The sequence below is a fragment of the Cupressus sempervirens genome, chromosome 1 (genome assembly GCF_028749045.1).
Source record: "Cupressus sempervirens isolate cs-2001-9-10 chromosome 1, ASM2874904v1, whole genome shotgun sequence".
Lineage (NCBI taxonomy): Eukaryota > Viridiplantae > Streptophyta > Pinopsida > Cupressales > Cupressaceae > Cupressus > Cupressus sempervirens.
Window position 1 is genome coordinate 860,812,578 of NC_143118.1, and position 144,179 is coordinate 860,956,756.

Sequence of the window (144,179 nt, forward strand, 5' to 3'; positions counted from 1 at the left end):
ACATCCTCTACCTCTTCCTCTCTGATTTCCAAAGTCTTGATTATGGGAGCAGTTGAAACCCTTGTTCCTCTGGTTCCTACTAGTACCCACATCTTCATTTTTCTTTTGGGTTTCATTTTGACCTCTAGATGACCTACCACAACCCCTTCCTCCTTGACCATGACCTCTTTGTCTCCCTTCAAACCTTTTATTTAGCTTCTCTTCAACTCGCAGGGCAAACTGGTATGCCTCTTCAACACTAATCATTCTTACCAGTCTTAATTCCTCTTAGATGCTTGGTCGCAACCCACTGATATAATGAGAAACCTTCTCCTTATTTTCTTTTGCATACCTCACTCTAATCAAAAGTTGATAAAACTCCTCTGTATATTCTTGGACTAATTTTTGTGCTTGCTTTAACCCATGAATCTTCTTAAACAAATCAAGCTCCTAGTCAACAGGAATGAATTGCTTCTTTAGTTTGTCCACCGTGCGATCCCACCTTGTGATCTTCTCCTTTCATCTTCTATTTCTTTCCAATTGAACCTCTTGCCACTAAATTTTGGCATGTCCTTTCAATTTGGCCTTTGCAAAATTAACCCTATCTAGATCCCTAATATCCTCATACTCAAAGTACTCTTCTAGTTCATTGATCCAGTCGATCAACTCATCTGGTTTCAAATTTCCTGAAAATACACCCACATCAATTGTAAGTCTTTTTCCAAACTTAGTAATGGCCCTAAAAAGCCTCTCCTCTACCTGATTCAAAACTTCCCCATCAACTTCCCCTTTTGGTCCAACTTCTTCTTCTTCATTGTTGTCCTCACTTTTGTCACCTACAATAAAATTTGTTCCTCTACAGAGCTCCTCCTGCAATGCTTGTATCTACCTTTGGAGGGCTCTAACCTCCTTAGGATTAATAGCTCTGGCCCTTCCATGATGCTCTCTTTATGGAGGCATATTTTTAACTCAAACTCACAACCACATAGTCCTGGTGCAAACTGCCTCATAGTCGGCACTCTGTCTACACACTAAGGAAAACCAACTCTGATACCACTTGATGGGGACACAACCCAAGCACAGAATGGACACAAAAGGAAAGGGAAAATTTTATTAACTATGAAAATATTCTAGTACACTTAGTGTAGAGAAACAGACTCCAAAACATTCCCTATGGGCTTACAATAGCATAAATCTGGTGATAAATTCTTCTCCCAGTACCTTCTCTCAAACTCCACTCCGAACTGCCTTTTACAATGCCAGAAATGTTCTTAAATAGACCCCAAAGGGTTAAGGATTAGGAATACATTCTAGAAAGTTCTATTTGGCATCCATTGACCAAATATGAGGCTCTTGAAGTCACATTAGAAGTCGGCACAAAATTAGAAGAATCCAGAGACAGTAATCGAACTTTCAAGAGGCATAACTTTTGAACCGTAGCTCCGATTGATGAACCGTTTACATTTTTGAAAATCTCTCGAAGTGCTCTATAGCCCTATGGATAGCTTCACTCCTCTCCCATTTTTTGGCCCTATTCAAGTTCATTGAATGCACCTAACTTGACTTTGAAGCATTCTTAGGAGGTCTCCAAAAATTGAAAAATTGTAATAACTTACAAATCGTGGGGCCTTTTGACCTTATTCTTTTTTTGGAATACTCTAAATTATAATTACATTTATTCGACCAATTTACACCCTCTAATTTATCAAAATTATGGCTCAATTACATACTTGTATTTTTCTAGCATTTACATGTATCCCAAGGTTTTCAAATACTCTAACCTAGAACACTGATAGTGGAACTGTGAGAGTTGGAACCTTTATTTGACCCAAATGGGTATCCAGAAATGAAAACACATGAAACAAAAACTAATTCTAAGTACATTTTTTTGGTTGACATAGGATTGCCCTTATACCTCTGGATGCTCCTGCATCACAAGATCTATGTTAAAACATCCTAACGGGTAATTTTAGTTAAATCTCCTAGGTGGAGTAGTCCTAACAGCCTATTGTAAATCCTTTAACAGGGTGACATTTCAAGTGGATGTTCTAAAGTCCTTTAGCTCAGCACACTTCTAACAGGATGTTGAAATCCTCTAACAAGGTGGGACTTAATAGTCCTTGTAAGCCTTTAACAAGGTAGGCCTTTTACAGGGAAGATCATGTTTCATGGTCAACCCATTGTAACCTTAATTGGCTACACTTTTTTGTTGTTGTAGTGAAGATTTGTGGGTGTCATCCCCACCCCAGTTTTACCTTCTCTTTAGAGGGTTTCTAGGTAATCATGTTTGGTGTTAAGTGTGTATGTTCAATTTCTTACATGTTTTAGATGCATTTACTTTTCATGCTATCTTTAGTTCATATATTACATGCATCTATTGAATGGTGAAAGTTTTAATAGCTGAAGTTTGAACTTTTGATTCACACACCCCCCCCCGCTCTCAGAAGTATATGTTTCCTATTTTTAATTCCAACACATGCCAACTAGACATTTACACTCATACTTAATTACATTATTTTCAAAAAATACATTTACAAAACAAATAATAAGAATAGGAATTATCCAAGGTTGAGATACCTTATTCCTACCAATCTCAACCTTCTATTTGTCCACCTCTTGTTCCACCAAAAGGAAAGGAACATATGGTTGTTTATCCTCCTTCATCTTCTCAAAAAATTTCTAATAAGACTAAGCATAACTGACATGCTCAAGAACATCGCAAGAACCATCAAGTTCATGTTAAAGCCCATATGAATGCTTCTCATTAGCCCATTTCTTTTAAAGAGGTTAATGATATGCATTTTCTTATTTTAGATTATATTTCTATTAATTTAGATGAAGAAGATACTTTTGATTATGATCATGAGATTATTGATATTGTTGTTGATTTACCTAAATTCTCTCTACATAGCTTACACTTACATCTACACCTGACCATAGTGACTCTCCTAAGAGTCCTTTGATATAGCTCCTCTTGCAATTTATCCACCTTATCTTATTACTACTGACCAAGATAAGGGAGGAGGATAACATGATTTAAGTGAATGCTCTAGAATAGTAACCTTTTGTGTGTTTACTTATTTTTATGTGCTTCCCCTATATCTTGCTTGCTAAATATATGTTTAAATTCCTTTAAATGATCCTTGTTTCTCCATTGGCTCAAGGTGATAAAGAAATCATTATGTTGTGGAATTCTTCTATTTGTATCTTATTTCTTCTATATGTTGTTCTATTTTATGTACATGTGCTATTTTTGTACTTGTATCCTTGTGTTGTCTACTTCGATTTGTGTCACGGTGTATACCAAAAAATTAGGCACACTTCTATAAACCATTACACTTGAAAAAACCCATGGAAGAGGGAGTCTAAAGAAGTGGCATATAGCTTCCTATCTATGATGTACAAAGGCTATGAGTAGTGAAATGGTGTCTCTCAAATGAACCTAGCTTATGCAACCCTTGCAAGATGCACCATAGAATGTAAGATTCAAAGATGGGAGTAAGAATGCTAGCATCCAAGAATCACTATAGGATGAAATACAAAATGAGATGCAAGGTGCAATATAACAAGTATAAAAGATTAAAATCACCTAATTAGACTACTTGATGTAAGCTAAAGAATAAAAAGGAAATATAAACTAAAATGCTATAATACAAGTGTGAAGAAGCTAGAAAGAATGTACAAGTTTGAGAATGAAAATTCTCCAAGTCTTCAAAAGCTCTAGAGCACCTATAAATATTGCAACATAACATTAGCATGAACATAAAAGATGGATAATGAGGAGAGAGCACTCTCTTTTAAAGAAAAATAGATGGTTGAGATTTTTTGGAATTATTATATAGGAAACAAGATATTGAGAGGGGGGTGTGAATCAAGATCATAAAATTTTATCATAAAACCAATTCCTTTATTTCATATCCAAATCATTTGATAGGTCTTATCAATAAAACTATAATATTGAAACATAAATGCAATATATCACGTCCATAACAATTCAACACATAACACAATGATTTGGTTACCTAGAAACTCTTCAAGATGATGGTAAAACTAGGGTGGGGATGAAACCCACAAATCTTCATTGTTTCAAAAATAAAGTTAACTTGTTAAGGTTATAATTTTTTATCATAAGATATGATCTACCTAGTGAAATTTTTGTCATATTAAAGACTTAAAAGACTACTAGGTATCACCTTGTTAGAGGGTTTTACACTTACAATTAAGTAAGAACTCTATTAGGTGATTTACATAGGCATGTTAGCACTACTTTGTTAAGAGATTTGTCCTATCTCAATTATAAAATAATAGATTCAGTACCTGACCCTTAGTTTTCTTTAAAATTTGATCTTGGATCTCCTCTTTCCTTTATCTCTAATATGATTCTCCTAATCTGATAAATATGTTCAGTCCTTCACTGCTCTAATTTCTTTCTACTAGATCTATCTCTTTAACTTCTTCATATGCATGTATCCTATTTGTATTCTATCTTACCTCTCACATACACTAATTCTAGGGTTAGAATCCTCCTTAAATAGGCTTCTTGTGAAGTTGATAGATCTTGATCAACAGTTTAAACTCCATCACCTTTTGTCATTTACATCCCTTTTTCTAATTGGTTGAATTGTATGCCTGTGGATCATTACATTATGTTGATGACACATAACCAAAATCTGATTTGGCTCTACAAATATTAAGTATCTTAGGAATTTTGACCAAAATCATTTACATATGAATTTGTTCCATTACAAACTCATAAATCAAAACTGAATTACTTGGCACTTGAGTGTTCTGATGCTCACTCATGTATTTTGTTACTCAACTTCTATAAGTTTTTTTTTCTTAACTCTTGATAACTTGTCAATATGTTTGGTCTTCATTATATTTCTCATCTTATACTATATTCCTCAACTCGCATATCTACTCAGTCTCTCTTGAATGCTCGACAATCATTGTTCTGCGTGATATAAGTATTATATGCTTAGCCTTTACTAGATAACTTAGTCATACAAATGGCCTTGTAATCTTGTCTAGTAAATGACTTGCACATGATTAAGTGTCAGGACACTAATCAACAACATAGGCTTAGAGATCATAAATCTCCCCCTTTAACATTTGTGGAAAAAACACTTTTTCATGAAATCATTTCATTCAAAATGTATTCTCCTCTTTGAGACAAAAAAATTGATTCTTATCTCCCCCTTTATTCTTTTTTTCTTTCTCAACATTCCCCCTTTTTTTTGTCATTGTTGGAACTTGGGGCTATTGGGGTGAGCTGATATTTCTCAAAAAACTATTTATGACTTGCCACAATATTGGTATAGCTAGTATTTTGTTTTTCTTGTACCATTTCTAAAAGTTGAATGGAATCTCTTGCTTGGAATCTTGGTTAATATATCCTACAATGTCTAAAAAATTTGTCTCTATCTTCAAAATATCTCTAGCTACAAAGATAAACTTCTAAATTATCTCTATATGGGAAAAAAATTGAAGTTAAATCAATGCCAACTTATGTCTTGTTGTTGCATCTTTAATTGTGAGCTTGGTTAACCTTGTTTGATTGAATGTAAGTTTATTCTAAGAAAATGATCTTAAACTTGTATTCTTTCTCAATGAGTGAACATTAGCTTTCATGCTTCCATGTAATAGCTCTAATGAACATGCAGTATCTACTATAAAGAAATATATATCACACAATTTTAGATATAAAGAATTAATTTTCTTCAAAACTATTTTGAATTGTGTAATAGATGTAGAAAGCTCGGCTTGTCATTGTACAAGTTCATGCGAGACTGTCTACAATACTTTATGCTCTATTCTTCTTTCAGACCATTGTAATAACTTCTCATTTTTCTCTATATCATCTATCTAAATTTTTTCAACCACATATACTAGTTGTTCCAAAATTGGATTTTGTTTGTTTACATCTTAAATACAAAATTCATCTATAAAAATGTCTTTGATAGTGTGTAATACTTGTCTTCTCTTCTACTCTATTTTCAATTGTTCTTGTTTTGCCTTTTGACTCAACAAGATTTGTAGTTCTTACATTTTCTCTAAGGTAAGATTACTCAAATCATATGTAGGTAATGTAATTTCCCCATTAAGGTCTATTGACTTGTCATCATCATCTTCTACATGAGTCATGACCAAAGATCTTGAGGGTGTATCACTTGATAGTGATAGTTGCAATCACTTTCCTTTCTCACTTGATCTCTCCTTTGGTTTTTGCACTAGTGTAGATATCACCTATTGTATAGGTGTCACTTGTATAGGCTCTACAACCTTTGCACTTGGCATTCGAATGATATCTTGAGTAGCTTCTTACTCTTTCTATGTAATTTCATCTTCTACCAACTTTGTGCTTGAAAATTTCTCAAAGTTTGCTTCCTTTTTCAAAAAATTTATACAAGTCATTGGTGGTGCATATATAAGTAATGCCTTGCCAAGTTGCTCAACACTTGTAGCCTCTATAACTATTGTGACTATAGCATCATCAATCTTCTTGACATCAAGCATTGGATATTCAATTACTTGTAATAGAATTAGATTTATGTAGAGTTTTCTTGGGTCATTCATCAATCCTTGGATTTCCTCTTCAGTTAGTACATTTAAATTGGGAGGAGGGGTGCTAGTGTCATCTTCAATTATGATAGTGTCCTTTTGTTCATATCCACTGATAAGTTCTTCAGTTTTGGTTGTCATCTTGGCCACTTTCTACTTGTATTCACCTTTGAATTCTATAGCATATCTGCCTTCCCTCGCCTCTATAGTTGGAGTAAGTACTCCAAATACTTCTTTCTAGACTATAATAGTGGGCTTTCTCAACTTTGGGGGCTTTATTCTTTAAAATGTTTTATCTTGTTTCCCTTGGCATAAACTTTTTAACCAAATCTTTAAGGGCTATAGACATATGTTTCTTTCCCAAATCAAACATAACTTGTGCCAATGTTGTTTCTCTTATTTTATTTTTAATGGTCAATGTTCATTTCCATTTGGCATCCACTCTGTTATATAATCCCATAGGAATTCCAGTTCCTAATTCCATTGGTGTATGCCTAAACTTTATTAACATATCAATTATAGCTCCTTCAAGTTTAACTTGATCTTCATCACTCAAAGAATCATACTACACAGTTTTTAGCACCAAAATACTTGCTAATTCTATCATTTTTTCACATACCTGATCCACAATCATTGGAGGGAGTTTCTTTACAACTAGTAGTTTGTTCATCTCATCAAACTTTAGTGTTTCTTCTTCTTCATCATCCTGTTTGGTTTTTCTCTCTCATATACATGCTTTCTCTTCTTTGATGGGCTTCCTGGTAGTAGCTCAATAGTAGGTTGTGTTGTCCTCCTTCTGGTGATGATAACATTGCCCTTTGTCCTTGGTGGTGTCACCATTTCTAGCATATCTTTCTAGAGATCTTCCTTTGCATTAGGTGCAATTATTACAACCTTTCTTTGTTTTGTGTCCTACTTCACAACTGAAAGCTCCTTTCCTTTATCTTCCTTGGCTTCTAAGGGTTGATCTTGTTAGCATGAATGTTGATGCTATGGGGGAGCGTTGCAGAACATTGATATGATGTATTTATAACTGTGTTTGTCATTGATGACAACATAGTAATAAGTTTGTAAAAGACTGACAGAGTAGTAGACTATGATTTCTATATTGAGGACATTATATTACTTATTTGATGATGCACAATTACCAACACATACTATAGTGTGTATTTGTTACATGGGAAAGTGCATAGAACCTGAATTGATAGTGTACAAAAGATATGATTGATTTATAGAGAATCATATAGAAATAGAGTACTAGGAAAGAAGTTCCTATTGTATGATTGATACAGTTCATTACAATTGTAGTAAAGGGTTTCATAGTCAAATGGAGCTAGTTTACTAATCTTTGATGATGTTAGAGAGTGTACATGTATGAAAGTCACATGTGTGAAAGTTTGTGTATAACTATGACCCAATAGCATTAATTAAATGTATATTTCATTTAATTAATGTATGATAATGAAGTGTGAAGCCAACTCAAGGATTTAGTATTGAGTGTGGTATAAAGGAAAGCTATATTCCATGTTTTACAAGTGGAAAAAGTGAAGACTTGCGAATTACTAAGCAGCAGAGTAGAGTGACTCACTTTAATGCATGTAAGTGACCTTAAGAGTTACTGTTACTGATTACAAAGTTCCAGATTTGATTACATGATCTAAAGGTGAAGGAATCTAACATACTAGATAGAGGAATAAGTGAAAGCTTGTTACACATCTATCATTTTGAAAGGAATAGTATCAAGGTCAATTGGACAGTGGGTTTGTTGATTTGGTCCTAAAGCTGTTTGGAAAATGGGTTCAGTTACCTTCCACAACTCCTAACGGGTTGGAATCTCCTAATAGGGATTCAAAGTCTCCTAATAGGGACTCTTTGTACTAAATGTTGTAATAGACTCCTAACAGGGTTTATGCTCTAACAAGGAATATTCATATTAGTACATCATTTTGTGGGCATCATTCCCACTAGGGTTTTCCCTCTAATCAAGGGTTTCCCTAGTCAACATATCTAGTGTAATTGTGTATGAGCATCTGTTTATGGTTTTTTTTTACATTAGTTGATTGGTCAAGATTGTTTAGGAGGATAAATGTTTTAAGTTTCATATAACTAATTCACCACTCCCCCTCTCAGTTATATTGGTAACTATTGTTTCTAACAATTGGTATCAGAGCCTCAGGTCCTTGAAGAAAAAGTTTAACAACTTTGGGAAATCCAGGAGAACATGTTCAAAAAGGAAAGTCTAAGATTTTCTAATTTCACCAAAGAAAAATTTCTTGGTAGATTGGAAGCTAGAGAATTTGATCTGAAACAATCTAGAGAATTAGCAAAAGTTGAGATAGCATTTAGTGCATTTAATATTAAACCTGGTCTAGCAAGGAACACAAAAGTGCAAGGAGACATTGCTAGCAGCAGTAAGTCTATTGAAGAAAAGATCCAAGAAGGAGTGGCTCTTCTTATGGAAAAATAAAAAGATGGTAAGAATATCTTTAAATGTTGTACATGTAATGAATATGGTCATTATGCATCTAAGTGTCCTAAAAGAGAAAGAAAGTATAAGGAAAGATTCAAATCTAGAAGACCTAGAAATTGTTTATATGTTAATGAAGAAGAAGAGGAAGAAGAATCTGTAAGGAAACTTGGCAATAAAGAATATAACCATTTCCACATAACCCATAATAAATCTAAAATAAACACAAAATTAAAATCCACATGCAAGAGAATAGACAACATACCCACAAAATTGTGACACAAGATATACCCTGGGAAACCCTCATTGAGGGAAAAACCCAACGTCCAAAAGCATCCATCACTATGTATTATTTAGCAAAAATACCATTGCCATACAACCATGGAAGCCTTCATGGCCATAGCCACAACCGAGAAAACTATGTGAACAAGCATGAATCCACACATCCCATGCCATGCTTTCAACCTTCACAAATGCTCCCTTGGCTAACCTGTCAAGCCTTGTCCCACTCGACTCTTGCCTTTTGTCTTCTCCTTGTCACTCTCTCTCTCTCTCTCTCTCTCACACAACAACTACCCTTGTGGCTGCTTATATAGTAGCAAGTCCCACAAAACCACCAAGTGGTATTACATAAACCATGTGCTACCTAACCCACTGACCCCCCATTTAATATTGGGCATTTAATTCTTTTCCCCAATATTAAATAATTACATGAAATATTATCACAATGTTACAATACAACTCATCAAGAATATTCCATGAGAATCTTTACATGTTGCACGTCCATCTAGGCACAACATTACATAATAAAATAAAATAATAAAATAACAATATTATGCAATGTGTGCAACACCCATTATCTCAACAATCTCCCACTTGTTGTATACATTGCATAGGGTCAATCCGTAGCCACATAAATGAACAAGGGAACAATCCCTCCTAGCACATCCACCATTATGGATCAAAATACACTGAGTGCTCCATCCTGGTATCCGCAACAAAATCAAAGTATCCAGCATCTCGAACATGAATGATCTCACCTCCTATTATGCCACTCCCACTGGACATACATAGAAGCCATCCAAAGAGAAAGCCACCCAACCTGTCGCATTAGAAGATCATAAAATCCTGTACCAACTAAAAATTTCGAGCACCAATAACCTGATCCAAAGGTAATCACATGTATTCGTAGTTGTCAAAATATCCATAGCTGAAATAGCACCCACAGCAAAGTGCCAAACCCATCCAACTATCCATACCTCTAAGGTATAACAAGTGAATCCTATATCACCGACATATCCAATCTATAACCTGCAATCACAAGCCTCAAGAGCAATACCTGCCACATATATACCAAGAAGATCCCACTGCAAAAGATAATGTCAAATCTATAACCAATCCACTCACAACATCTCAAAGAAGTGAATCCATGTAGTATCAAGGACATCCACAATACATAAACTGATATCTTGCAAGAAAAAATTCTCATAACAAGTCTCCAATAGTCTCTCAAATTCTCCACAACCAAAAAAAGAAAGAGATAAAGAAATAACCATGTCATCTCTCACATGACATACATGAGCACAAACCAGTGATCACAATCTTCAGCCAATCTCAAATTCAATGTAGTCAAAACTAAACATCTAGGAAGATAACCAAGACCAGAGAAACCATGCAAATCATAACCTGTATCATGTCCTTCTACACACACCTCTAGATGTAAACTGTGCAAGTATGATCTCCTCCATAAAACCCCAACAAGAAGCCTTAACAATACCCAAACCATACCATATAACTCATCATGGATGTAAGCCTCTCACAAGAAGATCAAACTCAATAAACCCATTCCTAAACCAAGGAATATGCCCAATATAAAACCATCTCCCAAACTCAACCAGCATAACAACATATACACATGGAGATAACCAATGTTAAACCATCTCTCAAATGAACCCTCCAGAACTAACTCATGTACCATAGCTCAAGATCCATATCCATGAAAGACAAGCATAAATATAATGCAACTGAGAGAAAGCAATGGGCTATACCTCTCAAGTAGAAAATCGCCGAGCAGACCAAGAGTGGGGAATGAGAATGCTCATCAAGATACCCAAGTCTCCAACCAAGACTCATCTAAGAACAATCTCCTCTCAAGTCCATATCAGGTGACTGCCCCTCGGACTTCCTGCTGAAACCATCAACCATCCCAATAAATACTTCTCTAATCCAAGAGAAATCAGCGTCACCACCGTCTCTAAGTATCCATGAGCACCTGTAACCAATCAATCCATGCCAACTCCAAATGCAACATAGCAATATCATGAAGTATCCAGCTTATGATCAGTGTACTCAATACCAAGAAACTAAACCAAGATCAATGTCAAAGTTCCAGCCATGGCCTCAGGAACATAAACATGACAACATGATCTTACCATCTCAACTAAAGAGATAACATGCTCCATATGAACACACCATAACATGTCACAACTCTAAATGCGTATCAAGAGTATACCATGATATAATAATGAAACCATCCTCACACTAGGGATAACATGCCAAATAAAAGCATAAACCACACCTTTGCCAAGAACCCTGTGAGTCCTCAAGATACAACCATCTCCATATACCATGAAGAAAACCATCTCCATATACCAGGAAGAACCATCTCCACATACCATGAAGATAACCAAGAACTCCATGAGTCCTCAAGATCTAACCATCTTCAAACACCATGAAGATAACAAGTGCACCATGCAAATGTCAAAGATGCTTCTGCAGCAACAGGATCTAAGACAAACCTCCAACATCTGCAAACACTCAATTAATATATCAATGCCAACAACTCCCACTCAACTATGGTACAATTCACCTATGGCATCATAAAATCCATCTCCTACTTGAAAATCCAAACCAAACCAGGAACTAATCCTGCACTATCACCCCATCACTGTCATAAGCTCCCACTAAACCGTGTATCCAAGCTATCTATGACATAATGATGAAAAACCATCTTCTAACCATGAGAATCAACCAAGGCATCAAACCATCAAAGAACTCAAAGTGCACATCATGAGCTCTTCAAAAGAAACCAAATAGCCATGATCCTCAACCAAGAAGATATACCACCATAACTGAATCAAAAAATCCAAGCTAATGAACATCAAGGATGTACCTATATAACCAACCATGTCATGCCAAAATTCATGACACCATGATCACATCCATGAACCAAGCATCTGGCTCTCAAAGTGTCCAACCTATCAGCATAAAATAGTCAACCACAATCCTCCACCATGACTATCCCTGGTAACAACATCTCATCCCTTCTACATGAAGAAAATAGTAAATCATGTGACTTACGGCATAGACAACCCAAATCCAAGCCACCAATCTGAATATGCATCAATAATGAAAGATCAATGGGCAAAGACAACCCGTAACCAAGCTATAAATGCAACCTATAAGTATAGACCGCTTACAACACTGCACAACTTGTAGATCCAACAAGTCATCATACATATCCAAATCAAACACTGATAACCATATAATCATGAGACCAATCTGAAATATGAACTGAGTATACAATAACATCAAAACTTAAATCTCCAATGTCATAAACTCACAATGTTACCATAGTCAAAATATACCTATAAATTGTTTAGATCAATATTTCAATAAATAAATCATTCCAAACCTACACCAAATTTGAACCAATGTGTAGAGCTCTCCAAGAGCTTTCCGTTGACTACTCGAAGTCCAAAATCCGACTCCGTATGCCCAAGTTATGCCCTAATCCGTGCTCAAAATAAACAACATCTAACTTTAGGGCTCTTAAAACCTAACAAAATCTCAAAATCACAGAACCAAACCTACACCATCTTGTAGTGCTCTGAATTAGCTTTCCAACGCCTATAAGAACTCTAAAATCTGATATTCTGAGAGAAAGTTATGGCCATTTTACTAAGACAGTCTTTTTACCATTTTCAGTACGATTTTTCATTTTTTATTTTTTCAGTGACGAAAATTCTGACAAGATTAAATTTGACGGCCATCATGGGCTGAAACCAAAAAACTCTTTCATTTCCTTTGAACATGGTCAAACTAGGGCAAAATATATATCAAAATTTTATGGAAATGTCAACCCGGATCCAATGGTGAGGTCTGTTTTTACCCAAGAGGTCATTTTTGCATGCTACCCCCCAAAACCCTCATTTAAAATGAGACATCCAAAAAAAAATTCATTTTGTCCAACAATTTCACATGCCCAAATCTTTTAACATCTCATCATAACAGCAAATCCAAAGTCCTCAGACCTGCAATAAATCATTCATATATCTTGCCCTTTTCTTTTATCCTCTCATGCATTCCCATGGATTCAATCTAGGGTTACAAACAATAAAATCATAGCTCTGATACCACTTGTAAGGAAACTTGGCAATAAAGAATATAATCATTTCCACATAACCCATAATAAATCTAAAATAAACACGGAATTAAAATCCACATGCAAGAGAATAGACAACATACTCACAAAATTGTGACACAAGATATACCCTGGGAAACCCTCATTGAGGGAAAAACCCAGCCTCCAAAAGCATCCATCACTATGTATTATTTAGTAAAAATACCATTGCCATACAACCATGGAAGCCTTCATGGCCATAGCCACAACCGAGCAAACTATGTGAACAAGCATGAATCCACACATCCCATGCCATGCTTTCAACCTTCACAAATGCTCCCTTGGCTAACCTGTCAAGCCTTGTCCCGCTCGACTCTTGCCTTTTGTCTTCTCCTTGTCACTCTCTCTCTCTCTCTCTCTCTCTCTCTCTCTCTCTCTCTCTCTCTCTCTCTCTCTCTCTCTCTCACTCACTCACTCACAACAACTACCCTTGTGGCTGCTTATATAGTAGCAAGTCCCCCAAAACCACCAAGTGGTATTACATAAACCATGTGCTAAAACCATGTGCTACCTAACCCACTGACCCCCTATTTAATATTGGGCATTTAATTCTTTTCCCCAATATTAAATAATTACATGAAATATTATCACAATGTTACAATACAACTCATCAAGAATATTCCATGAGAATCTTTAATGTTGCACGTCCATCTAGGCACAACATTACATAATAAAATAAAATAATAAAATAACAATATTATGCAATGTGTGCAACACCCATTATCTCAACAGAATCTAATGAAAAAAAAAGTGAAGATGAATTAGGATTCATAGCTATAAAGGAGGAGGATCTTGATAGAGAAATTAGAGAAGGCGCATTGATCTCACAAGTTGAAAGGAAAGATTGGATCATTGATAAAGGTTGTTCACTAGTGATATGAGAAAATTTATCAAATTCAAAAGCCATGATGGAGGAATTGTCAGAGTAGGGAACAATGCATCTTGTCACATTATAGGAATTGGATCTATCACACTAGATGGTAAAACAAATATTGATGATGTTTATTTTGTTGATGGACTAAAACATAACTTGTTAAGTGTTGGATATCTTATGGACAAAACTTACCAATTGCAATTTGACACATGCATCATCAAGAACAAGGAAGTAAAACTACTTGGTACTAGCACAAGAATTAGAGGTAATGTATTTTAGTTAAACTTCACTAAAATAACATGTTTAATAGCTAAAGTTGACAACAGTTGGTTATGGCATGGAAGATTTTGTCACATTAACTTTGATAACACTATGAAAGCTAATAATACACTTGTTGTGAGAGATTTACCCAAGATCATTAAACCCACTGACATTATTTGTAAGGAATGTATCCTGGCTAAGTAGAAGAAAGTCTAATTTCCTAGCAAGCAGTTTGGTACTACACAGAATTTGGAATTGGTTCATACATATTTGAGTGGTCCTACAAGAACAAGAGGATTCTATGGAGAGACATATTTTATGATTTTTGTTGATGATTTTACTAGAATGATGTGGATAACTTTTCTCAAGGAAAATTAGAGGCATTTGAGAAATTTAGGATATTCAAGAATAAAGTAGAGAATGAATCTAAAGTTAAAATCAAAATCTTAAGATCTAATAGAGGAGGAGAATTAACTTCTAAAGAATTCAATATCTACTACGAAGAACATGGAATCAAGAGATAGTTATCTTCACCTCATTCACCTCAAAAAAATGGGATTACTAAAAGAAGAAACAGATCAATTGTTGAAGTAGCAAGAGCTATGTTATTTGAGAATGATGCATGAAACACCTTTTGGAGAGAAGTGGTCAACATAGTAGTATACACACTAAACAGAGTACATATTAGAAAAGGTATGGAGAAAACGCCTTATGAGTTATGGTTTGGTCACTCATCATCAATCAAATATTTTAGAATATTCGGAAGCAAATGCTACATCAAAAGAGATGATGATATTGGTAAGTTTGATCCAAGGAGTGATGAAGGTATGTTTCTGGGCTATTCATTAAAAAGTAATTCAGAACAATATCTGATCACAAATAGTTGGAAAGCTCTTTATGGATATTTTAGCTTTCCTCTAAATTGGTAGTTACAACTCCCTAAAATAGATTTACAATGAATTCTATTTTATTCCTAAACTACTTTAGTGTATGTTCTTAAGCTGAGAACAGTAGAGGGATAACCAAGCTAGACCTAAATAAAATCCAACTCAGGTAGGTAAAACTTCCCAATTCTAAAATAGATTTATGCATCCACACATCTTATGAATCCATAAATTCCATCCACATAATTAATTGATGCTTTACTAAGCTAATTCAAATCTAAAATATGGCTAATAAATTGGAAATACTAGCAGAATCCCTTTGTCAAATGAATTATAACAATACTTATCACATTCATCGATTGCTTTGAAATAGGGGAGGTAAAACTCTATTCTTTCATTATTCCAATTCAAGATGAAAGAGAAAATGTAAACTAAATATAATAGTAACTAGAATAGAAAATGATTGACATAAAATACCATTCAATTGTCTCTGCAACAAACAGTACTTCACACCAAAAAAATTTCTGACCTTTCATTATGTTTTTCAATTCATACATATAGAGTTTTTAGATGACTATTACAAAGGAAGTTTAATCAGTTCATCTTCTGAGGGTGAAAAATGGCACGGTGCCAATTTGTCATATTACAAAATTACAAAAGAAAACAAAGAGAGAGTATAATATGAATCATTTAGATTTCTTCCCCTTTTCTGTTTTCGCTTTATGTGACTTGGCAGCAACCATTATTGGGATCAGCTCTTCATGATTGGGCACATGTATATTGGTTAATCTCAAAAGCTATTTTGCATGTTCCCTTGCCAACTCTTTTACGACATTCAATTCATCTGGCAACTCTTCTGTAGCCACATTTATCCATCCACTGAGCGCTTGGAGTTTTGCAGTTCTATTCTGGCTACTGGAAGCTACTGTAGACCAATTATCTTAAAAAGTAGAGAAATTACTTTTCATCACTTCTATTCTGATGAATTCCTTTCCTTGGCCACTAGTTTGAGATTCAGTGTGTAACCCTCTCATCAGCTCAAATCCTCTATCTTGAGTCTTCTTTATTTTTCCCTTTGTCTCCTTGAGCCCTTTCTCAGCTTCTTGGATCATTTCTAGTTTGAACTACATACTTTTGAACCATTTAAACAAAGGTTCATTCCCTTTATTTAGAATCTTGACTTCAACTGCTTCCTTGGCTTTCATTTGGATGATCATCTTCAAAAGGGAGATGCATTCATCACATCTAACTCTTTCTCTAGCCAAAGTATTACTGTTAGATAATATGTTATCATTTTTTGTTTCCAATCTGAGTATAACATTTCCAATTTGATCTATGAGAGAAATTCCTTATGATTTGAGTCTCTCAATCCACTCTCTATCGATCTGGCCATAGTGCCTATCTTCTTGGAACTAGGAAATGAGAGCTTGCACTCCAGCTACACTAGGGGTTTGAGTCATGGACATACCAGAAATAGTTACTAGTGGAGTGACTAGCTGCCTAATAAACTTATTCAATTCTTCTATTTATGTCGTCATCTTGATCTTTGACAAATTGAGACTCTCTAATTGTCCTTCGATCACTTCATTACTTGATCTCCACAAGCCAACTTTTGTGTCATGTCTAGCTTTCCCAAGGTCAATTGAATGCAAAGTAAAATCATTAGGAATCATATCCTCAATTCTCCCTCCTTTTTTTGGCTTTGCTATCTCCATTGTCAAGTGCACTGTTTCTAGATCTTGTCCAAGTATGGACAAAGTCTTCTATTTCTTGGCCTTTCTCAATGCAAACCCTGAACGAGCTGTGAGGGATATAGTGTCTTTTGCAAAAACACCCTCATCCTTTCTCTTTTTTTTCCTTTCCAAAGTATCTTCTAGCCAAGAATTATTTCCTATCACCTTGGAAGTTGTTCTGAGTGATTCAATGTTGAACATCTTCTTCTTCATTGGAGTCATGGCCATAGCAGTTGAAGAGAAAGGATTCTTTGAATCCTTAGAGATGAGTCTGGAAGAAGCCTAACCATTTTCTATTTCTAAAGTCTTCTTTGTCTCTTCATCCAATTTAGTTGACTCACTAGTGCTAATTTTTCCATCCCCTAAGTCTACTATCTGTATGGGAGAGCCACCTGGTCTCAACAGGGAAGCACTTGTTGATTGCACGAGGCTATGATGAGGGGATGGGATTGGAGTGGTATGTGGAGAAGGAACAAGGGTAGTGTGAGGAGATGGAATGAGAGTAGTATGTGGGGAAGGTATTACGGAAGGAGCACTGTCCTTTGACTCTTTTGCTTTCTTCTCTTCAGTGCTAGTCTAGGTTCCTATAACTGGCAACGATCCATTATGACATGTTGGGGCTATAGGAACATTCTTGTTTGGGGGTTGATCACCTCCACCCATAGGTTGAGCTATTCCTTGGGTGGAAGCTATGGTCACACCCACTATAACACTCTGAGATAAAGTAGGTGTTGCAGTTTCTGGAGAGGCTTGAGTGGCTGTACCCTTACTCCAGCTCTTTCTAGTTGTCCACTCAACCCACTTCCCAATTCTTTTGATTATCCTTGCCATCATAATATCGAGACTCTCCTCCACATCCACATATGGCTTAGAACTGATAGTAATTCCTCTTAATTTAGTAAGATATGTATTGCTATACATATTTTGACCATCATCCTCTAATCCCTCTACGTTGAGATCAATGCCATAAGTCTTTATTTGTTCCACTATGAGTCTGGAAAATGCACGATCATGACTCTCCAACTCATCTTTGCAATCTACCCAATAATCCTCCATAGAATGGTGACATGTTTGATCACACTCCCAATCTGAAGCACCTCCCTTGCATATCCATTTGGGTTGAACATGGGCCTCATAACTTCATATTCCTCCAATTTGTACTTACTCTCGAATGCCTTGACCATGTTTTTAGCATCAGACTAAGAATCACAACTATAAGCCCCAACCTTCATGGGGAACTCATATCCCTTCTTCCTTGGATTGGTGCTTAGCACATTCACTTGGATAGTTTGTCTTATGATCTCTATGAGCATGATCATGTCACTTGGGTATCTAGCTAGCTTTAGAGGAAATTTGTTGAAAGCTGCAAGACACAAATATGAGAAGGATGAGAATTGAATGAAGTAGCTACCAAACTAACTAATGGCCACCATTGCTTCTAGACTAAACCTCCTCTTTGGGCATCCTTGTAGCTCCCTATAAATCCTCATTGTAAAAGATTCATTAACCTTGACATACTCTTCATAACTATTCTATAACTACAAGCATCGATAAAATTCATAACTTTTTACATCATCAGGAAAATCCTCTATTCTAAGAAGGCCCAGCCACAATTGTAAAGAAGCCAACATGTAAATCAAGAAAGAGGACATGTAGAAGGCATTGTAGAACTTTGCAGCACTAAGAGCTTTGGACAGATGTTCACTCACCTCATACACCCAATCAACATAATGTGTGTCTGAACAGATGATTTGCACTAAAAATAAATATTGTTCTACAAAATTGAGTGCTTCTACCTCACCTTTCAATCGGTGCAAAAGAACCAGGATGTCCATGATTTTGGGCTTGAGATCAGTGCAAAAAAGGGTCTTAGGAACCTTACTTTTAGGTCCTTGTGGCTTTTGGAACCAAGACCTCAGAATTGCATCTTGCCACACCATCTTCTTCAAGGAGAACTTGGACATGGCTCCTCCCATGGTCAAATCAAAAAATTCTTCCCGCTCTAGAATTGGAAGGCAATTGACTACAGTTTTCCAGTCAATTGAGATCAAAACTATATGATTTGGCAACATAATTTGTTTACTATCTAGATTGTAATGGCTAATGCATTCAACAATCAGCTCAGGGGCTTGAATTGCTATTGGAAATCTAGCTGCTTCCACTAGTCTACTTCCTCAAAGTTTCTCTATTATAGGGTGGATTGGCTCCATCTTTAACCTTCTTTGAAAATCCTACATGTTGACAAAGTGGAGTGAAGTATCTATGACATTCTGTAATGTCGACCTAATTTCATTCAATCCATCAAAACCAACAAATCTTGTTGCCATCTTGACTAAGATAGAGATGAGTTGTAAATATTAAAATTGAAAATAGTATAGAGAGTAGAGCTTTGTAGCTATGAGGATTCTGAAATCACTATTCAATTCAACAGCATAAAAATTCAAATAAGAAAGTGGTAGTTTGAAAATCCATTATGTTCATCTCTATATAGAAATCCCAATCCACCCGTTAATCTTCAAGATCGGCACCACATGAGTGAATTAAAGGATAAATTTGTTAGATTAGTAAATGCAAGGGTTTCTAACAGATTTTTGCATGTCATTTCACTATTCTTGTTGGCCCAATGGTTACTTTCCTTTATTACAGACTTACTTTCCCATTTTTCACCAAGTTGCAAAGAATTAAGAATGGAGTACTCCGTGGGGATAAATTCGCCTAGCCAAATTTTGCTCAAGATACCTTCCCAAATGTGATCAACTAGCTTCCATTATCATTTTTAAGCATCCTATGATTGATCTATGAGCCCAACACATTTGCAGAAGTAATTTTTCAATGGATGCATAAATTCGCTTCAAAGGGTTGAAAACCCGTCGAGGAGAAGGCAACTTTTTTTTTCTACCTTTGTCTCATTTTCACTTAGCCCCTTTGAGTCAATGTGTCTCTAAGATTCAAAAAAAATTAAAAGGGTTGTAAAAATGAAAAATGAACCCACTTACTTGTTTTTCTCCCTTACAAATGTGTTTGTCAGAAAACTGACTTCCTTGGTCGAAAGCCCGCCGTGGAGAAGCTACTTCAAAATTTTCTGCTAGATGCTGCTCTGATTATTATAATGATTTTTGTGTAACTCCCAAGGTAGAATACTACAACACATGAACAATATATCCATAAAAAAATGTGTTTCTTCTTTGTTTTAGCCTATAAACCTCATTAGTTGGCCTTTGCAAAAAATCACCTACATAGTGCAAAAATCCGCCAAGGAGAAGCTGATGCTAGGTTTTTTGCAGGCTTCATTTTCTTTATGTGTAAAATATAATGAGTCATGAGAAAGTTCTTTCTTGGAAATGACTTTGTGAATATCATCATACAAACTAAGAATCTCCATCGAAAAGGATCTTAGATTACCCACAAAACTCATGACAACAAGGGGAAACCCACCCAGTTATGTAATGCAGGAGAAGGAGGAAGATGAAAATCTGATGGAGAGAATTTTCACTTGGGGAAAAGAAATAGACTCAGACATACCTAAACCTAATTGAGACACAAGACCATTTTCCACTTTGCATAATGGGTACAGGATGAAAAGTGGGGCAACACAGATGTTTCAACTATAGAACAAAAACTATAATAGAGTGCACAAATGTGAGAATAGATGAAAAGTTTGGCACTAAAGAAAATATGATGGACTATAGCTCTAATGGAGATGATTATTCTAGGATGACCAACAAATGTAATGAATTATTTCCCAAGACTAACAATCACTTGCAGAATAATGTGCAAATTGAAAAAGTAAGAGAAGAGTAGAGTGCAGTACCTAAAATAAGAGTTGAAGCAGCAACTCCTACCCCAAATAAGAATGTGATAATAAATCATCCTACTGATTAGACAATAGGAAGTAAAGAAAAAGGAGTAATGAAAAGAAGCAGAATCAATGAAGAACTATGCCTAATATCTCAAGTAGAACAAAAAGGCACAAATGAAGCATTCAAGAATGATCATTGGATGAAAGAAATGGAAGAACTTCAACAAATAGTAAAGAATGACACATGGGAACTAGTCTCTAGACCTAAGGACAAAAATGTGATTGGTACAAAATGGGTATTTAGAAATAAAATGAATGAACAAGGAGAATTAATAAGAAACAAACCAAGACTAGTATGCAAAGGCTACTCTCAGTAAGAAGGAAATGACTATGAGGAAACATATGCACTTGTAGCAAGAATGGAAGTAGTTAGAATGATCTTAGCATATGTATAAAATAAAAATTTCAAGGTATATTAGATGGAAGGTAAGTTAGTATTCTTGAATGGAGAACTTGAAGAAGTTTACATTGAGTAGCCAGAAGGTTTTCCTTTGATGGAAGAGAAGGATATGGTGTGTAGATTAACAAAATCCTTGTATTGATTGAAGCAAGCACCTAGAACTTGGTATGCAAGGTTAGATAAATACCTAGCAAAGCTTGGATTTGCTAAAGGGATAGTAGACAGTAACCTGTACTTGAAAAAAATAGAAAATGATTTGTTGATAATCATTACATTTGTTGATGATATCATTTTTGAAGGAAATGATCATGCCAGTGAGAAATTGTCAGAAGATATGAAGAATGAATTTGAGATGAGCATGATAGGAGAAATGAAGTTTTTCTTAGGATTGAAAATTGTTCAAAAAAAAGAAGAAATCTTTATTTCTCAAAAAAAATATTTGAAATATTTTTTGAACAGATTTGGTCTAGAAAATTGTAAACCTATTGGAACTCCTATGGTAACTAGTCACAAGCTATCAAGCAAGGATGAGACACCTACTCTTGAACAAAAGAAGTATAGATTTATGATTGGAGGATTGTAGTATCTGACTCATAGTAGACCTGATATAGCAAATGTAGTTGGAATTATGGCAAGATTTCAGGCTGATCCTAAAAAATATCACTATACAGCGTAAAAAGGATATTCAAATATCTAAAAGGGACATCTTGTTATGGCATTTGGTATGAAAAAAGTAATGATTTTACTCTTTGTACTTATACTAATGTTGATTCAGATAGAGATATGGATGATAGAAAAAGCACCAGTAGAGGAGCATTATTTCTTGGTGGAAGATTGGTTTCTAGGTTAAGCAAGAAACAAGATTGCACTTCACAAAGTACTGCAGTGGTAAAATATGTTGTAGTAGTAAACAATTGTAATCAAGTTATATGGATGGATTAGATGATGAAGGACATTGGAATTACATTCAAAGAACCTATTATTATTTACTATGATAACACAAGCATAGTTAAAATGTCTAAGAATCTTGTTTTGCATTCTAAGAATAAGCACATCTCTATAAAGTATCATGTGTTGAAAGAGAAAGTTACAAAAAAAGAAATCAGACTGGAGTACATTAACACTAAGGAACAGATTACAAAAATTTTTACAAAGGCCTTACCAAAGGATACATTTGAATACCTAAAGGGCATGCTTGGGGTTATGCCCCTACCTATTTTAGAATAGAAGATGCAAAAGTGCATCAGTCCAGGGTACATAGCACCATTGTTAGACTGGATTGAATTTTGATGCTTCCTTAATGGGGGAGTATCTGTGATGAACAGAATCAAAAAAGGACTCTTGATAATGGTAATTGGTATACAACAATGTCTTTAGATACTTGATTTGTTTATGGATTTATATACAAAAGTTATAAAGCAATAGAATGGCTTGTGGTCGTGCTAATAAATTATTGTATGTTCCAGAAACTAAACCATTTGTGTATTATCTTTGACATTAATGTCAATGGGGGAGAATTAGGGGATAAAAAATATTGTACTATGGGGGAGAAGTATTACAATAAAGGATTTTCATGAAGCAAGATTTGATTGATGAAAATGATTTGAGAAGACTTGTTGGTATTCTTGGACCTAGATGTTTTTCATGTATGTTTCCATCAATCCCAAAGGGGGATATTGTTAGCATGAATTTTGATGCTATGGGGGAGCATTGTAGAAAATTGATATGATGTATCTATAACTTTATTTTCCATTGATTACAACATAGTAATAAGTTTGTAAAAGACTAATAGAGTAGAAGACTATGATTTTTGTATTGAGAACATTATATTACTTATCTGATGATGCACAGTTACCAGTGCATAATACAATGTGTATTTGTTACATGGCCAAGTGTGCAGAACCTGAATCGATAGTGTATGAAAGATATGGTTGATTTACATAGAATTGTATAGAAACAAAGTATTAGGAAAGTAGTTCCTATTGTATGATTGCTATAGTTCATTACAATTGTAGTAAAGGGTTGTGCAATCAAATGGAGATAGTTTACTGACCGTTGATGATGTTAGAGAGTGCACATGTACGGAAGTCACACATGTGAAAGTTTGTGTATAGCTATGAGCTGACAGCATTAATTAAATGTGTATTTCATTTAATTAAAGTATGATGATGAAATGTGAAGTCAACTCAAGGATTTATTATTGAGTGTGGTATAAAGGAAAGATGTTTTCCATGTTTTACAAGTAGAAAAAGTGAAGACTTTAAAATTACTAAGTAGCATAGCAGAGTGACTTACTAATTGCGTAAGTGACCTTAAGGGTTACTGTTACTGGTTACAAAGTTCCAGATCTAATTGCATGATCTGAAGGTGAAGGAGTCCAACATACTAGACAGAGGAAGAAGTGAAATCTTTTTACACATCTATCATTTTGAAAAGAATAGTATCGAGGTCAATTGGACAGTGGGTTTGTTGATCTAATCCTGAAGCTATTTGGATTGTGGGTGCAGTTGCCTTCCACAACTCCTAACAGGGTTGGAATCTCCTAATAGGGATTCAAATTCCTCTAATAGTGACTCTTTATACTAAATGTTGTAATAGACTCCTAACAGGTTCCATCCTCTAATAAGGAATATTCATATTAGTACATTATTTTGTGGGCATCATTCCCACCAAGGTTTTCCCTCTGATCAAGAGTTTCCCTAGTTAACATATCTAGTGTAATTGTGTATGAGAATATTTTTATGGTTTTTGTTTACATTGGTTGATTGGTCAAGATTTTTTAGGAGGATAAATGTTTTAATTTCCATATAACTGATTCACCCACACCCCCATCCCCCCCCCCCCCAGTTATATTGGTAACTATTGTTTCTAATAGACCTGACCCTTCTCCTTTTTCTATCTTACTAGTCTTGGCAACTTTTTTGTTTCTTTTCTTTCCTACCTTAAGTGTTCTATCTTCAATAGTCATCTTGGCAATAACTATTTCATATGTACTAGACTGCTCAGCACTTACATCTATGTGTTCTTCCAATAGTGTAGTGATTGCTTATGATATATCATCAACATTTACCTCATAAGGCATAAGCCTCAACCATGCTACCCTACGTATTACTTCATGTGCATATACAAATTTTGTGTATATAATGAAACATATTTCATCATAATATCTATCTACAACTAATTTTAGAATCCTCATCATGTTCCTCATTTTAGTTTTGAATTCTTCAAAATAGTTATCCACGACTACTTCAAAATTTTCTCCCAACCTCTTTATTAGGTCATTCAATTGATCTATAGTAGTCATATTTTTGTCCCATGCAATCTTTCGAATAGTAGGGAAATAGTTTTGTACATAGAAAAATATACAAACTAATAGGGAGCCAAACTTATAGGATGTGCTCTTAGATTTTCTTACTGCTTCCAGGTTCTCTATAAGTTGCTACAATTACAGCTTGGCAAGATTGTATGCATGATCTTTCTTCACAATTTTGTATCCCAAATCAACTACAATGCATGACACATTGTTCAATCTTCTTGCTTGATAAATCTTATGTGTGATCACATGAACAGGGAATTCAATTAGTGGATCCTCAATGTTTTCTATTGGCATTCCATAGCAATTCCACTTCACCTTGGTTAGGTTTTCAATTTCATTCCATGTACCGCTCCTTATACTATTGTTTCAATCCAATGTAGGATACCTATTTACCCTTTGAATGATTGCCTTTTTTATCTTTATTAGTTTGCCTTCCAACCATACTTTCATATTGTGAACTTGGATTAGGACAATTTTCATCCATTTTTTCTTGAAAACTATAGGAAAATCTAGGACATGGGTTATCCCTTTGTCTGCAATAATTTTGAATTCATCTTTTAGAACTCCATCAACGAATAGCTTGTCATATGCTGCTCTCATTTCAAAATCTCTAATTTCTTCAATCTTACATTGATAACATGATCTGGTGTCTTGCACAATCAAGACTCTAAGTGGAATAGATGACAATACTCCATCATTATCAATAAGGGTTTTAATATTAACTATGTTTTTGAAATTTGGTGGAGGTCTCTAATCATTCTTAATGATTTGTGCACTGCTATCCTTTATCATTTCATTTCCAAACACCATTTTGAACTAGGGTTTTCAAAATTACCTTCACTAAATACCTTACTTGGCAATAAGAGTAATATTTACTTCTCTTACCAAATTTAATGATAACTTATTATGATTTGTTTCTCTGGTTCTTGGGATCACTTTTAAATCTTCACGTGACCTCTTTGATCACTAGGTGAGAAATAAAATTTGTTCAAATTTGATATATACCTTTGATATTTCAATTTAGGTCTACAATTAATGTCTTTGTATTCTGATAGTGTATGATAGCTAGGCTTTGCCTTAACTTTATTTCAATTAAAGTTATATGTTTGGTCATAACCAATTCACTCAGTTAGTATGTAATCTTTCTTGATTACTTGGTGTATACTCTAAGACTCAATCAATATAGATTGTACCAATGATGCTTGGTACTTTCTAAATTTTCATTTCTAACATTTCTTAGTGCATCTCTAATAATGTAGATATATCTTTTCATCACTTTAATTCTAGGAACTAATATAAAATATAGCTTTTAGGTATACAATTCCTACATACCTATTTCTTTTAGTGGGATGTGGTGTGATCACCAGATCCATCAGATTAGGTGATCACGGTGTCTTCTACTCTACTACTTACATCTCTTACTACCTCTATACATGTTTTTGTCTTTTTGGTTTGTCATTTTCATTGCTTGGTGTTGGTTTAGGAGTCTTGGTTTTCCAGTTCTTACTAATGTGTCCCACTTTAAGACAAATAAAACATACTATCTCTCCATTAGCCATTTCTTGTAATTTCCTCTGAAATGTGTCTTGATGCAATTCTTTGGAATGCATTCATATTCTCCACAGTAGTGACAATTCTACCATGTGTTGTAATCACAGTCAAAGGAAAGGAATCCTTTCTTTACTGCATGATTTTATTTTCTAGATGACTAGTGTGATTTCTTCTTAAGTCTGCACTCATAAGCCTTATGTCCATACTTTTGACAATTGTAGCATTGACCTTGGAATCTAGATACCTTTCTAGTTGAATATTTTTTCTCATTTTTGTTTCTACAAATGTTTGTTGTCTGTCCAATCTTTCCACAGTAATGACATGTGGGTTTGTCTTTTGATTTTGTATTCCTTTGTTCTCCACTTTTGAATGATTCTCCTTCTACGGTATTTGAAGATTACTTGTATCCAAGTCCAAAGGTGTCTTTTTCTCTTGGTGACGACTTCATGTCTTCAAAATATTTGATTTCTTTATTTGGTTTGTTCATCCTTTCCATGAGTTCCTTTTCATACCTTAACTCATTCTTCAATTGCTTATTTTGTAACCTTAGATTTGTGATCTCCAAATCTTCCATGTTTGCTTCTTAATTTGCAATTACTAATTGGTTTATCATATCAAGCTAAGTTTTTCTGAGGTTCTAAACTTCAAATGATATTTCTTCAATTCTACTAGTTATCTACCACTTTTCTTCTTCATCCACCAACTTATCTTCTATTTATTTCTTCTTTTTTAATAACTTCATGTAGTGTGATAGATTGAATTTCTTGTTATTGTTTGAGATCTTTTTCTTCCTTCACTAGGACACTATTCTTCTGTAAAATTATGTCATTGCTTCATCTTTGTTACTAGTCTTTCCATTGTTCAGTAGTCCTTTTGTATCAACTTCTATGTATTGAGTGTCATTAAGTTTTATAGCCAACTCTCTTCTCCTTTTGAGGGATTTTCTCAACTCTTCTTTTGTTGTCTCTAATTTTTGTAACCCAATCTAGATTTCAATGATCTTTCCCATCTTGTACACTTCCATCTCCATGATATTATCTTTTCAATTTCTTAGGCTTCCTAACAAGAGATCTGGGCCCTGATACCAATTGTTGGAATAAGTATATGGGAAACAAGATACTAAGAGGGAGATGAATCAGGATCTTAAACTTTTATCACAAAAACAATTCCTTTATTTCATATCCAAATCCCTTCACAAGTCTTATCAATAAAATTATAATACTAGAACATAAATGCAACATATCAAATCCATAATAGTTCAACACATAACACAATGATTTGGTTACCCAGAAACTCTTCAAGATGAAGGTAAATTTGGGGTGGGGATGAAACCCACAAATCTTCATTATTGCAACAATAAAGTTAATATGTTAAGGCTAAAATATTTTATCATAAGATATGATCTACTTGATGAAAGGTTTGTCCTGTTAAAGACTTAAAATACTATTAGGTCTCACCTCATTAGAGGTTTTTACACTTATAATTAAGTAAGGACTCTATTAGCAGATTTACATAGGTTTGTTAGGACCACTCTATTAAGAGATTTTCCCTGTCTCAATTACAAAATAACTAATTTAGTACCTAATCCTCAGTTTTTTCTAAAATCTAACCTTGGATCTCCTCTTTCCTTTATCTTTGATCTGATTCTCCTAATTAGATAAATATGTTTATTCCTTCACTTCTCTAATTTCTCTTTGTTGGATCTGTCTCGTTAACTTCTTCACGTGCATGTATCCTATTTGTATTCCATCTTATCTCTCACACACATTGACTCCATGGTTAGAATTGTCCTTAATAAACTTATCGTGAAGTTTCTAGATCTCGATCCATGGTTTAAACTTCATCATCTTTTGGCATTTACATCCCTTTCTAATTGGTTGAATTGTATATCTATGGATCATTACCTTTTGTTGATGATGCATAATCAAAATCTGATCTATCTCTATAGATATTAAATATCTTAGGAATGTCAGCCAAAATGATTTACATGTGAATTTGTGCCATTACAAACTCATATATCAAAACTAAATTACTTGGCACTTGAGTATTCTAATGCTTTGCCATGTATGTTGCTACTCAACTTCTATAAGTTTGTTTTCTCAGATCTTTATAACTTCTCAATATGCTTAGTCTTCATTATATTTCTTAGCTTATACTATAATTGATGCAAGAGCATCCTACATGTAAGAACAATCTTGCATCACCCAAAAATATTTTCTTTTCAGTCTTTTCTACTTTAATAAGGACTAGTAGACAGGGTGGTTACTATTTATGGGAACTTACTATTTTTAGTAATTTTTTCATATGAGCTTGGAATGTTCTCATTTTCTACAAGAAGGTTTGTTTTAGAGTTATAATCCTACCATAAAAATCTCATTTCTTAGGCTTAAGTATCAGAGAAGTTATTGTGGATTTTTCGATGGAAAAAATTGTAGAAAAATCTTTAGTCTCATTATTGAAGGCCTTAGAGTGCCTGGATGAGGTCCAAAAACATGATAAAAAGGTGCTTGCACCATTTCAAGCATGTAGATCAGGAGTTGACATTTATAAAATGTGGTTATAATAGCCAATCAAAGCAACGGTTTAAGAGTTATGGCCTTCCGAAGTTGGGCTACCCAAAATATCTAAAATAATTATCAAAGATGTAATTGGTTGACTCTTTATGTATTGTTAGGGTCTGTTGGCCCTAGGTATTAAATTTCAATGCCTAGAACCTTCTCGAGAAGCATAAAATTGCCTATTTAAGAAAGGCTCGAACATTTTTTAGAATAGCTCTAGGTTGTAGTTCACAGCTTGGTCTTGCTAATTACTATAATGAACGTGCCCATGTGGGTTAGCATTTTGTACTTGTGAATTTTGTAATTTTGCATTTATGGTGCAAATAAGAAGTCCATTTTTTTTTCTCGCATTTGTTGTTGTTTCTTTGTTTCTGTTATGAGTTTATGGTTTTAAGGGGAGCACCCTTCATCAATATTCCTCAGCTCACATATCTTCTCAATCTCTACTAAATGCTCATCACTCATTGTTATGCATGATATAAGCATTATCTAATCAGCCTTTCCTAGATAACTCGATCATAGTATGACCTTGTAATCTTTCCTTGTAAATGACTTGCAAATGACTAAGTGTTGGGACACTAATTGGCAACATAGGCTTAGGGATCAACAGAGATTAAAAGCCAAGAGAGGCTTAATCAAGGGTAGAAAATGCATCTTGAGTGATAAATGTGCACAAGCATATCACCTAATCAAGATCAATAGTGGAATTCAAAAAGGTGAGAGATGTGTGGAGGAGAATGAAGATTCTACCCACCTTCGAAAATGTGCACCTTATGTGAGATTAAAAAGTCTTTTCTTTTATTTTAAAAATGGGAATAATGCTTTATGTGTGCACACCTTAGGATAAGTGGGAAGAGGGGATTTTGAATCTAATTAAAAGGGAGCATGTTCTTTCAATTAAATAAAAGCCTTAGGATAAACTGGTCAAACCATATGTTATAATCCAATATATAGATTTTTGATTAATTGATCAAAGATAAGGAATGAACAAATTAAGAAAAAATGCTAGAAAGGGGGCTTATAGTCTAGATGAATATTTTTGTGTGATTACATTTTCCGCCCTCTTTGACTAATGTGTAATCTATCTTGGAATACATTACGTCAAAGAATGAAGAAGCCAAGGAAGAAGTAGAAACTAACTCTGAAGAATGAAGTGCAAAGGGGTAGAAATCCTAAATGCTCAATATATTAGTGGAAGGACTAAACATTAGAGAGATCAATAGAAAATAGTAATACTCCATATGGGCACTAATATGTCAAGCCAAGTAGCAAAAGAAAGTAGAAAGAGCTAATAAGTATCCATAGTGGACAAGTAATTTACAGCAATTATAGAATATTCCTGCCCCCTCGAGATCAAAATCAAAATGAGATAGAGGAGGTTCACAAATGAGCTAGATGTGATCAAATAGAGATAAGATATAGGTCATTATAATAGATGAGCAATTAAGACCAAAGAGTGACCACCAAGTAATGAAAAGATTCCCTAGTTTGACTAAGAAAAATAAAGTGTCAGAACTAGATCAAAGCATGAAGAAAGGTGAAATGAAATGAAATTAAATGAAGCAAACTAAAGAAGAAGAGGTGAAAAGAGTAGAAATAATGAAGAGATGAAGAAATGAAGAATTCCCTAGAAAAATTTAGCCTCAAAAAGTTAGCTAACTATATAGAAGAAGGAATATTTTTTCTAAATGATTTTGACCAGCAAGATGAACTTGAATTTCAATTTTGATTATGATAATGGATCTAGGATGTAAAAATTATCTATGGGTGCAATTTTTTCACAAATCCATGAAGTTCAAAAATTGGGTCAAAAATTAGGTTAGATAGAATATAAGGGAATCAAAGAGATATATTAGATATGATTATGAGATTAACCCCTTCTAATGACAATATTTAAAGAAGCATTAAGTTGGTAGGTTTAACAAAGAGAAAAATGCATGATAAAAAAGAAGCGAAAGAAGATTAACGTAGTTAGTTGACACGTCCATAAAAAGATAAAGATGGCTCTCTCAAAATTCAAATGAAAAACTAAACTATAGTGAACCCTAAAATGCAACATACTATACAAAGGTCCAATTGTAAGGGTTATATAGGTAGGTCCTAGTTTTTATCATCAAGCCTTATTAGAGACATCAGAAGATCATATAGTCATCACTAGCATTAACTCTGAGGATATGAATATGATCTATATCAGATAGGAATGTGAGAACCCAACCTATACATCAAAGACATGAAGGTAACGATGATGGTGTAGTTAGATTATCTAGTTTTAGTATAGCAATATTATGCTCACATAAAGGCACAAAATTTTGAGATGGCCATTGGCACACACTTGTGAAAACAAAAAATGATGATACATTGTGGATCCTAAGTGTCAAGCATGATAAGAAATATGATCAAGACACCTAAGATTAACAAGGTATACCCACAAGAAGAAATGAAATAGACACATGCCTCGTTCCCTCATTCTTCTAGTCCATGAAATCCTTGAGAGACTATTAGGGAGGGAACACTCCGCAAAGAAACCATCATAGATAGCACACAAAGAAAATAAATCCAAGCCAATGTTTAATGTTTAAGTACTTGTGTGAAAGTCACATGAGTATCTCTTTAGGACTCAAGTATGTCAATGAGAAGTATCACAACATCCTAGATTGTATCTAAAGTATCCAATATGTGTTAAAAACACTCGATGTCAGGGGAAGTGTTGAATAATATTATTTGAGAGTTTGCAAATACACACCAACACAATTAGGAGACATTGATAAGCTATATAGTTTGTACCCCCTAGACCTAGATGACAGTTAGTTCCAAGCTAGGCAAGGAAAAAGCAATATGGAATGAATGATTTGTAAATGAAAAGAGAGACATTGATAGACTTAGGTGTAAGGGTCTCAAGTAGTGTCTATTTCTAGGTTTTCACCACTTGGCAAGCTTCTTTGTTTTTGTTAAGAAATTTTTGTATTTTTTTAGGAACATAAGTTATGTACAAGTGTTGAGAAGAAAAAGCACTAAGCAAAGAACTTCTTAATGTGCAATATGTTGATGGGCTTGGGGAGTTGTTCTCCTTCAAGTGTAGAGAGTTGATATGCACTGGATCCAAATGCAGTAATGACAGTATAAGGACCCATCCAATTAGGTTTAAACTTTCCTTTTTTTTCTCCCTATGTAGTTGATTTTTCATACTCTCTCTAAGGAAAATATCTCCAGCTTGAAACTTTCTAGGATGAACTTTCTTATAATAGCTGGTAGACATGCATTTTTGGAAGTGCTTGTGTGATCAAAAGAATCCTTATGACATTCATCCAAGACCTCAAGCTCATGTATTATCATAGCCCTATAATCTTCATCAATGATCATCCCTTTCAAGGAGACTCATAAGGATGGAATCTCAACCTCAAGTGATAAAATAGCTTCAGAACCATAGACTAGAGCAAAGGGAGTAGCCCCAATGGGACTGTGTATGCTAGTTTGATATGCCCAGAGTGTGGGATTAATCTACATATTCTAATCTCTCCTAGACTTATGTACATTTCTATGCAAAAAAGTTAGAAGTGTCTTATTTGAAGCCTCAGCTTGACCATTCCCTTGGGGATAATAGATACAGGACCATTACTTCTTGATCAAGTGAAATTTTTACATAGTTGTCTAAGGTTTTTATTCTTGAACTGCCCTCCATTATTAGTGACTATTATAGAGGGAATGCCATAGAGATAGATGATGTGATTCAAAATGAATAGGGAAACATGTTTTCCTATAGCAACAAAGAGTGGAATATCCTCAACCCACTTAGTGAAGTACTTTGTCATAGTGATGATAAATTTATGTCCACTTGATGAGCTAGGGTTTGTTTTTCTAACTAGGTCAAAGACTCATTGCTCGAAAGGTCAATGCATGATAAATGGAATCAATTCTCATCCAAAGGCATGAATTAGGTTTCCATGTAGCTAACACTTTTTGCAAGATTTAGCATAGTGTATGACATCTTGCATGGTAGGCCAATAGTAACCAGCCCTAATAAGTTTTTGAGAAAGTCTAAGGCCATTAGAGTATAACTTGAAAATTTCATCATGGACTTTGACCAATGCCAATTCATACTCATTTGTCTCTAAACACCTAAGGAGAGTTCCATCTAGACCCTTCATATACAAGTCACCAGAGACAAGGGTATAATAAGAGGCATTGTAGATAAGTTGGAATTTTTCATTTTAGGTAAGATTATCAAGGATAACTTGGTCATAGAGGTAAGAATAGATGGTAGAATTATGTGAAGAGTCTTGATCAATGAAAATATAGATAACTCAGTTGTTAGGGGAATTGTAGGCAAGGAAACATAGCTCTTCCACTAGGAATTTGAACTGAGATTCATGCTCTTGTAACTGTAAGATAGATGCCAAAGTAGTCATAGTATCTGTAGCCTTATTCTCAGTCCTAGGATTTTTTGAAATGTGAGAAAGGTAAAGTAGTTCTTTAGAGCATCAACCAATTTCTTATACGGCACCAACTTATCATCTTTGGTTTTGTATTCATTATCAATCTGGTTATGAAAAGTTTTGAGTCTCCATAGATGTGTAGCTCAGTTATTCTCCATTCAATAGTCAGTTTGATACCGTTGGTAAGAATCTCATATTTAGCTATATTATTTGTGCATGGAAACAATAAATTGTATGACTTAAGAATTGTGTAGCCATGGGGTGTAATGAAGAGGATACCAGCATTAGCACTATTTTGAGTGTGATATCCATCAAAGAAAATTTTCCAAGTTCTATCAATCACATACATTATTGATGAATCTGGAAACTCTATTTGCATAGGGATATTATCTTGAAGTGGAAAATTAGTGAAGTTTGTAATAGCTTGTTCCTTGATAGCTTTACATTCAACATACTGAATTTCAACTTTGGATAGAATCATCATCCACTTAGCAATTCTACTTGTAAGCATAGCTTTACTTAAAAGGGACTTCAGAGGATCAACTTTTTCTACTAAATGGGGTAGTATGAGCAAGCATGTAGTGTTGCAGCTTTTGAGAAGCAAATAGGACAACAAGGAAAGATTTCTCAATGTTATTATAGTTGATCTCATAAGCAACCAATGTTTTGCTAATATAGTATATGGATCGTTCCTTCCCATTTTTTTTGTGTTATGATATTAATGCCCCTAGGGAATTGTTTTTAGTTGAGATGTAGAGTATCAAGGGATTCCCATAAATAGGAGGCATGAGAATAGGTTCTTTATGTTAGAAAGTAAAGTCCACCAAGAAAACTTAGAGGGGGAGTGAATCAGTTATCAGATCAATATTAATTTTATCAAACTTATTAAACCCTAAACATGTGATCAATATAATTATAAACCATAAGAAGAAACACATACACAATAACACTAGATATGTTAACTAGGGAAACCCTTGATCAGAGGGAAAACCCTAGCAGGGATGGTACCCACAAAATGTAATAATATAAAAGTTCCTTGTAATAGGATGGACCCTGTTAGGATCCAATGAAACACATTCAATACATATGAGTCCTTGTTAGGAGACTTTAAGTCCTTATTAGGAGTTGTTCCAACCCTGTTAGGAGTTATAGAAGGCAAATGTACCCACTATTCAAACAACTTCAAGGGAAAGACCACCGCACTCACTATACAACTAGCCTATGTAGTATTCCTTTTAGAATAATAGAAATACAACAAATCTCAACAACTTGAACTCTTTATTTCTCCTCTTATTGTGCCAATACTGCACCAAATACTTCTCAAATCTCAATACTAGATCTCTAAATTTGCATCACAATAATCCCTTTGATCTCTTATTCGCATTTACCGACTTCACATATTATATTCACATTTCACACTTACACTCATGCATACACACTTTATCACAAGGAAAATAAAATTCCTTTATATTATATCCTTGATTTAATTCATTGAGTCAGCCTTGAGGATTTCCCAATTAATTAAAATAGGACCTCATTAAGATAATGTAATTTATTACATCTTTTCACAATTACAAAATATTATCGATTCATAGTAATTATAACTTTTTACACATTTGACCTTGAACCTTGTGCACTTGTCGATGTTGTCATCAATTTGTCTAGTGTTATTGTCCACATAGAGAAGATCAAGTTATTATAACCAAACCTGCATCTTCAAGATCAGGAGTGTCTAAAATCAAGCCACATGGATAGGTAAGTAGAAAGAGAGTACCCATCATATCAAGAAAAATAGGTGGTGAGCATTCTAGGAAGAAGAAAAGGCTAGTTATACATATGATGAGATCATCATCTTCAAGCTCTAAAGATGAAGGATAATTATATGAGAAGGATGTTCTATCAAGTAAAGGAAGGGAGAAACTCAAAGCACTCATAATTGCAAAGAAAGAAATGATTAAATTCATGGACCTGGAGGATATCAATGAGTATAGGAAGTACTTAAATAGGCAAGGAGAACTCAAGAAGTAGCAACGAGAAAGAATATTTGATGCAGGAGCATCCAATGGTGTAATGGCAATCCTATATCACCCAAACATAGTCTTAATTTTAGCTTTTGTTTAATGTTTCTTTATTTTTGGATACCCATTTGGGTCAAATAAATATTCCAACTCTCATAGTTCCACTATTGGTTTTTTCGCTTAGATTTTTTGAGCACCTTGGGATACGTGTCAATGTAGAAAATAGGTTATTTTGTAATTGAACCAAAATTATGATGAGTTAGAGGGTGTAAATTGTGTGGATGATTATATTTGTAATTTAAAGCACTCTAGAAAAAGAATTAGGTCAAAAGGTTGTACAATTTGAAAGTTATTACAGTTTTAAGTTGCCTGGAGACCCCCTAAGAGTGCTTCAAAGTTAGATTTTTGAGGCACTAAAAAGCCTTGTACAGACCTAAAAAATGAGGGATGAGAAAATCTATTCCATGGTATATAGAGCACTTAGAGAGTTTTCCAAAAATATAAACAATTCGCCAATCAGAGTCCCAGATTAAAAGTTATGCCTCCTGGAAGTTGGACTACAATTTATGGATTCTTCTAATTTTACACCAACTTCTGACATTTTTTCTAGAACCTTATATTTTAGTGGTGGATGCCAAATGGAATATTATAAAAATTATTCCTAACCCTAAACCTAATTTGGGTTACTTAAGGTCATTTCTAGCATTTTAAATGCAGTTTATGGTGGAGTTTGGGAGAAGCTACTGTGAGGAGGGTTTTCCTCCAGAATCAGACAACATTGTAAGCCCCTAGGGCATGTCATTGAGTCTATTTTCATTATTCTAAATGTAATAGAATATCACCTCTGATAATAATATTTTCTCTTTTCCTATTTTGTTCATTTTGTCTTGAGTTGTGCCATCATCAAGTGGTATCAAAGCAAGTTTTCCTGAGTGTGTAGACAAAGTGCCGACTGTGAGGCAGTTTGTACCAGGACTATGTGGTTGTGGGTTCTGATATAGTGATAAGATGCCTCCATGAAGAGGGTGTGGTGGAAGGGTTGGAGTTGTTCCTCCTGAGGTTAGAGCCCTCTAGACACAAGTCCAGGCATTGCAAGAGGAGATCCGCAAAGAGATAAACATTGTTGTAGGTGATGAAAGTGAGGAAGAAAATGGAGAAGAAGGAAATAATGTGTAGGAAGGGGAAGGAGATGGAGAATTCCTAAACCAAGTGGATGAGAATATTTTTAGGGCCATTGTCAAGCTAGGAAAAAGACCTAAAATTAATGTCAGCATGTTTTTGGGAAATCTAAACACAGATGATTTGATCAACTGGATCAATGAGCTAGATGAATATTTTGAGTATGAGGATATTGGGGACCCTGGTAGGGTTAAGTTTGCAAATTCCAAAATGAAAGGCCATTCCAAAATTTGGTGGCAAGAGATTTAGTTGGAGAGAAATAGAAGAGGAAAGAAGAAAATCACAAGATGGGATCGCATGGTGGAAAAACTAAAGAAGCAATTCATTCTTGTTGATTACGAGCTTGCTTTGTTCAAAAAGATGCAAGGGCTAAAGCAAGCAGGAAAATCTATCCAAGAATACACAAAAGAATTTTATTGAGTCCTTATTAGGGCAGGGCATGTAGAAGAAAACAAGGATAAGGTTGCTTGTTACCTTAATGGATTAAGACCTAGCATTCAGGAGGAATTAAATCTGGTTAGAATGACTAGCATTGAAGAGGCATACTAGTTTTCCTTGTGAGTTGAGGAGAAGTTAAAAAATAAGTTTGATGGAAGGCAAAGAGGGTGTAGTCAAGGAGAAAGGGGTGGTGGTAGGTCATTTGGAGGCCGAAATGAGAACCAAAAGAAAAATGAAGATTCGGGTACCATCTAAAACTAGAGGAACAAGGGTTTCAACCACTCCCGTGATCAAAAATTTGGAGATCGGAAAGGAAAAAGTAAAGGATGTGGACAAGTTTTAGGAAGAGGAGGATTCTGTGGTGCTTTTTTTCATTGTAATGAAGAAGTTCATTGTGCCTATGAATACCCTCAACACCAAGGAAGGATAGATGCTCATGTGGATGATGATGCACAATCATCACATTTAGATGATGCAAAAAGAGGAGAGGTCATGGTTAATGAAAGGGTTTTTCTAAGCGGTGAGACTAAACTTGGACAAAGGAGGGGCTTGTTTCATACTAGGTGCAAGTGTGAGGTTAAATGTTGTGATGTGATTATTGATGGTGGGAGCACTGACAACTTGATGTTAGGGGAGATGCTCTCAAAGCTAAATCTCAAGAGGGAGAAACACCCCAATCCCTATCAGATTGCTTGGGTGCAGGATGATCATAAGGTCTTGGTTAGTGAGAAATATTTGAGAAAGTTCAAGATTGGGAGTTACCATGATGAGGATCTATGTGACATCATCCTAATGGATATTTTCCATTTATTTTTGGGAAGGTTTTGGTAGTTTGATAGGCACGCTATACATGATGGTCATGTGAACACATACTCTCTAAAAAAGGATGGAGTTCACCACAAATTAAAACCCTTGATAAAGGAAGGTGAAAAGGTATGAAGTAGTGCTAGGTTATGTCTTGTTGTTGGAATAAAAATTTTGGATGGCATGAAACATCAGCATATGTGTTATGCTTTAATTCCTAGAAAGGATAAGGAAGGTAGTAGTGAAGCTCCACTTGAAGTTTCAAGTATATTAAGTAAGTATGGAGATGTCATCTATGATAATATTCTAGAAGGGTTGCTGCCAATAAGAAAAATTAGTCATCAAATAGATTTAGTCCTTGGAGCTAGTTTTCCTAACAAGGCTAATCATAGGATGACTCCTACTAAGACTGATGAGCTAAACAGACAAGTTGAGGAGCTATTGAGGAAAGGTTTAATTTAAGAGAGCATGAGTCCATGTGCAGTACGTGTAGTATTAGCACCAAAGAAGGATGGAGAGTGGAGAATGTGTACAAAATCTTTGGCTATAAATAAAATAACCATCAAGTACCAGTTTCCTTCGCCAAGGATGGATGATCTTATAGACTGCTTGAGTGGAGCTCAATACTTTATAAAGATAGATCTCAAGAGTGACTATCACTAGATACAAATACGAGAGGGAGATGATTGGAAGATTACATTCAATACCAAGGAGGTTCTATATGAGTGGTTAGTCATGCCCTTTGAAGTGACCAATGCACCAAGCACCTTCATGTAGCTTGTGAATGAGGTACTAAAGAATTTTTTGGGAAAATTTGTTAGTCTATCTGAATGATATTTTGATTTTTAGTAAGTCTTTGGATGACCATTTATTGCACATTCATAGTGTCCTTGAAAGGTTGAGGGAAGAGAAATTGTTGATTAATTTAAAGAAGTGTAGCTTTGTCAAAAAGAAGTTTGTCTATTTGGGGTTTTTTGTATTAGTTGAAGGCCTCAAAATGGACCCAAAGAAGGTAAAGGTCATCTTGGAATGGCCTACTCCAAGATCTGCCACTGAGGTGAGGTCATTCCATGGTCTGGATAGTTTTTATAGGAAGTTCACTAGGAATTTTAGTAGCATATGTGCACCCCTAACTAAAACAATGAGGGGGGATAGAAAAGAGTTCAAGTGGACTATAGGAGCTACGAGGAGTTTTGAATTGTTAAAGAAGAAGGTGATTGAGTAGTCTGTGTTGGCACTTCCTAATTTCAACAAAGTCTAGGTGGATTGCAATGTTAGTGGCAATGTTATTGAGGCTGTGTTGAGCCAAGAAGGTAAACATGTTGCCTATTTTAGTGAAAAATTGAATGACACAAAGAAGAAGTATTTTGTATATGATTAGGAGTTCTATGCAATAGTTCAGGCCTTAAAGAAATGGAGGAATTATTTGCTGCCAAAAGAATTTGTCTTGTATACTAATCATCAAGCATTGCAGTACCTAAATAGCCAAGGTAAATTGAATCAGAGACATTTGAAATGGGTAGATTTTATGCAAAGCTCTACATTTGTGTTGAAACATAGAAGTGGAAGGTCTAATAGGGTTGCAAATGCATTAAGTAGGAGATAGTTGTTGCTGATAGAAATGCAAGTTGAAGTGGTTAGGTTTGATGAACTCAAGAATCTGTACCCTGAGGATCCTGACTTTGCAAAGCCTTGGAAGGCCTATAAAGAACCTGTTACTCTAGATAGGACCAAGTGTCTAGATTACTTGATTCAAGATGGTATGTTGTTCAAGGGCAATCAATTATGTATTCCAAGGAGTTCTATGAGGGAGAACTTAACCAAGCAGAAACATAGTGGAGGTATGGTAGGACACTTTGGTTGAGATAAGACCATTTCCATTATTAGTTAACATTATTTTTGGCATCAATTGTCACAAGATGTGAAAAAGTTTGTGCAGTGTTTTTGAGTATGTCAAATAGCTAAAGGATTTTGTCAAAATATTGGACTCTATCAACCATTGCCTATTCCATCAAAGCCTTAGGAGGACATAAGTATAGATTTTGTTCTCAGATTTCCACATACAAAAAGGGGTAATGACTTTGTATTTGTGGTGGTTGATAGGTTCTCCAAGATGGCACACTTCATTCCATGCCACAAGACTCATGATGCAGTGCATACTGAAAAAAAAAATTTCAGAGAAGTGGTGAGGCTACATGGTCTCCCAAAAAGTATTGTTTTTAACAAAGATACTAAATTCATTGGGTATTTTAGGAGGAATTTATGGAGGAAGTTAAAGACAGAATTGAAGTTCAGTTTCACACATCATCTGTAGACTGATGGACAAACAAAAGTAGTGAATAGAAGTCTAGGCAATTTGCTAAGGTGTTTAGTAGGAGATAAGCCCAAAGGATGGGATTTGATTCTACCACAAGTAGAATTTGCTTACAAAAATTTTATGAATAGGAGTACTAGTAGATATCCATTCCAAATTGTGTATGGAAGTAGTCCAAGGACTGCACCATAGCTGAGGAAAATGAAGCAGGGAGAGAGGACAAGTGTTGAGGCTGAAGACTTTTCTGAAAATGTCAAGAACCTACATGAGGAGATGCGAGCACATATTATCAAGATGAATCTACAGTATAAGGCTAGAGAAGATCAAAAGAGGAGACATAAGGAGTTCCAAGTTGGGGATCTGGTAATGGTATATTTGATGAAAGAATAATTTCCAGTGGCTACCTACAACAACGTAAAGATGAAGAAATTTGATCCCTACAAAATTTTGAAGAAACATGATTCAAGAAATGTATATGAGGTGGAGTTGCCAGATGGAATTCGCATTCCTCCTATTTTCAATATTGCAGACTTAACAACATATCATGATGATAGTGTAGAGGAGGATTTGATGCTGGAGCCATGCCCAATTCCTACTTCTAAGAAGGAAGAGATTGAAGAAATTCTAGATAGTCATGTGGGTTAGAGTACCAGAAACAAGCAGTATGAAGAATACTTGGTGAAGTGGAAAGGATGACTAGTGGAGGATTCAATTTGGATATCCATAGTGGAGGTTTCCCATTTGGGTTTTCCTCTACCATCTATAAAGTTACAGGGTCATTTTTCAATCTACCCTAGGTGTTTGATGCAAGAGCATCTACTGGTGTAAGGGCAATCTTGTATCACCCAAAAATATGCTTAATGTTAGTTTTTTTTTAATGTTTAATTATTTTTGGATACCAATTTGGGTCAAATAGGGATTCCAACTCTCATAGTTCCACTATTGGTTTTCTAGGTTAGAGTTTTTGAGCACCTTGGGATACATGTCATTGCAAAAAATAGGTTATTTTGTAATTGAGCATAAATATGATGTGTTAAAGGGTGTAAGTTGGAGGGATGATTATACTTGTAATTTAAAGAACTCCAAAAAATAATAAAGTCAAAAGGCTTTATGGTTTGAAAGTTATTACAGTTTTAAGTTGCCTGAAGACCCCCTGAGAGCACTTCAAAGTCAGATTTGAGACACTAAATGGCCTTGTACAGGCTTGAAAAATGGGGGATGAGAAAATCTAGTATTTAGGACTATAAAGTGTTTGGAGTTCTTTCCAAAAATGTAAATGGTTCATCAATCAAAATCTCAGATCAAAACTTATGCCTCCCAAAAGTTGGACTACCATTTCTAGATTCTTCTAATTTTACACCAACTTCTAATGTGTTTTCTAGAACCTTCTATTTTGGTGGTGGATGCCAAATGGAATATTCTAAAATGCATTCCTAACCCTAAACCTAATTCAAGTTACTTAAGGTCATTTCTAGCATTGTAAATACAATTTTTGGTGGAGTTTGGGAGAAGGTACTATGAGGAGGGTTTTCTCCAAAATCAGACAACATTGTAAGCCCCTAGGGCACATCATTGAGTGTATTTTCATTATTTTGAATGTAATAGCATATCACCTCTAATAATAATATTTTCCCTTTTCCTATTGTGTTCATTTTGTCGTGGGTTGTGCCCTCATCAATATTGCTAATCACCTTAAACATTATTGCATAATTAGCCCTAGATGTCTAATATGATCCTAATATAGATCTCATCAACCAACTATGTACATTGGTTGGAAAGGTAAAAGATGATCAAGGAAGTATAGAATCACTCCTAGAAAAGGATCTAGAAGAAAAAAGAATGGATACTTTAAAAAATATGGTAGAAAAAAAATGAACACCCTATAGGAAGAAAAGGAAAAACTAAAATAAAAATTGAAGGCTTCAGCATAGTTCATGAAGAGTTCATCTGATCCACAAGCTCTCTCACTAGATCTAGAATAGAAGTTATGAAAAGCTCAACAAGAGCTACAAACTATGAATTGTAATGTAGTCATTGACTCTGCAACTAATTATCTATCCATGACTCAAGAGACATTAAATCTCTTTCATTGACTTAAGGATGAGCAAGAGGAGAAAGCTATCAGACTGTTGGAAGTATAGTGTAAGTTATCCCCAGTGAAAGGCATCATCCAAATACACATTACAAATGTAGATGCACTAGTCAACCAAGTTCCAAGAAACACTATAAGTGAGATCAAAGTACTCTTAGATGAAATAAGGAGTAATATTATTTCCCTCACAAATATAATGGCATCATGGGATACTCATCTTGCCACCATACAGGGTCAATACCAATACATATTCAACAACCTGTAGCCACCCCACATAACCCTTTGTCATTAATGACAAAGAATATACAAAGAAAAGGTTCAGCACTAGGGATGAATGCACCATTAGGAGAAAGAATAGAAGAAGGAAATAATAAGGGGAGAATACACAAAAAATGAAAAGGAAGAATAGCCACAATGGTGAAAGAGGATAATTCAGCCACAAAAGAAGAACAAAAATAGAAGTGGAAGGATACAAAGAGAATACAAAAAAATGAAGTGAGAAAGGCAAATTTTTAGGGGGTTTCTAATAAATTTGGCCAAGTCCCTCTACCAGAAACATCAACTAGTACTGGAAAAAGGGATGGTAACAAATGTTTTCATCAAAGGGACTTCACAAAGTAGAAAGGAAGGATGTTGGTGAATGACATTTTTCCATTAATGCCAAGGGGGAGATTGTTGATCCTCTAAGTATCTTTGGAAAAAAGATTGAAAGAAGTATAAAGTATTGTCATTGATGGTGAAAATTATTTTATTGGAAAAATGTGTGACAACTAGTCAAAGGAAGAATAATAAGAAGGAAGTCGATAGTTACTAGTCATGTGATACATCGGCATACGCTCCAACATGCCCACATTGGTACAAGAAGTTAGAAATGGATAGTAGTTGATCTAAGTCATCAACACAATGAGTCACTAATGATGTGAGAGAAGGTAAGAGAAAAATGGTAGAAAAAGGCAAGGATGAAAGGCCACCATTGGTTCATGGAAGGAATGGTAGAGACACCAGTATAGACCCTAGGCATAGGGATCATGGATCTCTTGTGAATGAAGAAACTATGGAATTCAAATCTTAAATTAAAAAATGAGTGGGATAATCTAGTTGTTGCTAATTGTTCCCTAATAATGAACAAAGGATATATATACAACTAAATCAAACATAGTTGTGGGTGGTTGAAGGTTAAAGGCATTGCAAGAAGAGAAGGAGGGAACAAAGAACAAAGAACATAGAAAGAAGAAAACCGCAAGAAGTAGCAATTGCATAGGAAGAAGGAAAAATGACATGTTGTTGTAGAAAACCAAAGGAGAAGTGAGAACAAACCACTCACCAAGAAAGTAGGAAGATCAGTGCATCTTCAAGGATACAAAGCAAAAATATACCTTGTAATTCAATGCCACATTTGAGGTCAAAACACTTAGTATCACCATTGCATTTATTTCTAATCTCCTAATAGGTCAAGCTTCATTAGTAAGCTTATTGTAAAATCCTCTAACAAGGTGTCTCTCAAATATTTTAAATCCTCTAACAAGGTAGCTTTCACAAGATTTTGTAACCCTGATAGGTTCTAGGCACTCCTAACAGGATGTTCTTTTAGGAGAAGCACTAATAGCTCTTAATAGGGAACCCCTTTGCATGCATTATAAGGGCTAGTGGGTATATTATCCATGCCATTATTTTGACCCTCTAACCAAGGGTTTTTGTGTACAAAAATTATTTGTACCATCTTGATGAATACTTTTGTGTGTGAGCTTACTTTCTTTTATCTTATTGCATTTATATTGGTTTTAGCTTAGATCAATATTCATGTGATGTGAACATCCACTATCACTAATCAATGTACCACTCTTACTAACATGAGAAATAAGGGCTTTTTTTTCCTCACACATTTCCTCATTAGAATCTTATTTAACAACATATACCACTACTACTCCTTCCTTATCATCTTTTGTGTTTGACTTGGTGTGCTCTTCTTCAACAATGTAGCATGATGCTAAATCTTTTATAAGGCATACGTGTTATTGGATAGGTCTTCTATTGTAAGCATGCTTGTATATTCAATTCTCATGTTTTTCAAAGGATGAAATTACTTAATTTCACATTTAGAGAAGTGATAAAATTATCCTAGAAAATAACATTGCAATTCCTATTCTTGGGTGATAACATGATTTAAAAGGTTAGGGTACTGTGAGTGAACCAAGAGCATACCAAGAGGCCAAGTATGTTCAAGTAATTTTTATGTGTTAGGATTAAACCACAGATAGAAAATTACATGCAAATATAACCAATAACAGAAAATAATAGATCACACAGAAAAGAACACAAGGCACAAAGATTTAACGTGGTTCACCCAATCCCTAGGCTACATCCACCAAACAGCAAATCTGATATTATTAGAATCTAGTGATTACAACCTGATTACAATCTGTAATCCCTTACAGCTCAATACCACCACAAGAACCAATTTTGCATCACAACATAATGAAAATACATAACCCTCAGCCCTTTTATACAAGTAATTTTATGCCACTTTAGGGTTACAACATGTCGACCATATGTCGGCCATACGTCAGCCACAACGTTGGCCACAGCCCAAAAAAAATTTAGAATTTATGAAGTATGTACAGTACTTTCCTGATCAGTCACCACAATCTAACAATCTCCCACTTGGGGACTAATCAGGCTCCACACTAAACAACATTATGCAAACAGCATCTAGCTTAATAATTGGCTTAGGATGGTTCTTTTATGCATGTGTAAGTCACCCTTAATAAATGTATGCTATTGCCCCTTCTAATGAAAATTATACCAATCTTATATATTTTTTATATTTCAAAATGACTTCAATGACTCAAAAGCCAGATGCCAAATTCCAGTAGATATTGTTTCTATGTCCATGGTTTATTCTACACTCATCAAAATATATATATTTTTAGATGTCTTCCATATGCTAAATGGGTAAAGGCATTAGAATGGGTGAACTTCATAAGCTAATTGTAAATAAATGTCTCTCTCATGATTGATCATATTTGATTTCTTAGTTATCAAAGGCCAGACTTATTACACATGTTTCCCAAAGTTTCTTCATTTACTTGATATAAATTATATGCTAGATGCTATTATATGTTTGATATGGGAAAAATTTTAAGATAGCCATAATAGCTAAGTGGTAAACAATGGAGTGATTTATGTTTAACTATTATTGCGGTTGAAATAGACATTTTGCTTAAATATTTACACTTTCGTGTACTAAACTTTACAATCACTTAAGTTCCATTCATCCTTAATTCAGTTTAATGTAATGTTACTATTTGTTTCCTTCCTAGAAGTTTCTCATATTTTATTTCAATCTTTGGGTCTAGCAAGAATATTTTATTTGAGCTGAGGATTCTTCAATCTATTTTCAATGGTGATTTTGGGTGCATTTGATATTGAATCAAAAATGTATTACTTGTTTTGGTTGCAAGGATTAATACCCCTCTACATGAATTGATTGACTTCACAGATGCTCATATATGTGGGAATGAAATTGAGAAATATCCCTTTGTCCTTGTAGTCCTTTTTCTTTTTGTATTTGTGCTCCTTATCATTTTTGTCACTCATGTTCTTGTTAGGACATCTAGTATATAAATGGCCAACTTCATTACATTTGAAACATATTAGGGATAGTTTACCTTTAAATTTTCATGTATCTCTTAGTAGTCTCATTGCAAGAAGTGCTTCAATCTCATCTATATCATCCTCTGAATCTAAATCACTTTCATCCTTACTTCTCTTTTCTTTCTTTGAACTTCCAATGGTTAGTGATGACTTGAAAGTATTTGCAATCTTTGGCACACTATTATCATAATTACTTAATTCAAATGCAATCAAATGACCAACTAAACCATCAAGAGTAATATCATTATAAGGGATAGCTTTGAGTTTTTGAATAGAAGATACTCTTATAGCATAAATAGATAATAATGTTTTAAGAATTTTACTTATAACTTCTTCATTACTGATGACACTTCTAGCATCTCTGATAGAACTCACAACTTCCTTGATTTTGTTGACAAATTGAACAATATTTTCTCCATCTTTCATCTGAATCTCATCATATTTTCCTCTAAGACTTTTTGCTTTACCTCTCAATATATTCTAATCTCCACCATGCACAAGTATCAACTTGTCCCACATTTCTTTAGCAGTTCCACAATCTTTGACATCATCAAACTTTGCATCATTTAATGCAGAATAAATCTCAATCACAAGAGTATTTTGGTATTTCTTTTGTTTCATCTCATCAACTATCATAGGACCAATGGGAGTGGTGTATTGGTTATCCATATAGTATAGTGCATTGTCTCCAATCACAGATAGATAAGTCCTCATCCTTCTTTTCCATGAGAAGTTATCATTTCTTGGCTTTGGTACCTCTCTCTTATATATCTTTGGATGTCTAGCTTAAGTCCCTTCAAACCTCTTTCTTTGAGAACTTGTCTCTAATACTAATTGTTAGATAACTAAGAGGGGGGTGAATCAGTTATAACCAATTATCCTATAGGCCTTTAAAAATATTTTCACCAACTTTAAATTTATAAACCTTTAGATCATTAACTTGGTAGATAGATCTAACATCACAATTCAAACTAATAAAAAACTTTTGCATCAATTGTCCACTTTTTATTCCTTACTTTTACCAAGTATCAAAGTAAACATCCAGCTTATACCAAGTTGTAGAATTAAATAGATAACTTGAAATAAACATGTAACACAATAATTATTCACACATTTTCACGCAAGTATTTAATGTATAATTCTTGTAAAGGAAAAACCACCTGGAAACTGGCAACTCAATATTTTCACTCTTCTAGAGTGAGCTCTACTAGGAGTCAACCTTTTTAAATGTTACATACATATTTTTAATCTGACCTTGTTAGAGGATTTACAGCAAAGATCATCTAGACCGTATCACTCCTTGACATTTCTAAAGAGTGGCCTACTCTAAAGGACTTACAAACATTACTATTGGATGTTACCATATAGGGTTTTAAAAGACTGTTAGTCCACTCAGTTAAGATATTTTTCTACTACAATGATAAGAAAGTAACATTGAAATGATCAATTAGGTTTTATCACTATCTTTCTTTTTCATATCTCTACTTCACTCGATCTCTTCCTTCTGATCCCTTTCTAGTTGATTTATACACTTCACACTTCTACTTAGCACTTCCTCTACTTGCTTTTCTCAATATTGTTCTGCTTGGTTCACCTTATCTTTCTTCTTCCACTTCAATCACCAACATCTCCATCAGCAATAATCAGCAACAAAAACCATCTTTTTCATCCTTTTAATAGAAAACTTTCTTGTTCCAGAATCTTTCAGGTTATTTCGCTTAATCACAATCATCGATCTCCATCAAATTCAAATTCATTTAATCTAGACTCTCAAAAAATAGACTTTGACTTAAACTTTGTACTCCATACCAAATTGATAAATATTCTCCATTATATCTTCTTTTAATTTCTCTAGTTGTTGATCTCATAACAAACTTCCTCCTTATCCTTGAAACTTCTCAAGTTTTCTTGATTTTCACCAAATGTCATCCTTAGATTTAATCTTTTTCTAAAATTATTCTTCATATTCATGCTTGATGAACATTACAACTTGCTTGGTCAATACTAGACTCAAATAACACTATGTTCTTACACTTCTTTCTTATGTGCTCAATGACAACTATCATAGTCTGGTTAATATTGTATTTCTTCATTCATTGAACTAAATTGTCTTTCTTATAAATCTTGCTTAAGATCATGTAAAGAAATCAAATAAATATTATACTATTAGAGTCTACTTCATTCAAGTGCCTATTGAATACCATATACTTGTCAACACTTAGATCAACATACTTACTTCAAATCCTCTTCACTAATGATATGGCACTCTATTCAATTAGCATAATGTCTAACCAATTAAGGCTTTACATCAATGACAAACTAAGAACTAATATAACTCTTACACATATATTAACAACATTTTTAGTTGGGGATAACAACAATATCATAGGAAATGTAAGCAATCATTCAAAGATATCAACGACTATGTAGGAGTACAAGAGAACACAAACCTATTGTTCACTCAAATAAATCCCGTAGGAATTTGATGTGATTCTTTGGAAATTAAATTTGTATTAAATATGCTATTTTTACTAAGTGTTGAATATATTAATCATATTCCACCAAAATAAGATGACTATAGTGGTGGAAATCCCATACGGGAACAACTGAGAAAGTTTTTAATTATACTCTATGGGAAGACAAAGATGTCTCCTCAAAAGAAGAAATAGGAAGAAAAGTGAAGAATCCCCCCTCAATGTATAATGTACACCAATGTTTGATGATCCAAGTTCAATGTAGAAGCTACACCATAGTTCCACCCCTTAGGAGGAAATAATATCATAGGCGTATCAATGAATCCTCCCCTATCTCTAGGAAGAATCCTCAAGATGTATGACATCTCAAAAAATTGAACAGTAGTATCCAACACATGAGTATGATCAACCTAGTTTTGGAAAGGTGTGTACTAAGAGGGGGGTAAATAAGTACTCACAAACTATTTACCAATTCAAACTTTTAACTATAAACATACAACTGTAATTCAATTTAACCTCTAATATGCATTGACTTAATATCTACTACAATATGAACTAGTTTACTGCTATGTTGTAATAATAAAATAGTAAAACAAAATAAAAGTAAACCATAAGACCATGTATCCACATATTACACCACTATGTTTTTTCTCACAAAAAACCTTGGTTAGAGGTACAAACTATTGTAGGTACGGTACCCACAACTCTATATTGTAGTAAATATGTATGTTTGATTAAGAGCTACATGTGTCACCTTTTAAGTGATCCATTTAGTTAAAAGTGACTCATACATTGTTAGATGTATCTAATAGTCATGTTGAGAGCTATTTTTTTAAGAGATTTAACTCACTTATGTAGTGCTCACCCTATAAAAAGGATTAACTATAAGTTCAATCTACAACTTCTAAGTCTAGTTTAAAAATATCTATTTAAGGGATTTTACAAAAATTATAGAAATGGTTAGGTACTCTACCAAGAAAGTAGTTGACCTATTAATGCTTCCGCTCAAAGCTTTTCAGATCCATTATGCATTGATTATGCTTCCTCTATGTAGGTGTTTTGTACTATAATCTTGATTGCAATTTAATTTTGTATTACTTCTTTGGTTCCTTGACTCTCAACTCTAAGCATTCATAACTCTTTTACTTGATCGTTTGTATGCTTTCAAAGTCTTCAAGACCTAATTAGGGTTCTCATTATTTTGTCCTCAAATCTATATAGATTCTTTCATAATACATTTTTCTTATCATTTCAATTGTAACATAACCCTTTGTCATTTCTGAGGTAAAATATTTATTCATTGGACTTTCCTCATAATCTTCATCATGAATCTCCATTTTATATTTACTCTACACATCTTACAACATATTTCCCTATGTCAAGGTTTAGTGAATCTGACTATAATACAATAAGTTTGATCATTCTTTATTTTGTTCTATAGTCGATTGATAGTCTTTAATTGTTCATTACTTCTCCTTTTACCAATAATTGTATTTCACAAATAATAAACTAACTCCCTTTGTACTAATTAGATTCTTACATATCCTTTGTACTAATAACAATATAATCTTCCAATAATTATCTTCCTATTTCTTGATAACTCCCTTCTTGTTGACAGTGTATTACCTATTTACCTGTTGTCTTTACCTCTTCACCTATTTTACTAACCCATTTTTCTTGTATTTTTTTTTAACATAAATAGAAAATATAACCTCAAAATCATCATCATGTCATCATGATTTTTGATCCACAATCTCTCCCTTTGGCATTAATGGAAAAAACATTTTCTTCAAAAATTTTAAAATTGTAGAGTAGGTATTCTATATGCCAATAAGTGATAGGGCTCTAAAATTTTATAACTCCAAAAAGATATTTTCTCCTCCTTTGATAGTATTTCCTACTTTTCAAAAAAAAAAGATTGTACTTTTTTGTATTTTGTTTGAAAATATCTTATTCTTCCTCTTTTTTGGAAACAATGCGAAAGATTTTTAAAAAGTGCATATAGGGGCACATACTTCTCATATTTTATCAAAGATAAACATGTATCAATCTTCTAAATTTTTTAATAAGGTCTTCCACAAGTTTTCTAGTGCTCCAAGTCCAAGCATATGACCTTGTAGGTCTGATGCCAACCCTCCATAGTGTCAATTGTATTCAATTGATGCCAACTCCTCTAAAGTGTCTTTTTCTTTCTGTGCATGGTCTTGCATTATATCCATATGATTTTTAATTATACCTTGTAATTCTAATATCCCCATCCTTATTCTTTCATCCTCATCCTTAAATTCTTACTCTTTCTAAATGTTTTGCCTCATTTTTGTTGAATGGTCCATGAAATGAAATCTTGAGGGTTGTATGTTGTTGATATGATTTGATAACCCATTATGCACTATGGAAATCTTCCCTTGTTCTTTTGCAGTAAATGTGGTCAAAACACATAATTTTTCAAACATTTTAGTAGATTTCTTCAATGAATCTTTCATTCGTTAAATGTTCTCTAACATCTCAACTTTCAATAAAGAAATTTGTGTTAACAATTTTTGAACCATTTATCTCTCAACTCTCTTGTCAGCTTTCTTTCTCAATTATGTCTCAAGTTCCAATCCAAAATTGTTAATAAAATTAATATATATACTTTCAATTGGTCAATCAGGGGCTCATCTTTATCTATAGTTACATTTGTCACTTAATCTTCGAATATGTCCAAATTTTTGTTAAGTATTCTTCTCTTCATCTTCTTCCTCTTTTATTTTTTTATGCTAGCCTTCTTCATAATGGCTTCCCCATATTTTGTTTTCTCTTTGTAGCTCTTTATTATCCTTGGATCCCTTTTTTATTATAGAAAATTGTAGTTCATCATCATGAGTAGGTGGATCCTCTTCTTCATCCCCTTCTTAACTCATTTTCTCTTACCTTTAATGTCCTTTATTTCTTTCTTCTCTCCTTCATTGGTATCTTTTTCCTTCTATTTATTAAGCTTCTCTTCTTTCTTATCCTCATTCATTTTTTCACTTTCCTTCTTATCCTTATTATATTTTCTTTCATCTTCTCCTCTTTTCTCATCTTGTTTACTTGCATCACTTGGGACCTGTGTAGATTGATCACTATTTTGGTTCATCTTGGCTTGTCTCACATGTGTCGTGTTATTTATTTTTATCATGTTCTTGATTAGTATCCATTTGTTTCTCTTGTTGGGAGAGTGTTTTTGGTTATCACATCTAACATTATGCTCAGTAGTATCCTTAACTTCTTCTGAATTCCCTTCATCTTGTTTGTTCATTTCCCTCAAAATTTCCTTGCTCGATTACAATTTCAATTTTGGTTTTTCTACAGGTTGCACATTATGCACATCAACATGTTCTTTTCTTTCTTCCTCTTCCTTGGTGGCCTTGTTGACCTTATTGACAACTTCCTTTATATCTTGTTTGAGGATTGACTTGCAATGGTGTTTCTATCTTATCATCCTCCTCGTTAGTCTTCTCAAGTTTTGTAGTAGATTTTTCTATAACCTCTTCAATTTTATTCATAGGTATGTCCATTTCATCTATCACATTACCAACTAATTCATTGACAGTAAATGTGTCATCCACATTTTTTGGTCATGTTTCTTCATTATCTTGTGCTTTCTCATCACTAAGTATATTCTTCCATACTTTTGTTACTACTTCCAATGCAGCTTCAAGATCTTCCAATAACATAGCAGTCGTATTCTTTGTTTTGAACTCACTTTTGTATTTTTTCATTGAAATTTCTACATCATTAATTGACATTTAAGACATACAATTCTTCAATGTTTTCACTCTTATCTGTTCAAATTCTTGAAAAGCATAAGTCTATTTTATCTTCAATGTATCTAATAGTTCATCTGGTAGTCTTCCTTGGAGGTATCAAAGATATCTCTTGAATGTATAGAAATGTAATGCTAGTGCATCCTTAATCATTTTTTTCTCATCATCTATCAATTTCTTCTCTGTAACTCTTCACCTATTTGACTAACTTATTCTTCCTATATATTTGTTTGACATCAATGACAAGTTCATAACTTCAAAATCATCATCATACTATTGTATGGTTTTAAATCAACACTAAACCATACAATATGACATCTTCAGCAAAGTTTGAGACTCTTATCGTCTTCACTGTTGTTATATTAAATTTCATCAATGGTGCCAAGCATAATCAAATGCTTCCAAGTGCCTTTCTGTCTATAAGATCCTAGTCATCATTTTTCATAGATCCTTGATTCTTGGTTTTTCCTTCCAACAGCTTCCATAAATCCTTCTCATAAAGATAGTCCTCCATTTCTATCTTCTGTAACTGAAAGTTTTGCCCACTAAACTTGACAACCCTCAGCTTACCCTTATCTTCCATCGCTCCCACTCAACTGTGAGACTTTCCTACAGAGGATAATTGAAAAACAACTAGGCTATGATACCACTCATTAGGATTTAACCACAAATAGAAATAATAGTTACATGCAAATATAACCAATATTAGAACATAAGAGAACATAAGACACCAAGATTTAACGTGGTTCACCCAATCCCTGGCCTACATCCACCAACAGCAAGTCCAATATTATTATGATCTAGTGATTACAACCTAATTACAATTCATAATACCTTATAGCTCAATACCACTACAAGAACCAATTTTCACATCACAACTTATGAAAATCCCTAACCCTAAGCCTTTTTATACAAGATTTTTGCCACTTACAAAATTAGGGCTAGAATAATAGAAAAATATTAGCCAACACCTTTTACAATATAAGGTCATTTTTGGCTTCAGGGGTGTTGCCCCCGAAAACCCCCGCGGGGGCGTTGCCCCTCAACCCCACCCTATACTACAACAGGGAGCGCACCTAGGGCGATGCCCCAGGACCCCACAGGGGCACTGCCTCCAAACCCTTGTAGAAATAATATGGGGAGAAAACCACGCCAAATAAACCTCCAAGTCTAATTAGGATCCACATCACAACATTTTTTTTCCAATGAAATAATTAATTATGAATTTTATGCTACAACATTTTCAAAAAAAAAAAAGTTCTTGTGTCTAACCACCTTAACTAGTTCAAATTTTATCAAATTTAATATTTCTTTTTTATTGTAGTGGACAAAGCATAGAATGTGATGCATTATTTGAATATAAAAAATGTTTTACAGTTTAAAAGTTATAGTTATTTTTCAATCGGTATGTCAGTCAACACTTTATAGCTAACTCCATTAGAAAACAAGTAAAAATTACCTACTAAACTCATAATTTTACAGAAATTATATCGATGGATAGATGAGAATGGTATTAAGAAATTATTTTTATTTCATCGAATACAGGTGAAAAAAAGTCGTCAGCTACATGCTCGAAGTAAAAAACACAGTGAAACTGGGTACAAACATGTTTCTGGGACATTTTGGCATTGACCATGTAGGCTTGGTATAAAAAGCACTACCAAGCCTAAATTGGGTATCTGATATATTAGATACCCAATAACCCAATATATCGAATACCTATTTTTCCTTATAAAAAATAATTAATTTAAACACTATATATATATATATATATATATATATATATTTAAAAAAGGAAAAATATATATAATAATACTTATGACCTATTTTGAGGACCCTTAATATGTATTTCATATAGAGTCTTAGGACACTTAATCACATATATAATGGTTCAAAAAGATTAAAAAGGGTCATAGGGTACTCTATGATCTCTTTTGACCCATTCAAACACATTATCTATGTCCTTAGGAGTCCTAGGATCAAAAGGGTCAAGAGGGCTCATAGATTACCTTATGAGCCCTTTTGACCCATTCAAACACATTATCTACATCATTAGGAGTCTTATAATTCTTAAGCATGCATAATATGATCGAATGGGTCAAAAGGGATCATAGGTTACCCTATGACATATTCAAACACATTATCTATATCGTTAGGGCTCCTAAGACCCTAAAGAACACATAATATTCAAATAGGTCAAAATTGGTAATAGGGTACCTTGTAACCCCTTTTGACTCAGTCGAGAAAATTATTTATTTTGTTAGGGGTCCTACAACCCCTAAGTACACATAGTGTGATTCAATGGGTCAAAAGGGGTCATTTGGTACACTATGACCCTTTTTTACCCATTAGAAGACATTATCTATGTACTTAAAGTTCAAAAAGGGTTATAGGGTACCCTATGACCCCTGTTGACCTATTGAAACATATAAGATATATCTATAGGGGTCCTAGGACCCCTAGAGACATATGTTGTCATCAAATGATTTAAAAGGGGTTATAGGTTATCTTATGACCCCTTTCAACCCATTCGAACAAATGAGATATGTCAACAGGGGTAATAGAACCCCTAGGGACATACATTGTTGTCGAATAAGTTAAAAGGGGTCATAGGTTACCCTATGACCCCTTATGACCCATTCAAAGATATGAGATATGTATGTAGGAGTCCTAGAACCCCTAGGGACATATGTTTTCATTGAATGGGTCAAAAGGGGTCATAGGTTTCTCTATGACCCCTTTCAACATATTAAAACATAATAGATATGTCCCTAGGAATCCTAGGACACCTAGGAACCTATGTTTTCATTGCATGGGTTGAAAGGGATCATAGGTTGTCATGAAATTTGTCAAAAGGGGTCAAAGCTTATCCTATGACCCCTTTTGACCCAAATGAAAAAAATGAATTATGTCCCTAGGGACCTAGGACCCCTAGGGACATATGTTTTAATTGAATATGTCAGAAGGGGTCATAGGTTATCCTATAACCCCTTTCGATTCATATTAAAAAATGAAATATGTTTCATGAAATATGTTTCATGAAATATGTCAAAAGGGATCATAGGCTATCCTATGACCCCTTTTGACCCATATGAACAAATGAAATATATCCCTAGGGGTATGTTCTAATGAAATGTGTCGAAAGGGGTCATAGATTATTCTATGACCCCTTTTGACCCATATGAACAAATGAAATATGTTCCTAGGGAACCTAGGACCCCTAGGGACATACGTTGTCATGAAATGTGTTGAAAGGGTTCATAAGTTATCTTATGACCCCTTTCAACCCATATGAACAAATGAATTATGTCCCTAAGGGTCCTAGGACCCCTAGGGACATATGTTGTTACAAAATGTGTTGAAAACCTATAACCTCTTTCAACCCATATGAACAAATAAAATATGTCTATAGGGGTCCTAGGACGTCTCTAGGGGTCCTAGGATACTTAGGGACATATGTTGTCAAAAAATGTGTCGAAGGGGGTCATAGTTTATCCTATGAGCTTTCAACCCATATGAACAAATAGAGTATATCCCTAGGGATCCTATGACCCTTAGGGGCATATATTGTCATGAAATATGTTGAAAGGGGGAATAAGACCCCTTTGGACCCATATGAACAAATAAAATATGTCCCTATGGGACCTAGGACCCCTAGGGACATATGTTATCATGAAATATGTTGAAAGAGGTCATAGGTTATCCTATGACCCCTTTCGACCCATATGAACAAATGAAATATGTTCCTAGGGGTCTTGGAAGCCCTAGGCACATATGTTATCATGAAATGTGTCGAAAGGGGTCATTAAGGTACCCTATGATCCCTTTCAATCGATTCAAACATATGAGATATGTCCCTAGGGGACATATGTTGTCATCAAGTGTGTGAAAAAGGGTCATAGGTTTCCCTATAACCCCTTTTGACCATTTTAAACATGTGAGATATGTCTCAATGGGTCTTAGGACCCCTAGGGACATATGTTGTCATCGAATGGGTCAAAAGGGACCTATGACCCCTTTCAACCATTTTTAACATGTGAGATATGGTCCTAGGGTCCTACGACCACTAGAGACATATATTATCATCAAATGGGTCAAAAGGTGTCATAGGTTCCCCTATGACCCCTTTTGACCCATTCAGTTAGATTATATATGTCCTTGGGGTCCTAGGACCCCTAATAACATATGTTCTAATAGTATAGGTCGAAAGGGGTCATAGGATACCCTATGAAACTTTTTGGCCAATTTGAACAAATGAAATATGTCCCTATATAATTATTTTAATATATACTATATAATTACTAAACCTATGACCCCTTTCAACCATTTTTAACATATGAGATATGTTCCCAAGCGTCCTATGGCCACTAGAGACATATGATGTCATCAAATGAGCCAAAAGGTGTCACAGGTTGCCCTATGACCCCTTTTGACCCATTCAATCACATTATATATGTCCTTGGGGTCCTAGGACCCCTAAGAGTGTATGTTCCCATGGAATAGGGCAAAAGGAATCATAGGATACCCTATGACCCTTTTTTACCCATTTGAACAAATGAGATATGTCCCTATATAATTATTTTTATATATACTATATAATTACTAAGTTATTATTACTATAATATATACTATATAATTTAATATATACTATAATATATACATTATAATTTTATATATATATATATATATATATATATATATATATATATATAGAATAATTAAATATAAATACTATATAATAATTATATATAGTATATTAAGTATAGATAGTATATTAAATTTATATTATATAATTACTATGTATGCTTAAATATATACTATATACAACAAGGGGTGCAAGCGCCAAAGTTCCTGCCTTCATGATTTTATGGTTGATTGAAGTAAGTTTTGGTTAAAATATAATGTATTTAGTTTAATAAAATAACAAATAAATAGTAATGACAAATAGAATATTATAGTGGTAAGCTAAATTAAATTACAGAGTATAGTCAGTATATTATTAAATTATATAACTGCAATGATATATATTAATTAAAATAGTAAAAGAATATATAAATAAATATTATAGTATCATGGTAAATTAAGATTAGATGACATCGTAAAGAACATTTATGAGACCAAAGATATTTATGAACTAATTATATATAAGATATAGATAAAATTATATAATTTTTTTTAAAAAGAGTTAAAATGATTAATCTTAATGATGAAATTGTTTGATATATCTTGATTAAGCGATAAATTCATCTAATTGAAGAAGATGGACAATATTCTTAAGCTTAAATCTAATGCGTAAAAATAAATAAACATAAATTAATTTAAAAATAACATTTATGCTTTAAAATAACCAAACACACTTATCATAAATAAAGTTGATAATATACAAAGCTAAACAATTTGAACTTTATTAAAATTGATACAAAATTAGTATTATGTATTTTAAAGTATAAATTAAAAATATCAATATAATAAAAATTATATATATAAATAAAAAATAAACAATAAATTTATTAAAAGCATTGGTTTAGATATGTCAAAATAAAAGAAACTAAATTCTAATTTTAACTTATATATAAATTAAAATTAAAATTAATATGAAATTAAGCTATATAAAAAATAATTTTTGGAAATTGACAATTTAAAAGAGTTAAAATGTCTATATTTGATTAAAATACCCATACTTGATTAAAATATCTATATTTCATAGCATTTTACAAATTACAAAAATAAACATCAATTAAAAGTGATTGTCTTTTTTAAAAAAAGTTTGTCCACTAGTCACAAATGTGGAAAAGGTAAAATTGAAATTAATGCATTCATGAGGTGTTAGGGAAATGATTATTTTTTAATAAAATTTATCCACTTGTCACAAGAAAAGAAAAGATAAAGTTGCAATTAATGCTTGCATTAATAGAGGTGTTGGAAAAAATAGTTGTATTTTTGTTAAAGAAAATTAAAAAATTTCATTGCCTTTTTCCTCATGAGCCAATAAGGTTTTCAAAAAATTGTATTTTTCAATTCCAAAAAATCATGCAAATTACAAAACCTTTTGCAAACATTACTATATGAATGAAATCTAAAATCTGATTGGTGCAGCTATTAATACAATGGACTAAGCGAAAGCATAAGTTACCTGTCGTAGGCAGGAACTAATAATATATAATGTCCTATATAATATATAATGTATAATATAATATAATACTATCCTATATAGTATATGTTGTAAACTCATAATATTATATACAACAATCTGTAATTAAAAAGAGAATTAAACAACAAATTTGTTTATTTGTCTCAATCTATAACAACCAAAAGGCATAAAGTTGACCAATAGAATTTTAATCACATGGATCAAGGAGGAGAGAATCTCAACCTCTCACTAACTTTGAATCCAAATGCTCTGATTTCTATGAGATTCCTCTAGGATGGACGAAAAAGGATCAAGTATCCAATTTTCTTAGGTAATGGTTTTTTTGCTTTGGTATTAGGATTGGGGGGGAAAGTCAACATGATTTCTAAAGCACTTTTGGACTTTTTTAGACTTATTTTGTCACATCCCCACTTTTTGGCCCACCATGATCCTGCACATGCCCATCTTCAACCAAATCTTATCCACCCTTACTCCTTAAATGGACAATCATGACGCCCAGCCCCTCGTTCTCTTTAGGGATACAAATATATCAATTCCCTTCTTTTCTTTCGAGACAAATCTGCCAAGCCTTGACTTTCCAGAGACACAAATAGGTTGCTTCTCATGTAGTGTGTGTCTTTGTGCCTCTATTGCCTTCAACCTCCTGTAAAATTGTTCTTAAACCTTACCTATAATAGGTAGTAAATATATCTTTCAAATTTTTTAAAATATAGCATGAATGGGCTCGATAGCATAACAACATGGTTACTTGTACATAACAATAAGGATGTCGAGTTCAATTGATAATACATCCATTAAAATGAAAAGATCAATTATAGTTTCGATAATTATTCTCTCTCAACCTTATACCTCCAAAATGCCTTCACCACAAGTATAATTGGCTAAAGTGTCATTGAAAGAAAAATAGTCTTGTCTCCCATAATATTAAAAGTACAATCAAATACCCTTGCAATTATATACTATAAGTAAACTTTAATATTATGAAAACTAAAATCTTTCTAGCATTATAAATTTTGGACGTATTCTCTTTCTTATCATGTACATCCTTTAAAAAATCAAAAATTTGAAATAGATATATATATATATATATATATATATATATATATATATATATATATGTTGTGCTCTTCAATGGACCTGTGACCCATAATAATAGTTAGTTACCCATATTTAGATCGTTCTTATTTTCATGTATCGACAATCAAACTCTTTTTTGATGCATCAAATAAGAAAAAGACCCAAAAAAATAGACACGTCACTTCCATTACCCTACTGTGTAGACTTCAATACTCCAGAAACTTTATTAGAGAAGAGGACCTAGTACTTGAGAACGTTCCAATGGTTGTGATAAGACTTGTTAACACCCACACTTGTTGATTTAATATCCAACATCTTTGACAAGATTGTACTAATAGTTATAACTTCAAAGTTGTTCTTGCTAATGATGACTAGTCATAATTGAATGAAAAGTGTCCCTTTTCCAAAAAACAACCAATAGTGTGATGCCACATCAACTACACAATTATGGGGATCTCCAATGCACTATGATTGGTCTCACTTTTTTTTTGGGTTGTTTTGGACACTTTGGAAAAAAGCATGCTAATGTGGCATCATCTTTGATGTGTGGCTCTGAAACCTTAGTTATATGCAGAGGCATCATATTTGATGATGTGGCTCTGAAACCTTAGTTATATGCAAGGGACTTTCCAAGTAAGCAACTATAAACAAATGGGAGTGATTTGAAATTTCCACATAGGATTTTGAGAAGCATGAAGTTAAGGTGCTCAACTACTGAGTCCTCTCCCCTATATCACAACTTTGCATTGTCATAGCTTTGGAGTTCTATAGTAGATCCCACATAAATGCCTATGCAATGAAGAAGGCTCCACAACTTTGTATTTTCTCTCTGCCCAATTAGATGGAGGTAAAATGGTGTGCCCTTTCCACTAACAAAAATATAGAGACTAGCTAGTATTGGTGCAACTATTAATCTTTTCACATGCTCATGGGCTAGATAAACTATTGTAAACTCACAACATAAATAAAATATTATGAAGAGCATTGTATCTATTTTTCACTCACAAGAGGTTAACACTAAAAGAAATTGACATTATCATCACTTAATTATGCAATCTTGTGTATTCATTATGAGCAAAGGATTGGAGAGAGTAATGTTAATATGCACCACTTCAATAACTATGTTGCCTCTCACACCTTTTGCGATACTCGTATAATACAAACAATTTTTTAAGAAATTTCCATTAGCGTAGATATTATACCAATAAATTTATGGAGCATTGTGTCCATAGGGATTGCCTATCATCCATCAAATGCAAGGCCAAGAAACTAGAATTGGAACTTCTTAAACCTATAGGTCTACTTTCGTAAAGAAATTTCAGTAGGTTTCTTATTCATTACCAAACACATTTACAGGCATAGAGAAATGAACCACGCTATGATACTATATGAAAATGTAGAGAGGAAATAGCTTATTGATTGATATATTATTGAATCAACAAAATGCCTTAAGAGAGGCAGTACAAAAATAAAAGCGAATGAATTAGTGCATAACCGCAGAAACAATCACCAGTAGTTTATTGGTGAAAACTAAAACTAAAACCAACTTCATTATGAAATATGCCAACACTTCAAATGTTGTATCAAAGGAACCACAATCATATCAAACTTGAAAGAATGATCAAAATGAGGGTCAAAGTATTCCCTTGCAACAACTAAAGAAGGATCATCCTCTGTAAAGAGAAGATGAATGTCATCAACGTAGTCTTCCAAATCCTCAATATAGGATTCCACATAAAAACATTCAATGTCTATCAACAAGTAATCCCAAGGAATTGTAACTAGAACACAAGGAATATCCTCTTGCACTGAATCACCAACAATGCTTTGTTGCACTAATTACGAGCAACTATGGCTGAAATAGTACAAAAATAATAGGTGAAATAGGATTGATCTCAATAGGAGAAGTCGAAGTGGCTTTGGCAACCTTAGCATCTTTGCATTGAGCCTTCAACTCTTCACAACAATCAAGCATTTTTAAAGTAGGCTCATCATGAGGATATTATCTACATCATCAAATGGAATGAGGAAATTTGCAGCTATATATTTTAGGAATGGAGGAACATGAGAAACTCCAAAATGTTCCCAAGCAATCGTCTAACATATTTTTAGGCACCTAATATCCTAAAGCTTGGATTTGACTATAGGACAGGAAGAGATGTTGTAGTATATCAATCCTATGATATCTCTATTTTTTTCATGACAAGCTATTGTTTTTATACTAAGTAGTTGGCATCTAACCATCTACAATATGTAATGATACCTTGTGCCCGTGACTCATAATCATCCCTAATTAAATGCACAATTGTGGGATGGATACATTCCATTGTTTTAGCCATGTTTAACTTCTCGCATGATACAATGAGATAAACATATAAATGCACCCCTCAAATGCAATGAATCAAAGAGTAGGCCTGCCGACAGCTTACTTGGGAGTGATAACGGTCTTGAGCTACTGAATTAAGGAGCTAGCCCTACCCCTACTATTATTCTAAAGGGATTATTCCCTACAATTCTAATAGGCTGGGAGCACCCCCACCACAAGTGATATATATATATCACTTCACATGTAATGTGTGTACAATTTCCACTTGCTAAAATTGGCCAAAGTGGACTTTGGATTTTGATTAATACAAAGACAAATATAAAGCAATAACAAACTCACACAATCAAAACTTGAGATTACTAAAGGATCTAATTCATTACAAGTACCAAAATAGGTTAAATAAGACCAAATGTTGAAAGTGCCATGTATACTCATAATTTATCCAAATTGATACTAGATCTAAAATGTAGACGAAAATTCATGCACTTTCAAAAAAAATAGCACCAAGAATTGTGCATGCATGAGCTTGAATGAAACGTCTAAAGTTGCAAAATCAAGGATTACATAGTTACAATCACCAAAATCTACACTTTCTAGAAAAAATTGTCCATCAAAGGTAGAAACTAAGACCACCAATGAGAAGTTTAGGAAATTCTAACCAATCATAAAAACATTGCTCGAAAATCAAAGTTTGAATGACCAAGTTATGGCCTCTTAAAGTTGGATTGTAAATTCAAAACTACAAATGGTGGGGATAGAAATTTCAACCTTTGATAATGTCAACAAACCACTAGCACAAATTCAATGTTCAAATGGTCATCACAACAAAAGTAAAATTACCCAATTTGATGGTTAAATAACAGTCAATTTTACCACAATAAGTCATCATATGTACCAAAAAAGGACCAGTCAAATGATACATAGACTGTTAATTGGGTGTTGACTGGTAGGTTATTGATGTGGTGCAATTTGTGTGAAAGGGTTGATGTGGCCCAACATTATTTCCAAGAAAATGTAGTGTGTTTAATGTCAAATGAGTTCTCTAGTTCAATGTCTTTGTTCAATGTGCAATCCTTGAGTTGGCGGAGATTTGGCTCCCTCAATGTTTGCTCAAATCGGAAGTTTATCTATCAATGAGGGTCGAGCTTGACTCTTCATTCCATTCAATGTAGCTAGAAATCTCCATCTTTGTAAATTTATTCAAATAGTTGCAAAATGTAGCATAAGGTATACACCTCTTTCTTCTTAGGCTTCCAAAAAACAACTCTTTTCCAAAGTTCAAAAGATAAACTAAGTAATTAGCCGAGGCCAAACTCTCATAAAAGGCAACAAATTGCATTACATTGGTGGATGGAGGTCAAAATCTCAACGAACGCATGTGTGTGTGCTTGTGTGTGTGTGTGCGTGCGCGCGCACGCATGCACACATGCATGTGAGTGTGTGTGTGTGTGGGGTCACTGATAGTACAACAAATTGTGGGAGATGAGAAACTATTTGTGAAGAAAGTATCCACAAATATTAGAGTTCATGTGCAATACATTATTTAGAATCTTTGCTTCATGACTTGGCTAAATTTCCATGGATATATGAAGCAATTTATAGAGGGAGATCAATTGCAATTTTTATAAGAATCATCTCACATTGAGTCTTTATAGGAAACATGTATATAGAAGTTGTTGAAGTCTTGTGACACAAGGCTTGCTTCATTTTATCACTTTGAAAAGAGTAGTTGAAGAGAAAGTGGCTTTAAAATTTACTCTTTATTCTAATAAATGGGAAATTTCAGCACTTTCTAAGAGTGCAAGGCGGAAGAACATAGAGAAAAAAAATTTAAATAGTAGCTTTTGGCAAAATGGAGCAAAGGTTTTGAGCGCACACGAGCCAATTGTTGATGTGTTTTGTATGGTTGATGGCAACACTTCTTACATTGGCATGTTTTCTAAAAATTGACCATTGTAAAGAAGCTACTCAGAGAACACTAAACAATGTGGAAGCTGAGTACATGAAAATACGAGAGACAATTGATTTGAGCCTAAATTATGTCACATTGATAGGCAAGTGATAGTGAAGTTATATCAAGGTATTATGAAACCATTAGCATATTTGAACTAGATCCAACCATTACAGCCACAATTAATGGTCAAGGTTGGAAATACAAGAAAGTCAAAGGGGTGTTTTGAAATAGAGGATGAGATAAAATACCTATCTATGGGCAGACAGGCAGGTGGACAAGCGTGTATTCGTAACTGATGGTACAACAATTTTGTAGAGATGAGAAACTATTTGTGAAAAAGTACCCACATATATTTGAGTTCATGTGCAACACATTGTTTAGAATCTTTGCTTCATGACTTGGCTAAATTTCCATGGATACACGAAGCAATTCATAGAAGGAGATTAATTGCAAATTTTATAAGAATCATTTCATTGAGTCTTTATAGGCAACATGTATATAGAAGTTGTTTAAGTCTTGTGACACAAGACTTGCTTCATTTTATCACTTCAAAAAGAGTAGTTGAAGAGAAAGTGGCTTTAAGATTCGCTATTTGTTCTAATGAATGGAAATTTCAGCACTTTCTAAGAGTACAAAGGGGAAGAACATAGGGCAAATAATATTAAATGGTAGCTTTTGGAAAAATGGAGCAAAGGCTTTGAGCATACATGAGCCAACTGTTGGTGTGTTTCATATGGTTGATGGCAACACTCCTTAGATTTGCATGTTTTATGAAAACAAGGACCATTGTGAAGAAGCTACTCACAGAGTACTAAACAATGTGGAAGTTGAGTACATGAAAATGTTGGAGAAAATTGATTCCATATGGAAAATGACATACAACTTTAGATGAAGCAGCATGCTATTTTGAACCTACTTATTTCACTTTGATAGGCAATGTGGTAGTGAATTTATGACAAAGTTTTATGAAGCCATTAGCATATTTGAAGTAGATTCAACAATTACAGCTCTAATCAATGGTCAAGGTTGAAAATACAAGAAAGTCAAAGAGATGTTTGAAATAGAAGCAACCAAATATGATATTGGATGAGATAAGATACCTATCTATAGGTGTTAGATGAGCTATGGAGCACAAACTCTTGAACTACAGCACTTCAACTATTCAAATTTTGAGTCAAGGAGCAAGTCCATTAACTTGTGAGACGAATTGGAGTAGTTTTGACCACATCATGTCCAAAAGGAGGAACAAGTTGTTGCCTATTAAGTGGGAGATCTTGTCTATGTTCACAGCCATTTAAAATTGTTCATGAACAAATCAGCATACAACTCCACATCTTCACAACAGCAAATTTCAAAAGACAGCAGTCCCAGATGTAGATGAACCTAACTTTCTTGATGAAGTATTATGTGGTAATATTGATGATGATACACCCTCTGAGAAAGTGCTCCTGATGACTTGGAGCTCTTTTGATGATACTGATGATGTTCCTTCATTTTATATTTTATTAATGTGGCATTCTTTTATTATTGATTTCATATCTATTTAGAAATCTTAACTATTTTGATAATTTATTAAATATATTACTTATATTTTAAAATGAATTTATGCAAAACAATATGCAAAATTTCCTTTGTTGAACTTCATTCAAATTTTATGGTGGCTGAACTCGAATTTGAACTCGAACCTTGTGATTTACCAAGCTAGGACTGTGGTACACAAAAGGGAGTGCACCAAAACCTGAAGAGTAAAAGGCACCACTGTGAATCTATATATATCAGCCAAAATCATATATGACAAACTTTCTTTAACATTTTCAGAATAAATTGACAAATTCTCTATTATTCATATTTTACCGAAGTTTTTCAACAAATCAAACATCAACTTTGTTTCTGCAATACAGCTGGCCCGATAATTTCCTAATTTTGGTTATATTCACCAGCTCTATTTTACGGCCTTTTTGGGATGCATACCAAATAAGACATTATGCTTCTGACGTTTGCACACAATGATAAGGAACAAATATTTTATTTGAAATGTCACTAATACATTATTCATGTGATTAATAAAATAAAAGAAGAATAGAATGTGGGTTGTTGCAAGTCTCTACTAAAGCAGTTAGCACGGGCTCTACAGACATTCTAATGTTAAGACGTTCTGCTCTGTTAGTCATCATCTACAAACAAAGGGTAGAAAATAAAAACTTCGCACGCATGGCTGAAATAGATTTCTGTCTCTTAGGTACTTTTCAATGGTAGGTCAATGGTATATAACATTTTATAATTGCTAAATTGCTAATGCATGCTAATGTCAATACTCATAAACTCACTATTACATAAGAAACAATTATATTAAACATCCAATAGCCAAAATTCACTATTACATAAGAAACAATTATATTAAACATCCAACAGCCAAAATTCACTGCCATGATTGTATTTGTGATCTTTCACCACATAATAAAAAATATATGAAGGCAATTCACAGAGGCTTGGAAGAGTAAATTAATATTTTCCTGCCTATAAGTGAATATATAAAACACTATTGCCATTAGCAATCTTCTTTTTCATTTAAAAACTTGGATTATGCTCTTCTATGGAGAAGGCATCGTATGAAACTAGATGCTAGGGTGTAGCATTTCTGTAAAACAGTTAATTGTTCATCCTATCCAATTTCTGTAGGGCATTCAGGTCGCGCCTATTAATTGTTTTATAGCATTTTATTTACAAGAAAATATTACCCAATAGGAAAAGGTGCAATGTGCAGATGAAAATTCAAACAGTTTGGTGCTGGACATAAACCACGACATAACCTTGTAGCTCACGATCAACTCGAAAATGTGAATGAAAATATTTCTGAGCCTGCAGTTGTACAATTGCCCATGTGAGTTCAGAATCTACTTGTAAGCAAAACCAAAGCAAATGAGAATCGTGAAATCCGAAAGTGGCATTTTATACACCACCTTTGTGTAACCATGTAAAGCCAAAATATTTCTCAATTGCACCTCCTGAGAATCAAATAGCACTAGATGACTTGGTAGAGGCAGATTGTCAAGCATATTTGATGCAAAACCGGACGGATCTCTTATAAAGCGATCTGATTCATCCATAATCTGCTCTGTACTGCTGCCAACATCACTATCACTCATTAGTTAGCTATTCCATTACATAACCCGGGCCTACCATTTGAATAGAAACATGCATTTATTCAACAATCACCGCAAAACTCGAATCTATGATCAAAGACATAAGCTTGAAATAGAAACTGTAGGCAAAAAAATCACCTTGGAGTACAATCCAGGAAGTGCATTGTCAAATTTTTATGCACTGATGCATAGTAAGGAGTTGCATGGCAAGGCATCAAAAATGTAACACTCTGGACATGGCCCTTGGCTGCCTCCTTGGCTAGAAAAGTCATTATAGCTTCACTCCCTCTCTGTCTGATCACAAGTATGACAAGATCATGTATTCCTGTTTTGCTGAAATGTAATTATTTCAGTCATCAGAAGGAAACAAAGTACCTGGTGCACTAAACTCATATATAAAGCTGTTGGAATATTTGTTATGAGCAGTACGAAGATGAAATTAATTTTCCACGACCATTTTTTAGTTTCATTTAACTTTCGCATTTTTGGTTGTAGAGGATAACAATGCTTGTCCAGCTCGGCCAGTGAGTATCCACTGAACATCAAGGTAATTGGGAGTACCGGCAAAACAAACCTGCCAAAACAAACAAGTAAACTATGATGAACAAAGAAAATAATAAGTTTCTGAAATATTAATCCAAATCAAAAGCCCAGTAGCCTGAACATTTTACAGGTCCAACATTACCAAATAAAAAGAGACTGACAGACAGTTCCATTGTAAATATGAATCACAATAAATCTCGTATTACCCCATACCTTGAGAATTCAGGTAGCTTTCCTGTCTGAAAGAATAACATTGCAGAAATTTGTGAAGCTCAAAAGATGTAAACAAATGAACTGGATGCATAAACAACTAAGTACTAGAGGATGTGGTCCAATGCTTTTAGTTTTAACACAAAACAATCAGCAGCAACAGTATCTTGATAATATGTTTCTGGATTTGACTGCGTGAACATTTTTCCCATCAAATTTTGAGATAACACTCCATGATCCATCATCAGGATGAAGAAAGTAGACAGCATGAGAAGAGAAATGGAGTCTGATCTGACACATTGGTGGAAAAAAGTTTGCACAGCTAAATCCAGAAATATATTTTTTCAACATAGTATCGGCGACTTCTGAAATTTCATGTATAGCATTGGTAAATGCTAACTATAGTTGCCAGAGATTGACCATTCTGTTTCTAAAATTAAAATTGTCACTAAACCCTTTTATCTGCACCATTGTAGTCTGAAGAGGGCACCAATAAGAAAAGGTTAACAACTTCTGCCGGCTAATTTACAATCATTGTGGATCTTGCAAGCATGTTGCCTGCTTTCTGGTGGAATGAAAGGAATATATAGAAACAAGTACAAGGATGTCATCTTTATTTGCTTTCAATATATCTCCGCAACTGTGATTGTCAATATGAAATGCAGAATGTTCTGTTGACATTTTTTTAAACTATAAACTCCAGACAAAGAAAAAGGGCCAAAATCATACTTTAATTGATTGTCTAGATTCTAATTATAAAAACTAACCTAAATTCTTTGTGGCCAAGGACACTATAAAGGCCCAAAACCCATCCAATCAGTCCAGCTAACTGCCATTGTTTTGATAGCCAAACACCAGCTAGTGAAAAAGGTAAGAATGTAAAGGCCATTGCTGGAAAACCCTGTGTAAAGTACCAGTGCCAAGGGTGTGTTCCATAATAATCTCCACCAGCTGAAAGAAAATTGAATTTCAAAAAATTCAGAGGCACCAATATCCAAGTTCCATACATCCAGCGGTCCAATAAACATGTTGTGACAAGTACAATGGCCCTGGCAAAACAAATGGAACTAATCAGAATCATCTCATGATTATCTCAAAAAGTGTAAGCATGAAAGACAGAAAATATGAAAGAGAACACTCCCTTACAAGATGAACCAAAAAGATTCTATCCATACCCGATTGGAATAAGTTCAAAGAAAAGAAACTTTGTTTTGTCACGTGTAATGTACAAATGTATGATACCAAGATAAACCCACAAAACTGCACTTGTAGGTCGAATAGCACAACATACTGCTGCTAATAGAAGAGATATCTTTCTTGACATGGGAGAGTAATGTGCTTCACCAGGAAGAGATGTGAGTAAGGGCCAGTAAAACAGAGATACAGTTGTCAGCACTGTCTCCAAGCTATTTGACAAGGTTCGGGTAATACAGAAGAACATAAACCAATTTGTCATCTGACAAAAGAGCTGATTTCAGAATAATTGTTAAGAATCGCAGTATTTCAAAAACAGAAAAGGACACACTGAATAAATTATAAAACTCAACTTGAATAAGAATATACAGTTGTGCCCAAACAATGCCACATCACAGTCATACAATGAGGATACTGCCCATTGTGAAACACGCTTGCCAAAGCAACGACCAGCTAGCTTGTACAAGTAGATATCTCCAATTGCAGCAAATAGAGACTGCAGAAGCCGAGGAGCCTTAATCTAAAAACAGGAAAACCAGAAATCTCATAAAAATTAAATTCTTGCCACACCAAAGAAACATTACATATTTCTTTTGGAATTGCCATACCTGGTCTTGATTTTCTCATTCAAATGTTTTTAAATTGATGTTGAATAATTTATATTGGTCACCATGCTAATGCATATTCTTCAGTGAAAAATAGAGATAAGGAACAAGGAAAGTATTATCATGAGTTGTGAACTAATCAAGAGTGCATTATTGTTTAGTCCTACATATTATCTATGTTACCCCAAGTTTCCGGGACAAGGGGATGGGAGGACGGGGAAACGGGTTCCTGGGACGGTTTTTTTTGCCGGAACAAGCGACGGCTATATATATATATATATATATATATGAATTTTCAAATATATTCATCAATTCTGCATTCATCACAGCAACATAGATTAAAATTATCAATTCCATTCATCAAATAATGATTCATCAATGATCATAGAGCATAGCAATCAGCATCTAATCGAATCATCATAGAAAATTCTAAATGGCATCATTTTCAATCATCACCTGAGTACTTAAAATACCATTAGTATATAATGAAATGAATCAAATAAGAGAATGAAAAACATCAACTCTCAATAAAATGGAAACCTTGAAAAGATAAAGACTCAAACTTTAAAGTTTTAAACTTTTAAAGTAACAACTATAGTCTATCAATGATCATATTGATATATAATCATTACATCAATGTATCAACTATCAATGATCATATAAAGTCAAGACAAAACACTCCGAAGTCTGAAACATCAAAGTCAAAATGAAAACAAAGATACTATGGCAGCTGCCCCAAATCATCCATATCAAAATCACTATCACTATCATCCCGAGCCTCAAAAAGAAAACAAAGATACTATGACAGCTGCCCCTAATCCTTAAAAAGAGCTTGGTTTATATTCATTCCAATTTGCATCTCTTGTTATGTAAGGATCCCCAATACAAGCAGGGGGCAATGAAGCTTTGGGATGTAGCAGCTGAGCATACCAACTTGAATGCAACCATTAAGTAACTTGCTAGAGTCACTGTGGATGATGTGACAATGAGAACGACGATGATGACATGCCTGCACATGGTGCATCTAGTGCTAGCGGAGTCACTTTGGGTTCAAATGATCTTGAACATGCAGCAGCTGAAAATAAGATTTTGTTCCAAAGGAGTCTATGTTTCATAAATACAAAGAATAAGGTTTTGGTCGATCATGAGTATGCTCATTTGGACCATATGGCTGCAGATGCAAGGCATTAATTCAAATTCACTTATCTAGTCATGACTTCTTAGATAGCATTTTAAATTTGTATTCTCCAACTCTGTTTTGTATCCGACTCATGAGCTAACGAGCCTATGACAATATGTACTCTAAGACTGAAAAATGAAGGATCAAGAGAAATTGGAAAAATCAAATCTTTATTTATGTCTTATAACTAGAATTTATATTTTGTTTCTCTTTCTACACAATATTTGGCATTAAATTACCTTTGCGTTTTTTTCCCTCCTTATTAAAAGTACTTTAGGATCCAAAATTGCAGTATTTTTCTTGTGTTAAAACTATGCAATTGAATTATATTTACACATTTAGATTGCCATGTCGCTACGACTTACATATAATTGCTATGCCATCTACCATCTTCTGCTCAGTAGCATCCCCTATATATCCTCAATGGACAGGATTATTGACATTACCTTGGAGAATACCCGAGTGATGATCTCCAGCCACAAGTTCTTGTGATCTTAAGAAATTTCCATAGACAAATGCTCTCTGGTTTGAATTTCCGCCTGCTAGAAAACCTAAAATGGAAACCACTAACAGAGAACTTGCAAGGTGATCTTATGGATACCCAAATCTGCTCCAAGGTAGTGAAAATGGATTCATGACTTTGGATTTGTACAGCAGTTTATCGGAGTACAATTTTCTTGGTTTAATTATATTTCCATCAATAAAGTTACATAGCAATGTCGGCTAATGACTTTGCATTTAACAACATGTGATTTATTTCAATCCTAATTGAATTCCTTTGCAAAAGTGCCCATTGAGTCTTCTGATCTTAAACACCATATCATAACTATGCATATCAATAGTCAACAATCTTTCACAATGTTTGGATTACCATGACCAAGCACTATGCGTGGTATGTTTCTTTTATCATTTCTTTAGTAAAGTACATAAATCTTCCTGTAAAAGAAAGATGCAAATACAAATTACATTGAAAATTTAGCTATTACAGTTATCTTTCTTGGACTTAAACTGAAAGATTGCTGTTTCATGCTTAAAATAAATTTGTCCTCTAATAAATTACTTCTAAACATGAATAAGTTGATCAATGACTTTGAACTGGGATTGGATATGCCTCAAACTGCTGTAGATTCTATGTGGAACCATATACATAGCCATGCCAGGAATAATTCTTTGCTTATCAGAATAACCACATATGTGCAGGAGGTTTAAGCACTTCTTGGATTTCCTCTTAAATTTCCAGTAGTAATTGCTAATGGGTAGGTTATATCCGGTAAAGGCCTTGCAATTATTTTCCTGTGAGTGCATGTGTCCGTAACATGGAAACTTGCACAGCAATTTTTTGTTTTGGGTAGTACATAGAATAATTTCAAAAAAATGTAAGTTAGAATGATTGTGTGTGTGTATTGGATATTTGTAGAGTTACTTATTTGGCATCTTAGTCCTGCACCTGTATGTTTGCAGTTAAGGCTGAGGAGAACAGATTAGAAGTTTATAAATTGATGGACACTGGCAAACTTACTGAAATTTCACCACTATGCCCAGAAGCAGTAAGCAGCAATCTGTTTCTTTCAGTGCTCTAGTTGGCTAATGCTTATTGTATAAATTTCATAGTAGTCAACAGAGCTTCTGTTTTCTTTATAGCACAGTAGGTAGAAACGTTTTGTTTAGAGGAATTTGGTCCTTGAGCTGTTTATTTAATATTTATCTTTTACCATTTTCAGTAAATTTCAGTACATTTTATTAAAGCAATAAGAAATGATAGCATATCTCCCTGATAAATCATTTATGAACTGTGTGACAATATTTGTTCTCCTTTTTTGAAGGAAATGGTGGACTAATATTGGAGCATATTCAATTTTTCATTATGTTTTAGTAGGTGTTCGGCTATCTGTCACAACTAGACTGGATTTTCTCATTATATTGTGAGGAAGTTAAGGTTATTTTATACATCAATTATTTATTTTCATCAAACAGAGGTACGATAAGGACAGAGACCCATGTAGAATCCATGTATAGGAAATTGTTTATATTCTTTCTACTTTTTATGATCAGTGTTAAATTTTATCAGATTTAACTTTTAAGTGATAGACATATTGATTTTATTAAAATTCTTTAAAGTCTCTGATATGCCTTCAGTGCAAATTCGCAGAACTAGAATATCAGATCAAAGTTAATATTAGTAAGTATGATAATCTTTTAGACTTGAGAAGGTAAATATTATATCTGCTCCTTTTCTTGTACTTGCACTTTTTGTTTTCTGTGTTTTCCAAGAGTTCATTTGAAACCATATATATATATATATATATATATATATGATCATGAATAGACATGTCCCTATGTAGTTCACGTAGGGACATGCCTCTACATGAGGCATGTCCGCCCAATCTAGTAGTGCCGCTTCATAACATAAAGATTAATGACCACAATTAGTGGTAAAAGTATCGATGCCCAATATTCACGATACTGGTTTAACAAAGATAATACTGCAGTTACGATGGCATCTTAATATGAGACTCTGGAGATATCCATGTAAGCACCATCACTGTGATTGTATTCACAGTGGCATTTAATATATTTTGCTTTGGCAAATGCAGTAAAGATTATCAATCATATGTACAGTTGATATCAAGAATATGCACAATACATGTATGATCGATTTCACATGTGCAGCCATATTAAATATATATGTATATGTATGTGAGTATAATTACATGATATATCTAAATGATTATTAATCATTTAATGCTTATAGTATGTAATGTCCCCATTTTAGCAGTTGACCAAGTGTGTGTGCGTTAGCCTTGTTCTACATGGTCCCGAGGGCTAACGAAGGGTTTAATGGGATCTTGGAGTGTTTTGGCCTAGTCATTTCCAGTTTGGGCCAAAACGAAGTTGATTTACTCAGTTTCAGGCATACTTACTATTTTTAGTAAGTCGGCAGGACACAGTGCAGGTCAATTTTAGTGATTGGATTCAATACTCCTCGGTGAGAGCTTTCCGATGAGCTATCACTCGCATTATTCGGAGTCCGATTGCTAATACATTTTAATGCCTGAAGTTTTATTAAAGTAACGTCTAATTTAATTGTAAAATATTAAAGTGTTACTTTAATATTTATTTTATGGTGATGTGTACCCAAGGGAGACATAAGGGGTATTTTAATATATGTTTTATATTACACATCTTTATCCCACATTGCCCATATGAGTTGAACGGACCCGTGGGAATAGAATAAAAGGAAGCATTTGTAGCTTCATTAGACAGGTTGAATATGAGAAGAAATTGGTGTGTGAGTTGCAGCTTTGTTCTTGGCATTTGAGGACGTCTATCCTCTCTTGTAACATTCTAGACGTCATTCCCTTGGGGTTTGGCCTTTGGAATTCTTTCTTATTGGCTTCATTATCAGGCAGTTTAGTTGCATTTCTGGCTACAGGCAGATTTGATATTTTGCTCATATCTTCTTCACTACTTGTCCGACACTTATGCCGCTTGGAGGGAATGGTATTATGAAGGTAGTGGACTGATTGGAGGACAAAGTATTGTAGCAGCAAGTTCGTAAGCATGGGCTAGAGTATTATGACAATATTGCTGAAGTAATTAGTGAGTTGATAAATCTGCCATGTATTTGGTTTTATGAATTCTGAAAATAACATTTTATTAGCAGCAGTTCATTTCCACTTTGCATATTGTTGTAGTTTCTTTCTTGTTTATGTTGTATAATACCAATTCCATGCACGAAACACAACAAACAAATAAACGTTTGATTTCCAGAGTTATAAGGGGTTTTAAGAAGTTGAATGCAAACTGTTTGACATAATTCCTTTCAGCAATTTGGTTTAGTTTTTGGGACATTCAGGGGTGCCCATTACAGTGGTATCAGAGCTATAAGTCCTGCCATCCTGTGGAGGTCTTATAGGGAATTTGGAACAGCCGGATAGAGGGAAAAAGTAAGTAAAAAACACAGGCTAAGCATTTATGTTTGAGCATGCCACAGGGGTCTTATAATTTCCGCGATACCAGAGCAAGACAAAATAGGATTTCAGACTTGCAAAGCAAATAGTCTAGTACATCCGTGCAGGGGGACATTGAATTCAACCATACAGACACAGAGGAGATATTCTGTGATCAGGACAATAGTATGGGTGATCGAGATGACAGGAATACAGGATTAGGCGGAGGCAGAAATGCTGGTCCAGATCAGGGGGAGGTACTGTTCCGACAGTTACTGGATACATTAGAGCAGGGGCAGCGTATGCAGCAGGAGCAGAATAGGCGAATGGACATGATGTTGCAGCTCATGGCTAGACAGATGGGTGTCAATATTAATCCAGATGATGCCAACAACAGAAACAATAACAACGAGAGAAACAATAACAACGGGGGAAACAATAACCATGAAGGCCAAGGCAACAACAATGGTCCTGAGAATAACATTAATGGTAATAATGGACACGGCAACAATGGGAATGAGGATGATAACTTTAGACACATTGCACGCCCAGCACGGACTACGAGCTCAAGACCTCTTCTACCCACATTTCCACCCAGAGATCCGGTTCAACCAGTAAACGAACCGCAAATTACCGAGTTACAGGATCAGTTCAGGAGGGACTGGGAGGCTAATGGACCAGAGTTTCAGGCGGATATTTCTCTTAGAGATTATATGGACTTGAGGATGAGACACATGCCTAAAGCAGGAGGGAGGAATCAAAACTTTGAGCTGAGGAAGAAAGTTGGAAAACTTTCTTTACCTTATTATGATGCTTCAGGGAAGATGACTGCACGAGCTTGGGCGCAGAAGGTAGATACATACTTGCAGCTAAATCCTATGCCTGAGGAGGAGGCTATCAAGTATGCGGCTATGCACTTGGATGGCGTTGCACATGAATGGTGGCATCACGGCATGGTGACTTTGGGGCATAATCAAATTACATCCTATGAGGAATTCACCGAAACATTGATTGGGAGATTTGACACTAAGGATCCCGAGTTACATTTCAAGGAGCTAGCACAGTTAAAACAGTCAGGTTCTGTGGATGCTTACATTGCCGAGTTTCAGCGCTTGTTTGTACTTGTTACTGATATCTCTCCTAGGAGATTGGTGGTGTTATTTTGTGATGGTCTTGCTGATCCATTACGAGGTTGGGTGAAGGGACATGATCCACTCACGTTAGCTGAAGCAACTAAAAAGGCACGAGATTTAGCCCCTTCGGTATACAAAGGAAAAAACCATTCAACAGATTCTTCCTACCGCAAGGACAAAGACAAGAAATCATTTCAGAAAGAGTATAGCAAACCCAAAGAAGGATCAAAAGGACTAGACAATGAAACCTTGAATGAACTTCGAAAGAAGAAGCTGTGCTTCCATTGTAGAGAGCCTTGGGACTTATCTCATAAATGTTCTCTCAAGGCTAAGGCAAATCAAATGGAGTATTTTTCAGCAGAAGAGTCAGAGTCAGAAGGGGAGGATCAGCACTCCGATTCAGATGAGGGTAACACTATAGAGGAGAGCAACATTCCAAAGGATGATAGATCGTTGGCACGCTTGACAGGGGCCCAAAAGGCAATCACATTTAAGGTCAGGGGTACTATCCAGGGGCAGAAAGTGATCTCTTATTGACACTGGGGCTACACATAACTTCATAGATGCACAGTTGGTAGCCAAGAGAGGGTTACAGACAGAGGAGCATGATGGGTTTAGAGTCATGGTGGCTAACGGTGATAAGTTATTATGCACTCGGAAGATATCTAATCTTCGCATCAGGTTTGCAGATGGCTACGAGTTGGAGGATGAGTTCTATGTTGTGGACATGGGAGATTATGATGTCATCCTCGGCATGACATGGATGGCTTCACTAGTTGAGTTCACACTCAATCTAGCGAAATTGGAGATGAGATTCCAGCATGAGGGCAGAACTGTGGTACTTAGAGGGCTTTCAGATGGAGGTTGCAGAGTAGTGTCCTTGAGGAGAATGCAGAGACTTTTTCGTCATGATGACATAGAGTGGGCGGCAGAGTGCCACATTATGCCAACTTCACCAGAGCCACAAGAAAAGAGTCATCCACTAGATGTCCAGAAGATACTTGATAGACACGCTAAAGTATTTAGCGATATTCCTCATGGGGTTCCTCCTGACAGAGGGATGGAACATGTTATTGAGCTCGAGGAGGGAGCCAATCCAGTTATGATTACTCCCTATCGTCATCCTAAGAAACACAAGGATGAGATAGAGAAGGCGATTAAGGATTTGTTGGAGATGGGGCATATCAGGCCCAGTAAGAGCCCTTTTGCTTCAACAGTAGTATTGGTAAAGAAGAAGGATGGGACGATGCGCATGTGCATCGATTACAGGGCACTGAATAAGAAAACAATTAAAAACAGGTATCCCATTCCTAGGATTGATGAGCTGATTGATGAGTTGCATGGGGCATGCTTCTTCACCAAAATTGATTTGCGATCCGGATACCATCAGATCAGGATGAGAGCAAAGGACATTGAGAAAACAGCCTTCCGATGTCACTATGGCCACTTTGAGTTCATGGTTATGCCATTTGGTCTAACCAATGCACCTGCTACATTTCAAAGTTGTATGAACCAGGTATTCAGGAAGCAGCTGAGGAGATTTGTCTTGATCTTCTTTGATGACATCTTGGTCTTCAGTAAGACCTGGGAGGAGCACTTACATCATCTAGAGGAGGTGTTATCTATTCTGGAGAGAGAGTCATTGTATGCCAAGGAATCTAAATGTGAGTTTGGCATGACTGAGCTCCTTTACCTGGGGCATATCATTAGTGCAGATGGCGTTCGGGTTGATCTCGAAAAGATTAGAGCTATTGTAGAATGGCCTACTCCCACAAACCTTACACAGCTTAAGGGATTCTTTGGTTTATGTGGTTTTTATAGGAGGTTTGTTAAGGGATTCTCACAGATTGCTACACCCTTGACAGATCTTACCAGGAAAGGAGTCTTCGTGTGGACAGGGGCAGCACAGAGGTGTTTTGAGCATTTCAAGCAGGTAATGTCTTCATGTCCAGTTCTAGCTCTACCGGATTTCACGAAGCCTTTTGAGCTTCATTGTGATGCATCAGGTGATGGGATTGGAGCAGTATTGATGCAAGAGAAGCATCCCATTGCATTCGAGAGTAGGAAGCTCCGAGGAGTTGAGAAAAGTTATTCAGTCTATGACCGGGAGATGTTGGCCATAATGCATGCATTGGCCAAATTTCGATCATATTTGGTAGGTGGACGTTTTGTGATCAAGACTGATCACAACAGTATTAAATACTTCATGAGCCAGCGTGATCTTAATGACCGGCAACAAAAATGGGTGACTAAATTGCAGGCTTATGACTTTGACATAGAGTTTGTCAAAGGTAAGAAAAATGTGGTGGCTGATGCCTTATCTCGGAGACCTCACTTATGTGCTCTGGCAGAGATTTCAGGAGATTGGAGAGATCGGATTATAGAAGAGTATGTCGGAGATGCTTGGGCTTCTGGATTGATTTCAGGTACCATACAGGATGATCGCTATGAGGTGATAGATGGATTGATCAGAGTTCAGGACAGGGTTTATTTGATTCCGTCATCACATTTGAGAGAGGCGATACTGAAGGCATTTCATGATGCACCCACAGCTGGACATCCGGGGGTCTTCAAGACCTACAGGCAGATCCGAGAGCGGTTTTCATGGAAAGGGCTCAAGGATGATGTTCAAAGGTATGTCAGGGAGTGTGTGGTTTGTCAACAGAATAAGGGAGAACACACATTTCCTGCAGGTTTATTACAGCCCTTGCCCATTCCTGATAGGAAATGGGAAAGTATTTCGATCGACTTCATCACTGGTTTACCACGAGTGCAGGGAAGGGATTGCATCTATGTGGTGGTGGACTGCTTGACGAAGTTTGCTCACTTCATTGCTATTCCGTCCACTTACACAGCAGCACAGGTGGCAGATCTTTTCTTTAAAGAGATATTCAGGTTACATGGGTTGCCCAGATTCATTGTCAGCGACCGGGATAGTAAGTTTATGAGTGTTTTTTGGCAAGAGTTGTTTAGGTTGTGTGGTACAGATCTTACACCTAGCACTAGTTATCATCTGCAAACAGATGGGCAAACAGAGATTGTGAATAAATGGGTGGAAGGATATTTGAGGAACTATGTAACTACACAACAAAAGGCTTGGATCAGATGGTTGCATATGGGAGAGTATTGTTATAACACCACTTATCATATGTCCATCAAGATGACTCCTTTCATGGCACTCTATGGTTATGAAGCACCTAGCTTCATGGATTTAGTTTTGGGGGACAGTAGAGTGCCCAAAGCCAAAAACTTATTGCAGGATAGTCAGGACATCCTGAAAGTGCTCAAAGAGAATATACAACAGGCCCAGAATCAACAGAAATTGTATGCTGATCAGCACCGAATAGAGCGCAGTTTCGAGGTAGGGGATATGGTTTACTTGAGGCTACAACCATATAGACAGTCATCGCTCAAGAAGAGCGGAGCTAAAAAATTGAAACCTAGATTTTATGGTCCCTACAGGGTGATTCGCAAAGTGGGCAAAGTCGCCTATGAGCTTGAGCTTCCAGAGGGCAATCGAGTGCACAATGTGTTTCATGTGTCTAGGCTTAAGAAAGCCATTGGTCAGAGTGTAGTGCCTTCTGCAGTTTTACCCCCTTTGGATGAGGAGGGGAAGCTTGTGTTAGTACCTGAGGCTATTCTGGATACCAGAGAGAGGAAGCTTAGAAATAGGATAGTGAAGGAGTATTTGGTCAGATGGAAAGATCTGCCGGAGGAAGATTCTACATGGGAGAGTGAGCAGGTTATTCAGCAGGCTGGACTGAGATTGCTTGAGGACAAGCAATTTCAAGGGGGGCGGACTGTAATGTCCCCATTTTAGCAATTGACCAAGTGTGTGTGCGTTAGCCTTGTTCTACATGGTCCCGAGGGCTAACGAAGGGTTTAATGGGATCTTGGAGTGTTTTGGCCTAGTCATTTCCAGTTTGGGCCAAAACGAAGTTGATTTACTCAGTTTCAGGCATACTTACTATTTTTAGTAAGTCGGCAGGACACAGTGCAGGTCAATTTTGGTGATTGGATTCGATACTCCTCGGTGAGAGCTTTCCGATGAGCTATCACTCGCATTATTCGGAGTCCGATTGCTAATACATTTTAATGCCTGAAGTTTTATTAAAGTAACGTCTAATTTAATTGTAAAATATTAAAGTGTTACTTTAATATTTATTTTATGGTGATGTGTACCCAAGGGAGACATAAGGGGTATTTTAATATATGTTTTATATTACACATCTTTATCCCACATTGCCCATATGAGTTGAACGGACCCGTGGGAATAGAATAAAAGGAAGCATTTGTAGCTTCATTAGACAGGTTGAATATGAGAAGAAATTGGTGTGTGAGTTGCAGCTTTGTTCTTGGCATTTGAGGACGTCTATCCTCTCTTGTAACATTCTAGACGTCATTCCCTTGGGGTTTGGCCTTTGGAATTCTTTCTTATTGGCTTCATTATCAGGCAGTTTAGTTGCATTTCTGGCTACAGGCAGATTTGATATTTTGCTCATATCTTCTTCACTACTTGTCCGACGCTTATGCCGCTTGGAGGGAATGGTATTATGAAGGTAGTGGACTGATTGGAGGACAAAGTATTGTAGCAGCAAGTTCGTAAGCATGGGCTAGAGTATTATGACAATATTGCTGAAGTAATTAGTGAGTTGATAAATCTGCCATGTATTTGGTTTTATGAATTCTGAAAATAACATTTTATTAGCAGCAGTTTATTTCCACTTTGCATATTGTTGTAGTTTCTTTCTTGTTTATGTTGTATAATACCAATTCCATGCACGAAACACAACAAACAAATAAACGTTTGATTTCCAGAGTTATAAGGGGTTTTAAGAAGTTGAATGCAAACTGTTTGACATAATTCCTTTCAGCAATTTGGTTTAGTTTTTGGGACATTCAGGGGTGCCCATTACATAGTAATTTGAGTAGAATACAAATTATGAATGCTTCAGGATTGAATTCATCAATTTGATTTATCCAACTGACACTACATATCATTAACAATCGGAACACTGGTTTCTAGCATCTAGCTTATGTAAAATTTTAGCTTAACCAGCACATAATCTAGCTAGAATGATAGAACAAAATATGAAGCTGTAGAAAAAAAAAAAATTCAGAATAGAAGATGAAAAATAGAACTTCTCATTAATTACAATGAAGGAATTACAATAATATAGGCTTCCTCAAAGCATAAAGAAGAGGAAAAATAGGAATAAAACTAAAAAAATCAGAAGTATTCCTTAGTTAGCTTCCACACTAAGAAAACAAGATTTATCCAATAATAGCATGGATAAAAACAAAAAACATGCTAAGATTTATTTTCTAACACCCCCCCTTAAGTCTAACTAAGGAGACAAAAGCTTAAGAATAGGAAAGAGGAAAGAGGGAAAACCCAGTAGGAACAAAATGCCCCCTCAAAATATCCATTAGAAAAGCATCTTTTGATACACAAGAAAAGTGTGGACAACTGTCGAATAATAATTGTCATAGTGTTGAATGAAAAACCTCCTTTGAAATCAAGATGAAAATTAGGATCAATCTACATGAGTGCCCCCAACGACACTACTCGAACAATAAGCAAATGGCAAACTAGGCAAAACATCTGTCAATCGAAGATACAGAAGACACTAATCTACATAATAGCCCCCAAACAATGAATAGATGGCAAACAAAGGCAAAACATCTATCAGTTAAGGATGCAGATGACACATAAATCTGTACGAGTGACCCGAACAACACTACCCAACCATGCAAAAATAAATTGCTAGTTGAAAATACAGGTGCCAATTGTCTACGAAACTGATCAACTATGGAACCAAGGAAGCATCAATACGAACAGTAGAAAACCCCTCCAAAAAAAATTGAAGGTTAAGGCATGACAAGTCCACTGAAATGGTGTGTCACTAAAGAGGACAAGAAGGCAAGGCCCATGCAATAAGAGCATGACCTTGGCCTATCAGAGATGAAGAAGACTCGGGGGCTAGAATTTGATGTTGTTGCATAGTCTTCTCCAGGGCCTCTAGTCTCATCCAACATTGATTGACTGCTTGTCCCACTTTACCACAAAAACTGCAAGGCTCATCCAACTTCTTATTTGTCTTGGATTGCTAACTGGATTCTAGAATTTTCTTCTCACTTCTTTGCACAAGAGCATGACCTTTGGAACTTTTCAAAGTACCCATCTTTATGAGTTTATCTGGCTCATGTATCAGAGGCTCAATAAAGGCATTGAGTTTGGGCATCTTCCAACTTGCTCCTATTGTAAGCCTGATAGTGTGAAATGCACAGACAAACACTGCATATTGTGGACCCAATTTTGACAAAATAGCAAGGATTAATTTGCTTTCTTATGTGGATTTATCAATTCCACATTCTTTCAGCCGAAGTAATAAAGCCTTGAACTTTGTGAAGTCTTGAATATTCTCAAAACTACTTGGATCTAATGAGTTGAGCTCATTTTCAAGAATGTGGCCTTGCATCTCATCTTGCTCCCCAAAAATAGCCCCTAACGTAGTCCAAACCTTGTTTGGAGTTGTGCATGCTTCAACATGAAACAATAATTCTGAAGAGATGGATAAACAAAGAAGACCGAAAGCCTCATCCATGCTGTTGAAATATTTGGATTTTTCAATTGCAAAATTTGGTTCTACCTCTGTTGCCATTACTATTCAATACATGCCTCTACTTCTAAGTTGAAGTTGAATCTTTGGCTTCCATTCAAAATAGTTATATCGCGTCAAATGTGCAGAGGCTGGAAACTCCATTCTTTCTAAACTCTAAATCTCCTCAATACCTGCAAAAGAATTTTGTTGTTCTTTCTAGCACCCTATGCTCTAATACCATATAAAATTTTAGCTTAGCTAACAAATAATCTAGCTAGAATGATAGAACAACATATGCAGCTGTAGAAAAAAAATATCAGAATAGAAGATGAAGAATGGAACTTCTCATTAATTACAATAAAGGAATTACAATAATCTAGGCTTCCTGAAAGCATAAAGAAGAGGAAAAAAGAATAAAACTGAAAAAATCACAAGTATTCCTTATCTAGCTTACACACTAAGAAAAAGAGCTTTATCCAATAAAAGCATGGATAAAAACAAAAAAAAATGCTAAGATTTATTTTCTAACAGCTTATGTCATCTTGACCATTTGGAATATAGTGGATCTGAGGTTATGGGCGATGGGTCCATCTATTATATCCATTCAATCTAGTGAGATCACCTTATTGGAGAGAGATGGTGGAAGCAATAATTGGATCACCCTGTAGTTACCGAGGCCCTGGATATGAAAAGTTGAGAACCACCGTATTGTATAACAAGAGAAAGAATGTAGAAACCCTCCTCAAACCAAGAAGAGATTTTTGGATCCAAACGGGGGTGAGTATTCTATCTGATGAATGGAAAGATTGCAAAAACCGTTAATTAATAAATTTGATTGTTGTCTCCCCAAAGGGGGCGATGTTTTTGAAAGCAGTTATTTGTGAAGGGCAGGTAAAGAATAAAGATTTTATTGCCCTAATTCTCATTGAATCCATAGAGTCCATAGGAGTTGACAATGTTGTCCAAGTAATAACAGACAATGCCAAAGTTTGTAGGGCTGCAGGTAGTTTGGTAGCATGATATGATCATATCTTTTGGACACCATGCACCGTCCACTCTTTGAACTTGGTGATGAAAGCAATTGGCACCCAAATTGAATGGGTGAAAAAAGTGTACGAGGGTGAGGAGATCCAAATGTTTGTGACAAACCACCATATGTCACAAGAAATTTTCAGATCTTTCTCCCACTTGGAATTATTGAAGGTAAATTTTAAATTTTATTTAGTTTCATTTATCATTTTGTGTGATACTTTACATAATTGAATAAAACATTTTTTGTGTTGTTTACATATTTGAAATGTGTTATTAACTTACAATCAACATGGTAATAGGTTGCTGAAACAAGGTTTGCTTCACGCACAATCGTCCTTCGACGACTTGTAAGGGTGAAAGAATATGGGGTATGGAAGCAATCCAATACAACAAGGGCTAAAAAGGTAAAGGATATGATCTTGAATGATGATTGGTGGGGTAGGGTGGATTGTGTACTAAAATTCACCGAGCCCATCATGTCTATGCTTCGGTTTGCCAACACTGATGAAACTTGTTTGAGGGACATATATGCTGCCATGGACTCCATGCTAGAGTTAGTGAAAATGGTAAGTCTAAATTTTTGTACAATACTTTATCACTGTTTATTGAGAGGTTTTAATTTTTAATTTGAATTAACATTACATCAAGATAACTCACATGAACATAATTTGACGTCCCGGGTCATTCATAGGAGAGAGCAAGATCCTAAGGACACCTTGTACAAAAAGGTAGAGTTCTACATCGCTGGAACAAGATGATTACACCTTTACACCTCTTGGCATATGCACTTTCTCCCAGGTATTATAGCGGTGAAACACTTTCTATTCCTAGTAGAGTGCCACCATATAGAGATCCTGAGGTTGCTAGTGGATATAAGAAGGCATTGAGCAGGCTCTTTAGTGATCCTGATGTGGCATCAATTGTTAGAAGAGAGTTTGCAGAGTTTGTCTCAGGAAAAAATGCAAACCCTGATGCAATCAATGACCAAAGTAGAATGGATGCCATTGGATGGTTGTACTTACATGGGCAAAATTATATGTGCCTCCAACCTCTTGCCATTAAGATCCTGTCACAAGTATTTTAGTTTTTTTTTTCCTTTTTTTATGGTTACTTAGCTTGTAGAATTAGCACTCTTATATTCCTATTGTATTAAAATTTACAATTTCTATTTATTTAAATTTTGTTGGCCATCACTCTAGATTGCAAGCTCTTCTGCTGCTAAGCGGAATTAGAGTACATACTCCTTTATCCACTCAATGAAGCGTAACCAGTTGGGTTCCAATAAAGCAGAGGACTTGGTATATACTCACAACTTGCGCCTATTGTCACGCAAGGATCCAGAATACAAGAAGGGGCCAAAAAAGTTGTGGGATGTATTACCCAAGTCTATTGACTTGGATATGACCGTCCAAAACCTATCCATCCAAAATCTAGCCAAAATTGCCTTGCTAGATGTTGAGGAGTTGGATATGACAGCATCTGGAGCTAGTAGAACCGGTTTGGGTTCCAATGATGAGGATCTAGATATAGTTGCAGTCAAGGATAAAGCCATTGAACCCTATTTTTTGATGACCTTTGAACGACATTTGATACTATGATCATTGATCATTGATAAACTATTAAACATTTGTCATTTATCATTATGTTTCAAACTTTATTATCTGATGAACTAGTCTACAATTTAAAATTTTATTTTGCAATTTGGTAATTCAATGTATGATTTTCTTTTAAAATCATGAACATAGATTAATGAGCGAGTATTTAATGTTTATCTTTGACATTGGGCATTGATCAATGATCAAGCAACATATATTCATACTATGAAATGACTTAGTTTTAGAATTATGCACATTTATCTTATATATATATACTGACAAAGCCACCCACGAACCCAAATCGGGAAAAAAAAATTGAGAAAAACCCCACAAACCCGAACTCAAATCGGCAACTTAGAATTTATATAACCAATAAATCAGTCTTGTAGACAAACAGACGAAGGAGGTGTGATATCCTAGTGGATATCATGGGAAGAAGCCCTTTTCCTTGTATGATATGGACTAAGATTGGCAATTGTCACACTTATACTGGTAATAAAGAGGGTCTGATAAAAAGAAATCTTCTGTTAAAAATGTGTAAGTGCTTGTGTGATGGGCAAAGATATTTATCATTGGCACTAGTTTTATTTAAATTTATGAAAATTGGTGTGTTTTAATTTTTAACACCATGAAGGAGACAAGTTGGTTCTGGATGGACATAATGAAATTGGTGAGGAACATCTTCTATAAGTTTGAATTTTAAGAAAGGTACAGTCCTAATTAAGAGCTTCCACTTGTTTTCTCCTTTGCTTGAATCAGTAGTTAGAAGAGGAACAAATGACTAAAGATTTTATAATAGCTGGATTGAGATATATAGTATAGTGATGAATTGTTCTATACACTCCATTAGTGTTTCAATATCAATGTAGCTAAATACTAAATTTCATAATGAGAATTTGACAGTTTTCAGAAGAATGTAAGGATGGTTATGATGCCTGGTTGTTTAACAAAGTCTCAAGAATGTGAAGAATATCCTTCAGCATTGTGCAGGTACCAAAGCCAAATTCGATTCTGGTTGAGAATTAGAAAGGGTTCCGGTAAGGATTGAAGGCATTTTTATTGGAATGAATGCAGAAATTTTGTGTCTAACTCAAAGCATTTAAAAATGAGGAAATTATCCCGGATTATCAAACCGGATGTATGTAAAAATTTATAAAATGAGAATCTTTTATTTTTGGGGGGCAAGACCGGAGGTTTTCTTCACCTGGTTATTTCCTACTAGTGCCCCTTTTGAACCAGGTTGTACTTTTATTCATATTACTAAAATATATTGGCTACAGCCATTTACTGATCAAAAAAAACAAAAAAACAATGCTAGCATCAATATTTGCAACAGTAACCTTATTAATTTTAGCATTTTTGTTCTCAAATTCTTTCTATAGCTATGAATTACTAATCTACAAAAATTAGAATGTCTCTGATTGGTGAACATGTGATAAATTCATACAAGTCTTTGTTAAGGTTGTAGCTTCAGTCGGATTGAGTTGACCTAGAGATAAATCTTTTATGGTTATTGGTAAATCATCATTTAGAAAATACTCTTATATCTACTTATATATATATTATTTTATTTTATTTTATATAATATATATATATATATATGATATTATTAATATATTGTTTAATGATGATTAACCATAGAGACATGTCTCTTCATAAGACAAGAGACATGTCTCCTCCTCTCATATTTATAAGTCATTCAGATCTGCATTTGGAACACATCAATACGATGGTAATGTTATTACATTTGCGGAAGCGATCCTTGTTATTCAACATGGTATCAGAGTCAAACTATGAATGTAAGAAAGCAATCAATACATGGTAGAAATATTTCATGTTTGAAATGGAAGATATGGAGTTGGCTTACACAATCCAATAATCAGAAAAGTTACCAAAAGTAAATATATAGAACCCTAAATTGAGTGACATGATTTTGTTTGGTCAGTCAAGACGTATGAATCTTTGTGAATTTGGCAAACATTTAAAGTGCATGGATCCTATTGCATCGGATATCAAAAGCGGAAGATGAGCACGTTAAGAAAGAATAAAAATTATTATTACATCTAGAAATGACAGGACGTATATACAAGGCATTAATAAAAGAATAGAGTCAGCAGCGGTGTTGTGTATAACAGAGACCATAGAAGAAAGAAAAAAAGCAAAAGGTGGATGAAAGACATACAGCAGAACCTCTGGTGTACCTGTAGGTTCAGATAGTGAAAATGGGAAGGAAACAGTTGTAGACAATTCTGGTGTACCTGTAGGTTCTCATTGCCAACAGTTAATGCGTGAAGATGCCTTAAATTATGGTTGGGACCAGAAGTTCCAATCTCTGGGCTTGTTTTGAACACAGAAGAATCTGCACCATCAGTCTATGACAGCTTGTCTATAGCAGCTACTGCTGTGGAACCAAGGAAATATATGCTTTTAGATTTTACAAATGGAGATGGTATGAGTGTAATGTATGCCTTCTCTATAGAATACTCAAGCTATTCATTTGAAAGCGTATGTGTTTATCTTTTCTTTGAAAATTGTTCATTGGTAGAATTTTCTAAGATTATTGCCAGAGCTGATGGTTCATTGGAGTCACCCTCAGAACCCAAGCTACCGCCAACACAAGTAGATGGAAGGACAACATTGTAGTGCTTCCCATGTTTGCATTTTGTACCTTGATGATGATCTATTTTGGTTCACGAGATACTTTGATACTCTTGTTTATGTGCATTTGAGATGCTTCGATGTTTTGACATTATTTTGATTGCCAATATTATAGTTGCTAGATGTTAGACGTTACACTAGTCAGTTTGATCATATCTGCATGATAAGGCTTATTGATGTGACATGATGCTTTATGATGATATCTGGTTATTTTGTATTTGGACATATACTTTGTTTATGATTATATGATGGAATTATTGGATTTTGGATACTATCGTTTGATGCTATGTATATTTACTTCATTCTTGCTTTGAGATGTTATATGATGCAGTGAGTGATGTAAATAGGTTAATTTAATGTAATTAAATAAGTGGTTAATTACATGATTTAGTCCATTTATTGCTTTGGCTATATTATTATATGCAATTGCACTTGATCATGTTGTTTTAGTGTGTAGGATTTATATCCCCGGCAGTGGCACATGGAGTTAGTGATTCAGTTGTTTATACTTAGAAAATGTTGTCCCTGTATGGGCGACGTATCCTGTTTAATTGTTAATTAAACCCTCCAGTGATTTAATAAATCCAGATTTATTTGCATTTGTGACTAGACCAGTATTTTGTCTATGCATTTAGATGTACACTTGGTCGCAGAAATTATTAAGGAATATTGTGATTTAATGTTTTAAGGGTATTTTGGTATTTTATTTTTTATTTTTAATTACCAGCAGCTTTGCCGTGGTTGAATTTCATTTAACTGGAATTGCCCGATTTTGTCTGGGTTGAGAAGGGGTTTAATCTAGTAAGCAAGTTATTTTCGAAATTTTATATTGCACTTTTAAAGTGAATATATTCCCCAAAAAGTAAGGTAATTCTAACTTCTCACATTTTGAAAACAAGGAATTGGAGCAAATCCTCCAAAACCCCCCGTGAGTTTCTGGTGTTTTGCTCGTTGGGTGAGTTGTGATCATGGTGTTGTTGCGAGGATAGGTGCGTTGGATTCGGAGCAGGAAACTCTTCCCTTGTCGAGCTTCTTGTTAGTGTAGGCACTCCAATTAATTTATAGCGCCATTTTCCATTTTGGCCCTTTAGGTTGTGAGGTAGGGCTTTTCTGTTTAAATAGTTTTAGCCCGTTTCAGCTTTTGTTTTCTATTGCTTTATAGTTGGAGGTTGAGAACTAGTGTTCCCCTCTATTTTCGCATGTTTATTTGGCCCGGTTGGGTGTGTGTGAGCAATTTGGGGTTTGTGGCTTTGGGGTTTTGAAGTTTGGAGCCGTTATGCTGGCCATTTTCGCATACATGCTTAGAACTTGACTTTTATTGGATTTCAGGATGTTTGGGAACCATTTGGATAATGGGTTTTAATTTCGTTGATTTTCATCAAAGTTGGATTTTGGGTGTTTGACCTTGTCTCGATTTGTGTGTCGCCAAGTTTTCTTGGGTGTTTCTTGGCACTAATGTTGGTTGTGGATTGAAATTTCCCGTGAGGAATCCAATCCAGCCATAGATGTATTTTGCTTGCATTGGGATTCGAGTCAAATCCGTACTCCCGACAATGTGCTCGATTGAGTGATTTTTATACGTGTTGGTTTTTGTTCTCTCATCCGACCCTTGTTTAGTATCTATTTCATGTAGTTGGTTGTGCCCACACACAAGTACGTACACATGCATTTCACGGGATCTTGCGAGATCCGAACTCCCGGATATAGGCCAGATGAGGGATTGTTCATTTAGGGTTGGGTTGGTAGCTTGCATTGCCTTTGGCCACTCATTGTGAGATGAGCATGGGTATGTAGGGTAGACGTGTGGAGTGGTCTCTCCTGTATACCCCGATTATATTCGAACAAGGTAGCGTGAAGAAGTTTTAAGTGATAACCAAATTAATAAATGAGTAATAAAACTTAATATCAGATAAGTGAATGCTTGTACAGCGTATTCGAGGGCATGGTGTGATGGTTTCCCAAGGGATTCATTCCACACTGGTGTGATGGTTTCCTGAGATATTCGTTCCGTAACCAATATAGCTTGGGCTATCCGATGCCAAGCAACTTACACTCCACTAGAGTCCCTACATAGTTATCCTTAGTGGATCTGACCAGTGACCTATTGTACTACATTATCTTCTAGATCATATAGACATTTTGTATCATGTTCTTGATTGGCGTGTGTGTTAGCCATGGGTGTTTGTCTTTTGTGATTATGGTCAAGTCATTATCTCCATTAGCACGGCGGTAGTGGGCCTACGAATACCACGTGGTTGGGAGGCGTAGCTACCTATACCACTACTAGGGACCGGTGTACAGAGAAGGTTTACTTCTAGTTTGAGGCCGATGCTAGATGTTCACTTGGTACTTCAGTGTATTCGAAATATGTTTCCTTGTGATTTATGTTTTACTTTGAATGTATGGATATCATGTTTAGATGATGTTAGTTGTTACTTGATGCATTTCTTTATCATGATGTTGTATCATATTGCTATATGATATTTCTTACCATTGCTTTGGATTAGTGATGCTACTGGTAGATTAGGATGTTGGATGTACTTGTTCTTATGTTGATATTTGTGGGTTATTAGTAAAAATGATCTCATGAAATAACTCCAACTATCTTGTTGGCAATGAGATTCATGCTCCAAGGATGGCTAGGGCCTTTGAGGTCTCATGATGTTATTATGGCTAGGAGGAAACGAGCACGGTTGTTTTTAGTTCGGCGGCTCTTTGCTTGTGCTTTTCTTCTTGAGATAATTGATTTACGCATGTGTATGTTCATTGCAATGTTGCTTTCCACATGATTACATTAGATGCTATGGATTAGATGTTGTGGATTAGATGTTAGAGATATGCTCTCCAGTGTTTACTTCTCGACTATTGTGGTTCTAGTACTCCCTAATGTGGAGGTTCTAACTCTATTTCCCATTTAAATTGATCGTCAGGCTTTTTCCTTGTAAACCTGGGCGACATTGGTTCAGCATTGGGCGATAGTGGAAAAGTATCACACGGCTATAGGGAGAAATATCGTGTGATACTAGAAAGTATCACACAACAGTAGCAAGTTCTATCGTGCGACACTAGTAAAGTATTGCACAGTAATAGTAAGATGTATCATGCGATATTGGAAAGTATCGTACGGTAGTTGTAAGAAGCATCATGCGATACTAGAAAAGTATCACCTAGTAGTAGTGAACAGTGTCGTACGATACCGGAAAAGTATTGCACGGGTTTTGTGTGAAAACCTGCTCGGGCAAACAGCACGTGTTTTTGAACTTGTCAGTCGTGTTTCGAAGAGTGTTTTGGATACCCTCTTGGGTTGTGCACCTTCCTAGGCCTTGACAGTTCGGAAAGTAAGTATTCCTTGTTTGTTCGACTTTCTTAGTTGGTTTTGAACACATTGGTAAGTAGTGATGCTTGGAGATCGTTGGTAGCTTGGGTTGTTTGGTTAAGTCTTCCATTGCAATCTTTTGATCGGTTGCATGTTGATGTTGTTCGGATCCATGCTTGTTACCTTATAAAAAAAATGTCTTGGCTTTTATTCATCCTATTCCAAGGATCTCCATGCGGGGCATTACACAACATCGTTATCTGATTCACCAATTGTTATCCTTATGCAAGAAATTCCTCGTCTTGGCCTAGGAGAAGCAATGAAAAAAGAGGGCAATTCAGTCAGAGAAGAAGACAGACAGAGAAAGACATATAGGTTGGACAGACATTACATCCTTCTACACCTTGAACACACATATAAATTGTCGCTAAAGGAATGACTCCTGAATCGTGGCCAGCAACAAATGATGAATAATACCTTTCCCGCATTCAAGTTGCAAAAGAGGGATGGCTATAACTTTGTACTTGGCAGATATGTATTCAAAAATAGACAATAAGAATTTGTAATCTAAAAGCGGAACAAGGCTTGAAACCTAGGAATGTAATCCAGTGATAAGAATAGTCCATGTATCACACCAATACCGTAGTATCACAAAATATAAGTTGGGCAACCTGTTATAATTATCGAAAGTAATGTGAAGATCTCTTATGAAATATGTGGGTCGTCTCTATTCATTGAGGGTGAACTTCATCGAGCAATTGGTTTCTAAGTAAATTAATTTATAAGAAAAGCGAGTGTAAAGTGATTGCACTCAGCAAAAAGACATCAAGATATAAATAACCGAACATTTTGAATATAATTTGTCAATGAGCCATCAAATAAAGAAATACAAAGGAGGCAATGTTTATCTCTTGCCAACAGAAGTTGAAGTTGGTCAGAATATTATATGGACTAACGTCTTCCAAGGAAGGCTTTGTAACATTGAGGATCAAATTGTAATGTGGGTAGCAAACATTAACATCGGTTATCACACCTTGAGACTATCTCGTTCATACTCCAGAATTTCGTCAAATAGTTTGAAGCAGATATATGTGAGAACAGAATTTTCAGACTTTTAACAAAAGAGCAGATATGTGTGAGAACAGAATTTTCAGATTTGTAACAAACTATGTCCTCAAAATCATTTATTCAGAGAATCAATATAATATTAACAAGGAAGTAGAGCAAGTTTGAAATATTTTCATTCTAACTGCAAGTTTTAAAACAAAATGAGAAAATTAAGATTAGGAGAGAGGGTAAGATCATTAAGGTTCAACCACTCATTAACCATAAAAGGACACCCTTCTGGGCTTGACCTTCTAGATTAGATGTGCTTTAGAGACATTGGCTATATGCATCTATTCGCAATCTACATTATGAAGAGCATCTGATTAAGGATGCTTCACCTTTCCATGCATTGGATCAATCATTATATTAGACTGTGATAATCTACCCATCACATCACAAATTTATAGTTCAAGTGCAAGTGGCACCTTTTTCTCCTGGTTCAAATCTCTAATTGGTCAGCACACGTCAAGTTGGTGCTACTCACCGAGTTACAAATCCCTCAATGTCATTTATTTTTACAAGTTTCTCAATGATGATTAGAAAATGAGAGTGGATGAAACTGATATAAAGAAGGAAGTTGTATTGCTTTTGATGTGAAAGAGTCAAGGCTTATACTAATCTCAGGTATTACAAGGGATTTTATTGGAATTATACACAAAAGACTATTAGATCATGAAACGAGAAGAAGAGGTGATTGATATTATCATGTGACTGAAAAATCTATAAATATAATGAGTGGAAATTTTACATTGTGGGGGGGTATAATAATAACCAATGTTCCATTTCCACTTGGACCATCTTTAGAAAGGAGATGTTCCATTCTAAAATATCAATGTAACCTCGTGTGCAGATATGTATTCTTATCTTTTACATTTATCTACTCATTGTAGTCTCTTTCCTACTTGTAATTCTATACATACTATAAGAGTTATTTGCCTTGATTTTTTCCCTTATGTCTAAGGATGTTCTTGCAGGAGGTCTGATACTTTGCACATGCTACCAAATTGTGCAAACTCAATCTTATGATAGTAGCTCTAAAGAAACTATGATCTAGAATTCTATTTTCATCTAATGATCAGGCAGGATAAAGTGAGGTTTGTGAAGCAAATATCTTTGATGATTGAGACTATGAGTATTCTTCCATTAAGAGGGAGTCTGGCATTCCTTTTCAAAGCCAACGTAGGAGCTCAGAAGATTGATACTCAGAATACATGTGTGTGACTCTGATGGGCCTACCACTATGTACACATCGTGAGGAAATAATGATTTATCACCAGAAAGTCGGAAGGTTGCTATCGAATCCAGAGGGAGTCCAACAAACATCCTTGGGCGAAGAGAGTTTCTAAGGGAGTAAATAAAGGACTTGACTTCCCAGGATCTTTTGTTCAGAGGGAGAATTACGAGGTGCAATTCCTTGTTAATGAGCTCTCTACGAAAGAAAAGTTTGAAGTAAAATTCCTTGAGAGAGAAGTTTGGGGTGAAAACCCTTGTTCCACCATCTAGGAGCAGCTATGATGGATCCACCCTCTAACTTGGTTCATGGTGGATATCATGTGAGTTACTCCATGATGTTGTTGTGATTTATGTCATGAAAGGTGGTGATCTTTCATATATGTGTGAGGTCACTATTGTAAGGTGACGATCTTAGCTATAGCTTGACCATGTTATCACGATAGACTTCATTAAGTTGTTGTCCTGGAATGTGTCAGTAATCATGTTAACAGAATATATCATGATCAACTACATCAAATTGTTGTCCCAAAATGAGCTGGAAATCATGATATTGTGGTTGTTGTGCTATATTTTTTATCCATTGTCATGATAGACTACATTAACTTCTTGTCCCGGACTGTGAGGAAAGTCATGACAATAAGTAAATCACGATAGTCCTAGATTGAGCCGGAAATCATGAGATCAAGAATGACTATCTGATCGATTATGTTTGTGTCCCAGAATGTGTCAAAAATTGAATAGTATATATTCTTAAAGGGATATATTTGTGTATGAGTATTTTTGATGCAAACTTGAATATGAGATTATTGAGATTAAGAAATTGATCGTATCCTCCCTCACTAAGAGGGAGTGTTAAAATAATAGCTTTGGTTGGATCTGATATCAATATATGGAACATACATATACGTATGTATATGTATATACATGCATATGTAAATACATGTGCATACATATATGTATATGTTTGATTTACTTCACATACTGATGTCTCATGCTATTCAATACTTTATGATCATGTCCTAATCGGGTTGAATATATTAATATATATGTTGCAATAGTTCCTTTCATCGACTCATGATATTAATGATAATAAACATATCATGACAGACTATATTAAGTGGCCGGAGTCTGCCATAGGTCATGATACTTGTCATGATGGACTACATGAAGTGGGTGTCCTTGAGATTGTGACTGTTAACTGATAGACTACATTTAGTTGTTGTCCTGGAGTGTCAGAGATCAAATAACACACATCTTTCCAAGATATAACATATTCTTTTGGTAGGCATCTAGGATTTGGTGCCAATAGACATACCAAAAGAATATAAGTATGATGAATAACATATGATTGATATTTCTTGTTGAATCATACTTCAGATTATATTGAAAAATAACATCTAAGTTGATGGAATATGTTGATATCCTTAATCTTGTCATTCCAGGAATACCATACTAAGATGATATCTCTCCATATACTTGAGAGCATAATATGTTCTATAACAATCCTCCCTGGCTAAGAGGGAGTGTTAAGGTTGTAGCTTCGGTCGGATTGAATTGACCTGGAGATAAATCTTTTGTGGTTATTGGTAAATCATCATTTAGAAAATACTCTTATATATATATATATATATATATATATATATATGTTATTATTAATATATTGTTTAATGATGATTAACAATAGAGACATGTCTCTTCATTAGACATGTCTCCTCCTCTCATATTTATAAGTCATTCAGATCTACATTTGGAACACATCAATACAATGGTAATGTCTTCTTGAAACTTGAGACCGCTATAAGGGAAAAAATATTTACATTTGGCGTGGTTTTAAGCATTGCATACAACGACTTTTTCTTTATTACTATGTAGGTGTTTTTAGCATCAACGTTTCAGATCACACTATGTGATGCAAGAGATATAAAATGTGTGAATTTTTCACCTACATACTCTTTCATCCTGATGATGGATCACGAAGTGTGATCCAAAATGTTGATGCTAAAAACACATATACAGTCAATAAACCAAAAGTCTTTGTATGCAATGATCAAATGGATCATGGAAATCTTATTGATTTGATGGTTTTAAGCAATTAGGCAATTTCAGAATCATCTTGAATGTTAACATTGTACAGTACCCTCAGCACAATTTTGATCACAAGGGGCAAAACTTAATCCAAATCAAGGAATAGTCAAGAATATGGACATATACCTTACAAAATGTTACTCTCTTGTCCGCTTGAATCAAAAAGAACATAGAAAGTGATAGAAGCTTACAATTACTTTGCTGACCTATGAAATTATTATTAAGATTAGGAGACCAATAGAAAGACAATGGAATGTGAAGGGCACCAAAAGCATGATTTTCCTTTACACTTCGTTGGGAGCAAAATCAAACCAAATAACAATGACATCACTACTTGTTGTAAGGTTTTCACAACATCGCCTCATTACAAATGGGGGCCCCCTCTTTTGCTGGTAGGCTTAAGTGTTGGAGTAAATTTGGCAACAATCTGGTTGCAAGAGCCTGTGTTTGGGTAAAAGTCTGAAAATTTGCCAAAGATTCAGCACTAAGCTGAGCTGTAGAAGGTTATGTTTGGTTTAAGTTTAAGAAGATTACCTAAGTTTCAAAATAGGAGTAATTTTGCAAAGTTTGGCTAGGTCTAGGAGACAGAACAAAATAGAAATTGGGCAAGGAAGAGCTAAAATTTGCACGAGTAGAAAAAATTTTGGAGATGAGACATGATTTGCTACCCATATAAATTATGTCCCATCTTAAACTGAGGTATGATTTGCTACCCATGTAAATTTTGTCCCATCTTCAGCTGAGACGTGACTTGCTACCCACGTAAATTTCATCTCATCTTAGACCTGAGCCTTCTTTCCTTGCCTCTAATTTTGTGTCTCATCTTGGAGCTGAGCCTCCTTTTGCTACATATGAAATTTGTGTGTCATCTTAAGCCTTGGAATTGCAACTCGAATCTTTAAGGATGAGCCTTAAACTTTGACATAGAAATGAGGCCTTGAAATTGGTTGCAAAACGCAAGAATGCAGCCCCTATAAGTGTAACGTCAGGCCAAAGTTTTAATTGCAGTCCTAGATTTAAGCCAGGCTAAGCCTTAATTAAGCCCTCAACCTCATCGCCTTAATCCAATGAGGGCCCAGATTTAAATTGGCTGGGGGTTACATGCATTTGGCACCTTGAAACTTGGAAGACTTTGTCACAAAATTCGAAGCTTTATACCCTCCAAGGCAGAGTTTGTGCCCAGAATCGAATCAGACCTGCAAAACAAAGGAAGACTGGATCAAGTGGCACCCAATCTCACCTTATATGTGATGGCTCACATTGGGAATGGGGCAAGGCTAAAGCCGCATCATTTTGAGCCCCTTATAATATGTAACATGTGAGTTAATGGAAACCAAAAAGGCCCAATTTATGTAATGTGTGGATCTGGGCACAATTTCAATCCAATCAGTCCCCCAACATAGGAAGTGTGTGGGCCTACATGGCCTTCACTTGAACTTGATTCAAATTGGGACCCAAAAATATAGGAAACATGTGGCCTTTTTGGGGCCCATACATCATAAACTTGGTGAAAACCTCAAGAGGAAGATGCAAGCAAACAATTAATGCAATGTTGGTGCAAAACTCAAGGTTGTTTAAATGATGTTGGAAGTTACAAAGTGCAGATCTGGGCACTAAATTCGATGCATGGTTTCTTTGTAAAATGAAAGTGAATTAAATGCCAGGCAATCTCAGCTCAAAGTTCAAGACAAGCTGTTATAGCAATCATAAAACGGCACAAATTCCGTTGCAAGATCTATGGCAATTCAAACTTTGCCTCAAGTTTAACCATAGAGGCTTTATATTTAATGAACATTTGTAATTGAGAAGAGGGATTGAATTTCATGTCAAGGCCGGATATTAAATGCTAACGTAACTGCCATTTAATGGCAAATTTCCAAGCCTTTTCTATATAAATCGAGTTACTCAATGATTTGGATAACATTTTCAATGCAAACAAAGGCAAATTAGAAGCTAATTTTAAATTGCAGGTGGTGATTAAAGGAAACTTTTGCAATTAACACCTACAGCAGGGGTCTGATCCACATTCTTTATGACATTTGCAATAAGGAGCAGCATTCACAAATATCTCAGTCTTCCAACTGTTTAATAGGTGAAATGGAAGCATTTAATAAGAGGTGTATGAATATAAGACTTCCACTTCTCACTAACATTCAATACAAGAGAAAGAGGGGCTTCCAAACATAACACTCATATTAACTCGAGTTATACTGGCACAACCCAAATAGGATGAAGGGATGTCAATTCTAAACCCAAATTATATCAAGTAGGTATGCAAACAAGTCCTCTTTCATGCAATGTTAATTGATTTTAGATGTGTAATGTGAACGTATAAAATTATAAATTGAACCATTTGATGAAATAACAGGACTAAGATAGATCTAGGCACTAAATGTATGCAACCAGCCCAATTAAAATATGGACATAGGTCTATGCTAAGAGACAAAAGAAAAGATGAACTTACCTTGAAATGTGCAAGAGAAGATGTCTTTTCGCTCAGAAAATCACAAATCCTGTCACTGAAATTCAGACTGAAGATCTGCAATCGGAACAAAAAAGCCAGAAAACCCTGTTTTTCTCAGATCTCCAATAACACGTTGACTTGGACGAAAAGTGTCTGGACATTTTATGGGATGATGGACATTTTATGTGATGATGGACATGTTCTCAGGGCACTGTAGCAAAATCGACCCAGATTTTCTAGAAAGCTCGCAGCGAATAGTTTTCAACTTTTCAGATATGTAATCACAATTCTGATATCCTACTCCTTTGTAATCACAATTCTGATATCCAAGGCCTCCTCATCTGCAACTCATTAGTTTTAGTGTAGAGTAGTAGGAGTTGAGTTGGAGAATTGGTGCCAAGCACTACCAAAATTGTTCTCTATTCATGTTGGTCTTCATGGTAGATATATATGACCATTTTGGAGTATTGCATGGTTCTTTGCATCTCTCATTTAGATTAGGATTTTATATTATGTTGAAGCAGTTAGTTGGAAGAAAGAGATTGTGGATGTCTACTTGATTGACTCGACGATTCCAAGCCACTAGCCTCTTGCTAATTGTAAATGTGCTTCTTGTGGTAAGTCGATGATCAAAAGCACTTAACTTCAATTGATATTCAATTTTTAGTTTGCATCCATTTAATGGAATCAAAGAGGAGATATCGATTTGCAAACCAGAGTGTTCCTTAGAAGCTTGCACTAGGTGGGTGGTAGACGATGACAAAATCAGATCTAGTAAAGTTCAAGTCATCCACAATTCCTTGCATTCAGAGTTAGAAGTAGGTGTTTAAGTTGAAGTTGAAGTTGAAGTGAAAGTTGGAAAATCAAACTACATTCTTATTGCACATTGTGAATCCAAATCTTTGGAAGTGCAAGAGTTGATATCCATTGAATGAATAGCGTAAGTCCCCTAAGTGATTACCAACAATTTTTCACTAAGCGAAAGGAACCTTGAAATCATTTCATGATCTTTCTTTGCAAGCTTAGCATGAGAGATGACCTTATATCAAGAGAGGATTAAGTAGTTGATGTTTCATCTCAAAAACATTGGTATTTGATTCTGTGTGTTGTAGTGGAATAAAACTCACATCAACAATACTTAATACTTATGGTAAACTTGTTTCAATCGTGTATAGAGCCTTGTACCATTATCACTGAAAGAAACAACAATGCAGGATTCTTCATTGTTTGTTTGCTTTTATGCCAAGATTCTAATTTCAACATAAACTATAAATCAATTTGAATCATATTTTATGCTGGAAAAAAAAATTATATACATGGTCACGTTATAAGACATAATAAAATATGACTCAAGATTTCTGGACTAGAAGAAACATTTGCATCCAGTAAAACTAACAAAAATCACATAACAATAGTATATCTTTTCTTTTAATGTCTAAGGCAAATGTTTTACCATGAACCAAACTGTGTCCAGTTGAAATATGGCAAGTATCTTGTACAACAAAGCAAATATCAGAGGATGAAGATAGCTCCGGATACCCTTCTCCCATTCCCATGTTAAATGACCGTATCTGATGAATTAAAGAAATTGTTAAAGTAGCTAAAAATAAAATGCTGCAAAACAAAAAGTTGCATTTCTTCCCACTCAAAGTTAAATTAAATAACAAATCTTATACATTTTCAAAATTTCCATTAAGATAAAAAATGTACAGCCATCATAAGAAGAAACCAATGATAAGCAGAACTCCAAAACTGATTATTGAGTCAACATTAAAGATCAGGTAGGTATTCAAAATCTATAATTTGAGAATTGGCCTTTTAAATTGGGTTAATTTTTAATTCTGTTGTTACTTATGTTTATGGTCCATCAAATTTGACCAATCTGGTAAAATGAACCAACCATTGACACCCACGTCATTAAAATGATATTGCAGTATAATAAATAAGTCTTACCCAAAAACAATACGATGTGCAACTTCAAGAGCTTGCCAGTGTTCATCAGGGTTGAAATAAGTTTGTACAAGCAAAGCATTGATAATTCTGAATGCTAAACAACCTATGAAAATATTTCTCTCAGTCCAGAACTGATAATTGTCATTGCCACCCCTAGCTTGTTTTTGGATTTCAGATTCTGATTTGTAAGTCAAACTGAGATCTGATGTACCACTCTTGCCTGAAATTGATCTCTGCCTCATTGCTCTGAAAAAAAATATAAATGCATCAGAATATACATAATTATACACAGATCACAAGAATTTTTGAATCATTTGACTTGAAAGGTTGGAATCAAAGTACAAAATTTGAAAACTTTTACTTGGAAGGTGGAATATATCATATGATCTAGTGTCTAGGATTTTAATCCTTTGTCCTAAAAGGTGAGAAAAGCATCTATGATTTTAAATTTAATTCTCTTTCTTAGGAGGAATGGCCAACATAGATCCAGCCTAGCAGTGCTCTTCATTGATTTTGACGCCAAGTTCCTTCTTACTCCAAAAGCTCATTCTTCCACATCTAAGTTACTTTCTTGTCCTTTACTAACCAATCTAGCCCCTGCCCAATAGCCTTCTTAAATCAGTATAATTATAAAGATATCAGTATTATTAATAAAAAGAACTTTAAAAAGTTTGAGTTGTGGCACAAAGGAAATAAGGGGAACTCAGATGTGCAGAATCACATTTACATAGCAGCTTTATATAGTTCTAAAATAATAAATAAATAAATTGTGATAGCTTCTACAATGCCACAGAATCATTCTTCTATGTAATGGCTTGTCTTTCAACATATATCTAACCAAGAAAGCTTAAATATGGCACTCTACCGTCTCTATTTTGCTCAATTAAAAAATTTATGTCCAGAACTCCATCTCTCTCTCTGGTGGAATCCAAGAAACCATGATATGTGGAGTAGTGTAACCCTTGTTTGAATTCCTCTCTCAGCATAATTTTGGGAAACAACTTTATGCGTGACAATGTAGGATCATGGTTAGCGATCTATGTTATGGATTCTGGTATTAATCCTGGTTCGGGTTTGTGGAACCAACCCAACAAAAAAAAATCATCCCGGGTTAATTTTGGATTTGTCCATATAAACTACGTAAAAACCATATATGCAACCAAAAAAATTAATTAATTTTAGAGTGCCACAGCCTAATATAGTCAACAAAATCACTATAAACTCTAATGTCATTTAAAATATAAATGTTTAATATTATAAATATTCATTGGGCCAAACTTCAAGTTTGATATTAAAATAATAATATTGAGTTCAACAAACAATTTTCAGCTTCAGAAGGATTTCCACGTGAAGTAGAAACATTTAAAAAAGCAACACAACACGAGGTCAAAGGGCAAAGTTGTTGATGCGAGTTTTGTATCACTTACATAACATATTAGGATTTGAATATTCGATATGGGATATCAAACATGCAACTCCTCTCTTGAAAAGTTATTGCTCATGGGACATGAGTATAACTTCAATGTTCCTTACACCGTTGGATACTCGCTCAGTTTTATCGATGTGATTTGTTGATAATCACGTAGGCGGTCTTACACTATTCTTTCGAGGATGACTTAGACTTTGGTGGAATGAAGGTGATGGTGATTCGGTTTGTGAAATGTGCAAGTGGCAGATAATGTCGATGGTAGTGATGATGGAGGGTGTGTCTGCCAATGATGATGTTGATGGAAAGCGATGGTGGTGGAAGGTGAATGGATGTGCTCTAATACTTAACTTACTCCTCTAACTTGCTTCTCTAAGCTTCGACTACCCATCTACTTACTATTCTACTCCTACTCCTATGAATGGAAGGTGAACAAATGGACAAGGATCGAACCTAATGAGAACTGACCAACGGCCTCACTTCCATAGGTGCAATGATTCAAATGAATGATAAACTAGTTTACCACACAAAGCTTCCCAACCAGCCGCTAGGATGCTAGTGGCCTAGTATTGACCCCTATCAAACATTTACCAATGCTACCATACAACTATTCATCTACTTTAACCTCACTTAAACAACTTGAAATGAAACCAACTTTAACAACTTGAAAAGAAATCTAACCAAGTGGAAGTAGAAAACATGCACTAACACCCAATGTTCTTAATCAACATGCAAATCGCAACAATGAAAAAGAGAGCAATTTTGGTATTATCTTCGCAACAATTTCTCCAACCCTTTTACAAATGAGAGCAAATGGCCTTATATAGGGGCCAAAAATACAACGGATGGTGGAGATCAAAACAAGATCAACGATCCAGATTGGATCCTCAAAACCCTAATTAAGGTTGCCACCCCATCGGCCAATGAGAAGTTGCCACCTCGTCAATGGACCAATGAAAAAAAGTGCAAAAAGATGCAACCAATGAGAAGGCACCAAAATGGTGGCCAATCAGAAATAGACACTTGTCCTATTCTAGAAGAAAGGGGAAATTTGCCACTTGGGCTTACATCCAATGATCTTCTAATACAAATCTTCCCTTTTCTTTCATTTTCTTAACTAAGGCAATGAACTTAGCTAGCCTTTCGTTAACTTCTTCCATAGGAGGACAAGGTGTGTGCTTTGCCCTGAGTTCCACTGACTTCACCATGCTGCTTGCTGCTTGTAGTATCCTTTCGTGATCCTTCTCATATTCTTTCGCAAATCCAATAAAAGCACTGAGAGAGGAAAGGGTGCCCAAATGCTTTTTCTTAATAGCAACCTTTCCTAACTCATCCAACCTCGATCCAAAATCTATCTCGTTGACATCCTCTTTGCCAAGGGGGATTGTCCTTCCTTTAGTCTGTCCCTCATCCGTATCATGTCTACTGTACCGATATTGATGTCGGTTATTCTCTTCATTTTCGAGAAGAAGGGAGTTTTGGGCATCATATCCTCTTTGTCTTTCTTAGTGTTTGCCCTCTTTGGATTCTTACTTGCACTAACATCCTCCATGCTCGTCGCCCTATTACGGGATGGTAGAGTGGTGGACCAGAAGGCAAGTAGAACCAAGAGGAGCAATCCTTAAACTAGAACGAAAGAAGGATGTCAGCTTAAGGACCCCTTGCAACTCTAGATGATGAAAATTCACCTTAACCAATAATCTTACAGCGACTTTTCGGAACCTAGGTCAAGACCTCGGAAACTTCAAATCCTTTTGCAAATCAGAAATTTAAACCTTTAAAGCTATCCAATACTTGCCCACAAAGCAAAAATCAGACTTCCATATGCATCCCTTCACCCAACAAAATCGCCTAAGTCTGATATAAAGAATGCAGTCCCAAATGGAGACAAAAAAATCAGGCCTTCTATAAATCGCCCATGTCACATAAATCAGATCTGCCTCAAGAAAATGCCAAGAGTGGAAAGTTCTTCCCTTGTCTTAATTCGCCCAAGCATGGAAGTCCTCAATTTGCCCAAAAATGTCACCTAAGGCACAAATCGCAGCCCACAAAAGGAGAACAAATCATTAAACTCTGCAAAAATCTGCCCTCAAAGGAAATCGCCAAAGCCTGAAAATGGCCAAATGCAAGCAAAATCGCCCAACAAATGCAAGAAAACTGCCTTCCACAAAATCGCCAAGCATGGAAAAATCTGCTCCTCAAGGAAATTCGCCCAACAAAGGAGAGGAAGAAATGAATTGTGAAAAAGAAATGGGAAAGAGGTCTCCTTTATACCCAATTTCTTTTCCCTCTAAGCTTGCCGACTTGGTCCTGGAGGAGAGAAAAAACAAAAATTAAATCCAAGTTATGGCCCATAATTAAATCCTTAGCTCAAAATTTAATCTTGCCAAAAAGAAAATTACATTTTAAATTTGCCAATTAACTCCAAATTGCAAAAAGAAATTAAATAATGCCTTGAGGGTGTTAAATATTTCCATTTAATGAGGGTTTAGTAATTAATACGTCATTAAATTTGGATTTTGGCTAACCAAAAGCCATTTTTTCAATATTAAATTACCAAATTCATTAAAAACTAAAAATTTTTCAAGGCAAATTAATCCAATTAAAGCCAATTTTTTGCAACTTTTTACCAAATCGATTTTGCCAAGCTATTTAAAATTTTATGACAATAAAATTGCCCCAAAGAGTCAAAAATCGATTTTGCAATTTAACTTCATCCTACAAGATTAAATCCCCTTTTTCACCAAAAAAATAAGATTTTCCAAAAACTTAAGTCTAATTAAAATTTCCCTTTTGAAAACATCCAAATTTACACAATTAAAACCAAATTTTCAAAAGAAATCGTCGAAGTACAAAATTCACAATTTTATCCTACCAAGTTGAAATTAACTTTGAAAATTATTCGCCCTAGGGATAGAATTGATAGCTCTGGAAAATCAAGTTGAAACCGGGTGAAAATACATCTAACCCTCTCTACTGGCCCAAAAGGCGATCAAAAGGGGGGGTCCCCCAAGATTTGGGGCGATGTGTGAAAACCTCACAACAAAAGTCCCAACCACAAAGTTTGAATGAAGACCTTCAAAACTACATAGAGCTCATGGTGCACACCATTTTCATGTTTTTTTAAAACACAGCATCAAAGGTCAAGGAACAAACTTAAAAAGAAAAGTTAAGAAAATATTAAATAAGACTGAAAAATTGATGGATTGCCCTAGGTTTGTCCAAATCCTCCTGGATCTAGTCTAAGTTTGTCCCAAATGAACCAAATCCACCCTTCCGATGTTGATGTTTGGTAGCTTCTGTCAAATAAACCTATATATAATTATATATGAGATATAATTGATATATATAAATTTATTGTTATATGAGAGAAATTAATAAAATATATATATATATAACAATGATTAAATGTTTATTATATTAATTATCTAATTAACAAATAGACATATTCCATTCATGGGACATGTCGCTTCATGGCTTATTCTCGATTTAAATAAGAGGGCACTGCCATTTGGAAAACACATACCAAATACAATGGCAGTGCTTAGCACATTTGCAGCAATCCTAAGGCACTAACATGGTATCAAAGCAGGTTACAATTCAAGGGGAGTAATTTTATATGCAGACCCACATTGATAGAGCTAAAAAAGAAACGGGAAGCATTCAAACAGTCAGTGATTTTCAATGAAAAGTTGTACTCATCAATGATGCAGAAGTGAATGTATAAATATATAACAATAGGGCCAAAACTGAGAAATCTTCCTTGGAGACAATAGGGCCAATGACAAGCGATACATACCACCATCTAGTAACCAATGTTACTCCTGGTGAAAAGCCTGACTTAAGAAATGGGGACACTGCGAGCAGAGATGGTGTAGTAAACAAGTAGCTTTGAATTTGAATCAGAATCTGCCTTCCAGTTGCCACAATTTCGAAATTAACCCCTGTGCTAAATTTATATGTTTTCAAAATATCGTATTTCTCCAAGATCACTGCTTTTAGACCTCTTGTTTAACATAAAAGTCCAAGGAAGAGATTAATATTCAAAACTGAAAAGAAGCAATTGGAGAAGCATTCAGACAACTATCAAAGTGTAAAGTGTATAAACATGAAACATATTATATGCTATCATCTCATATTCTTTGAAGAGCGTATTATTTTCAAGAGAAGTTGTGTTATATCTAAACTCTTGATGTAAATGCAAGAACAAAAATTTCATATTTGGGTGAGTGCTATGTGATTCCTCAACACAGATATTATTCGCAGGGAACCAAGAGGACATATCTTGCATTTTCCATTGGTGGAAAAACCAACGAACAATGGACCATTTAAAATAGCAGCCCCCTCCACATTATCCCGGTCAACATATCCACATGGGTCCTGCGATAAGCACACGAAGGTGAAAATGATCGAATATTAAATAGGCATCCAACATTACGAAAAAAGAAAACAAGGTTATATTAAAACATTGTTCCACTCATCAATTAGAGGGGAATACAATTTGGCAGATTACATGGATACCCACAGCCAACCTTTGTACAACAATATACATCCAGTTTGTCATGCAGTTGTGGAAGTTGTCGACGAATCTCAAGGTCTAAAGACTAGGAATCGAGGTCGACACATCGCCAAGGATTAAGTTTTTGGTGTTTGATGATGAGGATTATTTATCAGCACTTGCCTGCGGTGAAAAGATTGAAGATCTTTATAACCTTATTGACACGATTTCTAGATTGGGTATAAAATGTAATGTGCTGGCATTGCTGGGCTTTGAGCATGTTTACGGTGATTTGGTTTGCAGGATTATGGACTTTAGGGATTAATTGTACTTTCATTCATTGATATCGCTACGAATTAATTGTACTTCCATTTGACCAATATAAATTGAGAGTCGATTGCCTTCTTGAACTGAGACAAGATCACAAAATGCCAATGGAGCATTCCAAAATGAATAGTCTTGAACATATATAAGGAAGGAAGAAATCATATCATTAGAAGGCAAGGGACCTACCACAAATCAGTCGACAAACATAAAGAAAGGTGAATGATTGTGGATAAAGATGTGGAAAAGAGGAAAATAAATAAATAACGTGATAAGCATTTTTATTTTCAGTATTACTTTTATTTTTATGATCACCTTATATTAATATATGTGTTTTTAATAAGGAAATTATATCTTAAAATATAGATTAATGTATATATAGAAGTTTGAAAATATGCATATATGTTCAAAATATATTTTATTGGAATGGTCATACTATGCAGAACTAATTATTATCCTTGAGGATTATTGTACTCTCTCTCTCTCTTATTTTTATTTTTATTTCGATAAGAGCTATTTGCATTGATCTTTTCCTCCGAGAATGTTATTGCAAGAAAAGAGAGATTGAGATTTAGAGGGAGCCTGAAATTTTATTAGAGGCAACCTTGAAAGAGAGGGAGTAGATAAAGGATGCAATTCAATTAACCTTCGATGATCTCGGTTGTATTGATTCGGAGAGAGTAAACCATGTTGAGATGGATTCTCTAGTGATCAATAAATTGTAGCAATGAAGAGGACTGTGATTCATGATTATACCTCGTGACTGTGATTTTAATGGGCCTACCCCCTATGTACATCATGAGGAAGTGACGACTTCCAAATGATGTCACTTGTATTTGCAGAAGTTACTGTAAGGTGACGATCTTACAATAACTTGTATTATGAGGTCAAACAAATTGAGTATATGGTGAATGTCTTGCATCTCAACATTCTAGGAGGCCATTACTCAAAGAGTATTTGGTGAATATCATTGATATCCTGGGAGGCCAATGCTCTTGATATTAGATGTGATATCAAAACTTATTTTGAGTATTTGGTGAATATCATTGATATTCTGGGAGGCCAACACTCTTGATACTAGATGTGATATCAAACTTTATTTTAATAACTTGGTGAATATCATTGATATTCTGGGAGACCAATACTCTTGATATCAGATGTGATATAAAAACCTTATGAGTACTTGGTGAATATCATGTGTTGATATTCTAGAAGACCAATATACATGATATCGAATGTGATATCAAATGGTGGAAATCTTCTGAGATATTAAATAAGATATCCTTAATCTTGCCAACTTGGTATTACTTTGAGGTAATATGTGTGTTTATCCTTCCTAGCAAAAGGGAGAGTTAATGTTTGGTAGCTTATGTCGGATAAACCTAAATATAATTATATATGAGATATAATTGATATATATAAGTTTATTGTTATATGAGAGAAATTAATATAATATATATAACAATAATTAAACGTTTATTAGATTAATTATCTAATTATCAAATAGACATATCCCATTCATGGGACATGTCTGTTCATGGCTTATTCTCGATTTAAATAAGATGTCGCTGCCATTTGGAAAACACATACCAAATACAATGGCAGTGCTTAGTACATTCACAGTGATCCTACGAAACTAACATCCACATCGTGTCCTACAGCATTTCTACGGGCAGATCAGACTGGATCATGGATCTGGTTCAAACCAGACTCAGATCCAATTATATAACATTTATCAAATAGATTCCAGCATGAGCAGTTCTCACAAATCTTTAGAATGTTGTAAATGTGATTGTATCTTCATCAACACCTCATCAGATAACCTCATATATTAATACAATCGACACCAGAGATCCTCTTTTTCCCATCATTTTTCTTAATAGACTCCAAAAGACATTGAATTCAAAAAACATTTTCATTTACATAAAAATTTAAAGAATTGTGATATAAAAAAAAGTATGACAGCAATGTTTCAGATGACACTATGTGATCCTTCATTAAGATCAAGATGCTATGTGTCTGATGAAATCCAATTGTTTATCTCTGGTTATCCAATCTAGACATATTACAACTGAAACTGGAAACAATACAATACTTCCACATTATCTCTGGTCATCCAATCTAAACATTTTACAACTGAAAACTGAAAACAGTACAATACTTGCATACATGTAAAACAGTTCGACAAATCTCCACTAATTCTTTCTTTCTTTCTTTCCTTTAAAAATGGCAATTTCTAATTAATTTTTGTTCATCAAATGACTGAGATGCAACATGGCAAAGATAAAAGCTCAAGTTCACACGGTGGCAGGCTAAGAGCTACATAAAAGTTATAAGTATTAATTAAAGAATATGACCTTATACATAACATATTTCTTGGTGTGGCAAAAACAGAAAAAATTAATTATTCTCACATAGAATGACTCCAAACAAACTTTGAAAAATACTCAGAACACATTCAGATTCTTATTAAATTGAACAGAATACTTGGTATTTTACTATTTTGAAATAGAATTCAGCTGAGGGGCAAGATCTGTATGACAATTGATGCAAACAGAATAGAAAATCTTTATATAAAGATTCATAGAACCCAAGTTTAAATGAGAGCTCTAGGTTCACCAAGAACTCATAATGAGAATAGACATTTCCTCCATTTGGTTGCACATTTCTGGAATTGGAATACCAACCAGAATAAGCATATTTTATTTTATTTTTATTTTTTAATATGAATGAGATGTGTTTCTAATATATTGTTTTAACGAGAGTTTAAATGTGATTTCAATGTGCATTACATTGCATGATTTTAAAGTCTTTTATTTATTGTTATTAATACATGCTACACAGGAAAAATAAAACTCCCAAAAAATACCACAATTTGCAACTTCTTGTTACATTACTGAGAATATAATACAATAACAATGACAATTTCTGAAAGCAGTATTGATTTTGCATATATGAGCAATTCAGACTCAATTGGTGAAAATATCTCTGCAATGCAATCACTCTTTTGTGACACAAGAATGCAGAGGCGTTCCAATGGTGGTGAACAGAATGAAAGAAGAGTTTTTAATGGATGCCATATCTTTGACAGATTTGGGCCTGCCTTAAAATACAAGTGCATGGATATAATCCAAAGTTCAATCATTACTCCTCATGCTTGGCCTTTCAGAGAAGCTTTGGATCTTGATGAATGGGATGCTCCAAGGTATAGAAATGTCATCAAAGAGCCAATGGATCTCTCCACCATAGGATCAAGGCTACAGAAAAATCTCTACTCAAATCCCACGGAATTTGCTCATGATATAGATCTAACATTTGACAATGCAACGAGATATAATCCTGCAACTAGCGTTTATCATGAGATGGCCAAGAACCTGCTAAAACAGTTCTATACTCAGGGGAAACCCCTTGGATTAGAAATTGCTAAAACAATACATCAGATCACACTTTCTAGGCATAGGGGTTTCAACAATGTCATGAAGCCAAAAGCCCTGAAATTTGTACGTGAAAAACCTAATTCAAACATGAATGAGGAAGCAAAGTACAAGCTTGAAACACCCAATTAAGACATTACTGAGAAGACAGAGTATATGCTCAGAAAACCCAATTTAGACATTAATGAGGAAACAGAGTATAACTACTGGAAACCCAGTTCAGACATGAATGAGGAAATAGAGTATAAGTACAGAAAACCCAATTCAGACATGAATGAGGAAACAGAGTATAAGTACAGAAAACCCAATTTAAAAATGAATGAGAGAACAGAGAATGGCCAGAAATGGCATAGTTCAGAGTAGTCAGAAAAGCAAGAACTGGTTAAAAGGAATGAGGAACTACAGCATTTGAATCATCTCAGCTTTTGGCCATGTCATGATGATACAATGGACCTGGGATGTGTGAAATTAAAGCTACATGATCATAGATATTCCTTGCACAGACAGTTTGCAGATTGTGTGGAATTGGGAATTGGGAATGCATTAGAAAATGACCCTCCTGGTGATTCCCATACAATGGATGAAGCAGATTCATCATAGTCTGGATTATTACAGAATCTGATTGCACAATGCACACCAGGTGTAACATTATATGTGGAAAATGAATATTTTGAAGATGTTGTGGATGTAGAATGTTACTACAAATATGGAAGCTAGGAAAGTTTATTTGTTACTGTAAATCTACTACTACAAATTGATCTCTGGTACATTAAATAAAATCCGAAACCTCTCTTCACCTTGAAATTATATGGAGATTTGGTTCAAGCGTGGAGTAGATTCAATGAAGACCATTTGTGACCGTTGCTATAAGATTTGTTTTGGTTCTTTACATCGAGTGGTTGAATTCAAATTGTGGCAGAGAAAGAAAAGTACTCAGAAATAGGAGGGCTGAATTTGTGTCACATAGAAAAATCCTCGACAATGAAGCCTCTCAAACAACACAGCTGATATAATTGTCTAGGATTTTTCCTTACAAAGCACTCTGATAAACATAATGGCATTGCCTCTTAGATCCAATATTGCTGCTGCTTACAACAGAGCTATGGTTTTCAACTTTCGAAAAACACAGATTTATTTTTTGAAGGCCACAAGCATCATCCAATAGGTAGTAAATTAGACTTTAAGCAGTGCACCGTTTAGAGTTTTGTCTTACAAATAGAGTGTTTGTCAGTTTTTCTTTGAATCCATGACACATAATTTGATTTAAAACAGAGTAAGTAGCGACCAAAATGGATGTGTAAGATGGCAATGATACAGACTACATCTGAAATCATAACAGTATTTGCATTCATAGGACAGGAAACACATGAAAACAGGAACAGGAGTCTTATCATCCATCATTGTGCTCCAAGAAAATGAAGCAGATTCATCATAGTCTGCAATGGTTTTTAAGGGTTCTAAAGCATAAGATGAAATATGTAGCTCTATAAACCCAAATAAAATGAGAGATATAAAAAATAGAGTTACCATAGTAAAACAGTAATACGTAGATTTGACCAGGTTCTTTGAAAATAACAACATGGCTTTACGGAATCTGATCTCTTTCAACAAACAGAGGACAAAAACATAAGCGCGCGAGCCAGTGAAATGGCAAGGTTGGTTATAGACAGCTCGTCTCCGTGGAAAATATGCATGTGTCAAAGGGATGTTTCCTCGTTAGGTGGGCAAAGGTTTACATGGCAATATAACGGGTAGAAAACACCAAGGGAGAAGTTTGAGTCGATCATTGAGTTTATAAACGACAATCTTCAAAACAAACAGAAACCATAAAAACGTGAGCAGAGCAGAGGAAATCGCATACCTGTTGTATCTGCGAGAAAACAGAGCAAAATGCGAGGCAGAGGAAAACACGAGCAAGGCAAGCGGCAAAAACAACGAACACTTCTCGTTTTTTTTACCAAAGCCAAATAGGTCGGGCCGACCTCAAAAAAATTCAAAATTACAAATGTCAATTCCTTTTCAATTATGGAAGCCAAACGGGATATATGTTACATGTATTTTAGAGAAAAAATTATAATTTACTTTTTCACTAAAAACCTACTCTAAATAAATTCGCAAAAACATTGAGATCAGGTTCATAGTATTATCAAATCTAGCAGACAAAACAGTCTAACCACAAATTTATTAAATAAAAATGGACAAGTTGCATTGTGAAGAATCAACCAAAAACAACAATATCTCTTGAGAATAATTTGAGTTGTCATCGTGAATACCTCAAACTCACTGATAGAGACCAACTTTATGCAGGTGTCTGCTGGCAGCTGGGCATAACCAACACACTCGAAGCTTTGACCTCTTCGATAGCTGGTGTAGGCCGAGTTCCTTTCGCCGTTCAGAAAGTTATCACCGTTAATTGTTCAAAATTCAAACAAACCCCGCCCAAAGGTACGGTGAATGCCCGTGATCTTTTGTTCTTTATTGGATTGCATACGTATATGCTCCCCAACTATGAAAGAATAATCTTGCCACTTGAATCGGGGTCTCCTTAAGAGTTTTGAATCTGGAGCGCTACCAACATCATTTCGTGTCGTGGGTCTTTTTTTCCTGTGATTGATGGTTTCTGTTTATAAGAATGAGTTCTGCGGTGGGAACAATGAGAGCTTCAGAACAGGTTATGGACATCCATCGATTCATAATGGAAATGCCCTGTTAACGTAAAATGTGGGCATCAGGGCATGGTATCTCTTTGAAATAATCCTGTCAAAGGAAATGTCATCTCGTCCAATGTGATATTTACAGGTTATACACAAAATACATTTGTTGAGGAGGATTCATAAATTTTCAATGGAATTTAAATGACAGATTACACAATCTTTCACAGCAATATCTCCGCCTGAGCAAAAATCAGAGCTTTGGAACAGAGTGTGGATTTCCCTTACAGGTATATATAGACCAACCAGGAACTTTGTCGGATGTTGTGTCTGCATTTATAATTATTGAATCTTTGATAAAATAACTTCCCAGCCAAATTTTCTGAGATGAAAATGCCTAAAAGTGAGCTCTCGGGTCTCTGCTCGATATCTGAACCGACTAGCCCTACATGCGAAACCCTGGAAACCTACAAATGCTAAAATGTATCCTCAAACAAAACGATTACCATGTGCTTCCGGCCAATATCCCAAGTCGTCGATAGCGTCCATGCATAACAAGGGCGCAAGCGTCAAAGTTCCTGCCTATGGTTTGTTACTTTTTGATAAGGTGTGGTACGATAGATAGATAGATAGATAAAATTTTAACGTCCACGAGGCCAAAAATAGTCTATGGGACAGCAAGACAATTCAAGCAAACTTAAGTAGCGCTGTTCGCCTCTTGTGTAGACTAATGATGAGCCCCCCCAATTGCTCAATGTACTATTCGTTGAACAGGTTATGCCAAGAACTGTCACATATAGTATCCGCAAACTTATCCCTGCTATCCTTGTAGGCCTCACATTCTAGAATAAAGTGTTGTTCAGTTTCCACTTTCCCAGAATTGCAAAATCTGCAAATTCTCTCTTCCCAAGCCTCCTTTGGCCTCTTCCAACGCCCGGTCTCACAACGAAGTTGGTGAGAGTTGGTTCTCAGCTGAGCAATAAGAATTTTAGCTCTCCAAGAAATGTTGGCTCCTATGTACACTTTTTCGAGTTGATCACAAGTGGGGTTGAACTCATTTATATAATATAGTTTCTTCCTCCCACTCTCGCTTCCCCAATTTCTCTTGTAGAATTTCTCCATAACAAAGACCTTTATTTCTTTATTACTTGTGGGGCACATATTGAAATGAATATTCCATTTACTCATCCACTTGATGTTTTGTTGCATCCATGAGAATGTGGTTAGGGTGGAGTGAAGAATCTGTGTTACATGTGAAGGTGTTATGGTTTTATAGTTATATTGCATGGTTGATGAAGTGATTATTTTAAATAGGCAAGGATCTTGAACTCGACACACCTCTGTAAATAGAAACAAGATTATTGGACGATTAAAACCTTTGTTTGTGCACAGCTAGGTTGTTCAATGGGCTTCATATTATGTAATAAATAAATCTTGATTAGTATAAAGAACGTAGATTACTGAAAACAAATCTATCATCACTAAATATTATATAATTTCTAAAAAATCATTAGTAGATATTATTGTGATTTGAAAACAAAATTAAATCCCATTTCAAAATAATATAACAAAATATTTTTAATGAATATATTTAGATATATATTCAACATTTTTTGATAACAAACTACTTTCCAGTTTTGCTGACATGTAATGAAAAATTAAATTCAATAAAATGTAACTTGGAGAGTTGGCACAGTCCAGTAATCTACCAAGCACGTAGAGAACTCAAAAATTTGAGCCTTAAAATAAATAGAAGCATTTAAATAAAGATTACGAAAGTACTAAAATTTAAAGCAATTATCGTAATAATAGAGATTAACCAATATAGATCTGTTGCTAACATCAATCTAAGAAAGTCTTCGAAGTTTAAAAACCTGGAAACAAATCGATTAGATGCTATTAGAAAGCATTGCTTAAGAAAGCCCCTTTAAGCTCATCGATCAATAAGTTTATGAGGACTGGAACTTGTAATTAGTTTTCAGTGAAAGATGGATTACTTCAAAACAATTAGACAACGAAATAGCAATTCGTCTTCTTGAGATTATAACCTTGTAAGAAACAGATTCCCAAAGTTAAAGCAATGGATTACTAGGACCTGGATTATAACTAATACTATTGAGAAACTGGAAGCTCTGAAATTTTGCGCGCTGTACAAGGATTTGAAGAAAGAGAACAAAGCGAAGGTTTATGAGGTAAGGCATCGAAGGTTTCTGTGAAATTGTAATTAAGTGGGGGCATTTAACTTGTCAAAGCATGCATAGCTTGCTTTTTTTTCCCAACTGAATACGTTTATATATGAATCAGAATAGATTACACCAATATACACCTGTATCTGTCCTAAATGGACGAATTATTTCCTAAAATGCTGCAGGGAGTCAAGCTCTTCTAGAGCTCTTGTTAATGAATAAAATTGAACAAAACATCATATAAGACAAAGTAGAGGAAAAAAATAAAAATAAAAATATTTAAATTTCAAATCATTTTTGAGTTAAAGATAATCAATTTTAAAAATAAAAAATAAATATGACCTGTCTGAACATGCACACATTTAATATGAATGATATATAAACATTGGTGATAACATTAGTTTATAACATAATAATAATCAAATATTATAAATTCCATTGGTGAAGTCTAATGAATAGATTTTTGCATAAGGCTACATTAAATTTTAACACTGACCATACAAAGTGGCATGTATCTAGTTGTGAAGTCAAATCAATAGTAGAAACGAATTTTTAGTACAAACATTTTCTAACACTTTCAAATTTGACAATAATGTGTATCCCATAATGCATTGTGTTATATGTGGCAACAATAAGGTTCAAAATAAATATTTCATTTCTTACCAATCAAAAGTTTTCAAAAAAATTGAACAATGAATGTTCAAGGTACGAACTTATACAAATAGATTTTTATAAAAAGTTTATATGAACAAACATTATATTTATATAGGAATGCAGAAAAATTCTGAAATTTGATTGGCTTATTAAAAGATAAGAAAAAGCATACTCCCATTTGCACTCTGTATTGAAGCTCTAAAGAATCAATAGGAAATATGAGACAGAAGTAGAAGTCTCAATTTGAATTTCCTTCCAATTCCAGTCCTGTTGTGGTAGTAACCCAGGAATGTTCTTCTTGATGACAATTATGACACAAGCATGTCACAAAACGAAGGTTCTAATTAATACGCTTAAAAGAGGATTGCTATTTCCAAAGGAAGCGTAATATAGTTTTTAAGTTTTGTTTTTTGGTGATAAGTGAGTAATGTTTCTGGTTGGTAGGTTTATTGTCGATTGTACATGCTTTAATTGTAAGCTTTTCTTCGTCAAATTCCATCTTTTGGTGTTTCAGATGTTTTCTCATTTACTTTTCTTTGAGTTTGATCTCTTTGTGAATTTCTTTGATTTTTTTTTCTTATTTCTTAAGGAAAACATTTTGGTTTTATCTAATTTTGTGGATTTCTATGCTTCTTTTGCAGGTTATATCACTGATGAAGGCCCCTCAATAGTGGTAAGACCATTTTCATTGTTGAATATTGATTGATGCACAACCTTTTTGTTGTTTGTTCATGTTTTGCATTTTGAGTTCTAATGTGGAATGCAAATATAACATTATTTACAACCATATGTATATAAAAAATTTGGTTATATTACTCTTGACGCTTTTTATCTACAAGTGCCATTGTTTGTTATTCACTTTTTTGTTATCTATTTAGATTTGTAGTAGCTACTTCCTTCTTGTTTTGCCAGCTTGAGAAAAAGCTAAGGAACTAAGCAACAGTTGACATGTGTCAAGGAAAATTTTAGAAGAATTCGACTATTTAATTGGTCTGGTATATTACTTTTGAGAGTGAATATAAAAAGAAGCATCGGTGGCAGTCATCCCACTGTCATTAATTCAACTGCTTTGTTGACGACAACATATTGCTATCTGAAATATTTTTGCCTTCTTACTCCAGTTATTCTTAGGTCTGATTAAGACCTTTGTTTTAAATGTTGCGCGAACTTTTGTAAGGGTTAGAGATTTAAGGTTTTACTCTTGTGTAATACAAAGTCTATATTGAGAGGATTATATAAGACTATAAAAATGGTAGAAACAAATTATACCAAATATGACAAGCGTTCACCATGAGACAATTAAAGTGAATAGAAAGGACTATAACATGTTCTGAACAGTGTTATATAAGAGTTGCTAGATAAATGCATTTGTTGTCACTTGCCATGGTAACCTATGTAATTTTGAGTGGTATAATGTGACTCACATTAAGAAAAGCATGTAAAATCCCATTGTCGCAGACATGACTACCACTTAAAACCTAACACATGAATATTCAGTCATCTACATGAACATTATAGAGAAAATCATAATAAGAAACTAGAAAGCTAGAAAGAGAATGTATGACTAAATTTTGCTTTTAAATTGAATAAATCAAGCAATTTAACAGCAGTACCCAGAACCGTCCGTTCGGGCTTCAATTCCCACACCCACCCTTCATACAAAAACTAGCAGCTTAGCAAACACAGAACAAAGAGATAATTTCAAATCTTAGTTACAAAAATTGAATATCGTATTAATATTTGCTTCAAAAAGAATTGAGAAATGTCATATTTGCAGCTCAACTTATCTTGATACTGGATGGTTGAGAGTTATGAAAAAATGATGTGAAAACTTATATAAATTCGAAAACTCACTAATCTAGTACAGAGTGTCAAAATGTATTACTACATAGCCTTAACAAACAGAATATTCAGGAAAGCAGTTCAAGTACATATATCTGCTTGGTCAAAAAATAATTCTAAGAAATACAGAGGAAAGTAGTTCAAGTACATATATCTGCTTGGTCAAAAAATAATTTTAAGAAATACAGAGGAAAGCACTTCAACTGACTAAACTACTGACGACTTATTACGGGTGTTATGTCTAAATCCATAACTCCTGACCAAACAGCTAAGAATTTTTTTAATTTGATTTCTTGAAATAGGTAAGTTGTTGTAAAACTCAAGAGAACCAGCATTGATGATGCATAAAAATTGCTAAGAACCCCCTAGTATGCTATTCAACGAATGATGATTAATGATGTTCCCACGATTGTAATGTTGAATGCATCTCTGATTAGTAGGATATACTAGAGCTATCACTAAAATGTTGTCATGATGAGGATTGAAGAACAATTCTTCAACATTGAAGATGACGATACTTTGTGGAAGTGGAAAAGTGAAAAAACAATTATTGATTATTGAACTCTTATATGCTTTGAGGGAGTACAATGGTCATACTATTATGCATGTAGGATCTTGAAGCATGTGGCAGTGTCTTTGTAATCCAAGCTTGGGAGCAATGTCGAGGAGTCTTTTGCTGGCATCATGTATTTAAGCTTCAACCATAAGCATTTAACACTACGTAGAAGGAAAAAAGGTCCTTGTAGTGGACCCTATGGAAATTTAAGAAATAGTTGTCAAAGATTAAAGCGTCGACAGACTCTGTGAACTACATCATTGGCTGCAAAAACAATAGCATTTATTTTTAATAATTTTGGAGATTTGCAATGTGGAATACCTAGCAAAGTGAACACTCTTTACAATGTTTGCTACAGCACAACTTTTTTAACCTTCTTGAGAGAGTCTAAACTCTACATAGCTCTATTAAAGTTTAACTGGAATGTATGCATGGTAACTTCCAATTTATAAAATATTTAAAACCATCACATGAATATATTGCTATTTCTGCATTAATTTGAAAACCTACCATAATTAGCTTTGCTATATTAACATGCATACTAGATTGTCTTTTTTTATTTATTTAGAGAAGCCTTTGAAAATCAGAATCATGATTTGCTACTAGTAGGATATTTCAAATCCAACAGACAATTAGTTCATATCCGTATGTTTTATCAAGGTTTGTCAATTTCAATTAGTTTTTTTTGTAATGGTGCCTCATGTACACTAATATGTTTCTTCTTTAAAACAGGGAAAAAAGTATTTACCATTGAAAATGCAGCACAGTGTACCAGTCTATATGATTAATTTTCTCAAATAGTGAATGATGTTAAAAAGTTATGTAAATTTTGCTATGGCGTTGTATAGTTTAGTGTGATTACAATCGAATTTGAGATAACATTTTTTTTTAAAGTTGTCTTGCCCTTAAAAGGAAGTGTAAATTGGTAACATGTATGATGCTATTTCAGTGTGCATTTAAGCATCTAATTGAACTTTAGGAATACTCAATTTTCTATATTGTCAATCACAAGGGAATATAGTAGAACAAGTTTGCAGTCAACAAAGGGATCTAAGTTTAAAGAAATAGAAATCAGTAGATATAACAACTGAAAAGAATAGTAATAGTGATAAATAAGTTCCATTACCAAATTGATAAGAGGGTCACTACACATTCAAAGAGACAAACCTAGAAATAGTAATAATCATTTTCAATTCAGTCTAGTAGTAATTGCAATTGAAATGATTTCATTTATGAAGATTAATTTAGCATTATAATCAAATTACTTTATCAATGAACATTAATTTCATCATTGAAACCTAAGACAGATCATCTAAAAAACAATATTGTCAACAAGTAGACATTTGTATATATAGCAAATACAGGTTGATATAAAAGGTAGATAAGAAGTACAAGTTTCTATAGCACTATAGATAAAAGATTTCTGATTATGTATCTTGGTGTTTATATATTTACATGTGGCATAATATAAGGATGATTGATGCTAAGATCTATTTAACTTTAGTTTGATATCTACGCTAGGCTATTGCTAGAGAAGTTTGATTGTGCTAGTAAGTCATGTACAACTTTTTTTAGTTTGTTTACTGCTTTCATGTCACTATTCAAAAGACTCCATTGCTGCGATATGTTCTTGAGTTCAGCTATTCTTCTTTAGCCTACAGGATAGCCATATAATTAGTGTTAGAAAACTTTGGCTGAGATATTAGTGTTAGGAAACTTTGACCAAGATATTCACTGTTATTGAAGTAGTTCTATTTTCAAATGCTTGTTTCATTAGATTGTTTGACATACCTTTTCACCTGACTAAGCAGTCTGCATTAGAGTAACATGGACAATTGCATTTGATTGAGTAAGTGTAAAACAACCTTCAATAGATAGTTGTCTAAGTGTGAAGACAACCTTGGATTTGTTTTGCATGTAATCTTCATATTTGAGGTTGTGGATTGCTGGGACTAATTTGTCAATCATTGAGTTATCAATGGAGCAGTAGATTTGCTATTTTTTTTCTATAATAAGCACTGTTTTTAAATGTAACTTTTTGACATAAGTGATGTTTTGGTTACACCCAACACAATAAACTCTTTCATTGTTAGCAAGTCCATGTCCTTCAAATCTATGTTGATAGTTTGGATAGAAAGTGTTAAATGGAACAGAGAATGGATTTGCAACTTTTAATACTCCATTTACCTATTGCACAGTACACTTAGTAAGTAATAGTTGTAGCAGAATCTATGAGTTTTTTGTGTTTGAAAATTGCAGATATATTACCTCTGTAGTTTTTTGCATTATTTCATGTAACATATCTAGGGTAATTTTATCAGTCAGCTTGCAGATGAGTGTTGATTGGCTGGTACGGAGTGTTTGTTTTCTGTTAGTTCTTGTAACAATGTTCCTGAACAGTAATGTTGGCATCTCATTTTGAGCAAGTTGATCTTTGGCTATGATGTAATGGTGAAAAAAATTGGGATGGATCTCTAGCTACATAGACAACAATGAAAGAGACATATGTAAGCCTTGAATAAAAAAATATATAGTTGTATGTCTTATTGACTATATTAACTGTATTTGTATTTCTTTTTGTTATTTGATGTTACCTGTGCATAATCTTCCTCTAATTGGCCATCCTTTATCCCTAAGAGATTGACATTCCCTTGTTTCAGTGTGTCAACCACCAATGCACCAACAATTCCAATAGGATAATTACTAGTGCTATTAAGGAGAGTTCGGATTGTGCTGTTTGGAATGAAGTTGTATTGATTGCATGTGCTATTGATTTTTTCCACTGTACTTGTATCTTTCAATACAAGTATATAGTCACAATCACCTTTATCATACTCTGATTTTGGTGCAATGTCAAAATCTTCTACAAAAACACCCATGCCTAGTACTATTTTGTCTTCAAATTGTTGTACTAAATGTGTGTTGACAGCTAATGTTATTGTCATCTCTACTTTTTGGTCTGTTAGATCTACACGTAGCACTTCACGGGTCCTGTTGACCTTGTCAAGAGTGGCTTTGTACACAACCAAAACATCTCCTTCAAATGTGTTTCCTTGCTTGCCTGAATTGAGCTCTTCAATGGAGATTTGAGCACTACTTTTAACTCTTGTCCTGAAAAAGTTGTTGTATTAGTCTATTATGCATGCAAAAGCGGAAAAATAAATGACATATGTAATGAGTAATAGAGAATACCTTTTTGTAGATTGTTCTTGCCTTGTTTGTGTAGACTTTCCTGTTCTTTTATTTGCATCCATTGTTCCTATAATTTTTGAAAAGGCTGGTTATCAGACTTTTTAAGAAATCAATTTTTTTGTGTAATATTAGTTTTGTTTTCTTTGTTTCAAGTATAATTTTGTAAGCAAGAGGAGAATGGAGGAATCTTTTTTTTGGGTATTTGCTAATTAGGTAAAGTAGGTGCCATGGTTAAAGTAACTAGCCTAGTGTGTTAAATGCAATTGTAGTAGTATTGGGAAATGGTCTTACCAATATGCCTCTGTTCTTTGGATGGAGCATATGTTGGATGTTATAGTTGACCAAATGTGATCAATCAGTGGTTATTTATGGCATGTGTGTGGTTGAGAAGGAAGTTTAGGTGAAGATGTTGCATATGTATTGTTAAAGCTTTTGTGCTTTTGGTAGTAGATGTCATGTCAATATTGAAATCTCCAACAATGTAAGTGTTTATATTTCAATCTATTGCATTTGTAATATTGTCCAACACTTTTTTGATATCTATTATGGAAGAATTTGGCCTTCCATAGAGGTTTGAAATATTCAATGTATTGTTTAACTTTGAAATGGTCAATGTTATTGCTTCTACATATTGTGATGTGTAATTTGTTTTTCTTATTACTGTGATTGGATTTCGTATCATTGTCATGATGTCGTGTATTGCATTGTTGCAATGAGCAATGAACAATCCATATATACTATGATTTTGGGGGTAGGGAAATGTGTGCTTCTTGTAAGCATAATACATCAGATGACATGAGTTCAAAGTCATTTAGAAAATCAAGTTCATGGGCATATAAACTCTGTGTATTTAATGTGCACAAGAGAAAATATGGAGTTGATTGTGGACATGTAGGATCAATGTCAAGGTGCCAAGATGCATTTGATTGTAAGCGCTCCATTTCTATGTTTATTTTATTTTTCACTCGAAAATGTTTAGGGCTTAGAGGTTTTACAAGGAACAAGGTTTCCATTGTTTTTGTTTGTGATAATGTTGTATACATAATTCCATGTTGTCATGTTTTTGTAGGATCAAAAGCTACCATGTTCATTGTCAAGCCTTGTGATCTGTGAATTGTGCATGCACATGCTAGTTGTATAGGGAATTGTTTTCTGATAGTTATTTTGTTGCTAGTTGATATTTTCTGAATTGGTCTTGAACTGTGTAGAATAGGGATCCAGTCTTTTTGAATTGAGTGGTTATAGTATGTAATATATTTCTTTCGCTATTGATGCCCAACATTAGGATCATTGAACTTAACCTAGACAATGTCAAAAGTATCATGTCTGGTGTATTCTTTCAAAATACCATCAGAACCATTTACTAAGCCATCATTGGTGTTGTAATTTCCTGATTATAACTCTATGAGCATGTTACATTTTAGTTGTATTTCAATTGGTAGAGTGGTCGTATGGGAGTAGAGTCATATACCATCATTGTTGTTTTCATATTCATCAATAGACTTTAGAACAATAATTTGTCCGGCCATAATTGTAAGCATTTTGTTGTTATGTGCATCTACATCAAATTTTTTATAAAAGAGAAAAGGGAGTGTTGGGTCAATTGGTATTGGTCTAAGACAATGGTGGTTGAGGTACCGTTTATCTTCCAAAGTTTGTTGTGATTTGCGAGTCCTGTTTAGTATTTGAATAAAATGTTCATCTTTTTGTTGCATGGTAATATGTAAAGTGTAACATTTAACATTGTCTTTCCAAAAGTTATATGACAACAAGTCTTTGTCTGTAGGCGTACTTTCGAATACATTGGAGTCTAGAACTGGTTGTGCTTGGTACAAGTCGCTGCAAAAAATTGTGTCTAGGTTTCCAAAATAGGTTGTAGGTGTGTGCATAATTTCTCGTAGTCATTTTTCTATGAAACGTAGGAAGGATGAACCTACTAAGGAGATTTTGTCAATCAAAATAAATCTTAGTTGACTGTAATGTTTTGAGATTTTGTCAAGTGTGTCACTATTTAGTGGTAAGAATTCTCATTTGTTAAAAGGAATATGCAATGTTGAATGTATTGTTGCACCACCAATGTTGTATGTTGCTTTTCATGTATAAGTTGTAACTAAGCCTTTTGGTTTGTCAGGATCATTGTCTATATTGTTGTTGTAAATCTGCAGTAGTGCTTGATAAATGGCCTTTGTTGTAAATGTTTTGCATGTCCCAACACCTCTTGTAAGGAACAGGTTGATTGGAGTTTTTTCATTTTTCATTTTCTTCATAACAATGTCTTTGACTATTTGTTGTTGCTCTTTGTTGAGCTTTTGTCTAAGTTCAAAATAGTCAACATTGTTGAGTATTTGTGGATGTTTTGCTATTTCAAATCCTGAATATGTTGTGTTTGTTATTTTCATATGTGATTTTGCTTCAATGTCACTGTGAATGCCATATTGTTCTTGGGGCCTAAAGGTTTGCATTGTTTCATTGTTGTTATTATTTTCCTATTGTCTACATGTTCATATCATTGGCTTCAGTATCGATGTCACCCTATACAGGGTTCATTTTGAAGAAAAAATTTGAGTGATTTATTTTCACTGTAACTTCATGATGTATAAATGTTGATTGCCAAGATGTAAAATTTTGTTTGAGACAAACTTCATTTTGTATGAATGGTACAAAAAGAAGTAATTGCTCTCTACAATAATTTTCGATGTCAATATGTTTATTGTAATTGATGAATCTTATTATGGTTTTTTTTTTTTTTTTGTTATATTTTGCATTGCTCTAATGTTATATTTTGATACAAAATCAGCCAAACATATGTGGGAGATACTTGTTGGTCAATTTATGCAGTGGTCTATTAGAGATTTTGATATCACATTCTCAGATTCATCTAGTTCTTGGTTAATTTGAACAGTAGGTTTTAGAAAAAAGATACGTTCATTGTCTAGTCTCATGTCAATGAAGGTACATTTGTGTGAACTTTTTATTAAGGGGAAGTGATAGAATTAAGTGGGCAGCTTGTTGTGCTAACATTTGTTGTAAATTTAATAAAGCATTTCCTAGTTTTCTTATCATCCCTATTGCATCTATGTTTTCTCTTTGGTGATCATCTCATATTCTTTTAAAAGCATGTGTCATAGACCTATCTACTTTTGCCATGTATGAACGGCAGTACATTGCTGTAGCATAAGCATTTAAGACAAATTGAGCATTTGTGTTTGCTCTCCATAACTCTGGCATTTGTTTGCAAAAACTATTATTGTATATCTCTAATGGTTTTCTCTTTAGGAAAAAAGTTGGTTTGTGTAATGATGATCTTAGTGATATAATGTATTTTTATGTGTCGTTTGCAAATCTACTAATAGCATTTCAAATATGTACAATGTCTCAAATTGCTTGCTCTCTAAAGTTTCAAATTTTTTTGAAGCAGGCATTGTGACTGTGGCATCGTTATTAGACAATGGTTCCAAAATCATGGTATATGGAAGTGGAGGTATTGGGAAATTATATTTGCATTTTTTCTTTGATGACTTTTTGCATTATCTTGTGTGGTGGTGTTTTTGCAATTTAGCCACATGTGTTTGCAAGTGGTCAGTGTTGCATGTTATGTGGTGATCAACAAATTTGACAATTTCATCATTGCTTTGATTTCCATATATTGGAGCATTTTGAACCCAAATGAGCATGTGGTCATGTTAATTTCCCCTATTTTGAAATTTTGTCATTGAAAAGTAGTCGACAACTTTCCAAAAAAGGAATTGTCTGTCAAAATTAGTTTCCTTAATGCATTAATCTTATGTCTATAATACTTAGCACATGTAATCAAATCCTTTCTTACTAGTTCAACATTGTTGATGTCACTAGATTCAAATGATGTCGTATGTTGCATTCTTTGTTGACGCAATTTGTGAAAATGTTGCAATGTTGTGACTATAGGGTCTCAGTTTTGTTCAGCACTAGTAGAAGTGAGAAAAAAAGTAGGTGGTCCAAGTTGTCGAATCATCGCAAAGACATTTTTCTTTAATTGGTTTATGTAGTCTGGAGATATTCTTATTCTTTTGAAGTCTATGTATCCAATGTCAAATTTTAATATTTTTTTAGGTTTGGCTTTTGTTTTACATCCTTTGCAAGTAACTTTCTTCCTTTTAGCTAACCTTTTCTTATTCGTATCCACATTGTTGACATTACTTGATGTATGAGTAATTTAATTGTTTTGAAGAAAAGGTTTGTTGTGTGCAATGCAAAATCTTGGTGATAATGCAATAATTCCCATTGTGTCGACTTTTGGTAAGTAAATTTGTCCATAATGTTTTTACTTTGTGGCTCACCGTAAAAGAGTGTTGGAAAATTCATTTCCTCTGAATATTTGTCTTTGAAAATTCCAATTGGATAACATTGCTCAGAAGGAGCAATCTCGATCATTTTGTCTTGCATGTTACAAATACTCCTTGAGTTTGTGTAGCCATGAATTAGAGTTTGTGTTGGATTTTCAATTTCAGTATCACTTTAATCTTCTGAATCAGTTGAGTCTAAATAGTCATTGCCATCATTGTCCATGTTGGTCTCTAATGTTTGCATCCATTCATCATTTATTTGTACATTTTGCATTTTGTAAAGTGTTGTTTTAGTCAAATCAAGCAAGGCATGCATGACAATGTTTGGTCGCACCATGCCTTTTTGGAAAGCATTCTTATATTCTAAACGTCTTTTGAGGGAGATGACAATAGTTGATGTGTTTGATAATGATAGTGGTAAAGCACTTTGAACTGTGTGTATGTTTACTGGAACATTTATGATGGAACTAGTTAAGCCCAGTTGTGAATTTTTGTGTCCTAGTTCCCAAATTTGTCCAAATGCAATTCTTAATGACACTAAGCACTCTTCTAGTTGAGTCAAATTTTGCACACTATTTATTGGAATATTTTTGCTAATGTTTAAAGGAACAACATATTTTGGAACTTTATTTGTAGTTAACGTATTTGCACACATTTTACATATGTTCTTACTGCAAAACATGATGTTATGATTTGTCAAATTGTAATATGCAATTTTATGGTTGTGTTTAAGTTGTTTGATGTCTTTTTTAAAATTGAGGAGTTGGCATATTGCATAAGGATATTTTGGTGTGTCCTCTAGTGTGGCTAAATATCGTTGCACTTGTGTAATGTTTTTATTTTTCAATGGTCTTTTAGTATTAACGATCGTGTTTGGGTTGATCTTGAAGTTTTGTTTAACTTGGTTCATTGTTTGACAGACCCTCAAATTGTCATTCTTGCTTGTGTTTTCATCCATTTTTTGAGCTTGATTTCTAATAAGTTTCTTTGTTGCAAGCACGTTCTTATGTCCAAGGTTTTTCACATTGTTGAGTTTAGCAATATTAGTCAACTTGTCATTTGTAGAATGATTTTTTCTTTTCCTATTTATCTTGTTCATCTGCGTTTCACTTTTGCCTCTAATAATTTCTTTTACCTTATGCAAGCTCATGCTTTTTCTATGTCTTTTTTTGGTGTTTGTAATAACCAATGGCTCAAAATGGCCACAAAGAGGATTTGTATCATGAAATAGAATGTTGTATGCACTAGAAGTGACTGATTGGTTGAAGTCAAGATATCATTTTCCAGAAGTCAATGACCAAACAGAAATGTGAATGTTTAGCCACTTAGACAGCCAATGAATGCAAAATATATCACCCCACAAACCCTGATCTTCTTTTGACCTAGTTGCATTTGCAGATAGTTGCATTCTTTGTAAATAAGTGTTACGATTAACTATATTATGTAGCTCTTTCAATGTTTGCGGATGCAATTCATGAGTGAAAGAATGTATAGCCTCTTCATTAGAATTTTGAAGGCAAGTGATGAAGAAATCTATTACTCCCTTGCGTATTTGAGTTGAGGTGAGTTGAAAATTGAGTAAAAATGCAAATGAATCAAATAAAAAATCACCAACATTGTATTTGAAGTCATCAAATCTACATAATCCATATTCTTGAAAACTTTTGTCAATATCAAGTTTTTTTGAATGGGATTTTGTATCGTATTTGTGTACCTCCATGTTTGTTTATGAGTGAACAATTTCAATTTTGTTGATTTAGCATAAGAATATTCTAAGTAGATTGGATCTGAGCATTGTTAATATGATCACTTGTATCAACTTTTTTCCTGTGTGTGTGATTGTATAAATAGTTCTCTTTGAGTTTGTAACTATGTCATGATACATAGAAATGAGAAAACATTAAGCAAGGCCTATAAAATGTAGTTATCAGTCAACCTGCATTTGCAAAAATTGAAATCATTGTGAAATTTTCATATGAGTAAAGCAATAGTTTTGTTAAGTAAAGATCTTTGTTACTCTAAAGTAGCATGGTCAAATTTTGAGTAAGAGCCGTGACATTCACAATAGTTTAACAAAGTATATTGTTCGATACACATTTTGACCCATGCATAGATAATTACCTTTTTATTTCAAGTATTTGATTTTAAATAAAATAAATGTTTATATTGTTCCTTTAGAAACACATTTTTACCATATGCAAAACCAAATTTTATGTGGTTGGAAAACTATTTAAGAAACATTGATGCCATTGACAAATCCTAATAGCTTTATATTTAGTATTTCAGAACCATTGTAATTATGGGTACTAAGTGTTGTGAGTGAAGTGAGAAAAAACCAAAATATTGTTATTATTATTTGTTGGTACAAGAGTCTTTGTATGGTAAAAAATTATTTAGCTAGTTAATGTGATCGATGTTGTCGAAAATGGTAAAAGTTCCATGGCTTCTCAAGTGATTTTTGATATATGTGACAATGTATTTTCAAGATCTATAAGCATCAAAGTAAATTTTTTGCATGTACATTGTGGAAATGTAAATCAGCCACAGCAAGCACTTTTACAAGTTTTCCCTACTTCTCAACTAAGGCATTCCTAAACGAGGACATTGTCATGTAGTTAAACTGATACGATGTTGGATAATGTTACATAGACTCTGTGGTTTGCTTATTTACAATTTTCACTATACATAATCACCATGAGAGGTCTCTTATATTGTAATTTATGAAAATTTGTGTTGAAGTATAGGACAGAACAAGGAAATCTTTCTGTAATGGAGGGTTGTTGCGACTTTGATCTTTAAAAAAAAAATTACTCCAAAAAATTCTTGTGCAAAAGGAAAAATAGAAAATATTTTGGCTTTAGAGAGAGTCATAGAGGCTCTCTATATTATTTATTCACAACTTTGACTATACAAAATCACTATCAACACTTTCTTGCTTATATTCTAAGTTTATTGAAATTTGTGTTGAAGCACAGTCAAGCAGAGCAAAATCCTTTTGCAATGGCTGAATGGAAGAGATTCCTTGGCTCTATGATCTTCCCAACAGATTTTGTAGAGATCTAAAATGCTTGCAACACAAAATCTTGACAGAAAACTAATTTGTCCTCCAAATTGTACAAGGATTTGTGCAAATAAACTGTGGTGCTCACAATTGTTTGGTTTTTGTGATATTAAATGTTTGCATATAGCATAAATATTCATCCATTGAAATGGCCTATTTGCAACTAGAATTCTCAGAGCAAGCAATTACAAAGATCTATACTTATTATGTTTAGGATGTTTTGCTTTGAGCAGAAAAGTCACTATTCTGATCAAACTTAATATTCAGATAACTATTTTTCAAGATATTGGACAATAAGGATAACAATGAGAATACTTAATATCTTCTATAGGAAAATAAAATTATAACTTAAAAATTCTTATATAAAAGTACTATGGTATAAAGTTAGTGAAATAATATTTAAGTTTTTTAACCTATTATAACAAAATTGAAGCAATATGGAATCTAAATAAATATTTTTCAAAATATTTACGAACAAGAATTATTGATAATTTATATCTCAATTGTCAATTTAAGCCAAACTTTCACCAGTTTGTTCATAAAATAAGTGCATGTTCATTAGTTCATAAATAACTATATGTTTATTCAACAATACACCGCCCAAAAACAATTAACCAAGAAGAGTTTTAGCAGAATGTCACAGGAGACTCCTAGGCTCTAGATACTTTTATAACTAGGGGACATGGATTCATAGAACTCTTTATTCCAAAGAATATAGAAAGAACATAGAAATTAGATAAAAGACCATTACATCGTCAGTTTAGAGGACAAGTTTAAAATTTGGAAAATTCAGAGAATCCTAGGATAGCAAGTCTATGCTATAATTCTTTCGAAAAAAAGTAACACCATATGAGGAACTCATTTAATAAGGTAAGAGTTACATATCAGGGTTTGAATGTTCCTAATGATATAGAAGAAAATTTATGTGTTGTTCAGTATTTAGGAAGAAAACATATTAGTACATGAACAAATTATAATCATAGACATGAATCAACTGAAAAGGACAAGGCATCAAACCTTTACATGCCTAAAATGTATTTCTAAGGCAGCATATTCACCACTTCAAGTTCAAAAGTTAAACATAAGAGTCTAAAAAAACTTAAATGAAAGTCGTGTTTCATACCTTGTAAGGTGCAATTTACCCAAAAGGCAGGGATTGCAGCTTGCAAAGAGCTGATAAATAGTAGGAGGAACACGAAACACATTGAACAGTATATCTTTGCAAATGCGTTACTTTCATCATATATTGTTTCCATTGAGGTCATTTGCAATGGCTGCAAATTCTTCTTTCATCTCATAGCATTGACATTTAATTTTTATATGATGGTTGCAAATGCTCTCCATTTTCTATAAGTCATTTTTTGACTTAATGCTTCTAACATTTGCACACTTGTTATTACTAATTGTTTAATCTCCAATTTCAAATGCACCAAGTATTACCTAAGAAAGCTTCAAACTTGAGTTCTTAAGCAATGAATAGAAACACCCAATCCTCTCATGTCAACTTAATAAATGTGTCTACAATTCACAAGAAATGAGTATGATCACTCAACTGCCAAATTCAACACTATAATTTCTTAAAAGATTTAGTACAGTTGATAGATAACTAATAACATTTGATAGTAGACATTTAAGAAAGGGAATACATAGGCAGTTCTCCAATAGGAAACATTTGAGCAAAACTTAGTATTGATTTTCGTTCTTTGCTACAAACATCGCATATATTTTTCAAATACATAGAGAACTGCATAGAAAATTATTACATTGAAAGCCAATAATGAAATGAAAGTGGGTGTTTCATTTACAGTGAGAAAGAGAACTAGGAGAGAACATAATTCAATTGCAAATACCATTTCAACAAGTCCCATAATCTTCTGGAATTTGACCACTGTGAGTTGCAGTCAGCTTGATTGGTTGTCGATGTCAAATTCAAATTTAAAGGGAATAGATGTCTCCCTCAAATTTGTCACCCCTGCCACATGGATATATTCACTTCAACTTACTATTCAAATATACAATATGGCTCAATGTAAAGAGGAAGAACAAATTTATGTTGTATATTTACTCTTACATTTTGCTATACTGATTCTCCATCTTAATCAATGAAGGAGGTATTTTAAAAACTTGCATAAATAGAACTATTTGTTCACATACGTTTGAAGAATTAAATGTGAATTCATGTACACAAATATGAAAGAGTATGCATGGACAAGATTATGTCTCTATATGCAATGCAACTTTCAATGCTTTTGGTTCAATTTTGAATGAGACACTATTACAAGTATCTTGTATTAGAAAATTAGAATTATATCTATTACAAGTCTATTTGTAACAATTGCACTATTCAATGCATTCATAATTTTCATATGATCGCTAATTTACTTGTGGTAACAATTAATTTATCAATTGAGAATGCACCATCTTCCAATATATGCTACAAGATGAATGCCAGGTGACATGTCACCATTTGCAAATGCAAACAAATAATGGTAAGAGTAATGATGCTCTATGGTTTTAGTTAATACGGCTCCTGTATCTTTGTCATACCATTGCCCATCAAGTTCTATATTGTCATATCTTATAATCCATTCGAGTGTAAGAGTTGGATATGATATGAAAAGGTTTAATATGCACAAAAGTGTCTCACTTTCAACAGTAGCCCTAAATGGTGATAACTGACAAAACAATGTTTTGCATGCTGGATTGAAAATGGCAATCAATTCTTCTACGTTGTGATTTCCGTGAGGAAAATGGATTCTAATATCTTGAAAATGAAAAATGATATGAACTTCCTTGTATACTCACACTAAATATTTAAGGTAAATCAATTCTCCTTCTGTCATGAATGGAGACAAAACACAAACTTGATTGGTCTCTGGTATCGACTGAATATTTCCCCATCCATTGTATGGAAACATGACAACATGGTTGTCATAAAGATATCTTTGCAATATGTTTCTTTGGCATTCACTTGGAAGTTGTTGGACTCTTTCAAGGACAATACATTGTGGTCTTTCAAAAAGATGATCTGTTTCACAGTTTACTATAGCAAATGCACTCATCGTATTCATATTCGTGCAATATGGAGAGATGAAACTTGTTGACAATGAGCAATAGATCTTAGATTTTTGTAACCATGATTGGATTATAAGATATAGGTTAACTTCATTGTTAGTACATATTACTTGGATAATGTTGTCTATGATGAATTATTAACCTATCATTTTTGCCAATTTTCTAAAATGGTATGTATTCAATAATGTTGGTGTCATATTGCTTGTAACAATCTCCATATTGTTTAACTTTGGTTCTCTTCAATTGCTCAACTTTGTTATATTTTACAGCAAAATGATGCTCATGAGTTATTATCAATGTCAAAATGCTCATCATTGCTAATAAGCAAAGAAGTTTGGAAACATGATTTATTTTTTTCCAGGTAACTATAGTTAATCTATGTAGTTTCTTTTGTGAGTATACTTGTTGTGCTCTAAACAATGTCGAATAAAATCATAAAATTCATGATATGTCTTATGCATTATGTAAACATCCATTGAACAAAAAATGACTAAAGAAAAGATACAAAATGGAAAATGTAAATATGCAAAAAAATAAAGGCAATTAGAAGTGAAAGCTTGGTTTCTTTTTAAGATGTAGTAATCTCAAGTTTATCTGTGTATTTTGAGAGAAGAAGTCAATATTCTATATGAAAATAATTGCATGAAAACATACCAGATCATTGTAATTGATGTTGTTAGGTATGTTGAAAATTCAAATGACTACTAATAGACGCCAATAGTCCCTAAAATAAAAAAATGCACAAGATGATGAGCCAAGTAAGATTTTTACAATATAAATACACGAATCATTTAATGCATTTGCAATATAGAAATAACCATATGTTTAGAGAATAGATAACAAGATACAAAAAATACATTGTAGACATTCAAGTATCCACGTAAACTATTTTTTCTACATGATCAACCATTGCTTATGAAAGAGTAGATACATTGTTTAATGTTTTCCTCTCTACTTTCCACGTTTTCAAATGGTATGTACAGAAATTTATTAATTTATTATTGGTTTGATGCATTAAGCCTTTGTTTAAAGTTAAGCATCTTATTTTTTGTTTCCATCTAATATAATTATGAATCAAGACATGTTGAACTAGACAAAAGATCAAGAACGTTATATTCATGAACCACAATACCCATTTAAAACATGAGTACCATAGTAGCTGAAAGAGGTATATTTTGCCTATGTAATGGTTCACAAAATCCAAATTTCATGAGAATGAATGGAACACATCACATAAAGTGCAACTAGATCATTGTAACATAGTTAAAACACCATGAAATTGTATGTTTTAGTGGTTTAGTGTAGTGAAACCACATTTGGAGTCCATCGAAGATGAGTTCTATGACTCGACACCCATGAAAAATGCAATGGATAGGCTAGAGTGAAAAATAGGCTTTAGTCTTGTATATTGAATATGAAAATTATATATTATACATATGATTAATTGTTACATGGTATTAGAATTGATATGTTAAAGGAAATCTAACAAGGTATTCAATGGAGAATATTTTTAGCAACTATATTATGTAAGAATACAGTTTTTTTTTTTCCAAATCCAAATTTTGCAAATGCAATCAACTTTATTCCACTAGAGAGAAAGACATAAAAAATAGTAAGTAAAACATAAAAGAAAAGACAAGAATTAGACTTTAATGACCCTCATAAATTGGCAAGAAATAAATTAATAAATAGGACAAGGTTCAGACATACCAAATAGTTGTTTTCTATTTAGCTTGTACTTTGGATTTGTAGCTATTGAAATAGGCTTGGGGAACCTATAAAATATGATATAGAGGAAAAACATGAGTGGACCATGTATCTTTAATTAGCGGAACAATAAGTACATAACACTATATGTAATGGCCAAGTGGATTATCAAAGAAGCAATACTTAAATCAATAGAAACCATGACTTATATTTTCATTTTTTGAAATTCAAATATCATGTATTATTAGGAAAACGTAGTCAAAGAAACTAATCAATGTTTTTTAAAAGTTTCCAACAATGTGAATAAACAAATTTAACTATAGATAATATTTATGATATATACATATGTGACATATATTCATGGATAATAGACACTTTTGAAAAATCTATGCCAACTTATAGTAGTTCACTACTAGAGGACGTAATCATGGAGCAATTGGTGCGAAGATAAGGAAGTACTGGAAAAGGAGACATATGAATTTGTAGGAATATCATCGTACCACAAACATCTGAAATTCTTGATGCATTTTGGTTAGAGAACTGGGAATGATGAACATGTAGTGCATGGCACACAATAGATTTGTACTTACTACTAATTGCAATTTTCAAGGAATAATAGACACATGTACTAACATCGCTCGAACTTAAGGATTCGAGCGAGAACAAACCAACTATGAGGGAACGACTCGTCTCTATTACATATGCACTAATATATGGATCATAGTCTTTAGGAGGCTTGAAGTGATGTTTGACATATGTATTTTCCATTTGCTTCACAATTTCTACATTTTTCAAAAGGTTCGTGCAGTTGGTAAGGAATTTCGAAACAATGTCCTTGTAGCATATGGATCTAGAACTATTCTCTAGAAATTCTTCACCCAAAATGATTCGTAATGACTTCTCCACATTTAGACATTCTATGACAAACACATCTTCCAAAAATTTTGTTTCAATGACACCAGTAATTGGGCAATTCCACTCAGGCCCTGGACTTGGAATATAAACTTGATCGCACATTGTCAAGGATAAGAATCTGCCACAATATATTACAAAATCAGACAACAACAATGCATATCATAATATAAATATAGTGTAAATGGACCATAAAAAAATGCCACAACTATCTAATCATTTGACATTGAACAGAAAGTTGAAACTAGGCACACCAAGCATTGAATTTCCTTAATGCATGATTAATCTTAACTATTTTTTTTTCATTTTTGTGTTTCTAGCCATCTTCATTTGTCAAATTGCATGGAGCAGAAAACTAATACCAAAAGGATTGCTTATAGTCAATGAGCCTTTTTAACAGTAAAACCAAAAATCACATGTCTACAAGGGGTTTGTTTGTCTTACACTTTAATTGCATATAGAGCCCATTGTTAACACTCATTGACATCACAACATTCAATTTAGGTAAAATCTCACCAAGCAACTAGGGAATGCCAACCAATGTCATTAATTTAGACATATGTGTCCTCTAGATAATGTTGCTAATTTCTAGTATCGATGATTATAAAAGTATATTAAGAACTATATATCAAAGTCATATGTGCTACAACCATGCTATATGATAAATAAATACTTTAGACGATTCATTACCTAGTGTTTTATGCCTTCTAGTGCTAATCAATAATTGGAACCTTAAAATTGTTCTTTTAAAAATTAAACTCAATTACCTTTTTATAAATTGAACCAATTATAAATCAAATTGCTATAAAATAATATTCACATGACATCAATAATAAACCTCTGTAAACAGTGTCGGTTATGAATCTTGCTCCCATAATGTCAAAGACTTAAATGTTATATCTCTGAGTTTAACTCGAGCAAAATCATTTTAGAACCTTAATTTCAAAGTATAAAATAAAACTGAAATATTTTGAGCAAAGATAAAAATAGAATTAATGCAAGGATAAAAATCAAAGTTTAAATAAATAATCTCTACAATATAAAAATAAATAAAACTAAACTTGTCAAGTCTTTTGAATAATCTAACATGTTCGATTCTTTTGAACATTAAAACATTTTATAAAGAAGCTAAGACTAGGAACACAACATAACTAATCATTAACAAGATTCTATATACATACTTTGCTACATGTCCCTGAATATCGAATATTAATGCAAAGAACAAGAGAATTTTCTAGATTTTTCTGCATTAAATCACATACTTCTCTACACGTACATCATTCTTCTCTATGAAGGTAGACATATTTAATAGTCCAATTGCTCATTTCTGACAAAGGCCTATTGTATCTAACACAATAATTATACAAGAAATAATTTTGGTCACTATTGGACCAACTACAGAATTGATTTCTGCCAAGTAACAAAGGCTATAGAAATATCATGGCATTAAATTGATCTCAAAGTGTCCCATCTATGTTTCAAAGGTAATGTTAAAATATAATATATATAGTAATGTTTAGAAATTAAGTTAACTTAAACTATTTATTGTAGTTACCTTAATAGTAGTAGAATTGTATATATGTATGAAATTAATTTCAATATAAATATAGTATGTAGGTTTTTGGTGATTTTTAAAAATATTTAATAGATTTAACAATAATATTTGTTTTCTTATAAATTATCAAACTCGTGATCACTGGTGTAAGTTAATTCAGTAATCAGAGGAATTGAATCTAAGCTTATAGTGACCTTAACCTCATTGCTGCACTTGAGAGACCTCTCTATTGGCTAAAGGATGATGATTTCAGCAAGCTTCTCAAATTGAGCATGACATTACAGGTCCAAGGCTCTAAGGATTGCTTCATTTTAAGATATTTCAGTAAGTTACACAGTCGGCCTATTTGTATCAGCACGAGGTCACACTTGCTATGCATATTAAATCTTGAACATCATTGTATTAGAAAAATGAATAAAACTAGAATTATTAGAATTCTTTCTTATTAGCAAAACTGATTTCTCCATTTTTTATGTTCTCTTTGTAGCTAGAACTAAAGGAAAAAAATAATTAGTAGTACATGTTACATTTGCATGCTCTACAACGCTAATAGATCGTAGCAAAAGCTATCCACTTTCATATCTTTCCCTTTTTGTAATTTGAGTCAAGTAAATCTTTATAAAAATAAAAAGTACCCTAAAACCTTTAGACAATGTAAATCACATAATTAAAATTGAAGAGACATATCACATAGAATATCTCGAAATTATTTGTTTTCACTATAAAATCAATGAAAGTTCGAATCACTAAAATATTTCAATAATTTTGATAACATATATTCTAAGTCATAGGAGAAAGAGGAATCTTAAGACCAATATCTATGACAAATAAAAAGCCAATTACCATTCAATTCTAGGGTTTCTTGAAAATCATGCTCACAAAAAAAATACCCAAAAAAGCTAGGTCTATCCAGCTTTCAAAATCTAAAATTTAGTAAACCAAATTTTCAAAACTTAAATCTTTGCCTAATAAAATTTAGCTTTTCAATGGCTGAATAAACATTTAGGCTAGGCAAAAAACTGTTTACAGATCTTTAAGGACAGGGAATTATGTTGGATGGTAAAGGTCATGTATTTTGAGCTCTAGCCTTTCCAAAGAGAGAAACTTCTTTCATTAAACATAACTGTGATGATGGAGGTGGTCATAATGCACTTTGACAAAGGACATGAGTTTGTCCAAGTTTATTTAATATTCAAAACATTATTTCTAAAATCAATTGTGTAATGCTATTGATTCTACAAACAATCACTTGAAAACAAAACTCCATTGTTAACGGACCCTCCTTAATTGTCTGTGCTACCACCACTGTTTACACTTCATCTATGTGCATTTATATACAACAACTCTCTTCATGCTCTATGGAGATCTCAATTATTCTTCTTTCTCAATTCTGTCACATGCTAATACAGCTGTTTACAGTTAATCGATATGTATTTAGATTCAACAGTTTTGTTCATGCTATCTATGTTCTATTTTTATTTAAATCTAAAATTAAATTAAAATGAAGTAAAATTCATTAATAAATAAAAGTTGTGAAAAACTCTTAATTTGTTTATATGTTATTCTTTGATAAATAAATTTTTAGTTTTATATTAGAACTTTAAAATTTACAATGTTTAAAAAATTTGAAAATATAAGCTGAAGGCCCGTTAGAAAGGGAAAACATTTTCTAGGTTTGGTACGGGAAAATGGAGCTGGGAAAGTCCTGTATGCTTGATTAATAAGGACTGACATGAACCAAACCTAACAAATTTTTAAATGTCACCTATTAATATATCAATACATTAGAAAAATTCCACTAAAATAAAGCTCAAATTAAATAAGAATACAAATTTCAAAATTATGAAAGATTCTAAGATAAATCAATAATATCTTCATAAAAACAGTTTTAATCTTAAGTTGATTTAGTAGTAGAAAACTTGCGATGATAGAAAATTTAAGCTCTTGAAGGAGAGGTCATCACAACTTCAAATGCTACATAATATAAGGTATGTATTCCTTTAGTATGCATATTACTATAACCATTACATAACCATATGTACACTAAAAACAATTCCATATCATAACCAAATGTAGACTCTAAACATTGTTAGAGTAAATAATTAATTTACTAATTATTTATTCTATTTACTTAAGCTTACTTAGGTAAATGCATTTATTTAATATTTAGTATTTAATAGTTGTAGTGGTTAATTGTTGATAACACGAGAGTTTGTTCCCTTCTAACATGTTCCACCTTTTTCTGGAAGAGTGCCTAGTTGTCAACCTTATCTTCTACCACCTTTCAACTTGTTCTACAAGCTTCCTTGAGGCCTTTATAAGCAACCTCTCTCTCACTGTAAACATATCACATTTTTTCATATTGTAAATACATATTTTCTTGTGTTGCAATATCTTTTTCTCTCTCATGTCTGCTTAGGGTTTTTCCCTTGCTCCATGCTCTTCTCTCATTGGCTTCTCTTTGACAGGTTTTTGCATGCAGGTAATCTTGGGCATCTTCGGAGTTGGATTTCATCAACTCCAACATGGTATTAGAGCCTTCCTGTTGTTGCTTCGTTGAAAGATTTTTGAAGTCACAAACCCTAGTTTGTTTGTGCATTTTTCTTCAAATCAGGGGAATAGAATATTTTTGGAGCACATTGGGCCCAAACAGACACTACCATTGGATCCGAAAGGCCGTTTACAGTCAGGATCCATATAAAATTTGTCAATTTTGAGACAGAACTTCGAGAGGCAATTTTTTTTTGGATGCAGGGTTCCGTACAGATCATACAGACACAAGGTCGAAAAAATAAATTAAAAAAAGGGCCGCCACCATGGGGCAGCCTACGCTCCATCAGCACTCAGCCCACGAGCTGCTACATCTGGTTGCGTACTTGTAGCACCGCACTGCCCTAGCTACCACCCGCCGCCGGCGGTGCCCCCACTTTCTACTGCCAACGCTCCACTTTGCACTAGTCGCCACTGGTGTCTACAACCCGCACTCCATCCACTCCGCTTCGACAGCCTGCTGATGCATGGACTTCACCTCCGATTGACATGTGGTTTACATAGTCCACATCAACCGTTTGCATCACCAGCCCACGTGGCTTTACTACACAGTCAGCGTAGTTTTTGCGTGTGACACGTGGCAGGGGTGCCACATGGACCCTACCACGTCAGCCTGCTACCACGTGGCCTATTTTTTGCTGTGACGACTGACTGGCTATCAATTTTAAGCTCATGAAATGCTGACATTAGTATGATGTCAACACTGCATCATGTGCCCCTTACACCTCTCCAAGGTCCTTTTTGACCTACCTTTGGTTTTTTGGCCTTAACTTGAGCATACAGAGGTATTTTTCCAATCTGAAAGAAGCACCGAAAAGCTGGTTCTGAGATGGAACATTGGTGTAGGCATTTTTAGGTTTTGATGTATTTTTATTGCTTCTTTTTTTAGTTGAAGTTCAAAGTTGTGTTTTTGACTTTGGCATGCATATCTTTTGCATCCCATGTCAATTTTTTGAAAACGTTATATTTTTGGAAAGCTGGTTCTGTTATCTTTTTAGAAATGTAGTCATTTTTCTTAGATTTTGGCCCATGCTCTTTCTATCATATTTTTGGCATTTTTTTCTCTATGGTGGATATCTTGGGTATTTTAGGTTCGAGGATCGTTTTCCTGGCATGGTTTCTTTTGTTTTGGGCTGTACTTTCTTTTGTGTTAGTTTTTTTCCTATTTTGATCATTGTAGACATCATTTGCAAGCTTTTTTCTATACGCACTGAGATAAAGTGTCACTTTTTCATTTTGGGTTCATGAACGTTGTTTTTAAGGCAATTGTATATGCATTATTTTTATAAAGCACCATGGGGGGATAGTTGTTTGCTATTTTTAGGCCTTCTCCCTTTGTCAAGTGAGTGTCCCTTCCATGACATTAGCCCCATGTAGCATTGTTGTGACCGTGTCTTTATAGGTGTTTGTACAATTTCCTCTCTTGTCATTCTTGGTTCATCTGCAGGAGACTTTGGCCCACCTTCTCAGTTGCCTGTCATCTCACCCCCGTCTGCATTAAGGGGGGGTTATGTTGTTCTAATGCATCCTTGGTTTGATGGTTTGATGGTGTGAACTATGTATTGAGTGGTTGATCCTATATACAAGGCAAGTGTAGTGACTGGCTACCTATGCATTTTGGTGAGATGGATCATCTACCATATAGAAATGATCAGTTCGTGCCTTCTTCTTCCATGGAGGTTCTTCAAATCAATAGTTTTCTTCTTGATGGCAGATTTGCGGCTTCTTCAAGATTCAGTGATGCTCTTCATGATCATTCCATGTTCCTATTTTAGGGGACATTCCCCTAGTTGGAGGCTTCTTCAGTTCTTCACTAGGTTCTTACCTCTTTTTGGGGGAGGGTTTTTCCCACGTGGTTTTCTCTCTTCCCCCGTTTTTAGAGGTTGCATCTTTTGCATTTGTACATGGGTACCTAACATGACCTCATTGTCGGGACCCATTCTGCATTCTACATTTCTTAGTTTTGTGAGTTTAAGGCATTTTAAGTTGCACTTAAGGGGGGGTGTTCGAGTAAATAATGAATTTACTAATTATTTATTCTATTTACTTAAGCTTACTTAGGTAAATGCATTTATTTAATATTTAGTATTTAATAGTTGTAGTGGTTAGTTGTTGATAACACGGTAGTTTGTTCCCTTCTTGCATGTTCCACCTTTTTGTGGAAGAGTGCTTAGTTGTCAACCTTATCTTCTACCACCTTCCAACTTGTTCTACAAGCTTCCTTGAGGCCTTTATAAGTAGCCTCTCTCTCATTGTAAACATATCACATTTTTTCATATTGTAAATACATATTTTCTTGTGTTGCAATATCTTTTTCTCTCTCATGTCCGCTTAGGGTTTTTCCCTTGCTCCATGCTCTTCTCTCCTTGGCTTCTCTTTGACAGGTTTTTGCATGCAGGTGATCTTGGGTGTCTTCGGAGTTGGATTTCATCAACTCCAACAAAAACAACTGATACAGTACAAAAAAACTCATTTTCCTTTCTCCTTTCCCATGTCAAACATCAAGGTGTCTCGTTATCATTTTAAGTACAACAAATCCACCGTCTACCTACCTTCCACCTAAAATCTATCTTTCTCCTTTAATAAATATTTAAACGAAAGGAAGGCTGGGTCATAGATCAAAGACTTGTCGATTAATGAGCAACACAATAGATTAGATGGACCTTACCCACCCAGTTCGTATGGTTAATGATGGTCAAGATCTGCACTCATGAAACCTAAATTATATGTGGTCATTCATGTATTCTAGTTTCTTAATAATAATAACTTACCTTACATGTTATACCTTGTCATTTAATGCAAAGGCACTGCAATCTTACAAAATGACTGATTATGCGAAATCTATAGCTTTCAAGGCAACTAATGTGTTTTGACAATTGTCAGTGGACAGTGTTGGAAACTAAAATCCAAAGCCACTAAAGCAAGAAAAGAAGCTTTGATGGGGACTTTCACACAACTTTTCATAAGTGCCATACGTTAACAATTGCAGTTAAATTGGTGACGATAACTGTATGTTATGTTATATAGAACAATTATTAAAGTGGATACCCATTTAAAAAAATGAATTCTTCTATCTAAAAATTCTCTCATCCAGAGACCCACTTTTGATCCTGATGCGTACTAGAATCTCATTCTTCACCATTAAAAAGTCAAATTATTAGACGTGTGTGGTGTGGATTCAAACTACTAGAACTGGTGTTACAAATTATATAGCTCCTATGACAGTATAGGCTCTACCAAGAGACATAATTTTATTCTGTATGTCCTGTGTTATCAACCAGGTTGATTAACCTCGGAACTAAGATCATTTATATATGTAATAGCATTTGCAAGCATAGAAGCCATATCTATCATTCAGACATTTTCTACTAGAACACAAAGCTCATAGAACTCCTAGTTTAACAAGGTTTGACATCAGAAAGGTCTGATTCAATAGTACAACACAAACCTGACTTGCAAAAATAAAATGAAGTGCCCACAACTTGATATCATGAAAGTCACATAATAAGATGCAACCAAAACCTAAGAGTAGACTACAACACAGAGAAACAACTTCCAAAATACCCATTAGTGCTTAGATTCAAGCTAAAACAATAGAAAGATATCTTTCATCGTGCTTATTTCAAAGCCTTTAGGTAACAAACCTCATTAATCTCTAGCTTTCAACAAAAAACACAACTGCAAATACAACACCCAAAAAAAACTACCTACTAAGAAATTAGAAAATCACAGAACAATGAATCTAAATAGAAAAACATACCTTCACAGAGCACCACTGCGAATAGTTTTCCCTACTAAGAAAACCTTGCTGAAATACTAGTTTCACTCTGCAAATGTTGAACGACATATGTATCTGAAACCACTCACACCTAATTTTAAATGGAAAAGCAGATAACTTCAAGTGCATTAAAGTAGCACTCATTACTATGAATGGCAGATGAGATAATTTTCAAGCATTAATTGCATACTGTCTGGTTTCTGACATCTCACCACAAAACCTCTACTCAAGACATCCATTCAATCTTTCATTGAAAAACTAATGAAAAACTAGAACGACATTAGTTAGTGAGGGTATTAGTTAATAAGGTCTACAGCCGACATATCTAATTTCCTTTTGATCGGACTTAGAAACAAATAATGTCATACATTACCATTGTAAGCATTTTATTAATCACTGTAATGGAGAGTGCATCTGGAGAAGGAAAATCTGTTTCGTGTTTTTAATTATTGGTTTGGCTTTCAAATACCTCATTGAAAAAGTAATTCGAACAGGTGGTGGATGAGGAGATAAGCACTAGCTCTGTACAAACACACAACAAAAGGACGCTGGCATGATCAGTCCAAATTTATTACTTTATAGATAACTAAGAGCCCACGATAGCCTTAATACATACGTGTCCTTGCGATCTCATTTCAAACCTTAAAAAACAAACCAAACAACCAAAAAAACATTAAATTTGAAATTTAATTAGGTTTAGGTATTTGTTTTTTCGGAGCCATTTCCTAGAACAATCTTGGGAGTGGCTGCCCTACTATTCACGGAATAGGCCAATCAACAATTGACAAGTGAGTATCTCCAAAAAAAATCTAAGTAAGAAAACATTTGTACATTTAAAATTAACCAATTTGATTAGTCCGAAAAAAAAAAGAAATAGCACCCACTAGGATGCTATAGTATCCTGCCGAAGCAGGAACTAATAAGAATGAGGTTATATGTATGACAAATTAGCTTCACTTGCCTTTAGTTTTTATATAGCTATAGTTTTAATTTAATAAAAAGACTATATTCTATTAAATATTTTAATTAATAAAAATATTATATATTTATAATTTTCTATAATGATATTAATTATAATTTAAATTTAAAATTTATTTATTAATATAATTATTGAGATATAATTTATTGTTTATATATTATGTGATATTATTATATTATAAATAAACTATAATATTTTTATAATAATAATATACAATAATTTTTTTACACTATTATATAATACAAGAAATATCATTTTTTTAGTACGTTTAATTGAATAAAAAATATATATTATAAAAAATGCAATATTAAAATATAAAAATCTAAATCAATCCACTTATATTCAAAAAATATAAAAAATGAGTCACTCACCTTAATAAAAATTAACTATGCAATCCATCAAATCTGATTTTAAATCAATTCACCCAATCAAATCTTAGAAATATATTTTGTAAAAATTGTAAAGTTAAAAATCTTGCATCTATGCTTATGCAACATATTAGTTTGATAATAAAAGTTAAAATCAATTAATTATGATTGTAGAAACCAAAAAAAAAAATCACTAGTTAAAGCATTAAATTCAAAATGTATCACAATAGTACTTAGCCTACCGACAAGTACTAATAATGGATTACATTGCTACTATAACTGCAAAGAAAGGGCAACGTAGTGCTCATTAGAGAATGTTGGTGGGCTACGATAATGTGGTGCAAAAAGATAGAGAAATTGGACTTCAATCATTTGTCCATGACAAAACACAAAACAATTTGATTTATATCTGCATGATACTATGACATTTCTCTTTATGGTTTATTTTTACACAAAAGAAAGTCCAAATCATGTTGTTTATTTTTCATTCCTGAATTGTTGCAAATAAGGGAGAGTATATGAACATTTTTGTACTTTTTAATTTATGTGCATATTTTGAACCACTTTAAATAAGCTTATTTAACAAAAAATAAAATTATAATTAAGTTTTCTAGACTATATCAATATATTTTTGTCAAGGTATTCAAAAAGACTTATATATATATATATATAACTCATATTTTTGACAAAGTAATGTTTTGTTGGTACATTTATATGACATCATATGATTGGTTGCTTTGAAGATCGAAGAAATAGATGAAACATTATAGGACATTTTCTTTCTTTGTCAGGTAGTTATCATAATCACTAAACCCTTTAATATATTATATTTTAGTGCAATATGTCAAAATTATTGAACATTAAACCAACAAGTTCTATAAAAAAAATTGGTCTTCCCCTATCTGTAAAATCAAATAACTCTAAATTTTGACTTGAAATGTATAACTATACAATTAAAAATAACGATAAATTTTTTACCTAATAAATGGTTCACCTATATTTACATTAATAAATAAATTTTAAATATGATCTAAATTTTTATATTACATTCATTAAATTTTGTCGAAGAAACAATCTATTTATAATGCATTTATTATATTTAAAGTAACTTAAAAATTATGTTGGAAATATTATTATTTTTATCTATTTTTAACAATTTGTATCATTTGTTCAAAACATTTTATTTTTAATTTAATAGTTCAATAATTTTTTGATTTTTTTTGCAAATTAAAGAACATGTAAATAATTACTTAGAAATTATAGGTGGTCTTCATACATGATTGTTTTTTAATAAAAATATAATGTCAAATTATCAAATTATATTTTTGGTCTTGACATTTTTTTTTTGTAATTAGTAACTTTGGAGCATCCCAAACAATTGAAACTTTGGGACTAATGATTTTTTAGCTATTTAGAAAATGATTATCAACCTCATAAAGAAGAGTAAAAAGCTACAAACTCATTTCTTCATTGTCTCCATCATTAAAGAAAAACAC

General features: G+C 34.2%; 1 protein-coding gene across 7 annotated transcripts; it reads right to left on the minus strand.

Moving 5' to 3' along the window:
* Positions 1 to 65,984: 65,984 nt before the first annotated feature.
* LOC149580565 (Alg9-like mannosyltransferase family) lies at positions 65,985 to 112,560 on the minus strand. 7 transcript variants are annotated; one of them, XM_089791924.1, is made up of 12 exons: positions 111,569 to 112,560; positions 111,157 to 111,277; positions 100,094 to 100,210; positions 99,614 to 99,859; positions 99,114 to 99,231; positions 69,113 to 69,217; positions 68,679 to 68,971; positions 68,271 to 68,552; positions 67,126 to 67,324; positions 66,889 to 67,040; positions 66,568 to 66,727; positions 65,985 to 66,466 (listed from the first exon to the last, which is right to left on the minus strand). In XM_089791924.1, exons 4-12 carry the CDS (start codon positions 99,853 to 99,855, stop codon positions 66,380 to 66,382), a joined length of 1,638 nt encoding a protein of 545 aa, XP_089648050.1. In that variant the 5' UTR covers positions 99,856 to 99,859; positions 100,094 to 100,210; positions 111,157 to 111,277; positions 111,569 to 112,560; the 3' UTR covers positions 65,985 to 66,379. The 7 variants fall into 7 exon arrangements, with proteins under 7 accessions (XP_089648050.1, XP_089648033.1, XP_089648016.1 ...); XM_089791907.1 differs by having other exon boundaries at positions 66,568 to 66,730; XM_089791890.1 differs by having other exon boundaries at positions 66,568 to 66,742.
* Between the last annotated feature and the right edge of the window lie 31,619 nt (positions 112,561 to 144,179).

Coding starts and splice junctions, on each gene's coding strand:
- LOC149580565 (XM_089791883.1), bottom strand. CDS start 99,855: ATGAGGCAGAGATCAATTTCAGGCAAGAGTGGTACATCAGATCTCAGT. Junction 68,553..68,678: donor TTTGAACTTATTCCAATCGG/GTATGGATAGAA, acceptor TTGTTTTGCCAG/GGCCATTGTACTTGTCACAA. Junction 66,743..66,888: donor TTCCTGGATTGTACTCCAAG/GTGATTTTTTTG, acceptor AATGAGTGATAG/TGATGTTGGCAGCAGTACAG.